Here is a 144,179-nt window from a genome sequence, read left to right on the forward strand (position 1 = left end):
ATTAGAACACAGGTCCCCTGATTCCCTAGCCCATTCGTTTGTATTTTTTGAGGGCTTACTGTGTGCTTACTGTACTAAGCGCTTGGGAGAGCACAACACAACAATATAACAGACACTTTCCCTGCCCACAATGAGCTTGCAGTCTAGAGGGGGAGACAGATGTTCATATAAATAAATGATGGTGTGGAAGAAAAACTTCACGAGCTCTGCGTTGATTAAAAAGGGAATGTCAGAGACGAGTTTATTACTACTAGCGCTTTTACTGCTACTCCAGGAAAGCTTGGTTTTGAGTAAGCCAGAGCTTTTTTTATACAGTACGCCATCTAATTTAATCAAAGTATAACACAGGATAAATACAGCAGGGTGGGCAGCATCACCTTTGGGCAGGGTTTTCTACCTTGTTCTCTAGGTGATTAAACCCAATCAACCCCATTAGAGGAGTAGTTTCATCTTGTTTTCAGCTACTCCTGGAAAACTAAGTAAAGATGGGATGTGACCTGGATTGCCTTGGCAACCAGAAACAGGCCTACAGCTGTAAGGGTTCGGAGATAAAGAAAGGGGCAAATGCAGGACCTTGACCATTATGCTTCCACAATGGATAGACACATAAGTGCTGTGGGACTGGGGGTGGGTGGGTGGTGAATAAAGGGAGCAAATCAGGGTGATGCAGAGGGAGTGGGAGAAGAGGAAATGAGGGCTTAGTCAGAGGACGAGATATACCTTCAGTAAGGCTTTGAAGGGGGAGAGTAATTTTCTGTCGGATATAATTTTCCAGGTCATTGGCAGGACGTCGGCGAGAGGTTGGCAGCGAGATGAGATTGAGGTACAGTGAGAGGGTTGGCATTAGAGGAGTGAAATGTGCGGGCTGGGTTGTGGTAGGAGAGCAGCAAGGTGAGGTAGAAGTGGGCAAGGTGATTGGGTGCTTTAAAGCCGAAGGTGAAGAGTTTCTGTTTGTCACGGAGGTGGATGGGCAACCACTGGAGGTTCTTGAGGAGTGGGGAAACGTGGACTGAATGTTTTTGTAGAACAATGATCTGGGCAGCAGAGTGAAGTATGGACTGGAGTGGGGAAAGACATGAGGCAGGGAGGTAATAATAATAATAAATTTGGTACTTATTAAACGCTGTGTGATTAGTGAAGTGATTTGTCCAAGGTCACACAGCAGACATTTGGCAGAGCTAGGATTAGGACCCAGATCCTTCTGACTCCCGGGCTTTTCCATTTTCCACTAAGTCACACATATGAGGTGTTTATGAATAGTGCATGGGCCTGGGAGTTGGGAGGACCAGGCTCGAATCCCAGCTCTACCACTTGTCACATCACTTCTCTGTTGCTCAGTTGCCTCTTCTATAAAATGGGGATTAAGACTGAGCCCCAGCTGGGGCAGGGATGGTGTCCAATATGATTGTTTTGTACCTACCCCAGAACTTGGAACAGGGCTTGACACATAGTAAGTGCTTAACCAACTTCGTCATCATTTTGTGTAAAGTTTGGGGTGAAGCTTCCCCTAAATGCCTTATGGTGGAGTCCAAACCTGGTGATACTTTTGAATGTAAGCCCTTCCTATTTGCATTTGACAGCTTTAAAATTTGCCTGAAAAACTAAACTTTTTTCTCTACACACAGGTCTATCAGTCCATCAGTTGATGGTTTTTATGGAACACTTAATGGGTGCATAGCATTGTATTAAGTGCTTGGGAGAGTACAACATAACATAATTGGTAGACATGTTCTCTGCTCTCAAGGAGCTTACAGTCTGGGGGGGAGACAGGCATTGATATAAACAAATTATGGATATATATATAAGTTCTATGGGGCTAAAGGTGGGGTGAATAAAGGGTTCAGATCCAAGAGCAAGGGTGACCCAGAAGGGAGAGGGAGTAGGGGAAATAAGGTCTTAGTTGGGGAAGACCTCATGGAGGAGATGTGATTTTAATAATGCTTTGCTGGTGGGGAGAGTGGTGGTCTTTCGGATATAAAGGGGGAGGGATTTCCAGGCCAGAATAAGTGTGGTCATGTGCAATTCTATTTATTTATATTGATGCTATTGATGCCTGTCTATTTGTTCTGTTTTGTTTTATTGTCTGTCTCCCCTTTTCTAGACTGTGAGCCCGTTGTTGGGTAGGGATTGTCTCTATTTGTTGCCCAATTGTACTTTCCAAGCGCTTAGTACAGAGCTCTGCACACAGGAAGCACTCAATAAATATGACTGACTGAATGAATGAATGAGTTTGAATCGTATTTATTGAGCACATTGTGTGCAAAGCACTGTATTAAATGCCTGGGAAAGTACAATTCATTCATTCAATCATATTTATTGAGCGCTGTGTGCAGAACACTGTATTCAGCGCTTGGGAGAGTTCAATATAACAATAAACAGACACATTTCCTGCCCACAATAATGTTGATATTTGTTAAGCGCTTACTATGTGCAGGGCACTGTTCTAAACGCTGGGGTAGATACAGGGTAATCAGGTTGTCCCACGTGAGGCTCACAGTTAATCCCCAATTTACAGATGAGGTAACTGAGGCACAGAGAAGTTAAGTGACTTGCCCACAGTCACACAGCTGACAAGTGGCAGAGCCAGGAGTCAAACCCATCACCTCTGACTCCGAAGCCCAGGCTCTTTCCACTGAGCCACGCTGTGGCGGCGGGGGGGGGAGGAGACAGGCATCGGTACAATAAATAAATTAGAGATATGTACATAAGTGCCGTGGGGCTGGGAGGGGGGAAGAACCAAGGAAGCAACTCAGCGCCACGCAGAAGGGAATGGGAGAAGAGGAAAGGAGGGGCTTAGTCTGGGAAGGCCTCTTGGAGGAGATGTGCCTTCTAAAATATAACAGTTGGTAGGTACATTCCTTGATCACAGCGAGCAAAAACCCTGAGGATGAGAGTAGGGGGATCAGGGGTTTAAACTCTGAAAATCCTGCAGAATCTGATTGCGGCCATGCGTAACCAGGCGCAGTGAAAGCAGTTGCAACCCCGCCTGTACCCAGAGCTCTTCGAGGCAAGTTGGAGCAGCCTCGGCTAAAAAGAGCAGCACCCCTGCAAAATTGGCTCCCAATTCCTTCTCATACTTATAACCAGAGCAAATCAACTGATGGGATGGTATTTTTTCCACCCCTAGTCTTAAGGCACAGATGAGGGATAGTATCTTATATTGGGAGGAATAATTCAGTGTCAACTATTAGCAATAAAAGCATTGACTTGCTTAAGGGTAGACTTGGGTTTGTGAGAATGTGGTTCAGTCATTGCAATCACTGGCAGTCAGTATTTGTTGAGCGCTTACTGTGTGCAGAGCACTGTACTAAGCACTTGGGAAAGTACAATATAACAGACACATTCCCTGCCCACAACGAATTTACAGTCTAGAGGGGGAGACAGACATGAATATAATTAACATAAATAAATAAAATATGGATATGTACTGTCAGCAAACATGTTGCTTTTGGCACTTGTGAGCAGCAGAAAAAGTTTTTTTCCTTATTCAACGAATCGATCAGAAGCAAGCAATCATTTCTTTGATAAATGTTCGGTTTAAAATGAATCCGAAAAATCCTTACTTAAAAAATTTCACGGATTATTGTCGTTTAGGAAAGCAGACCACAAACCATTAATTCATTCAATCGTATTTATTGAGCGCTTACTGTGTGCAGACCACTGTGCACAGTCTTAACGATCGCCGTCCGGGGGGTGTATTACAATCACGTTTGTTTAAATCTCCTACCAATAATGGTACTTAACCACATGTTTGGGATTCAGGCTTCAGTACATATCAGGAATGTATTTATTTATAGTGATGACTGGATTGTAAATCCGTTGTGGGCAGGGAACGTGCCTACCAACTCTGTCTTGCTTGCTAGAAGGTCTTACGTATTGCGCGTTTACTGGGTGCAGAGCACTGTACTGAGCGGTTGGAAAATACGATTCAGCAATAAAGAGCGTGCAGAGTTTACTGGGTGCAGAGCAGAGATAGTCTCCCTTTATTGCCGAATTGTACTTTCCAAGCGCTCAGTACAGTGCTCTGCACCCAATAAGCGCTCAGTACGCTCGATTGATGGGATGATTTTTCACCATCGGCCCGAAGAGTTGACGGTGCCTGGGAAATGTAGTCCCGACCCGCTCGATACGCAAGGGCTCTTCGAAAGGAAAGTGAAAGCGGCAAGAACTGCATTGCCCCAAATCTCCTGAGCCAGTTTTGATCGTTGGGCAAGAACTGCCACAGGAAAAACCTGAACTCGAGCCCCTTTTCAGATGCCAACCATGCCCTTATGGGTGCCTGGGAGTTAAACGTCTAGACGGGCCCGGGGATCAAACGGCTCCGTTTTAATCTTATTTCTACTTAGATCTTCGGCGCCCTCCTCGGCCGGCTCCAGCGTCTTTTAATCGGAGGGAAACGGTCAGCTCCTTGCCTTTAAAAAAAAAACCCCGCCGCCTCCTCCCCTTTAAGGCGATTCGACTGTTGCCATTGGCAGCGGTTAGGGCGCGGAAAGCGAACTGCGAACTGCCATCGCCGCTCTCATTCCCTTCGCAGGTCGCCCATCTCCCTTCCTTCGCTCGTCTTAGGGGATCATCGCCGGCCCAGTCATGGTAAGAAGCTCGCCCCGGGCTCGGTCGCCGTCCCTTTGCGGCCACTTTCGGCCCAAGCGGCTCAGGCGATCGAAGTTGGAGCCCATGGAGGGAGACGGGATGCCGAGTCCTTCTCTCAGCAAGCGCCCCTCTTTTCCCCGGGGTTGGGTAAGGGGGCGTGCGGAGAAGAATTGATCGGCTGGGATGGGGAGAAGGGCGTGAGGGTAATCGATCGGCTGGGCTGGGGGGCCCTGGAGGGAAATCGATCGGCTGGAGTGGGGGGTCGTTAGAGGGAAGTTGATCGGCTGGGATGGGGGCTCGTGGAGGGAAATCGATCGGCCGGACTGGGGGGGCCCTGGAGGGAAATCGATCGGCTGGGATGGGGGGTCGTTAGAGGGAAGTTGATCGGCTGGGATGGGGGCTCGTGGAGGGAAGTTGATCGGCTGGAATGGGACGGGGGGACGTGAAGAGAAATTGATCGGCCGGGATGGGGGAGAAGGATGTTGGTTGAAGGATGGAGCGCGGGGAGGTGGGCGGCGGGAGCAGGTGGGGATTGCCTTCTTAACCCGGTTTTCGATTTGGTGGGCATCTTCCCCTCCGCGCCCCTCTCACAAACGATCAACCCTCGAGACTCGCTGTTTTTCTCAACTGTCTTCAGAAGGACCCCTTCCAAAGAATTCTATTCCCACCCGCCTGTGATCTCTCTAAAATTTCCCTAATTCCTCCCCCACCCCGTCCATGGTCCCCACTTGAGGATCGTTTCTTCGGGTTAATTTGGTCCGACAACCAGATCTAGTATTTTTAACTTTTTAAAAATTTTAAATGTCGAGGACTATACCCTGAGGTTCACCCAGGACCTTCTCCAGAACCTGGTAGTTCCCACCTCCAAACCCGGGGTCTCCCTCTCCTCCATCAATCTGGAAAAGACCAAGCTCCCGCCCTCAAAGGTTTTCCAGTCTAACGGGGTCGTCAACATAACTTATCCATAGAGGAAGAAATGGCTTGAATAGTAGAGGGTGTAGAGCGAGCGCCAACGATGTTGAGGTTGCAAAACGGTGGAGATCATTCATTCAGTCGTATTTATTGAGCGCTTACTGGGTGCAGAGCACTGTACTAAACCCTTGATATAGAGTTAGGACTGTGCTGGACCAATTCAAAAGTGTTGCTCGTAATCAGTCGTATTGAGTCAACTGGTGATATTTACTGAGGGTTTACTGTGTGCAAAACGCTTGGGCAAATACACTTGAACGGAGTTGCCTCCTAGTTTCTTCCCTCTCCTTTTTTCCACCCTCGCCTTGTAAAACCTTGTTCTGGAACTTTCTATCCTGTGCCCGAGCCCGCCCTGGAGCAACTTTCCCTCGCTTGCCTCATCGCCCCCTTCAGGCCGTGCCTGGGATACCTGGTTCTGGAATGTTCTTTGCCCTCCTGACCCCACCCTGGAGCAACTTTCCCTCGCTTGCCTCATCGCCCCCTTCAGGCCGTGCCTGGGATACCTTGTTCTGGAATGTTCTTTGCCCTTCCTGGCCCCGCCCTGGGTCCCCTTTCCCTCACTTGCCTCCTCAGCCCCTTCAGGCCACGCCTGGAACACCTTGTTCTGGAATATTCTTTGCCCTTCCTGGCCCACCCCTGGAGCCCCTCACTCTCCCTCCTCCCCCTCCATCGCGCCCTCCCCAACCTGTGCGGTGCGACCCAGCTGTGGGGTTTTAAACCAGGGGGAAACTTGATTTAGGAGGGGGCTTTTGGTAGGGTTTGAAAGAGAGGAAGGGCCATGTCTTTTTCCTCCAGGAGGGTGTTTAAAAACCCGTCACTCTTTGGAGGGAAAAGTGTGTGGCTGGTCTGGAAATGTGTATCGGCGCAGAATTCTGTAGTCGTTCATCAGGCCGTTCTGTGTGTTTTACTGTTGTTCAGGGGGATCCGAATTTGGAGAGACATTTCAGAGGCCATAGAGATATCATCACCTCTTTGGATTTCAGTCCGAACATGAAGTACTTAGGTAAAGTTGTTATCCCTTTCTTGAGATCTCAAATACAGTTGCCTGTTTTTAAAATGCTTTTGAATGTACAAAGCCCAAACAGATTTAAAACACCGAACTGAGGTTTATTTATCCAGTCTAATTTATGGTACAATCGAATTCAGACTACTAGCTCTCTTTTAGACTTTGCCTTCATCAGAATAAAATATTTGATATTATATTGCATATTAATAGTTCAGTGGTAAAGAGCTGTAATTGCGGGTATAATTACAATATGCTTATATTCCAATCATTCTGCAATTTTGGGGCATAGCACCCCAAGAAGTAGGTCACGCTTTAAACAGTGGAAGTACCAGAGAAGGAGGTACATGGTTGACCAGACACAGAAAACAGCTCCCTTGGTTTCTGAGTTCCTAAGGCACAATTACCCTCAGGATTGGCTGAATAGAAGATAAAGTGGTCATAAGAGGAGGGGTTTAAATTGGAGAAAGGCATGCCCTTCCACCTTGGTAATTCTCCATCTCCGCTCGTCATCCCCCCCCAAGGCTTATTTTTTTGGGGGGGCGGAGGGAATGATGGAGCTGAGATGGTGTTCTTTTTTATCTATGGCAAAAGTTGAGTCTTTACAACCAGCGCATAATAAAATATTTGCATTGAAAACAAAATGATTACAAATTTTTTCCCTCTTTCCTGTCTCCGAGAGCATTCATTAATTTGTTCATAATGGTTTTTTTTTGCTTTCGAATTTTCCCCTGAAAGCCCCCTCATTTCAGCTATCCCACAACAAATGCCCACCCATTGCCCTTCTTTGCTGCAAGATCCCATTTTACCAAGAAGTAGCCTTGTGATCCCATCTTGGTTCCTCCTGGGGCCACCAGCAGTGATCGCAAAGGAACAGAATAGAAGTCAGTCACTCAGTCGTGTTTATCGAGCATTTACTGTGTGCAGAGCACTGTACTAAGTGCTTGGGAGAGTTCAATATAATAATAAATAGACACATTCCCTGCCCACAATGAGCTTATAGCACTCAACAGTTTGGGCTGGTGAGGGCAGCGATCTGCACTGTCTCTTTGGCTTTGCTTTTCTGGTCTGTGGAGTCCACCATTTGGGCATTAAAAAACCCCCATTTCTCCCCAAAGTGTTTGCACTCTGCTGTTTCTCTGAGGTTGATCTATTTAGAGCTATGATGAAGAATTTCATTCCACTAGAGGGAAGGGTTTTTTTTCCCCCCAATGGAAACGAGGACTAATATATTGGATTCTTTTCTTGTCTGGGACAGTTTCAGCAAATGCTAACGGGAGTTTGGCTTCTAAATTTAGCAAGCGGCAGCATGGATTCGTGCGTGGTGATCTGGAACCTGAAGCCCCAGACGAAAGCTTATCGTTTTGTGGGCCACCAAGATGCTGTGATGTGTGTTCAGTTTTCACCCTCTGGAAATCTTTTGGCATCTGGATCTAGAGATCAAACCGTCCGCCTGTGGATTCCAAATATGTAAGTGTAGTTGATCGGTAAAATAAGTATTTTGGCAGTCAGACTCCAAACTGCTCTGTTCCACTGTGTGTGTGTTTTGGTTTTTTTTGATGGTGTTTGTTGAGCGCTTTCTATTTGCCAGGCACTGTACTAAACTCTGGGATGGATGCAAGCTAATTAGGTTGGACACAGTACATGTCCTGCATGGGGCTCACAGTCCTAATACCCATTTTACAGATGAGGTAACTGAGGCCTAGAGAAGTTAAACGACTTGCCCAAGGTCACACAGCAGACAAGTGGCAGAGCCAGGATTAGAACCCCATGACTTGACGCCTAGGCATGTGCCCTATCCACTAGGCAATGCTGCTACTAATTGTTGTCTAAAAACAATCTTTACATCTTTATGATACTTTCAAAAGTTCTACTGTTGAGTATTTAGACTGGTGTTTTTCGTGTGTTTTTAAGTGTTTCTGTGTTAAACAGTAGCTAGAGTGCAATGAAATCGATTGTATAAGCAGCTCATTTTGGGGTGGTTTTTCGAAGGAGGGTACTATTGAGTGATTGGGAATGGCTTTCTGTAACTCCTGCCACATGCTATGCAGAAGTGTCCAAAATGTGACTATTTTACTTACCATCCTAATGGTTTTGCTTTCAGGAAAGGAGAATCTGCTGTGTTTAAAGCTCACAAGGCAAGTGTAAGAAGTGTCCATTTCTCCAGTGATGGTCAGCTGTTGGTGACTGCCTCTGATGACAAGACTATTAAAGTGTGGACTGTGCACAAACAGAAATTCTTATTCTCCTTGAACCTGCACGTTAACTGGGTCCGTTGTGCCAAGTAAGTCCACTCTTTCGGCAAAGAGATTTATTTGCTGGCCAGAATTTTTTCTGTAAATAAATGTAAACAGATAACCTGTTGTTCGTGGGGTGAGGTAGATATTTTAAGACACATCCTATTTTGATCATTGCACCTGGTTCATCTTCACATCAGCCTGAAAAGATGCAGCTGACACTGCTTTCTTCATTCCTTCATTCCCAGACTGAGCACCCCCCTTTTCCTCTGCTCCTCCTCCCCTCCCCACCGCCCCGACTCCCTACCTCTGCTCTCCCTGCCTCCCCGTCCCACAGCACTTGTGTTTATATATACATATTTATTATCCTATTTATTTTATTAATGATGTGTATATATTTATAATTCTATTTATTTATATTGATGCCTGTCTACTTGTTTTGTTTTGTCTGTCTCCCCCGTTCAGACTGTGAGCCCATTGTTGGGCAGGGATTGTCTCTATCTGTTGCCGAATTGTACATTCCAAGTGCTTAGTACAGTGCTCTGCACATAGTAAGCGCTCAATACGATTGAATGAATGAATGAAATGAGCACTGTACTAAGCGCTTGGGAAAGTACAGTACAACTATAAGCAGTGTCATTCCCTGCCCACACTGAGCTCACAATCTAGGGGCAGGAAGACAGACAGCAATACAAATAAATAAAATTACAGATATATACATAAGTGCTGTGGGGTTGGGGGGAGGGGAAGGGCAAAGGGAGCAGGTTGGGGTGACGCACAAGGGAATGGGAGATGAGGAAAAGTGTGGAAGACCTCTTGGAGGAGATGTGCCATCAGTAAGGATTGCGGTCTCTCAGGGTTTCTTTTGGTTTTCAACTTTTCTAATTATCTTGTCACTACCCCAATTGCATATTTATTGTACTCCAGTGAATTGTAGCTTTTCCCAGAAAGAGACAATTTATTGAAAGTATTTCAGGTTCATTAGAGAAATATGCAATCAATAGTAATACTAATTAATGCTAATTGTGGTGTTGGCTCTTCACTAAGCACTGAGGTAGTAATAAGAGAATCAGGTCGGGCACAGTCCTTGCCCTGTAGGGGCTCACAGTCTAAATAGGAGGGAGAAACAGATATTTCTGCCCCATTTTGCCAATGATCCAAAGAGGCACAGAGAAGTGAAGTGACCTGCCCAAGGCCACTTACCATACACAGAAGGTAAGTGGTAGAGCTGGGTTTAGGACTCAGGTCCTCTGCCTTGCAATCTCTTTCTATTAAGCTACACTGCTCTAACCTCTCCCAAGCAGTTAGTACAGTGCTTTGCCCACAGTAAGTGCTCAATAAACACCATCAATTGATTGATACTAAACATTCGATTTTAACTCTTATCTAGAGAAGGGAGACTTTTCCACCCTCTGAAATAGGTGAGTTGATTTTTTCCTCAGTCTGAAGATCTCCGGGTAACTCTTTATTCCTCTGAATGGTCATTCTGTTTCTGCAGAACTTTCCCAGCTGTAGTCTCTTGCCTTTCTTGCCAAGAAACATCCTTGGTTCCTATACATGTTCTTATGTATTTACCAGAAAAGAAACATTTTTTTTCCTTCCATAATGCTCTGTATGTAAAAGAAATATGGCTTGACCGTATAGAGTCTGTTGGTTATTCTGCTTCTCCCAAATTGTTTTTTCTATGTTCTCCCCTCTAATACAGTCATTATAATTCTACTTGAATTTATTTTGGAATTCTCCTGTGAAGAGCTCAGAGTGTTTTCTCCTGAATATATATATATATATATATGTATATATATATATATATTTTCCCCTTTTCCCTCTGCTCCTCCACCTCTCCCTTCCCATCCCCACAGCACTGTACCCGTCCGCTCAACTGTATATATTTTCGTTACCCTATTTATTTTGTTAATGAATTGTACATCGCCTTGATTCTATTTAGTTGCCATTGTTTTTACGAGATGTTCTTCCCCTTGACGCTGTTTAGTGCCATTGTTCTTGTCTATCCGTCTCCCCCGATTAGACTGTAAGCCCGTCAAACGGCAGGGACTGTCTCTATCTGTTGCCGACTTATTCATCCCAAGCGCTTAGTACAGTGCTCTGCACATAGTAAGTGCTCAATAAATACTATTGAATGAATGAATGAATATATATATATGTTTGTCATCAGAAAAGCAGAAGATTAAAATGTTATCACAAGTTAACACAAAAAAAATGAAATCAAGGGTGGAGTGGATAGCAGATGGGGAGCAGATAATTTAAGGAACAAGAAGAGATGAAATCTGTAGAATTTAGCCCCCTCCCCCCCAGATGTTTATGTGTACCTATCAGATCCTGGAATGACAGACAGATGCTAAAGCTCTTATTACAGTGGAAAGTCTTGATTATTCTACACCATATAGTGTTGTCAGGACCCCATAGTGAGATGGTTCAAAAATTATGGTATCTGCCACTTGCTGCGCCATACTCCTAAAATGGTTAATATTCATATCAAAACATCTGGAACCATATAGTTTTCCAGTAATTCTCTCTCATGAATTTCTTTCAATCTTTTTCTTAGAACAATTTTGGTTTCATGTTTTTGGCAGAGGCTCTTATGCTTTAGGCTAATCCGGAATATGAAAATTGTTTTTTCAACCCCATTTTAGACATCATTTGAACATTTAACAGTTCAAGGAAAAAGAAACTTAACCAAATCCAATGTATCTTTTCAGCAGAGAGGACACCAATTTCTCCTAAAATTCTAGCAAAAATGCCTAGGAAAACATATGTAGTGACAGAACTGCTTATAGCTCGGTTGGAGTAGTGAAAATCTTGCATATGTGTTTTACTCTGCCTACCGTATCGGCTATCGTGATGATGTTACTTTTTTGTTTGTTTGTTTGAAGATTTTCTCCTGACGGGAAACTGATCGTATCGTCCAGTGATGATAAAACTGTCAGAATCTGGGATCACTCCACTAGAGAGTGTGTGCATTCTTTCTACGAGCCTACTGGGTAAGTGCTGTGTGTCAGGATTGATGACTACTTATCTCTCATTTCCAGGGTTTTGAATTGGGCTATAATTTCCACTGACCACAGCTACCTAGTGAATTTAAGATGACTGGAATTTACCCAATCACTTAATTACCCATTTCATTTAAAACAGACCCTTCAATTTATGGCTGCCATGCATTTCTGATCAAGTACCCAGGACTAGAGCTAATATTGTTGGCTGTTCCAAAACACTTTCAGCAGAAGACAGGGTCAAAACCTGTCACTACATTTGTAAGAAACTTGCGCCCATCTCCTGGGAAAAATTGGAAATAACAGTGTTTTTAATTTGCAGATTATATATTAGCCAGTCAGTAGCCTGACATGCCCAGATAAACCTGGGAGTCAGAGGTTTTTAAGTTGAGAGGATCTCTTATTGAGGGAAGTGAACCTCTTTGTGTACTAGGTGCCTCATTAAATGTATGGATTTTATCCATCGACAACAAAAAGGAATAGATACATATAATAAAATGAACTGTTTTTAAGGAATTAGGCATATGGATGACTATTGGCATTTTGAAAATTCAATACCAAATGTTATAGTAGCATCATGCTAATTTTGAGATGCATTATGGAGGGTGGAAATGCAAATATTAGGGTCCTTTTCTTGGCAGTCCTTTCAGAGTGATCTCAGGATCCCACCGTCAAGTCAGAACTCAAGAGTTTTGGTCCCTAGGCTCCTGTGTCAGTTATTTCCTAATCTTGTGTTATGTAGTAGATAGTGCACGGGCCTGGGAGTCAGAAGGCCCTGGGTTCTAATCCCAGCTCCCCCACTTGTTTGCTGTGTGACCTTGGGCAAGTCACTTCACTTCTCTGTGCCTCATTTGTAAAATGGGGATTGAGATCGTGAGCCCTATGTGGGACAGGGACTGTGTCTAACCTGATTACCTTGTGTTTATCCCAGTTCTTAGTACAGTGCTTGGCACATAGTAAGTGCTTAAGAAATACCATAATTATTATTATTATAGTTATTAAGAATAAAATGGAACCATGGAAAAGGAAAACAAATTTATGCCTGAAAAGAACAGTGAAGTTTTTAAAATCATTCATTTTTTTCTATTAAGACTTTTCCCTTTCCTCATTTTGTAATACTCAGAAGTGTGATACAGTTAGATAAAGATGGTATGTTTTACGAATCTGTATGTGTTAGCTTCCTAAAGATCTCTCTGATCAATCACTCAACATCAGGGCAATACATTCTTGGTATTCAACCACTATGCTGGACAGACTATTTTTGAATTTACAAAAGTGGTGACTGGTCCCCAGTGCTAGATATGACTTCCTTCTGTCATCGCATGCATTTCTCTTCAAAAATCTCTACAATCTCAGTTTGCATTAATAGTGTCAGGGTTATAATAATAATAATAATAATGTTGGTAATTGTTAAGCACTTACTATGTGCAGAGCACTGTTCTAAGTGCTGGGGGAGATACAGGGTAATCAGTTTGTCCCACATGAGGCTCACAGTTAATCCCCATTTTACAGATGAGATAACTGAGGCACAGAGAAGTTAAGTGGCTTGCCCACAGTCACACAGCTGGCAAGTGGCAGAGCCGGGATACAAACCCATGACCTCTAACTCCTAAGCCCTGGCTCTTTCCATTGAGCCACACTGCTTCTCTGGTTCTTCAGTGAAGCTACAAACTCTCCTAATGAGTCACCTCCTACAGGTGGTATTTCCAGACTAATCCCCTCCTTCCTCCTCATAGGATCCTGTTTATTCCTTAATTGTTCAGTTTTTGATGACTTTTGTTTTTACCAGTTGTATCTGTTCTGACTCTACCTATTGGATGCAGGGGTGTCACTGTGTGTATGTGTGTACAGGTGTAAGAAGGTGGAACATTGAGAGAGTGGGTCAAAGAGGGAAAAGCTTAGCTTCTGAGTCCCTTGTGGGGTAGGAACTTTTTGAACTGTATATTTGTATTTACCCCAGCGCTCAGCAGATAAGAATTTAATAATTGTGGTATTTACTGAGCACTTACTAAGTGCTGGGCTAGTTATAAGTAGTCAGGTTGGACACAGTCCCTGTTCCACATGGGGCTTACACTCTTAATCCCCATTTCACAGATGAGTTAACGGAGGTCCAGAGAAATGAAGTTACTTGCCCAAGGTCACACAGCAGACAAATGGAGTCAGGATTAGAACTCAGGTCCTTCTGACTCCCAGGCCCGTGCTCTATCCACTTGGCCAGGCTGAATACCATAACCAGTCAATCAAATTGGGGAAGAGGAAGAAAAGAAGAAGCAGCGTGGCTCAGTGGAAAGAGCCTGGGCTTTGGAGTCAGAGGTCATGGGTTTGACTCCCGGCTCTGCCCCTTGTCAGCTGTGACTGTGGGCAAGTCACTTCACTTCTCTGTGCCTCAGTTACCTCATCTGTAAAATGGAGATTAACTGTGAGCCTCACGTTGGATAACCTGATTACCCTGTATCTACCCCAGTGCTTAGAACAGTGCTCTGCACATAGTAAGTGCTTAACAAATACCAACATTACTATTGAAGGGAGGGGAGAGAGAAAGTGGAAAGAGTGAGGGGAAAGAGGAGGAAAAGATGGAGGAAGAGAGGAAGGGAAGAGGGTATATACCCTCTACTTCCATGCTGTCTCTTCTACCACAGCTGCAATCATTAATCAAGCAGCAGTAGCCCCAGGTGGGTTGCAGCTGGGTTAGTTTGAGTGATGGTAGCGGCAGCCCCGGGCTAGTAAGCGGCGTGGTAGGTGGGTGTGTCGGAGTCATGGGGTTTATCCAGCCAACAAGGAGGCTCCAGGACCAAGGTATTCTCCAGCCTCTCTGAGTGAGCAAGAGATGTTGCCTCTGTGTGACTGAAGGTGAGAAGAGGCCTTGGTGGGCCTGCAGGGCTGCCTGGTGAGGGAGAGAAGAAATTTGCAAGGTCCAGGGTTGGGCCAGGGAGCAAAAATTGAGTTGATCTCAATCCCCTTCTGTTCTCCAAGTAGGGAGGTGGGCTAGTTAGGGACCATGCCCTTAGTCTGCAATCATGAAGACAAAGACTCTCCCCCTCTTCAAAGCCTTATCGAAGGCCCATCTCCTCCAAAAGGCCTTCCCAGACTAAGCCCCTCTATTTCTCTTCTCCCATTCCCTTCTGTGTCACCCTGATTTGCTTCCTTGGTTCTTCCCCCCTCCCAGCCCTACAGCACTTATGTACGTATCTGTAATTTACTTATTTGTATCAGTATTTATCTTTTCCCCTACCCCCCAACACACACACACACAGACTGTAAACTCTTTGTGGTCAGGGAATATGTCTGTTTATTGTTGTATTGTACTCTCCCATAAACCCGATTGAATGAATGAATGAAAGGTTACTTTCTCCCCACTGTGGCATAAAATTATAGAAGGCTAAATAGGATGGGAATGGGCAGTCAATGGAGAATTATTTCAAACCCCTGTACACCTGAGAAGCAGCGTGGCCCAGTGGAAAGAGCACGGGCTTTGGAGTCAGGGCTCATGAGTTCGAATCCCAGCTCTGCCACTTGTCGGCTGTGTGACTGTGGGCAAGTCACTTAACTTCTCTGTGCCTCAGTTCCCTCATCTGTAAAATGGGGATTAAGACTGTGAGCCCCATGTGGGACAACCTGATTCCCCTATGTCTACCCCAGCGCTTAGAACAGTGCTCGGCACATAGTAAGCGCTTAACAAATACCAACATTATTATTATTACCTAAGGGAGTGAAACTAGCTGGGTAAGGATGTTGAATTTTTTTTTTTTTGCACCTGTTTGTTAGCTCAATCAACAGAGGTATATTCAGACTATTGATATCTCATGTAGCTGTTTCTCTCCTGCAGATTTATCAGTTACTTGGACTTTCATCCTAGTGGTGTGTGCATTGCTGCTGTGTCCACGGACAAGACTGTGAAGGTGTGGGATATTCGAACTCATCAACTCCTCCAAAGTTATCAAAGTAAGTTGTGGAGAATCATCATCATCAATGGTATTTATTGAGCACTTTCTGTTGGCAGAGCACTGTACTAAGCGATTGGGAGAGTCCAACAGAACAGAGTTGGTGGATCTTGGCCTTGCCTATGGCAGGCTTACCGTCTAGAGGGCGTTGTAACTGAGTTAGGATAGATTCTTCACTGCCAAAATGAACTTTAAAAAATCACACTTTAAAATAGAATTTTCATTTTTTAAGATTCAGAGGGTAGAAATCGGGTTAGGTTGCATAAAACTCAAAAATCCATATCCTATTCCTGTTAATCATTTTTTTCCCCTTAGCTTGCCCAGAGGGGGCAGTGGAGAATGCCCACTGTCTCGTAAGATAGAAAAGAATGTACTCCATGGAAAAGTCAGAGAGCCAACTGAGAGGGTACAAAAGCTGTTAGTTCCCAGAGCTGGAATCGGAACTCTTTGACCCTCTAAGTTTCCAGGACATTACTCATTCCTCTGAGATCTGCTCCTTTTTGGAACTTCTGAAGCATGTGGTTAGGAGAATGCAGTAAACGTTCCTTTTTGAAAATGATGGAAATGGGGTAGGGAAAGGGAGCTTTAAAAAGATGACCTGCTATCCCGTTTTGATTTTCTTGAGGTTGTTGAAGACTGTGATTTAAAGAAGTAAAACTTTTACATGATCCTCGTGGAGAGCTTATACAATGCAAAAGTTATATATTAGGATTTCATTATAAAGATATAAGGAATAGGGATAGCAGCTACTTTGAAGATGGGAAGAGTATCATTTATCTAATGTCTTTCTACCAAGAAACTTAGATTAAGAGACCTATCATCACTTTGTTTTGTGGGAGTCATTTGAGATGAGGCAGCTGAGTGGGGAATCTTCTGACATTGTGGTTTGGAAGTCCTGTTCCTTTGAAAAGTGGGCTAGGCTTGGATCTCTCAATCAGTCAATGATATTTATTAAGTGCTTCCTGTGTGTAGTAATCTTGGCTCTGCCACTTGTCTGTTGTGTGACTTAGAAGTTAAGTGACTTCTCTGTGCCTCATTTACCTCATCTGAAAAGACTGTGTCTGTGTGTGATGCGTGAACTGTCTGATGATGAACTTATATTTACCACAGTGCTTAGTACAGTGATTGGCTTTTTTCTTTTAATTTTTTTTTTAAAAAAACAACAAACCTCTCTGTGAGCCCTATCCCACTATTCATGCTGATAATGCACGATATTGCCAGCAGCTGGCAAACACCTGCTATAAGAACCAAGACTTTATATGCTGATATTAGTGTGAGCCCCATTTGGGACAGGGACTGTGCAATAAGCACTTAATATTAATCTTAGTATTTGTTAAGCACTTACTATGTTCTAATCGCTGGGGTAGGTAGAAGATAATCAGGTTGGACACAGTCCCTGTCCCCCCATAGGGCTCACAGCCTTAATCTCCATTTTACAAATGAGGAAAATGAGGACCAGAGAAGTTAAATGACTTGCCCCAGGTCTCATAGCAGATGAGTGGTGCAACTGGGATTTAGAACCCAGGTCTTTTGATAACATCATCATAATATGCTAATATAATAATTTCAATACATTATAATACATGGCTACTTGGGGGTGGGTTTTTTATTCATGGCAATAAGTGAAATATATGAATTTTCTTAGTCTAGAAAACACAGTCTGTTCTGCCATAATGTGTATCTTCACTGTGCATTTTGGATAGAACGCAGTGGCAGAATCAGGGAAGGTTCTTCTGAACAATGTGCATTTGTCGTCATTCAGCACAGTGTGGTAGAAATGGGTGTGTGCATAAATGCAGAGCAGGACACGGGGAGTGTACGTGCTCTTCATGGGGGGTTCTCAACAATGCAATCACTGCTTTATAGACCGGCTGTAGAGTTCTAGAAAAACACATCCATCGATGCATTGAACATGCTGTTGGAGTCCACAAGATGGCAGCTCATTACCGTTGTATGGAAGGATTAAATTTTGTCTACCACACTGTATAATTTATAAGAGGCGTCCGGATAAAGTGTCCTGATCTCCTGTTTACCACCAAGCATTTTCAGCTTTTCAAAAGTGGCAGTGAACTCTGGCCATCTGCTCCAAATTACCATTTCTCATCATCCAGTGGTACATTGGAGAGTTTGATTTTTAGCTTGCCTGTCCCTGTCTTGGTTGGTTGGTTGGTTTGGAAGTTTTCAGAGTCAAGCCCCTCTCTGCCGTGGAGCAACCGAACGAGTCACTGGTCCCTCTGGAGAAATTCATTCATTCAATCCTATTTTTTGAGCGCTTACTGTGTGCAGAGCACTGTACTAAGCGCTTGGAAAGTACAATTTGGCAACAGACAATCCCTGCGCAACGGGCTCACGTGTTTTAGGACTGTATGAAATCAGACCACTTCCACCAAATGGGAGGAGTGACAGCATCATGTTAGACCCCCTGTCAGGATTAACATGCATCAGCGTGGCCAAATGGAAAGAGCGTGGACCTGGGAGTCAGAGGACCTGGGTTCTAATCCCGGCTCTGCCACGTGTCTGCTGTGTGACCTTGGGCAAGTCACTTCCCTTCTCTGGGCCCCAATTACCACATCTGGAAAATGGGGATTCAATAACCTGTTCTCCCTCCTAGGTAGATTGTGAACCCTGTGTGGAACAGGGACTGTGTCTGACCTGATTATCTTGCATCTACCCCAGTGCATAGGACGGTGCTTGACACATAATAAGCACTTAGCAACGACCACAATTGTTATTATCAGTCAGTGGTATTTATTGAGCGTTTATTGTGTGCAGAGCACTGTCCCAAGCACTTGGGGGAATACAGTATAACAGAGTTGGTAGGCACATTCCCTGCCCACAACGAATTTACAGCCTAGAGGGGGAGACAGGCATTGTTAATATAAATTTCTCTCTTTGTCCAGTATTTCTGAGGGCCGTCAGTGTCCTCCCTAGTTCCTAGGCTTCTCTGCCTTAAAGGCAGAATTTCTGAGAGCATGACTACCAGTGGAGATTATATTTTCAAAGGTGAAAATTAAACCTGTTGGTGGCTCTCTTTCCTTACATCTAGGGTCAGGATAGTAATGCCTCTCAGGGCTGTTGGGAATATTAGATAAAGTGTGGAAAACACTTGGAAAAGGTGCTATAAAACACAAGGTGGTGGTTGTCATGTTGTTTTTCTTATGATTTCCTGGGTTACCCTGTTCGGAAACTGAATAGAACTATGAAGCTCTTGACTGTTTCCAAGCAAGAGCCCTATATGCTCCGTGTGTTTACGACCAAATTGCAGGTGTACCCCATGGTATACGATATTTTTTAATTATAGTATTAAGTGTGTACTATGTGACAGGCACTGTACTAAGCAGTTCACTGGATACAAGCAAATCCATTTGGACACAGTTTCCTGTCCCACGTGGGGCTCACAGCCTCAGTTCCCATTTTACAGGTGAGGTAACTTGAGGCCCAGAGAAGTGAAGTGACTTGCCCAAGATCACACAGCAGCTTAAGTGGAAGAGCCAGGATTAAAACCCACAATCTTTTATAACTCCCAGGCCTGATCTCTATCCACTATGTCATGCTGCTTCTCTGTAATCATAGAATAGATTTTGGTATAGGTTTGTGTGCAGTTAGGTTCCATTCCAGAACCATTTCTGTCACAATGGCTGAGCCCTATGCAAGTAAGTAATAATAATAAGTAGTATTATGGTACTGGTTGAGTGCTTACTATGTGCCAAACACTGTTCTAAGCACAGAAGTAGATGTAAGGACACAGTCCTTGTCCCACATAGGGCTCACACTCTTATCCCCATTTTACAGAAGGGGTAACTCAGGTCCAGAGAAGTTAAGTGACTTGCCCAAGGTCATACAGCAGACAAGTGGAGCCGGGGATTAGAACCCAGGTCCTTCTGGCTCCCAGGCCTTTGCTCTTATCCCCTAAGCCATGCTGTTTCTCTTCAGTGCAAAGTCTACTGTTAATCCTTCTTTGGCACTCCTATCCCCTCACCCTTTTCCCTCCCCTGTTTTTAGAGGCTTTCCTGATTCCCCTCCCCAACGTTTGTTTGTCTGATCTTCAGTCACTGAAAATCAATTAATTTCCACCCCATTTCCTTCCCACTCTCCCCTGTTCCTGGCACTTTGATTTTCCCAGGGCCTGGCTGGGACCAGCCCTAGCTGGTTACCTGGGTTCTGGCTCTGCCTACTTTTCCAAAGAGGATGGGAGCCCACTTGCTTTTTCCTGGCCACTTCCCTCTCAGACCACTCTCTACTAACCAGGAGAGCACGGGCCTGGGACTCAGAAGGACCCGGGTTCTAATCCCCTGTTCCACCACTTGTCTGCTGGATGACATTGGGCAAGTCACTTAACTTCTCTGGGCCTCAGTGACCTCATGTGTAAAATGGGGATTAAGACTGTGAGCCCCATGTGGGACAGGGACTGTGTCCAACAGCTTAGTTTGTATTTACCTCAGCACTGAGTACAGTGTCTGGCACATAGTAAGCACTTAAATACCACAATTATTATTATTATTAAACCTGGTGACCGCAGCCACCCTTCCCCCAGACTCCGCTTGGGTTGCTGTGGCTGCTGCTACTGTTGACTCCTGGGTCAGTCAGTCAATCAGTGGTATTTACCTAGCACTTACTATTCGCAGAGCGCTGTACTAAGAGCTTGGGAGAGTACAGTACAACAGTACTAGCAGACACGTTTCCTGCCCACAGCGATCTGACAGTCTAGAGACAAACCCCAATACTCCCAGTGCTTGGTGCAGTGGTGCCCACTTGCCGCACCTACACAGAGGTTCACGAGTGGCTCCTGTGAATGGCTTTGGGCCAGTCAGCTCCTTGGACTGTTTTCTGATAGACTAGGACTCTCAGCAAACCCTTCCCTCCCCGGCGGAGGGGTGTGCGGCCAGTGGGGTGTCGGTGCCACAGTGCCAAGGCATGGAGTTGGAAGTCAGAGGGGGCCGCAGAGGCGTGAGAGGAAGGCAGCTGGAAAAAACCAAGGCGGGTCGCCGACACTTGGAGCCGTTAGTCATACTTGTTGTGCACTTACTGTGTGCAGAGCACTGTACTAAGTGCTTGGGAGAGTAAAGTATAACAATATAATGGGCACATTCCCTGCCCACGACGAGCTTACGGTCTAGAGGGGAGATGGACATAAGTGCTGTGGGGCTGGGAGGGAGATGAATAAAGGGAGCAAGTCAGGGCGATGCAGAAGGGAGTGGGAGAAGAGGAAAGGAGGGCTTAGTCAGGGAAGGCCTCTTGGAGGAGATGAGCCTTCAATAAGGCTTTGAAGGCGGGTAGAGTCATTGTCGGATATGAGGAAGGGAGGGCGTTCCAGGCCAGAGGCAGGATGTGCAAGGAGGGGGACAGGGCCAGGAATCCAGGCATCTGGCCATTGGGAGGGTCCTTACTGTACTTGGAGAGTCCCGCTAACATTCTCCCATGGTGCCGCTGCAAGCTCCCTTCCCGTTTCCAGTGCACGGTGGAGGGCGACAGCATGCGTGACTTGCTCTCGGTTGTTTCAAAAAATACTGGGGCGGGGGAGACAGAGGAGGGAGTCAAATTCAGGTTTTGTTTTTTTCAGTTGTATTCGTTAAGTGCTTATTACGTGACAGGCACTTACTGTCCCACGTGGGGCTCACAGTCAAAGACTTAATCCCCATTTTCCAGATGAGGTAATTGAGGCACAAAGAAGTGAAATGACTGGCTCAAGGTCACACAGAAGACACGTGGCTGAGCTGAGATTAGAACCCGGGTCCTTCTGCCTCCCATGCCTGTGCTTGATCTACTAGGCCACGCTGCTTCTCAGACGGTGGGAAAATGGAGGAAAACTGTTTGGATCAGGGGAGAGCGGGAGAAGAGGTGTGGAGTGAGTGGGCGGAAAGGGAATCAAGTGACCTGTAGCGATGGAATGTAATATCGGAGGGAGGGTTTACGAATCCTGGAGTACGTCATTCAAATAGTGTACGATGTTGTTTGGGGTTGCACAGACTGTGGGGTGGCTGAGCCAAAGGCTTTGCAGATATTTTGATTTATTTAGTTGTTGCTGTTGTTCACCCCAACTCTGTGAATTAAGTGGTCTTGTTAGTGTATTTTATGGATTAGCCTTGAGACACAAGGAGGTTAAGTGACCAAACTGAACTACTCACACATATTTTCCCCCTTAATTACCGAAGTGTCCAAGGGTATTTTGAGAGAATAGTGCCTGGAACTAGCCTTCATCCTTTGAGGTGAAGCATACTAATCTAGTGAATCATGATTTGCCGTGAAAATGCATACAATTATTTTTAATAACTTCTGTTGAATGCCACGAGAGAGCTACTGGTCAGCTGGAAAAACACCTGCTGTATTGAGTAAGACTGGTGACATAATGGTCCTTTGCCCTCTTGTTTTCCTCTTTTTCAGCGCAGTACTAATTATTACTTTGGTGATGGCTACAGAACATTTGAAACTGTTGGCAGTCTGGCAGATAGTTAAAAAAAAAATTCTCTTCGGCTCGCAAAATGTATCTGGACCCCATCTGTTTCCCAGTAATTCCATTCCCCCACCTTTTATTGCTCTCCATCTTGGGAGGCCAAGAAAATACAAGCTTTCGATGACTGCAAACGTTCCGTGTCTGGGTCTTCGTTAGCGCAGTGAAACAAGCCGTTCTGTGGCACTTGGCCCTAATTTTCTGTCAAAATGCTGATGAATGGGTAGGAAATGTGACTACCAACTCTGTACTCTCCCGAGTGTTTAATTCAGTGCTCTGCATACCGTGAGCACTCGATAAATACGACTGATCGATTCTGGCCATATTTATCACTTGATATGGTCACAAGACTGAACTCAAGAGTGAGAAAGAACTTCCCCTTTCAACCGTAAATTTTGATCTGCGGCAGTGGCTTAGTCCACTCATTAACCCAGGGCTAATCCTCAAAGTTGCATTAAATGGAGTGAAAAAGGAACAGGCAGGTTTTCATTTGGCCTTATTTGATTTCTTCCAGGTCTCAAACACACAGGTCAGTGAATATTTTCAACCTGGGGGCTGAGTGGAAAAGACACTTTCTCTTCCTCCTCCAACACTAATCAGGCTAAGGAAGCTTAGGATAATAGTTTTTCATAACAAAATACATTGTCGGAGGGTCTTAAAGAAGATACTTCATACTTGGCTGAGGTCACTGTGTGAAACAGCCAGAAATAGGGAAATGCTTTCTGGGGCTACCCAGTAAGTGGTGAAGGTTTCTATGGAAAGAGCCACCTAGGGTGCCTTGTGGGGGTGTCACAGGCTTAGCAGGAATCCTGAAAGTAGTTGGCCAGTGTGAGTGCTGAAGACTGCAGTGGCTATACAGGGCGGTTACCCTGGCAACTGCTTGCTGGATTTGGATTGGATTTATGCTTGGATTTTCACCCTTTATTCACCCCTCCCTCGGCCCCGCAGCATTTATGGACATAGCCATTATTTATAGTAATAGCTGTCTCCCCCTCTAGACCGTAAGCTCACTGTAGGCAGGGAACGTGTCTACCAGCTCTATTATATTGCTTAGCACAGAGCTCTGCACAAACCGTAAGCTCGTTGTGGTCAGGGAAGGGGTCCGTTTATTGTTATATTGTACTTTCCCAAAGGCTTAGTACAGTGCTCTGCACACAGCAGGCGCTTAATAAATACAACTGAATGAATTGAATGAAGTAAGCGCTCAATAAGTAAGACTGAGTGATTGCTTGTTCTTTGCCCCTGAATGTCACTAGCTCCATTTTTACTAAATGGCTGGGGGTGAGAAAAATGCCAACGTCTCCTTTATTTTCCCCTCCTCCCTCTCTCATGCTCAGAGCATCTAGAAACATTAAATAGAGCATCTCTTCCATGAAGCATCCCTTCTAGAGCATATGCAGCTCAGGGTTTGGCTTGACTCCAGGCACGATTCCCAGTATTCATAGTGCTTGGTGTGTATTTTAAAGATATAAATAACTTATTATGTAAAGTACTAAATGTTCTCACCACTGAGCATGCTCAGTTGCATGTTTTTAAATTCCCCAAACACTTAAACTTTAGTAAATTGGCTTCGATAGGGTAATAGTAGTTGTTTTCCATTATGCCTAGGCTCCAGGAAAAATCCGGGAAAAGTTCTTTGGCTATTTTTATTGTTTTCATTACAGTGTTGAACACTAGCTCAGCTTCTCAGCTAGGATCCAAAATGTATCAGCTTATCTAAGTTTTCCTCAGCCCCTCCTACCCTTCTCAGCATCATAGTAATGATGCAGCTGATCGCATCAGTAGCTCCGGATGGTATTTTCAATTTTTATTCAAATTTGTTTGTGTTCTCAGCCTGAGATCATTCCTTTCAGGCCCTGAGGCTGTAGTTGGGGTTAATTTGTCTGGCTCCACCACCTTTCCTCCCTGTTAGATGCCTCTCTAAAGTATTCATAGTATTTCATAGTTATTTCTTCCCCTTTAGCCAGTAAGCTCCTCGTGGGCAGAGAATGTGCCTACCAACTCTGTTGCATTGTACTCTTCCAGACATTTAGCACAGTGCTCTGCAAGCAGTAAGCACTTAATAAATTCCATTGATTAATTATTCCCCCCATCAGGAAATGTGGTTTTAAATTTCATTAACTCAAGTGTATGAATTCACCTGCAGCATGTTAAGAGAATTTTCTCTACCTCAGACTTACCTTGCTGGTTAAAAAAATGTACGATGCTCCTCAGAAATAAGCTGTATCGAAGAGCCTCATTATAACAGGCTGATGAGAAAAATGTCAACTCTTACTGTGTGGTGTAGAAAACTCTTTTTTTTTTTTTTGGGATCTCTTCAAAAATGTAATACCATCTGTTGTAAACCATTGAATGTGGAAAGACCAAAGAGGTTTTCCTGGTTTTAATCAGTCTCATAATCTGGTAGGATTCAAACGTGTATTTGTGTCAGCCACACAAGTACTTACTCACCCACTTCCTCTACTGCTCACTCCCTTCCTGGCTTTCTTCCTGATGGAAGTCATTGGGTGAAAGATGGGAATGGTGGTTTGGCAAGGTTGGGTGCTAAATTGTGCAGGGTTAGAGCTAGGGGTGCCAACTTTTCATTTTGAATATGGAGGCAGATTTGAGGTTGGAGCATCGATCAAGGTTTTGAGAAGGTAAGGGAGAGGGAGGGAAAGAGCCAGAGAGGAAGGCAAATAGGGGGAGAAGGAGGTGAGAGGGGAAATGGAGGAAGAGAGAAAATAAAGATTCTCATCCTCACGGACGTTCAGTTGTGGTGGATGATGTTTCATTTGCCCTCCAGGGCTGAGCCCGAAGCTCCCCTCACCCCCTGGACTGAAAGGTCTAGACTGTAAGCTCATTGTGAGCAGGGACTGTGTCTGTTGTTGTATCATACTCTCCCAAGCGCTTCCCACAACTGACCTCCTGCTCACGCCCTCCACCCCTACTGCCTGGAACTCTCTCCCCCTTTGTAGCTGACTGACCACAGCTCTCCCCATCTTTAAAGCCTTTCTGAAGTCAGATCCCTTCTACTTGCCTTCCCTGATTAATTTCTCATCTCCCCTCCTTACATCCCCCCCGACTGCCACTTCAAACCTACCTTGCTCCTTAAGTACTTAAGGACTCTCACCCCTATAGTACTTTAAGTGACTGTCTCCCCCATTAAACTTAGGTTTTTGGAGGGCAAGAATCATACATGCTAATACATATGAAGCAGCATGATGAAGAGGACAGAGCACGGGCCTGGGAGTCAGAAGGTCTGGGTTGTAATTTCGGCTCTGCCGCTTGTCTGCTGTGTGACCTTGGGCAAGTCACTTCACTGCTCTGTGCCTCATTTTACAGATGAGGTAACTGAGGTACAGAGATGGTCACACAGCAGACAAGGGATGGAGCTGGGCTTAGAACCCAGGTCCTTCTGACTCCCAAGCCTGTGCTCTAAACCATTAAGCCATGCTGCTTCTCTTATCCTGAAGGAACCATGGTTGGAGCCATGCAGTGGCAGCCTCATTCCTCTTTTTCGGATACAGGATTACACCTGAAAGGCAGAAACACGGAGAGGGAAGATTTAGTGTTCGCTCTTTCCCGAGTGATACGAGAGCTTGTATTTTCATAACTGATTTATGCTGTAATTTGGATTCTTAACTTCTGGCTCAAAACCTCCTTTTAATATTTGTATTTCCTCTCTCTCTAGTACACAATACTGGCGTCAACTCTCTGTCCTTCCATGCATCGGGAAACTACCTCATTACTGCCTCCAGTGATTCCACCCTTAAAGTTTTGAATTTACTGGAGGGCAAGTTACTCTACACTATTCATGGACACCAGGTGAGTGGCGAAGACTTCAGGAGTACATGTTGCTTAAAATTTTTAAAGTACATGCATTTTTCTGTCTCAGAATGGCATTTATCCAGGTTGGAGTTTTGATAGGATGGACAAGGAAATGAAGAGCAGAGAACAAAAAGTGATGGAAATGGCAAAGATGAGTAAAAGATACCTAAGGCCCAAGAAAAGGATTTGAGCTGTAGGATGATCAGAGAGAGTACGTTAGCGATGTTGCAAAGAGAGAATAGGCATATTTTGATGACAGCCCAAGCCTGAGCGACAGGCTCAAGAATTAGTATGTTTAGTAAATTGTGGTAGAATAGATGTCTTTTTATTTACCTTGCTTAGAAGATCTGGGCCCAGTCTTGCTGTTGAGAAGGGAGTACACGGCATTATTTGGGAAGGACCTGCTAGGCAACGTGAATATTTTGGTGCTAATTTACGAGGAGTCAGGGTATCCGAAATCCAACAGTGGTCTGGTTTTTAAACTCAGATTCTCAGTGAGGTTGGTCTTGGCAGTCAGTCTCGAGTAAGATTTTCTTCCCAGCATGTCATTTTTCCCGGAGCCTTTTCTACCTCACAAAGGAGCAGAACCCCATTTTTGTTTATGACAGGGAGTGAAATCACACCCCCACACAGCGTGTGATCTGGAGCACCCCCAATTGGGGCGTCAGGGTTTGTAGTTCTGGGGGCCAGGATAGCCCCTATTTTCCCACCCACCATCACTGAGGGTAAAGCTCTAATCTTCTATTGAAGCCCTGTCATCCAACGTTTACAACATTGGGACTGTTTGGGTAGCTTGAATTGAGGGTAGTCTTACCCGAGGCAGTAAGGAATATTCCCTCCTAGAAGTAATAAACTATATTTCAATTGTTGAATTTAGCCTATTCATTTTTCCCTTGGGCGTCAGCCTCCCTGATCTCTCCCCCATCCTTTAGAGCTTTCTGTAGGAACCATGTTTGAATTTCAGTCCTCATATTTCTCTCAGTGCATTATGCTGCACATTGTAAGGGCCTAAAAAAAAGTGATCAATTGATCATGTAGGGAATCTTGAGTTCAAAATCCAACCGGAATTTGGAATTGCATTGTTTTAATTGGTTAGTAGTAGTCAAAGTATTTATTAAATGCTTATTTTGGATAGAGCAATTTACTAAGCTCTGGGAAAGGGTAGACAGGTGGGAATTAGATAGAGGCCCTGTCCCTCAAGGGGCTCACAGTCTATGAAGCTATGGCTTATAATAATAATAATGTTGGTATTTGTTAAGCGCTTACTATGTGCCGAGCACTCATTACTTCACTGACATGACTAAGATAACATTTGGGAAATGAGCTCTTCAGTGTACTAACCAGGACTCTAGTGGCTCGAAGGAGGAAGGTTGCTTTCTCTCCCAGGTAGTCACACCCATAGTTTTTTATTTTAAAATGTCTGAACTATCATAGTATTTACTTGGGGTTTCTGAAAGCTCACCTTAATTAAGACCAAACAGGCTTTGTTAATCTAATTTTACTCAAGCTGTTATCTTAATTGCAGAAGTTATTAATATTAAATGACTAAACAGTATTATTATTAAAATGACTGAAAAAATGGTTTTCACTTGTAAAGTACACTGTATTGAAGATTTTCTGATTAAACTCAGGCCTCCGTTTAGGGATGAAAGCTATGACCACAAAGTCACAATCCGATTCCAGTAGTATGTTTAACCTTAAAGTAAAGCAGAATCATTTCATTGAGCAGAAAAGCAGATTTTACCATGTATGAAATCTGTGGCCATGAATGTTTGCCACACTTGATGTGATTTTTCTTTTTCCCCTTGGTCAAATGGGCCAGGATTATCCTGATAGCTGGATACCTGGCTTCTGGGGGATTAGAACCCAGGGCCTTCCGACTCTCAGGCCGGTGCTCTATCCACGAGACAGCACTGCTTCTCTTCTCAGTCTCCACTCACTCACTTGGGGCACTCATCCAGTCCCATGGTTTGAATGACCATCTCTCCCCAGACCATCGAGTCTGCAAATCAGAAGAACCTGGCTTCTAATCCTGGCCTTGCCACTTCATTCAGTCACATTTATTGAGCGCTTACTGTGTGCAGAGCACTGTACTAAGCGCTTGGAAAGTAAAATTAAGCAGCCACTTGTCTGCTGTGTGATCTTGGGCAAGTTACTAAACTTCTCTGTGCCTCAGTGACCTCATCTGTAAAATGGGGATTGAGATTGGGAGCCTCATGTGGGACATGATTAACATGTATCTTCCCCCAGCGCTTAGAACAGTGACTGGCATATAGTAAGCACTTAAATACCATTAAAAAGGTATTGATTGAGCGCTTATGGGCAGGAAGTGTCTCTAACATTTCTTGTATTGTTCCCTCCCAAGTGCTTAATACAGGGCGCTGCACGCAGTAAGTGTTTAATAAATACCGTTGATTGGTTGATTTTAACAACACAGTTCTCTTCTGGTTCACTTCATCTCTCTGGCTGCCCCTTTTCAGTCTCTCACTGGCTTCTCTTCCCATCTCTCACCCTGTATCCCTCAAGGCTGTATTCTGAGTCCCCTTCACTTCTCACTTGTGACTCACTCCCTCACTCCTCTATGCGCATGTCTTCCAAATCTGTCTCACCAGCCCCAACCTCTCATCTTCTCTGCAATCTCACATTTCCTTTGCCACTAAGACATCTCCACCCAGATGTCCTGCTGGCATCTTAAACTCCAATATCGCTATAACTGAACTCCTCTTCCCTTGTAAGCCCGTTCCTCTAACTTTCCTCTCTCGGTCGCTAACACTCACCGACGTCCATGTCCCAGAAGAAGGACCTTGCTGCCATTCTCGACTCCTCACCATCTTTTGGCTCTTGCAGCCAATGAACTGCCAACTTAAATTGTGAGCCCCCTGAAAGACAGGGTCCGTGTCTAGTTCCCAAATGTATATTCTCTCCCGGCGCTTAGTACAGTCCACTGCACCCAATAGGCACTTAATAAATACTATTACTGCTAAATCCTGCCAGTCTTTCGCCACAGCGTTTTCCCGATCCACCCCTCCCTTTCCAGCCATCACGCTGGTCCAAGCTCTTGTCATATCATGTTAGAGTACTATAATCAGCCTCCTCATTGATCTTCCTGCCTCCAGCCTTCCCCCGCACTTGGGTCTATATTACACGTTGCCGCCCCGATCGTCTACTCGAGACGTTGGTCGACATACCTCTCCCCATTCCACAGAAACCTTCAATGGCTTTTCACCGCCTTCCGTGGCAAGCTAAAAATTCCTCCCGATTGGCTTCAAAGATCCCCATTTTATGGAACAGCTGCAGCTTCCCAGCTCACACTCCTCGCCTCCTCCCAAGCTCACCTTCTGACTGCTCCTCACTCTCTATTCTTCCACCTCCACCCCCTTGCTCATGTTATTTCCCCAGCCTGGAACCTCTCTCACCCCCTCTCCCCCCAAATTGGCCACCAAATTTCTCCTCATCTTTAAAACTGTACCCCAAGTCCCACCTTCTACAGGAAGCCTTCCTAGATAGACTGTAAGCCCGTCAAACGGCAAGGACTGTCTCTATCTGTTGCCGACTTGTTCATCCCAAGCGCTTAGTACAGTGCTCTGCACATAGTAAGCGCTCAATAAATACTATTGAATGAATAGATAGGTCGAGGCAACTAGGGTAGTCGGTTAAACAACCCCCCCTTAGCCCCAATTTATTTTATTCTCTCTTCAGCACATACATACGTATGTGTAATTTTACTTCTATGTTCAGTTATTCAGCCCTTTCATTCTGATATCATGGTACTATTTCCGGTTATGTCCTTGGTTTTTCCATCTGCTTTCACTGTAAATCATTTTTGTCTTTCCTTCCGAGAGGCCTTCCCCAACTAAGCCCTCATTTCCTCTTCTCCCTCATTTTCCTCTTCCATGTCACGCTTGCACTTGGGATATGCATCTTTTATTCACCCCTCCCTCAGCCCCAAAGCACATATGTACATATAGGTAATTTATATCTATCTCTCTAAACTGTAAGCTCATTGTGGGCAGGGCACATGTCTACCAACTCTGTTGTAGTGTATTCTCCCAGTGGTTTAGTACCATGCTCTGCAAACTGTACATGTTCAATGAATACGATTGTTTCACCTATTAGATTGCAAGCCCCTTGAGAGCAGGGAAACAGCTATGTTCAGTTGTGCTCTTCCAAACCCTCGGTGCTGTGCTTCACTCTCAGCAGGCATTCAGTAAATAAATACCATTGAGTGGTTGAGTTTGGGGAGCCATTTGGAGAAGTATCAGAGAGAGGCCCTTGGCTGTGTGTGAAAGGTTTTCTGTTTCAACTTTGAAAAGTAGACCAAGGCTTCACTTGCCGTATTTAGATCATGTTTCAAACCAAACACAAAGTTCTTCTCACGTGATTTTGAATTGGTTTCCACATTGCTAAGCTTTGCTGTGTTTTTTTTTTTTTCTTTCTTTTGTCTGTTAATTCTGGCCCCGACACAGGGGTTGGAATTTTTTTTTAAAAAGGCCCTAGATGTTGGTATTTTTAAGGATTTTATGCTTAAATTTAATGACCTTAATATGGCTCATTGGTAAATATAATTGGTACATTAGCTGAGTAAGATATATTAGGGTTTAGGACCATCAAGTGCCAGTAACTACTGTGGTTAAAAAAGAAGTGCTAAAGTGTTCAAGGCAGGAAAAAATAAGAATGAGCGTGCCTGCTGGGTAGGGTGAGGAAGGTCGTCTGTTCTAAAGACATTCTCAGCTTGTTGAGGGTTTGCGTGGGAGAATAGGCCAAGTTCAGATTTGGTTCTCACTCTGACAGCTGACTGCTGTTCTGGGACTTACTTCCAAGTGGAGATTACAAGAAGAGGAAAGATTTAAGGGCTCCTTCGGACCTTCTTTGACGCCATAGTTGGGGTGCCAGGAATGTGAGTTACCAGCTGATGAGTTCAAGTTTACATAGGGAGGATGGCCAAGTTTACACTGCTGTCCTTAATTATAATGCAGCTGGCTCTTCAGACTCAGAGGGTCATTAGAGAGACAAGTCTAGCTCCAGCTTGATGTTTTGCAGCTGCTTTATCACTTACTGTAACTGCATATTTTTATTCTGAAGAAGCTCTCCAATTGTGAAATCCTTTTAGATCCTAGGCATGAGACTCAAAATGGTACTTGGGCTGTTTATGTAAATGGTGGCGCTTTCACATTCTGTTCCAGGATAAATCTGATGTAATGGGGGAAGTAAGAGGCATATTTGGCTTGATCAAGGTTAAAGGCCCGTGCTGTTACCTGATAATGCAGAGGGAAGAATTTCTGGATGGACATGAGAAGCAGGGGCCCTGCTTTGGGAGCTCGGAGTTATCTTTGGGTTCTTATTTTTTCTAAAGTTATAAACATGGGGATTGTGATTCAAGGGGCGAAAATTGTTTTTACTTTTGGTAAGGCTATTTGTTAACCTTTGGCTCCTTCCGGCCCTCGGATCCACGCTGTTATTGCCGGATCTGTAGCTTTGCCAAGTCGAAGCCAAGAGGCGAGAGGGGAGAATGGGAGGGGGTGGTGGCATGGGTTAGCTTCTTTCTTTATCTAGAAGGGGGCTTAATCAATGCTCTTAGGAGTCTGAAGATAAAGGACCTGATCTAAGGGAAAGCACTTGGTGCATCTGGCCCGCTGAAGAGTCCCATGGTGTGTTCGTTATAATTCCTTCAGACTCCCGAGCCAGGAAAGAGATACTACTGTATTTTCCCGGGCACAGTGTGCAAGAGGATCTCTGGGTGATGGTGGGATTGAGTCCCTGGGCGTGAGTGACCCACGGAGAATCTCTTGTCCACTTTTGTATTCACTCATTCAGTTGTATGTATTGAGTGCTTACTGTGTGCAAAGTACTGTACTAAGTGCTTGGGAGAAGACAATATAACAACAGAGAGACACTTTCATACCTATCAGCCCTGTCTCCTCCCAAACCGTTTGCCGTATTCCAAGTGGAAGCTGAACGATTTACCTGGTTAATTTGCTCCGTGGGGAAAATTTCACCTTTCTTGCCTTGTGTCAGAGCCAGGGTGTGAGTTTTCATATGGTCACAGAAGGTTCCCCAAGAGCTATTTGCTTTACATAGTGTATTGAACTACTACTCCAAAGCCCTCCTTTTTTTTATTGTCATCACTATTATTGATGAGAAGCAGTGAGGCCTAATGGAAAGAGCTTGGGCCTGGGAGTCAGAGGATCTGGGTTCTAATCCCTGCCCTGCCAGTTGCTTGCTGTATGACTCCGGTGAGTCACTTCTCCATGCCTCAGTTTCTGCAACTGTAAAATGGGGATTCAATACCTGTTCTCCCTCCGACATCGACTTTGAGCCCCATGCGGGACAGACACTGTATCCAACCTAAATCACTCGTGTCTACCCTAGTGCTTAGAACAGTGCTTGACACATAGTAAGTGCTTAAGAAATGCCATTAAAAAAAAAGTGCAGATCAGATTAGGATCAGATCTCTGGTCCACAAGAAGCTTGCAATCTAAGGGGAGAAAGACATCATGTAGACCAGAAGAATGTCATTCATTCAATCATTGTTGTATTCAGTGAGCATTAACTGTGTGCAGAGCACTGTCCTAAGCACTAGGGAGAGTACAATATAACAGTAAACATATTCCCTGCCTATAGCGAGTTTACAGTCTAGAGGAGGAGTTTACCGTCTGATTTCAAGGAAACACAATGAAAACACATGTAGTATAAAGCAATAAAAATATTGTGAGTAGTAAATAGATAAATAGTATTTGGCAGGGAGTTGGGGGGGAAGAGATATATTCCACAGCAATCCAGGAAAAAAGTCCTTGGTTATCAGCCACAACCTCCACAATATTCAAAAAGTTGGGAAAGCAGGCTTCTATCCACCTTAGTGCCAGTTGGGGACTCTCAGCTGCCTGTCATAGCTTCATCAGATTCTGTCAGAGATGAGAACGGAAGAATTTAGAAAACAAGCTTAAACTGCACGTCGGGGATTTGGGAACGGATAAAGCCCTTCTTGATGCTATACTGTATTTCACTAGTTTAAAATTAAAACCAAGCTTTCTTATTTTTGTAAATTGTCCAAAATATGCTGGGATGTGAATCAAATGTGAAGAATTAGCTTCCAGAAAAATGAAGGGGGCAGACGGGAAAGGAACTGCGAATGGCAAGAGTGCTGGGGGGTGGGGGAAGCTGGGGCGGAGGGAATGACCTTCCACCTCTCTTGCTCTGATGGCTTCACTAACTTTGTTGAGGAAAAAAAAATGAAGCCAGTAGGCGTGAGCTTCCTAAAGTTTTCCGTTCACCTTCCTAACTCCCTCCAATCCCAGTATTCATTCTTCCTTCCCAGCTGTCTCTCAAGAGGTGATCTCCCGCCTTTTTTCAAAATCTCCCTCTTCTATCTGTGCCTCTGGCCACATCCCCTGTCTCTTTCAAAAAAGCCACTTGCCCTCATCTCTAACTCTTTAACTGTCGATTTCAGTCACTCACCCTCTGATGGCTCTTATCTCTCTGCCTTCAAACATGTGCAAGTCACCCTACACTAAAAAAAGCCTTCTTTGGCTCCCTCCAGCTCTGTGTTGATTTGCTTTACTTTGTTCTCATTTGTCACCGAGCCTCGGGCCTCAGCCTCGGGCCTCAGTCTTCTTCTCAGCTAGGCTTGCTTTCTTGTTGACGGGTCCCTACCCTCATTCCTTCTCCTCCCATTTTTGGGCCCATCCCAGAAGTTGGACTAGCCCCCTGTCAGTTTGCCACAACACATTCCTCCCTTCCTTTAAACCACAGACTAGACTCTAAACACGCTGTGGGCAGGGAAAGTGTCTCTTATATTGTGCTGTCCCAAGTGTTTAGAGCAGTGCTCTGCACATAGTAAGTGCTCAATAAATACAGTTGATTGATCGATTGGCCTATTTAGACTGGACCTCTTTCGAAAGCAGTGATAATGTCTAATCTCTATGCCGTAGCCCCAGAGTGCCTTCTAGTTCATTGCTCCGCATGCAGCCTGTGGGAGCTCAAAGCATATTTGTTGAGTGACTGGCTGTATAAATTTGTTGCCACTCCGAATAAGGATTCGTTTCAAAAATGCCAAACCCACAGGCCCAAGTGTGAATACGGGTCTTTTTTATGGGATTTTTTAAAGTACTTATTACATGCCAGACACCTTACTAAGCGTCGGGGTAGATATAACCTCATCAGGTTGGGCACAGTCCTTGTTCGACATGGGGCTCCAACTCTTAATCCCTATTTTACGGATTAGGTAACTGAGGCATAGAGAAGCTAAGTGACTTGCTCAAGGCAGCAGACAAGTGGTAGAGCCAGGTTTAGAACCCAGGTCCTCTGACTCCCAGCCTTGTGCTTTATCCATTAGGCCACACTGCTTCTCAGTCTTTGGGCTCAACCCTTTCTGAACTGCAGCTATTTTGTCAAATCAGGTTCCGGGAAGCAGCGTGGCTCAGTGGAAAGAGCCCGGGCTTGGGAGTCAGAGGTCATGGGTTCGAATCCTGACTCTGCCCCTTGTCAGCTGTGTGACTGTGGGCAAGTCACTTCACTTTTCTATGCCTCAGTTCCCTCATCTGTAAAATGGGGATGAAGACTGTGAGTCTCACGTGGGACAACCTCATTCCCCTGTATCTACCCCAGCGCTTAGAGCAGTGCTCTGCACGTATTAAGCGCTTAACAAATATCAACATTATTATTATTATTCTGGAAGAAAGGTTGCGGGTCTCCTTTTTAGTTAACCTATGCTGATCATCTAACCATGCTGCCTCTTTTTTTTAATGGTATTTATTATGCCCTTACAATGTGCCAGGCACTGTATTAAGTACTAGGGTAGATACAAATTAATCAGGTTGGACAATACTCTCTGTCCCACATAGGGCTGACAGTCTTAATCCCCATTTTACAGATGAGGTAACAGACGCCCAGATAAGTGAAATGTTATGCCCAATTCACACAGTAGACAAGCGGCAGAGCTGGGTTTAGAACCCAGGTCCTCTGACTCCCAGGCCCGTTCTCTATTAGGCCACACTGCTTCTGTTTCATTTTGCCTCTGTTTCATTATAAGAGCATGCGGTTAGTGAATTTGCCCTTTTATCTCAGAGTTTCGTTTCATTCCTCTTCCCAACCGTCCGATCCTTTTCCCTTGGCAGTTTGGTTTCTCTGGGTAGTGGGCTTCAGGATTGCCGAAGGCAGCATATAGGCTGTGTTTTTCCAAATGCAATCCCTACCTGCCAAAAAAACCCTCAAAAGCCTAACCTTTGCCAAAGCATCAGGGGACAGAAAATGAGTAAGTTATTTTTGGAGACCACAAATGGGATGCCATTATAAGCTTCTTCCCAGCTATAAAGAGTGTTAAGTCGTCAGTAGAAAATTGAGTGGGAGCAGGTGGGAAGTGATAACCTGGACTGTGGTGTGAAGTTTTTTTCCTCTCTCTCTTTTTTTTCCATCTCTTCAGACTTTGTACTTATAAACATTTTTTCGCTATTATTTTTTCCAGGGCAGGTTGAGCTAGTAAATAGCATTTTACCAGAAGCCTTAGTCGTATATCTCTTCTTGGGAAATCGGAGCCTGATTTAGGCAAAGCTCTGCCGTAGTCACCCAGAGATGGTCGACAAAGTCATTGTCTGATAGGTGTCATAAGACTTGATTCAGTCCCTAATGCACCACATTATTCCTGGGACAGAACAGTTTGTCTCCTCCCCATCAATACTCATAGAAAGTATCTTCAGATTTCCATTACAAAATCTGTTAATCCCTTCCCCCACCCTATGTATTTTGAAAATGATTTGATGTTTCTGAGACTTTCAAGACTTTGGGGTAGAACTTCATACTTTTACTTGACCAGATGTCAGCAGGAAGTCAGATCTTTCAAAGCCCTCTGGGAATTCTTTAAAAAGAGCACTTGGCTAAGTTGTGTTTGTCTTCTCCCAGCCAGCTCCTTCCCCTCCAACCCTCTATTTTGGACCTTTAGGAGTTTTGTGTTCTCAAATCGGACACGGCTGCAGTTAGCCATTTGAAAAGGAGGAAAGATTTTGGCTTGTGTGGATTACTTTCGAGCTGCTCATCCGAAGTCCCAAACCAACAGGGCTGATTTCGCTGGGTTATCAGAGGGAAGTAATTTGCCAGAAATTCACATTTTTATTGGGGAGACTTAGTTCAGGATCAGGACCCACATGACAAGTCAGAGTCCTTGTAACTCTTGTAACTTTTTGCAAGAGAGGGGAATGCTGTGTTTGTTGTTCTGGTAAACCTTGATTGGTGAGCAAACTGTACACCCCTACCCAAACTTAAAACAGCAAGAATAATGAGAAAAGAACCATCATATCGAGAATCTCAGGACACTTCTTGATGGTGAAAAGAGAAGCAGTATGGCCTAGTGGATAGAGCGTGGGCTTGGGAGTCAGCGGGACCTGGCACTGCTGCTTGTCTGCTGTGTGACCTTGAGCAAGTCATTTCTTTTCTCTGTATCTCAGTCACGGCATATGTAAAATGAGGATTAAGACTGTGAGCCCCATGTGGGACATGGACCGTGTCTGATGTGATTAGCTTGAATCTACCCCAGCACTTAGTACAGTGCCTGGCACATAGTAAAGTGCTTAAAAATATCATTAAAAAAAAGGCATCACCCTGAATGAAGAACAGAACTTGTAGCACGTGAGCAGGCCAGAATTGCTATCACAGTGCTAGATGAAACTAGGAAGGATGACTCACAGAGACGGGCATTGGGTTCACCTTTTTCCGGAGAGGTCATCCCTCTTTAGAACAAGAAGCAGTGTGGCCTATTGGATAGAGCATGGGCCTGGGCGTCAGAAGGACCTGGGTTCTGATCCCGGCTCCGCCACTCGTCTGCTCTGTGACCTTGGGCAAGTCACTTAACTTCCCTGGGCCTCAGGTCCCTCATCTGTAAAATGGGGATTAAGGCTGTGAGCCCCATGAGGGACATGGACTGTGTCCAACCTGATTAGCTTGAATCTACCCCAGTCCCTTGGACAGTGTCCGGTACGTAATAAGCACTTAACAAATACCACAATTGTAATTATTCCCCCACAATGATGACCTGCCTATGCACTTAAATACCATTTGAAAAAAAAGAGATTCTATCCCAGTTGGGGCAGACCCCATGCAGGAATGCCAATATCCAACAACATAAGACACCCCATGGGGTTGGCAAACGACTCCCACTCAGTGAGTGTGCCAGATGCCATCTTGTGATCATCAGCACCAGTTTCCACCTGCCAGATCCTCCTGGATGCACTCACAATCTCAACATTGGCAGCCCACTGTTTATATCGTAGGTCAGCAAAGGGATCCGCCCTTCTGCAGCCTGACTTGAGAGCAAGCTTGTGAAAGTAGGTTTGGCAGCTAGGACTCTTTAATTGATGGTGCAGTGTGGTAGGCCTCACTGGCGCTTATGAAGGGAAGATCGGATTGCTGGGGGATCGCCTCCTTTGGTATTTGTCCTGATTGGACAGATCCCATCACCCACCCTCACCCCTCCCACACTCCTCTGCCAAACTGCCTGAACACCAGAGAAAACCCTAAAATACTTGAAGATGCCAAAGGAATAAACCTGAAAAAGAGAAAGTCCAAAATCTTTAGTCAGGGTAATTTGTTGGTACCAAGGTTCTCGAGGTGAGCTTGGAGTCAAGACATGTGGTAGCATTAGTTTTGTGTGCCACGTGGCTCAAACACTGCTATCATTACACACCTATACTCATCAGACACACGCTTGCAGATTCAGGGCTAAAGTGAAATTTTCTTCTGAAAAATGATCTCCAAAACACCCCATTCCCCCCTCTGCAGACATAGCCTTTCTCTCAATTTCTCCCTCTGTTTACCTGGGATAATGATGTACCTAATTAACCTCTTCTACCAGGTCAGGGAAAGTAGGTGCTTAATGCTTTTCTCTGGGCTGCAGAATTCCTCATTAACATTTTGCAATCTGTCAACACGGAAGAGGGTGAAGTACTTGAGAAAATATGATGAGATACAGAGATTGTTAAAGTAAGTGTCGCAACTGTTGCTTGGGGTAAAGGTTCCCTGTAGAGGTGACTTGTGTGTTCAATTGGGGCTATAGAGAGGGGGCTACTGGCAGTCCCCCCAGGTATTGGACATGTGATGTCCCACATGCCATGTTGAGCACATAACGTGATGTCAGAACCACCATTTTGTGGAAGAACGTTAACTTTGCCCATTGTTAGGACATTTTTAGAACCCCCCTTCCTTTTCCCCCATCCTCTTGCTCCAGACCCTTTGCTTTCCCCTCTCGGGTCCCTCTCAACTCTGGTGCCTGATCGGCACTGTGGTAAAAGAAGGCTCAGTCATGAACGTTCAGAAAAGGACGTAAAAATGTCTGGTACAGTGTTGGAATTGGGTGGGTGACAGGTCATGCTATCTACAGACTTGCCTCCCCATTTCTCCACCCCAGTTAGAGGGGTTTAAGGGCAGAGAATGGGTAAAATTGCAGTGGTGGGGTAGAAGAATGGGCAGATGCCTTCTGCCTTTCTGGGGAAACAGCTGGTTGAACCCCTGAGAGGTTTTACACCAGAAATGGCTTATTTTTGTAATGGGAACTATGGTCAAAGATACGTTCCCTGCCCACAACAAGCTTGCGGTCTAGAGAGGGAGACAGGCATTAATGTAAATAAATTTACAGATATGTAGGTAAATGCTGTGGGGCTGAGGGAGGGGTGAATAAAATGAGCAAGTCCAAGTGCAGATTGGATTGAAGACAGATTACCAGGCCCTGCTCTCTAAACTAAAACTCTCAATATGACCAATGCATAGAAGAGTAGTATCTATACCAGCCAGAAGTTCTCCTGGGGAATTAAGCTCCTGGGAAATAAAAAAAAAAAACCCTCCTCCCACAATTCCTTACATTTTTCCAACCCCTACACAAAGATACACAGTGTACGCTCAACTCACAAACTCTGCTTTCCCCTCTGCTTGAGGAAACTAGGGTTTCCGTAGGGCATTTATTTTAATGTCTGTCTACCCCTGTAGACTGTAAGCTCCTTGTGGACAAGGATTGAGTCTACCAACTCTATCCTACTGTACTCTCTCAGGCACTTAGTACAGTGCTCTGTACATGGTAAGCGCTCAGTAAATACCATTGATTTCCTCCTACTTAGACTGTGAGCCTCACATGAGACGAGGACCATCTCTGACTTGATTATAGTGTATCTGTCCCGGAATTTAATATAGAGCTAGGCAAACAATGCATAACAAACTAGCGGGATTACCTAGTGGCTGGAGAGCAAGCCTGGGAATCAGCAGGACCTGGGTTCTAATTCCGGCTCTGCCACTTGTCTGCGATGAGACCTTGGGCAGTTCACATCACTTCTCTGGGCCTCACTTACCTCATGTGTAAAATGGAGATGGATACCATGAGCCCTGTTCAGGACAGGGACAGTGTCCAACCTGATTAGCTCATATCTACTCCAGCGCTTAGTACTGTGCCTGGCACAAAAGAAATGTTTAATACCCTAATTATTATTGATGGGGAGGAAGGTAACAGAGTTGGTGTGTTCTTGTAAACATTGAAACAGAAGTGGACCTATTGATCTTTGTTTTCAGTGTGCAGTTGGATGGATTGGTCCTGGATGTTTGTCCATCATAGCCTATTTCCTAAAGGCTTACACACTAATTTCCTAAGAAGTATGTTGTGCCCTTGTTTTCAAGCGGTTATATAAAATTCCAGACCGCCAGCCAAAAGTTCACAGTAATTGTATCTCTGCCAGTGAACTCACTGTTGTTGGAATGGTGAGGACACTTGCACTTGCCTATTATCAAGAAACTTAAGACAAGTGGGATTTTTTAAAAAAATGCCTCTCATTCTTTTCTAAGAACACTGTAGTCTGTTAGTGTATGGGACGTGCAGACTTTAATATGGTAAATATTTCCGTCGTCAGGAACGAATCGGTGACTCATGGTTTGGGATGTCATAAAATATTGCATTTACACTACCTTGCAGAAACCACTCAGTACTGCACACAAAGATCCTACGCTAAATGTTTTTAGAATTTTGTACTTCCTTTGAGATACAGCCATCTCTTCCTTTATTCAGGTGGTAGGGGGATCTCTGGCTAGTTTTGCACAGGGCAAACACTCACCCTTTGGCCAAGAAATGGCTACCAAAAAAAAAAATCCCAACTCTCCCCTGGAAACTACGGGTTTGTAATGGCAAAGACATCTGCAACCTTGTTTTCAATGTAAGAAATGGTAGAGACGCATTCCTGGTTCATATTATATCAATTGATATTCATCTTGTTGAGATTGTATAAGGGCTTTAGGCCAAGATTTTGCGGCCTCCAATTCAACTTCCTAATTGGTTCCGGGGTCCACCTGATTCCCAGCAGCTGCTTGGGGGTGCTGGTGGCTCTGTACTGGTTGCCAGCTGGCCAAATGCTACCCACCAGGGTTCTGGCTACTGTTGCCTTGAGGCCCAGATGGTGAGCAGCGGCATAAGAGGAGGTGGCTTGGGCCTCAAACATCCCGACATGGTCTGTGAATCAAGTGAATATATTATTATTTTTTTATGGTACTTGTTATGCGCTCACTGTGTGCCAAGCACTGTACTAAGCACTGGGGTAGATACAAGCTAATCAGGTTGGGAACAGTCCTTTTTCCACGTGGGCCTCACAGTCTAAGTAGGAGGGAGTAGGATCTAGTTCCCATTTTGCAGGTGAGGAAATGGGCCCAGAGAAGTGAAGTGACTTGCCTAAGGTCACACAGCAGACAGTGGCAGAGCTGGGATTAGAACCCAGTTCCTCTGCCTCCCAAGCGCAGGCTCTTTCCACTAGGCCAGTCTGCTTCTCTGTGTTGATGAAATGCTTCCCAGGAAAGACTTGGAAGTGGAACTAAATAGTATGTGGCTCTGAAATCATTTATCCTGTCGCTACGGTTCTGTCCTCATTTCGCTTATGTTGCTTTCTGCTAACACATTTTATTTCTTCTTTTCCTTTTCCTCTTCAGAGGCCCCCCCCAGCGCTCCTCCCCTAAAAGAAAAAAGTATGAATTGTACTTTGTAAAGTGGCTCGTAACTTAGCATTTTTAGTGACACTTGTGTAAACGGTCATCTGATCTTTGTGTACTCCATTCCAATACACCCATATACTGATTCTCTTTTAAAAGGTGTGGTTACCGTTACTCTAATGTTGCTCATCCAACTTTTTCCTCCACCCTTCTGTCAAGGAAATACAGATTTGGACAGGTGTGGGGTGGAAATGGAAATATCCTTTGCCTACCTCTGGCTTCCATAAGACTGAATGAGGAAAGAAGAATGAGCTGCCTAACTCTTCTTCTCTAATAATATTAAATGCCGTTCTGGACTTTTGGCTCTTTTTAGAGCTTTTTAAATTGGGACCCTTTGGTTACCTTGTGATCCCTGCTACATTTTAGATGATAACCCCTTCTTTCTTCTGACTCATACTTAAGCATTAAACTTTAATAGAAACCTGAATCTGCAGCTATATTCCTGAGCTACCACTTGGACTACCTCTGGGATTATTTATTCCCCTGTGGAAGATTTTCATGGCTAATTAACTGATATTCTGGTCATCCGGAAACATGTTTTTTCTTTTTTTTTTGGTGTGTGATCTTCTCAGCACAGCTTTGACTATTTAATGTTAGAAAGGAAGATTTGATAATATGAAATGTGATGGAGACTTTTTGTGCCCAGGATGTACAAAATGTTGCACAGAACATCTTTATTCATCTTCAGTCCTACAAACTCTGTTTGCATATCTTTCAAAATCTTGGTCACATATTGCTACCCATGTGTTTCTGTAAGAAGCACTGGCAGACCCAAGTGTAATTACTTTATTTCCTTTATTCAGAAGAACTTTCTTCTGATTTTGCAAATATAATTTTGAATGCTATTTAGAATGGGTTTCTCATTACCGAGAAAAGGGAACAAGTGATATTTTAATTGTGAGAACAATTCATGTTCTGTTGATCCCTCAGTAATGAATTGTACTCCGAGAGTGGAGAATTTATGTCTCTATATTAGTCCTGTGGCTCAATTGAATTTTATGGGTATATGACCCAGTCCTTCTGTTCTTCTTACACCAATTCCCAAGAAGCAGTGAATAAGTATTTTGAGGCTGACCAAATAAAGATGAAATTTATTTTTCCAGCCAAACTTTCCTATGACTTAAGTAGTGAGAGAGAAGAGCAGATAGGTTGGAGGAGAGTAGGTTTGAGGTTAGTTGTCTTATTGGCCAATATTGACAGGAGCGACAAGAGTTTCTGTATATCTCTTCAGATCACATGGTTGGATTTCTACTCTGTGGAGTCGTGCCTGTGTAATTGAGCTTCTCGCCCATGGAGTCAAGCTTTGCCAAGAGCCGTTCTTGAAACAAGCAGGGACAGTTGCTGAAAGAGTAATTGGGGGGAGACAGAACAGAGGATGGAGGAGGAGGGAACTGACGGTTGATAGCACCTTGGACTATTTCCCCTGCTTCTCTTAAGGACAGACCTTAATTCAGTGGCGTAAGATGAGTGGGAACCAATCCTTTCAGTATAGCATTTGTTTCCGAGAAAGCACATTTCGTAAGGACGTGGGGCCTAGTGCCACTTTACTTCCAACATGTAAGCGTGGCAGGCTTCTTTCCAAATGATAAGCTATTTTTCCTTTTCTTCAATAGGGACCAGCTACTTGTGTTGCTTTTTCAAGATCAGGAGAGTTCTTTGCTTCTGGGAGTACTGATAAACAAGTAAGTGTTTCAATTATTTTTTGAACTTTAGGGATGTACAGTTAAATGTTAGAAAAGTCGGCTCAGGAAGAAAGAAAGTCTCACATTGAAGGCAGTGGGTAAGCATGGCAGCCTTTAGGTTAGACAGTCGTTAACCATAAAACCAAATTAGATGTTCTGCGTTTAGCAGCATCTTCAAAGGACTGTAATAATAATTGTGGTGTGTGTTAAGTGCTTACTTAGGGCAAAGCTCACCAATGCAGCCGCCTGTAATCAATCAATCATTTATTGAGCGCTTACTGTGTGCAGAGCACTTTAAGTGCTTGGAACAGTACAGTAAAAGAGTTGGTAGACATGTTCCCTTCCCACAATGAGTTTAGATTATAGAGGGTGAAACAGACATTAATATAAATAAATCAATTACCGATATGTACTTAAGTGCTTGGTGGGGCAGTGAATAAAGGGAACAAATCAGGGTGACGCAGAAAGGAATGGGAGAAGAGGAAACGAGGGCTTAGGGGAGGCATCTTGGAAGTGTGACTTCACTATGGCTTTAAAGGCGGGGAGAGTGATCATCTGTCAGATATGAAGGGGGAGGTTGTTCCAGGCCAGAGGCAGGGCGTGAGCGAGAGGTCAGCGGCAAGATAGACGAGATCGAGGTACAGAGAGTAGGTTGGCCCCAGATGAACGAAGTGTGCGGGCTGGGTTGTAGTAGGAGAGCAGCGAGTTGAGGTAGGAGGGGGCGAGGTGATGGAGGGCTTTAAAGCCAATGGTGAGGAGTTTCTGTTTGATGTGGAGGTGGATTGGCAACCACTGGAGGTTTTTGAGGAGTGGGGAAACATGGGATTGAGTGTTTTTGTAGTAAAGTGATCTGGGCAGCAGAGTGAAGTATGGAGTGGAGTGGGGAGAGACAGAATGCAGGGAGGTCAGCAAGGAGAGTGATATAGTAATCATGGCGGGATAGGATAATTGCTTGGATTAATATGGTAGCAGTTTGGCTGGAGAGGAAAGGGCAGATTTTAATGAATATCTTCAGATTGCCCTATAAACACAGATTGCCCTCCCAAAAATATGGAATAGAAAGGAGAGAAAAAAGTCAATATATTTTATTCCCACTCTAATTTCCTTTAGACATTCCTCAAACTCCTTTGGGTCCTGGCCAAGTGTATATTCCTATTTCCATGGCAGATTTAGATGGTGTATTTTTTGATTCCCCAATAGGTTTAACAAACTGTTGTTTCTCCAGATAATGGTGTGGAAGACTAATTTCACTGACATCAATCAAGGAAATGGCGGGCAGCCCAATGCGAACAATGCTACTTTGGAAGTGGTAGGTGAATTTACCTTAATTACTGTGCCATTTGGTTTTGATTATAGTGTGAGGGATTTGAAAGAACTAAGTTGCAGGATCAAGGGGTAATTACTGAAGCAGCAGTTGCAACTGGTTTGAAAAGCTGTCCAGTTTTGAGAGCATTTTCAGTTTCCTTTTTTAGAACTGTTGAAAGAAAGTTCACCTGTGGTCAAAAAATATAAAAAAAAAATGAGAAGAAAATACTGTAATCAGAAAAGATTTGAATTATATTGATAGGCAGGGATTCAACTGCAGAATCTCTGAGTGAAAATGTTAATAATTGTGGTATTTGTTAAGCACTTATTATGTGCCAGGCACCTTACTAAGCGCTGGGGTAGTTATGAGATTGTCAGGTCCCTGTCAAAGATAGTGCTCACAGTCTAAGTAGGAGGGAGCACTTAGTACAGTTCCTGGCACATAGTAAGCACTTAAATACCACAATCATCCTCATCATCTCTACTCCACTAAGCGCTGAGGCAGATAAGAAAGACTCAGATCAGACATGGTCCCTGTCCCACATGGGTCTCACAGTCCAAGTGGGATGGAGAACAGGAAATTTAATCCTCATTTTACAGTTGAAGAAACTGAGGCCCAGAGAAGGTAAGAGACTTGCTCAACATGACTCGGCAGGCAAGAGGAGGAGCCAGGATTAGGACCCAGGCCTTCTGATTCCCAGGCTTGGGCTCTCAGCCATGTTGCCTCTCAAGTAAGAAAAGTCATCTCTGTAGGGGAGCAGTAGCTAAAGCTTATCTTGAAATTGGCCTGAGAGACTGCTCAGTCTTTGCAGTCATAAGAAGATTATATGACATTTATTGCTCATCGAATTCTTTTGCCCATCTGGGCATGATGCTCAGGAAAATGCTAACTAAGCTCCTCCTGAAGACTGGAAGCTCCTTGTGGACAAGGATCATGTATACCATTTTTCCGAAGCAGTTAGTACAGTACTCTGCAAACAGTAAGCCCTCAATACCAGTGATTGATCAATTGGAGAATACTGATCCTTACCTATGTGCTCTTCAAAAAATATTGTTAGGTGGTGATGAAAATAATAATAATGATGGTATTTGTTAAGTGCTTACTATGTGCCAAGCACTGTTCTAAGCACTGGAATGACAATTCAAGACTGCTCATAGTTCAGCTGTACCCCCATGGTTCAGCCAGAATATTTTCCTTGAAAAGGTGGCTGCATCATGGGGTACAGTTTCCTCTACTTATCTACAACGGATTAAATTCTTTTTCAGAGCCAGCCTCAAGGAAACGAACAAGGCCAACAGGTAAGTTTGAGTTACCTTCGAAATCCTTTCCTACTTTCCAACTTCCTTACCTTCGAAATCCTTTCCTACTTTCCAACTTCCTCCCCTGCTTCCCCTCCCCTGCTTCTAGTGGCTTTTTTGTTCTCTCTCCCTGCCCCTCCAAACTCAGCCCCCTTCTATGACCCCAATCTCCCCACCACACTCTTAATATTTCCGATTATCTTCAGTCTCAGCAACAGCTATTGCCTCTGGCTGAGAGCTGCTGCCTTGTGTACTGTGCCCCATCCCTTTACATTCCCTGCTGGCAACCCCCTCTCCCTCCCTGAAGTCCAGCTGTCGATAACCAACCAGGATCGGACAGGGAAAGGGGATGGTCACCGTGTCACCCCTGGCTGCCCTGCCTACATTACCAGCTGTTGCTCCCATCCTGCTCTGGCCCATTCCTGTCCCCATTCCCAAGGCAGGGGTGGAGGGGTGGAGCTACAAGTGGGAAGAGGAAGTTGGGGGTAGCATGCACATCACTAGTTTAAAAAAAAATACTGGGAAAACAGGTTGGGGGGATGAGTTTGGGATGCAGGAGCGGAGCAGGAAATCTGTTCCAAACAGAAGAGAGCAAGATGAGTGTGGGATGAAGGGGGGAGAGAGGGCGTAGGGAGAAAATTGACCTGCAATGATTGGATGAGGCATCAAAGGTGGGGCTATGTACACTGGGTTAAATCTGCAAATAGTGTGGGAAATCTCCCCGAGTTGTATGTACTTGGGGTGTCAGTGATCTGGGTATGCCTGCATATAGTCCCCTTTTCTTCTAGACTCTTCCATTAATATTCCGTGTTGCAAATTCTGATCAGCTGGCGCTCTTGTTTGGAACTATGAAAGAAAATGTTAAAGTACCAATACATGAATGAAGGCAGTGTATAGCTTGGCTTGAAATCGGATAAGTTAATTTTTAATATCATCTCTGAATTTGAGTACTCTCAGGATAAAAATATTTTAATAATCCAATATGATAGCCAGCCCACATATTGCCCTTATTCTCTTTCTTGTTGTTTCATAAGAAAAGATATGACTAAACCTCTTTAGGAAGCCACTCAATGCAATTTTACTGTCTGTAGACTTGAGCTGTCTCTATAAATGGCTGCCTTTTCTTGAGAGCCTAAAAATCTTGAAGATGAATTGGTGAACACTAGACCATCCCCTTCCCACTCCAGTTCCTTTCTTAATGAATTAGAAATTACTGGAATGATTCAACAAGTCACTGGGGATGGGGATTTGCACCGCCTTCAGTCCCACAACACTTATGCACATATCTGTAATTTATTGATTTATATTAATGTCTATCTGCCCCTCTAGATTGTAAGCTCCTTGTGGGCAGGAAATGTGTCTACCAACTCTGTTGTACTCTCCCAAGTGCTTAGTTTTGTGGCTTGCACACAGCAGATGCTCCATAAATAGGATTGATTGATCTATGACCTAGAATCAAGTGGTCCTTTGTGATATTTCAGTGGTGGAGAAAGTTGGTATTGTTGAGCCAAATGCCCTGTTCCCTGGGCTATCAAGAGCCTTCATTTATTCTGTGGGTCTCTCTTGCTCTTTTGCATAGTTCTTGAATGAGAAACCTGGAACCCTGGCTGAAAAAGAATAGAAAGGAAAATTAATAATAATGATTGTGGTATTTGATAAGCATATATTATGTGCCAAGCACTCTACTAAATGCTGAGGCAGATATAAAAAAAATCAGGTCAGACACAGTCCCTGCCCACACGGGTCTCACAGTCTTAGTGGGATGGAGAACAGGAACTTGAATCCTCATTTTACAGATGAGGAAACTGAGGCCCAGAGAAGGTAAGAGGCTTGCTCAGTGGTACTCGGCAGGCAAGTGGCGGAACCAGGATTAGGACCCAGGCCTTCTGATTCCCAGGCTCAGGCAGGCTCTCGGCCACGATGTCTTTCAAATTAAGAAAAGACAGCTCTGTAGGGGAGCATTAGCTAAAGCTTATCTTGAAATTGGCCTGAGAGACTGCTCAATCTTTGCAGTCATATGCAGATTGTATGACATTTGTTGCTCATCTAATTCTTTTGCCCATCTGGGCATGATGCTCGGGAAAATGCTAAGCCCTCCTGTAGACTGTAAGCTCCTATGGACAGGGATCATGTCTCATGTCTTTCCCAAAGCAAATAGTACAGTGCTCTGCAAACAGTAAGCCCTCAGTATCAATGATTGGTCATTTGGAGAATACTGACCCTTACCCATTAGTTCCTCAAAAAAATTGATCAGTGGTGATGAAAATGACAGTTCAAGACTAATATTTCAGCTGTACTTCCATGGTCCAGCCAGGTTATTTTCCTTGAAAAGGTGGCTATTCATTCATTCAATAGTATTTATTGAGCGCTTACTATGTGCAGAGCACTGTACTAAGCGCTTAGAATGAACAAGTCGGCAACAGATAGAGACAGTCCCTGCCATTTGACGGGCTTACAGTCTAATCAGGGGAGACAGACAAGAACAATGGCAATAAAACCCATGGCTACATCATGGGTTACGGTTTCCTATACTTACCTACACTGGATTAGATTCTTTTTCAGAGCCAGCCTCAGGGCACCGTCCAAGGCCAACAGGTAAGTCACAGTTACCTTTGAAATCCTTTCCCCCCCTCCAGCTTCCTCTCCACCTTCCCCTCACCTGCCTCTGGTGGCTTTTTTGTACTCTTCCCCTTCCCTTTCCCAAGCAGGTAATACATTCTTTACCATCTTTCCCAAGAAGTTAATACAGTGCTCTGCAGACAGTAAGCTCTGAGTAAATAGCATCGATTGGTCAATACCGACCCTTACCCATTGGCTCCTCAAAAAAATATTGATCAGTGGCGATGATAATGACAGTTCAAAACTAATAGTTCACATGTACCCCCGTGGTCCAGCCAGGTTGTTTTCTTTGAAAAGGTGGCTACATCATGGGGTACAGTTTCCTACACTGGATTATATTCTTTTTCAGAGCCATCCTCAGGGCATCATCCAAGGCCAACAGGTAAATCACAGTTATCTTTGAAATCCTTTCCCTCTCTCTACCTTCCTGTCCCCCTTCCCCTCCCCTGCTTCTAGTGGCTTTTTTGTACTCTCCCCCTCCCCTTTCCCAGTCAGTTAATACCATCTTTACAATCTTCCCTACATCTTTACCATCTTACCTACACTGGATTAGATTCTTTTTCAGAGCCAGCCTCAGGGCCCCGTCCAAGGCCAACAGGTAAGTCACAGTTAGCTTTGAAATCCTTTCCCCCGCCCCCTCCAGCTTCCTCTCCACCTTCCCCTCACCTGCTTCTAGTGGCTTTTTTGTACTCTTCCCCTTCCCTTTCCCAAGCAGGTAATACATTCTTTACCATCTTTCCCAAGAAGTTAATACAGTGCTCTGCAGACAGTAAGCTCTGAGTAAATGGCATCGATTGGTCAATACTGACCCTTACCCATTGGCTCCTCAAAAAACTATTGATCAGTGGCGATGATAATGATAGTTCAAAACTAATAGTTCACATGTACCCCCGTGGTCCAGCCAGGTTGTTTTCCTTGAAAAGGTGGCTACATCATGGGGTACAGTTTCCTACACTGGATTATATTCTTTTTCAGAGCCATCCTCAGGGCATCATCCAAGGCCAACAGGTAAATCACAGTTATCTTTGAAATCCTTTCCCTCTCTCCACCTTCCTGTCCCCCTTCCCCTCCCCTGCTTCTAGTGGCTTTTTGTACTCTCCCTTTCCCCCTTTCCAAGCAGTTAATACCATCTTTACAATCTTCCCTACAACTTTACCATTTTACCTACACTGGATTAGATTCTTTTTCAGAGCCAGCCTCAGGGCCCCGTCCAAGGCCAACAGGTAAGTCACAGTTACCTTTGAAATCCTTCCCCCCCCCACCCCAGCTTCCTCTCCACCTTCCCCTCACCTGCTTCTGGTGGCTTTTTTGTACTCTTCCCCTTCCCTTTCCCAAGCAGGTAATACATTCTTTACCATCTTTCCCAAGAAGTTAATACAGTGCTCTGCAGACAGTAAGCTCTGAGTAAATAGCATCGATTGGTCAATACCGACCCTTACCCATTGGCTCCTCAAAAAAATATTGATCAGTGGAGATGATAATGACAGTTCAAAACTAATAGTTCACATGTACCCCCGTGGTCCAGCCAGGTTATTTTCCTTGAAAAGGTGACTACATCGTGGGGTACAGTTTCCTACACTGGATTATATTCTTTTTCAGAGCCATCTTCAGGGCGTCATCCAAGGCCAACAGGTAAATCACAGTTAGCTTTGATATCCTTTCCCACTCTCCACTTTCCTGTCCCCCTTCCCCTCCGCTGCTTCTAGTGGCCTTTTGTACTCTCCCTTTCCCCCTTTCCAAGCAGTTAATACTATCTTTACAATCTTCCCTACATTTTTACCATCTTACCTACACTGGATTAGATTCTTTTTCAGAGCCAGCCTCAGGGCACCGTCCAAGGCCAACAGGTAAGTCACAGTTACCTTTGAAATCCTTTCCCCTCCTCTCCAGCTTCCTCTCCACTTTCCCCTCACCTGCTTCTAGTGGCTTTTTTGAACTCTTCCCCTTCCCTTTCCCAAGCAGGTAATACATTCTTTACCATCTTTCCCAAGAAGTTAATACAGTGCTCTGCAGACAGTAAGCTCTGAGTAAATAGCATCAATTAGTCGATTGGAGAATACCGACCCTTACCCATTGGCTCCTCAAAAAAATATTGATCAGTGGAGATGATAATGACAGTTCAAAACTAATAGTTCACATGAACCCCAGTGGTCCAGCCAGGTTATTTTCCTTGAAAAGGTGGCTACATCATGGGATACAGTTTCCTATACTTACCTACACTGGATTATATTCTTTTTCAGAGCCATCCTCAGGGCATCATCCAAGGCCAACAGGTAAGTCACAGTTACCTTTGAAATCCTTTCCCCCCTCTCCAGCTTCCTCTCCACCTTCCCCTCACCTGCCTCTGGTGGCTTTTTTGTACTCTTCCCCTTCCCTTTCCCAAGCAGGTAATACATTCTTTACCATCTTTCCCAAGAAGTTAATACAGTGCTCTGCAGACAGTAAGCTCTGAGTAAATAGCATCGATTGGTCAATACCGACCCTTACCCATTGGCTCCTCAAAAAAATATTGATCAGTGGAGATGATAATGACAGTTCAAAACTAATAGTTCACATGAACCCCAGTGGTCCAGCCAGGTTATTTTCCTTGAAAAGGTGGCTACATCATGGGATACAGTTTCCTATACTTACCTACACTGGATTATATTCTTTTTCAGAGCCATCTTCAGGGCATCATCCAAGGCCAACAGGTAAATCACAGTTATCTTTGTAATCCTTTCCCACTCTCCACCTTCCTGTCCCCCTTCCCCTCCCCTCCTTCTAGTGGCTTTTTTGTACTCTCCCCCTCCCCTTTCCCAGTCAGTTAATACTATCTTTACCATCGTTCCTACATCATTACCATCTTACCTACAGTGGATTATATTCTTTTTCAGGGTCAGCCTCGAGGCAACATCCAAGGGCAACAGGTAAATCACAGTTATCTTTGAAATCCTTTCCCACTCTCCACCTTCCAGTCCCCCTTCCCCTCACCTGCTTCTAGTGGCTTTTTTGTATTCTCCTCCTCCCCTTTCCCAATCAGTTAATACCATCTTTGCCATCTTTCCCAAGCAGTTAATACAGTGCTCTGCACACATTAAGCTCTGAACAAATAGCATTGATTGATGGACTGGGGAATACTGACCCTTACCCCTTGGCTTCTCAAAAAATATTGTTCAGTAGTGATGAAAATGTCAATTCAAACCTAATGGTTCAGCTGTATCCCATGGTACAGCCGGGTTATTTTCCTTGGAGAGGTGGCTACGTCATGGGGTGCAGTTTCCCACACTTACCTACAATGGATTATAATTGTTTTCTGAGCCAGCCTCGAGGAAATGACCAAGGCCAACAGGTAAGTGCGAGTTACCTTCGAAATCCTTTCCCACTCTACAACTTTCTGCTCTGCTTCCCCTCCCCTGCTTCTAGTGGCTTTTTTGTTTTCTCTCCCTCCCCCTCCAAACTCATCACCCTCCTCTCTCCCCAATATCCCCTTTCCTCCATGCTGTTAATATTTCCGTTTATCTTCAGTCACAGGAACAGCTATTGCCTCTGGCTGAGAGCTGCTGCCTTCCGGACTGTCCCCTATTCCTTCGCATTCCCAGCTGGCAGCCCCCTCTCCATCTATGAAGTCCAGCTGTTGATAACAGCCGGGATCGGACAGGGAAAGGGGATGATCAATGCGTCGTCTTTGGCTGCCACGCCTGCACTACTGGCAGTTGCTCCCATCCTGTCCAGATCCATTCCTGTCCCCATTCCCAAGGCAGGGCTAGAGGGGTGAGCTATAAGTGGGAAGGGACGGTGGAGGTGGCGTACACATCACTACTTTCAAAAAAAATGCTGGGAAAACAGATTGGGGGAATGAGTTTGGGGTGCAGGAGCGGGGCAGGAAAACTGCTCGAAACAGAAGAGAGTGAGAAGGGTGTGGGACCCCGGGGGAAGTGGGCGTATGGAGGAAATTGACCTGCAGTGTTAATACCATGTTTCCCAAGCTCTTAGTACAGTGCTCTGCACACCCTTAAGTGCTCAGTAAATACCATTGATTGACTGATTGGAGAATAGTGACACTGCCCCATTGGCTCCTCAAAAAATATTGTTCAGTGGTGATGAAAATAACATTTCAAGACTAATACTTCAGCTGTACCCCTTGGTACAGCCAGGTTATTTTCCTTGAAGAGGTAGCTACATCATGGTGTATAGTTTCCTATACTTACCTACAATGGATTATATTTTTTTTCAGAACCAGCTTCGAGTCAACAACCTAGTCCAGCAGGTGAGTCAAAGTTACCTTCGAAATTCATTTAGTCATTCAGTCCATCGTATTTACTGAGCACTTACCGTTTGCAAAACACTGTACTAAGCATCACTCTCCAATGTCCTGCCCCCCTTCCACTCCCCTGCTTCTAGTGACTTTTTTGTTCTCTCCCTTACCCTCTCTATACTCAGGCGCTTCCTATCTCCCAAATCCTCCACCCTCACAAGAGGGCAGGGAGAAGGGATAGGGAGACAATCAATTAAGCTGCAGTACTCTCCTAAGAACTTTTTACAGTGTCCGGAACATGGCAAGTGCTCCACAAATAGGATTGATTGACTGATTTGATCTAAGATATAAGATCAAGTGGGATGTGGTATTTCAGTGGTGGAGGAAATTGGTTTTGTTGTTGCACTGTTCGCCTGGCCATCAGTAGCCTTCATTTGTTCTGCGGGTTTCTGTTGCTCCGTTGGAAAGTTCTTGAATGAGAAACCTGGAACCCCGGTTGAGAAGGAATTAAATGAAATTTAATAATAATAATTGTGGTATTTGTTAAGCATATCCTATGTGCCATGTACTCTACTAATTGCTGAGGCAGATACAAAAGAATCACGTCAAACACCATCCCTGCCCCACATGTAGCTTACAGTCCAAGTGGGATGGAGAACAAGAAATTTAATCCTGATTTTACAGATGAGGAAACTGAGGCCCAGAGATAAGAGACTTGCTCAGTATGACTCGGCAGGCAAGTGACAGAGCCAGGATTAGGACCCTGGTCTTCTGAGTTCTCAGCTCGGGCTCTGGGCCATTCTTCCTCTCAAATTAAGAAAGGACAGCTCTGAAACGTAGCAGTAGCTAAAGATTATCCTAAAATCGGCCTGGGAGACTGCTCAGTCTTTGCACTCATATGCAGATTGTCTGACATCTGTTGCTCATTTAAATTCTTTTGCCCATTTGGGCATGTTGCTCAGGAAAATTCTAAGCTCCTGCTCTAGACTGGAAGCTCCTTGTGGACAGGGATCTTTTCTACCATTTTCCCCGTGCACTTAGTAAGCACTTAATAAATACCATTGACTGACTGGTTGGAAAATACTGACACCCATTAGCTCCTCAGAAAATACTGTGCAGTGGTATTGAAAATGACAACTTAAGACTAATGGTTCAGCTGTACCCCATGGTACAGCCGGCCAATTTTTCTTGAAAGGTTGGATACATCATGGGGTACAGTTTCCTATACTTACCTTCGACGCATTATATTGTTTTTCAGATCCAGCCTCGAGGCAGCAACCGAGCCCAACAGGTAAGGCAGAGTTACCTTCAAAATCCTTTCCCATTCTCCAACTTCCTGCCCCTCTTCCCCTCCCCTGCTTCTAGTGGCTTTTTTATTCTCTCCACATCCCCCTCCAAACTCAGCCTCCTCCTCTCTCCCCCATCCTCCACCCCCACTGTCTTAATATTTCCATTTATCTTCAGTCACAACAACAGCTATTGCCTCTGGCCAAGAGCTGCTTGCCTTGGGTAATTGTACCCTATCCCTTTGCGTTCCCAGCTGGCAGCCTCCTCTTCCTTCCCCTAACCCAGCTGTTGATAACCAGCCAGGATCGGACAGGGAAAGGGGATGGTCGGTGCGTTGACTTTGGCTGCCACGCCTTCAGTACCGGCAGTTGCTCCCATCTGCCCTGGTCCGCTCCTGTCCCCATTCCCAAGGTAGAGCTAGAGAGGTGGAGTTACAAGTGGGAAGGGGAAGGTGAAGGTGGTGTGAATATCACCAGTTTAAAAAAAAAATACTGGGAAAACAGAGGTTGGGGGGATGAGTTTGGAGTGCAGGACAACTGCTCAAAATAGAAGAGAGTGAGAAGGGAGCCGGATGCCGAGGGTGGGGAGGGAGTGTAGGGAGGAAATTCAGCTGCAGTGATTGGATGAGGCATCAGCGGTGGGGCTGTGTACTCTGGGGTAAATCAACAAATAATGTGTGAAGTATCGCTGAGTCGTATGTCTTTTTTGGGGGATTCATGGTCTGGGTTATGCCTATATATAGCCCCTTTTCTTCTGGAGTCTTCCATTAATTTTTTTTTTGTGTTGCAAATTCTGATCAGTTAGCACTCTTATTTTGAAATATGAAAGAAAATGTAGAGGTACGAATATATGAATGAAATCAATGTGTAGCTTGGATTGAAATCAGATAAGTTAATTTTTTAATATCCTCTCTGAATTCCAGAGTACTCATAGGATAAAAATATTTTAATAATACAACATTATAGGCAGCCCACATATATCCCTTATTCTCGTTCTTGTCATTTCATAAGAAAAGCTATGACTAAACCTCTTTAGGAAGCCACTCGATGCAATTTTACTTTCTGTAGACTTGATCTGCCTCTAAAAATGGCATGAAATTCTGTGAAGCATAGGAAATGGTGATTGCTAAAAATAAGAACACTAATTTTTCTGGAGATGTTTTGATTTATTATTTTGAAAAGTGTAAGTAAATAAAATATGAAAGTCATGGTTTCTTGAATAAATGTGTCTGACACCTCTTCCTTTTAATAGGCTCTGGGATATGCCTCTTCTTAATGTCTGTCTCCCCCTCTAGACTCTAAGCTCCCTGTGGGCAGAGAACGTGTCTACCATTCTGTAGACTTTAAAAGAGACTTTAGTAGAGGCACCTTTTCCTCAAAAAGGTGGCTACATCTTGTTTCCTGTACTTACCTACAACGGATTATATTCTTTTTCAGATCCAGTTTCAAGGCGGCAACCCAGTTCAACAGGTAAGTCAAAGTTACCTTCAAAATTCATTTATTCATTCATTCCATCGTATTATCGAACGCTTAATGTGTAAAACTCACTGTACTAAGCACCACTCTCCAACTTCCTGCCCCCCTTCCCCTTCCCTGCTTCTAGTGGCTTTTTTGTTCTCTCCCCCTCCGAACCCAGCCCCCTCCTATTTCCCCTCTCCTCCACCCCCACCGTCTTAATATTTCTGTTGACCTTCAGTTTCAACAACAGCTATTGCCTCTGGCTGAGAGCTGTTGCCTTCATTACTGTCCCCTATCCCTTCACATTCTCAACTGGCAAGCTCCTCTCCCTACCCCAAGCCCCTCGTTAATAACCAGCCGGGATCGGACAGTGAATGGATGAGGCGTCAGTGGTGGAGCTAAGTACACTGGGGTAAATCAGCAAATAACGTGGGAAGTATCGCCGAGTTGTATGTCTTTTTTTTGGCATTCATGATCTGGGTATGCCCGTAATATAGCCCCTTTTCCCTCTGGACTCTTCCATTAATTTTTTCGTGTTACAAATTCTGATCAGCTGACACTCTTGGTGTTGAAAGAAAATGTAGATCTACGAATATATGAATGAAATCGGTGTGAAGCTTGGATTGATATTAGATAAATTAATTCTTTAATATCCTTTCTGAATTCCAGTACTCTTAGGATAAAAACATTTTAATAATCCGATTTTTTATAGCTAGCCCACATGTAACCCTTTTTCTTGTCGTTTCATAAGAAAAGATATGACTGAACCTCTTTAGGAAGCAGCTCAATGCAGTTTTACTTTCTGTAGATTTGATCTGCCTCTAAAAATGGCATGAAATTCTCTGAAGCATAGGAAATTGTGATTGCTGAAAATAACATTAATTTTTTTGGAGGTGGTTTTATTATTTTAAGAAATGTAAGTAACTAAAATATAAAAGCTATGGCTTCTGTAATAAATGTGTCTGACAAGTCTTCCTTTTAAATAGGGCTCTGGGATATGCCTCTTTAAGGGGAAATCAAAGTTTTAAATTTTTTCTTTTTTCTATCATGGGTATTGCACATAGTGCATCATGATTATTGCAAAAGGCTCTGCTTGATCTCAAGTGCGTTAACACATTTTAAAAGCTAATTATTTATGCTGGCAAACAGTGACATTTCAATTATGTGGTGCTAGAGGTCTCTTCCCTATCTTGAAAAGAGTTAAGGAGGTGTCGGTAGTAAAACCCCTATACCAAATGCATCTTTTCTCCCAGAGGTGATCTTAGAAGTCTTATTGAAAGTTTTATTCAGTTTTCATTTAGGTGGAAACAATCCAGATCTTCTTCCTTTCACATCATAAATTTATTGAGCGCTTACTGGGCCAAAATGTCAGAATCATTCTCTTTTCTTTCCCTAAGGCTGAGGTACAGTGCTTGGCACAAAGTAAGTGCTTAACAAATGTCAGAAACATTAATAATGATAGGAGAGGCTAAAAAAACCAATAATGACAGGGCCCTTGTCAGGTCTGATGGATCAGAAAGATGAATCTGTTAATTGAAAGACTTATTTTTCAGTGCCTTGGTTTCTCGTCATCTGTGGGGGAAAAAAATCCCAAATTAAAGAGAAACGCACACAAGCGACCGAATACTGTCGTGAAAATACAAGTAGTAATCGTTAGTGAGTTGGCTGTCCTCTCGGCAGTTGGTCTTCTTACCGTGACAGCACATCCACTGTCAAAAAGAGCAAAATAATTATAATTGAAATACACTTTGGCTACTGAATAAAGTGCATCTAGCACTCAGTGGGAATCTGAATGCTCTCACTACACAATGGTTGTCTTTACAGTCCCAGGTTTGCAGCTGTCTGTCTCTGCCTGTGCTGCTCATGGGAGTGCATTGTTTTTAAAACACTCCTTGAGGGCAGGGCATATGCTGTTTACTTCTATTGTTTGCTTCCAGGAGATCAGCAAGGTGGGTTCTTTTAAAATGATATTTATTAAGTGCTTACTATGTGCCAGGCACCGTTCTAAGCCCTGGGGTAGATACAAGGTAATCAGATTGGACACAGTCCCTGTCTCATGTGGTGCTCTCAGTCTTCACCCCCATTTTACAGATGAGGTGACTGAGGCACAGAGAAGTGAAGTGACTTGCCCAGGCTCCCACAGCAGGCAAGTTGCAAAGGCAGGATTAGAACCCAGGTCCTTCTGACTCCCAGGCCCATGTTCTATCTACCAGGCCATGCTGCTTCTAGGTGATGGCTTCATTTCAGTAATTAGACTGGAGCTAGCCTTACTCTTTGGAGAAACAATACTGGATACCTGAAGATCCCAGAAGTTCCTAACTTTATTTCTGTGAGCACAACAGAGTTCTCTGTTAGAAATGAAAAGGTTTTAAAACCTGATGTTTTCTTTTTGAATCCCATTACAAAAATGGGAATGTTCATTTTGTTACCTTTGAAGTACCAAATAAGACATTCCTTTGGTAATTCAGATGAAGTACTAAGGGAAAAAGAATTAGAAATGCTTAAGAGTACAGTGTTGTCAGATTAGGAGTGTAGGAGAGAGCCCTCCAATTGTAATCTCAATTCAATTGCAATGTTAACTTGCAAATCACCGCCAAACCCAAAGAACTTAAAAAAAATTCTGTACTGACACTTTCTTCAACTACGGGACAGTCATCTCCCAGTTTTAACCTGAGCTGCACCGTCGTCTGATTCTTTGATTTTATTTTGCTCTTGGACCATTTCCGCTGTCCTTCTTACTTTTGGTTTCCCAATTTTAGCTCCCCAGCTGGGTATCCTAATTTCATCTACTTTCCTCACATGTCCAACCCAGCGAGGCTGTGTTGACGTGACCTTAGCTTTAACACTAGGGTTCAGTCAATCAGTGGTATTTATTGAGGACTTGCTGTGTGCAGAGCATCGTACTAAGTGCTTGGGAGAGTATAATACAGGTCGTAGACACACTCACAGCCCTCAAGGGGTTTACAGTCTTGTGGGAATGCTCATTTTTCTCCAATACTTGATTGTGATCGTATAATAATAATAATGATAATAATTGTGGTGTCAGTTAAGTGCTTACTATATGTCTAGCACTATACTCAGTGCTGAGGTAGATACCAGCTAATCAGGTCCCACATGGCGCTCGCAGTCTGTGAAGGAGGGAGAACAGGGATTGAATCCCCATTTTGCGGATGAGGGAACTGAGGAACAGAGAAGTGAAGTGACTGTCAACCCGATTACCTTGTATCTATCTCAGCTCTTAGTACAGTTCCTGGTACACAATATGCACTTAACAGATACCACAGTTACTTGCCCCAGGTCACCCAGCAGACGAGTGGTGGAGCCGGCATTAGGACCCAGGTCCTCTGATTTCCAGGCCTGGGCCGTCCTGCCATATGGTGTTGTGTATGGCTTGGAAGTGATGCTGGTGGAACTGCCCTTGGCTCTGTCCAGGCAGATCCCTCAGCTGTAGAATAAGTTGGACAGCACCACGGCTCTGTAGACCTTTCCTTTGGTCCGTAGCCTGATTTAAACCACACTGTTGCCATTCTCTGTTAGACAGTCTCCCAAAGAATCTGCTGGCTTCCTTGAGCTAATGAATGTGAAAGCACTTAGGAAAAATTAAAAATCAAAAAAGCATTCTACTAATTCAAGTATTTTATCATGATTATTATGGGAACTTGGTTTTCTGACCATTTTAGCGTGGATTTAAATGCTCTTTGCCTGGAGCACCTATTTTGCAACAACATCAGCTTTGGATAGTTCAAAAGCATCCGTTGAACATTTCCGTATGTGAATTTGCAGACTCCTTTGGTTGGGAATGTTTATTGAGGTGAATATTTTAAAATAAACTAGCTTGCAATGACCAGAAAAAAAAAGTTCCTTCTACCTTTAACTCCTACCTTATTTGAACTCCTTCTACCAAAGTCATGAGTGGGAAACTCTCCCAATACCTCATCAAACTCACCCAAAAATTTAAAGGTAAAATGGCTCCAGCCTTCCTCCCCCTTGAGCAAAAACGTTAGAAGCCGCTTCAGCTGCACCCAAGGTTGAAAAGATGTACTACATTAGTGAGTAATGCTCTTTAGCTCTGGGGAAAGCAGGAATGTAGATTTGATGTCATGACTTTGAAGCTCCAGAGTGGAGAGAACAAAACAATGTAATTATTCCTACCTCATACTGTTGTGAAAAACAGTGGGAATAGAGCCAAGTTTCCTGGAAGCTTTTTATAATTCATTACTGTTGACCTCCCATAATTCTTGTGCAGCTTTAGTCTTTTTCCCTTTTGGAAATGTCATAATCTGCCTGTGAGATTTGTACAGTTCCTTGAAGGTTCACCTACCTGTCAGTAAGTGATCAGAGCTCATCAGAGTGAAGGAAAAGGAAAATTGCATACTTTTCCATAATGTCATCCAGGACTTCACCAATTAGTCTCCGTACGAAAAATGGAAGTTCCCTTCCTCCCACCCTCATCTCTTTTGCATTTGGTTCACCTTCTGGGAATTTCGATAACTTTTGAGTCTTTTTTTTTTTTCTCACAAGTACTCCATGTTTTCTGGTGAAGCTTCTGCTTCCTGTTGTGGGGGAGTTGTGTGGAATAGGGAGGGATGGTGGGTGGGTGGAGTATCTTGGGAACCTCATTTTAGGATTTGGAGCCAGAATAAATAACAGATTTTGGTGCACTTTTGTAGTGGAGCTCCTCTTTGTCTCCCAGCTCATACCCACCTCATCCAGTCTCCCTCTTTAAAAGGATTATTTGGTTAGCGTGTGACTTAAAAACCTCTCCCACTTAAATACGATCCATGCACGCATGTTTCTTAAGTGTTTGTGTTTTAAGTCATCCAGTGTTTTCTCTTTATTGCGGCTCACCTCCCTTAGAGTGTGTGCTTTCAAAAGTGTTAAAAATGCCTCATGCAATGTATTGGAGATGAAATACATCGTAGCTGGCCAACCTCATTTTAATTTGGCTTCTGCCAGTCTGTTAAAATGGAAATGTGTATATACAGGTTTTCTGTAGTTTCCATCTTTTCTAATGCATTTCAGCCCGAGGGAGTTTAATGTGGTTGCTGTCATTCGTTGGTTGAATAGAGAACGCATTTAGGAGAAGTAAAGAGGAAAATTAAAGCTAGCCCGGGGGAGGCTAATTTCGGTCATAAGTCATTGTAATATGAGTTGGCTTTATGCATCACAGACATTTTGTGGCACTATTGTGCTCCTACACTAATCAGTTGTATTCTATGTTGATGGGTCTTCAAAGGAGTCCACAAATGTTTGTGTGTATGTGTGTTTGTGTGTGTCTTACTGTGGGTGTGCCTCTAGGGTGCAGCAGCCATTTGTCTGTCTCCAACGACTGTCTCCAATATCTCCAACGATGCCAAGGGCCAATTGAGTTGGAAGAGTTTCCTGGAGGATTAAAAACAAATTCTAACATCATTGTCCAGTTTCCCCATCGAATCCCCCAGTAGAGCGGAAGAAATCGAACGTGCTGGAATTACAGCCCAGTTTTCCATTGGTGATGGAGGAGGGGAGGTCCGATAAGGCATCTTCTACACTTAGCCCAAACAATCGCGCCCTCAAGAAGCAGTCTCAGAATCTTGAGGAACTTCTGTTGCTGAGATCAAATGCTATTGTATGGGCTAGGAAAGCAGCCTTGATGCTGCTTCTTCCTGCACATAACCTGTCTCCCATGTGCTGTGAAGATCACAACCTGGATGCTATACTGTGGCCTAAAGTAACATTGCAATTCTGTGGGCACGTGGTTAACGATCTTTAGCAGATTGAAAGAATTCTGGTTTGATTTTTTGGAACCGTGAGATTCCTCAGTAGTTGCTGCAGTTTGATCTTCCACCTTTCTTTTTGAAGGTGGTGATCGTCTGGTTGATCCTGTGACATTTAACTCCCTGTTCCATATGTTGAGGTCAAGCTTGCGTAGATGTTTAAGCTCATGTCTCTTCCATGCTTGAAGATAGGCACTCAGTCGACTCTCTCCCTCCCACTTACCCTCACTCCGCTCCTATTACAATCCAGCTCGCACATTTTGCTCCTCCAACGTCAGCTTACTCACCGTGCCTCGTTCTCGCCTCTGATCTTTGGCTTCTTGTGGCCTTCCCCTCTCCTGCCTGGAACTCCCTTCCCCTTCACATCCAGCAAACCATTGCTCACCCCATCTTCAAAGCCTTTTAAAAATCACAACTCCTCCCAGAGGCCCTCCCTGATTCATCTCTCATCTCCCCACCCTATTCCCCATCAACTACCACTCCAGCACTTCTGCAGGACCGAAGGACTTGGATACACACCACCCCCAAAACCCAGGTAGCGCTTATTTACATATCTTTAAATTTGATCGTTTCCTCCTACCCGTAATTTGTTTTTGTGTCTATCTCCCCCCTCCAGATAGTAAGCTCCTTGAAGGCAGAGATCGGGTCTCTTAGGGAAGTAGCATGGCCTAGTTGATAGAGCACGCACCTGGGAGTCAGAAGGACCTGGGTTCCAATATTAGCGCCTCCACTTGTCTGTGGTGTGACCTTGGGCAAATCACTTCACTTTTCTATGCCTTAGTTATCTCATCTGTAAAATGGGGATTAAGGTGATGTGGGACAGGGACTTTGTCCAAACCTGATTACCTTCTGTCTATCCCAGTGCCTGTCTATCCCTGTGCCCCAGTACAGTGCCTGGCACATAGTAAGCACTTGAGAAATACAATTCCCTCTCAACCCTTGTGTACTCTTCTAAGTACTTTCATTCATTCAGTGGTATTTATTGAGCACTTACTGTATGCGGAGCACTGTACTAAGTGCTTGGGAGACTTCAATACCGCAATAAACACACACATTCCCCTCCCACAACGAGCTTACAGTCTAGAGGTGGGGGGGGCATCAGAAATTATATAAATAAATTTATAATAATAATATATTTAGTAAATAAAAGATGTGTACATCAGTGCTGTGCTCTGCCCAAAGGATTCTCTCCTATCATTCTGAATGGTGGAAGGAGTTTTCAGGAGATCACTGAAGCCCTGTTGTGGGTTTTTTTTTTTTTTATGATTACTTTTTTGTCTGCCCAGTTCGGGTGGAGAGATATGTCTGCTCCCCTGTGGACTTCTCAAAGAGGTGCGGAAGTCCTCCATTCAGTCTCCTTTTGTAGAACCTTGAGCTTCTTTATTCCCCCTTGCCACCCCACTACTTGTCAAGCATGCCTCTCAGCCGGCTCTGTGTTCCGTAGACTGTGGCCTCAGCTTCGCTAAGCATCTCTTTAGTCGGGCTCGTGACAGTTGGTAAAGTGCTGCTGATAAACCACTTGCTCGGTAGCTCGTAGATTTCAGCACCATCCTCATTAAACCGATCTTGGTGTTTTCTCCGGGCAGCACACGCTGTCCTAAAGGCTGCCTGGGAGAGAGGATCTCAGGGAGACGCCTAATTGTTGATCACACTGGTAGAGGCAGGTGGAGTTTCTTGCCCTAATAGGGCTGCCTTGCAATTGTCGCGAAGTTTTGGGCACCTGTCTTCATTTGTCAGGTGTGGGAGCAGTGGACACCTGGGTGGTTTGGATGCCATTTACCTGAAACCTTGTTTTTATCACTAGTGAAAGTTGGAAATGCGTCAGACGACCATCAGTACGACACTTGGGCCCATGCTTAGCCGCGCGAATACGGACATCTTTCCCTAGGCAGTGGTGGGCTGCGATAAGAGCGGTAAAGGTGACCTCTGCCTGTATCCGGGGACATCCATAGTGTCGTTCTCTTGTTGGTTAAGTGAAAAATCGTATTGGGTATCATGAACTAGTGTTGGGTACCTTAACTGAGTTGCAATCAATCAGTTAATGGTATTTGTCAGAAAGTTTGATTTTGCTCAGCATCAGTTGTTGATGCCCATCTGGCTAGCCCACTTGCAACAATTGTGGTTTTCCTTTTCTGAAAAGTGATATTCTCAGCCTTACGTTGCTTCCTGATGGCCCATGATACACTTGTTATTTTCTCTGAGTTGCATTGTCATTTTTTCCATGATGATTGCCTTCTACCTACCCTAGGGCTTAGTACAATGCTTGGCACATGGTAAGCACTTAATAGACTTCATCATTATTTTTTCCTTCACTTTGCTTCTCGGAACATTTTTCTGAAATGGAGTCCTGTCTGTGAAGTCACTGTACTTCTCGATGGTTGCCCGTTCCTCTCTCTGTCAAGTGGGAACTCCTACCCTTGGCTTCAAATCACTCACTCGGCTCTCTCCCTCCTACCTATCTACTCTCTTCTCCTGTTACACCCCAGCTCACACCCTCATCATGATAGTGTATTCTCTGTGACTTATTTTTGTCTCTCTACATTCCTCATTACTTAAGCATTAATTCATGTGCATATTCCCTTTTCCTTCTTCCTCCAATTTGTAATTAATTTTAGTGTCTGTCTCCTCTGCTGGATTGTAAACTTCTTGAGGGCAGGGGTTGTCTCTATTATTATTGTTATTGTTATTATTACTACTACTACTAATAATTGTGGTATTTGTTAAGCATTTATTATGTGCCAGAAACTCTACTAAGCATTGGGATAGATATGAGGTAACCAGATCAGTTACGATCCCTGTCCCAAATAGGCCTCATAGCCTTAATTCCCATTTTACAGATGAGGTACCTGAGGCACAGAGAAGTGAAGTGACTTGCCCAAGGTCATTCATTCATTGAATCATATTTATTGAGCACTTACTGTGTGCAGAGCACTGTACTAAGCACCTGGGAGAATACAATAGCAGGCAATAATAAAGGGCTGGAGCTCTGCTCTGCCACTTGTCTTCTGTGTGACCTCAGGGCAAGTGACTTCACTTTTCTGGGCTTCAGTTACCTCACCTGTAAAATGGGGATTAAGACGGTGAGCCCCATGTGGGACAGGGACTGTGTCCAACTTGATTAGCTTGTATCTACCCCAGAGCTTAGTACAGTGCCTGGCCCATAGTAAGTGCTTAACTACTAAAAAGAAAAAAAAAGATCAAACAAACTCTGACTCCCATACCCAAGAGATCCATCAGGTTTCCTGGGCAGATGAGGTGGGTGGGCATGAGGCAGGAGGGTGGCCAGCTCCTCCTTCCAGGGCTTTGGAGCAGGGATGACAGGAGCCGCTCCCGCCCTCCCCTGCACCCCCCCCCCCCATTATCTTGCCTTCCTTTGTCCCTTTCCCTTCCTCTTTTCTTGTCCTTCCCTCATTGTTTTCTGCCCTTCCCCCTTTTTTCCCACCCCCCTTTCTCTCTGCACCCTCTTTTCTCACTTCCTCCCTTTTCTCCCTGTTCCATCTTGTCTTCCCGCCCCACTTCCTGGCCTGTCCTGTCAAAGCCTACCCCCTCAAAGTTCCTCCCCAACACCCTGCCCCACCACATTATTATTATTAATAATTATTATAGTATTTAAGTGCCTACTATGTAGCAGGCACTGTACTAAGCGCTGGGATAGCTACAAGCTAATAGGGTTGGACACAGTCCCTGTCCCACGTGAGATTCACAGTCTCAATCCCCATTTTACAGATAAGGGACCTGAGGCACAGAGAAGTGAAGTGATTTGCCCAAGGTCACACAGCAGATGTGCGGAGCCCTGATTATAACTCATGGCATTCTGACTCCCAGGCCCGTACTCTATCCACTAGGCCATACTGCTTCTCAGTTCAAAATGAAAAGTTGACATCCCTGAACATACCTGTATGGGGCAAATACATTAATGCAGCAAGGAACTGTCTTTAAGCACACAATATTCACCCCACCCTCAGCCCCACAGAACAATTTATATTTATTAATATCCTCATCCCCTCTAGAATGTAAGCTCCTGCTGTATTGTACTCTCCCAAGTGCTTCGTTCGGTGCTCTGCACACTGTAGGTGCTCAATAAATACCATTGATTGATACGCACACACAGTGTGGTGGAGAGTGTGGGTTGCCCCTTGCTTGTTTCAGCCGTATACACGGCACAGCTCGGACGTCATCATCAGTAACATCTTTGGAAATGAAGCTTAGCTTTACACACCTGCACTCTCACTCACACATTCTGGTGCTTAAGATTTGTTCCGTGGGCCAAGACTCAGCGTTCTCAGTCCAGCAATTTGACTATTGAACACACTTAATTAAATGTTAAAGCAACAGGACTTGGAAGCAGAGAAAGGAGTGGGTCTGCTTTCCTTGCTAAAACGGGCTAACTGACTTTATCAGGATGTATGAGGAATTGCCAGACAATTTGGGGGCAATTTCCTTCAAGACAGATTTTGGCATCGACAAAGCTTCCGGGATGACGTTCGTAGAAATTCCAGTGAAAGGAGCTGGATTTGATGCCCACCCCCAATCCCCATGATTGTGAATAGTTTGTGAACATTCGGCATTTATTGGAGAGGAGAGCAAGTCACGACCAAGGATTACTGTAGGCTGAGTGGAGGGGGATGGTGGGAGCGGGCGGAAAAAGCAAGTCTTACCTTTGTCTCAGTAATGCCACTTCAAGCTAATTAGAGAGTTCACCCACACTGCTGCATGTGGTGTATGAATGTTTGAGGTACAATCTGAGGAGAAAATAGCCATACCGGTTTTTTCTTTCCGATGATTATTGCCTATTGGTTTTCAGAAGAGGAGAAAATGGATGTGTAAATGATCCAAACGGTAGCAAATTAGGAAAAAACCTGTCGCTTAGGATTTTTTGCACTTTGGTCTGAGGCAAGCAGAAGACCCTATTTCAAAAAAGTGGCTGTTGTCCATTTTGGTGCCTTCGCCCCGATCAATAGGACAACCAAAAGAAATTTGGTAAATTAGTGCATTCACACTGTGCTGCATATTGGAGGTACTTTGTCAGCACGTCTCTTCCCTCATGCCTCCGAGACCATCTGTGTCAGGGTAGAAGCTGCTCCAAAGTATACTTTCCTTGGATTTCTATTATGCCCTGCCATCTGCCCTTTGTTTTTCATGGGGGTTTCTTCCTTAATTACTGTTGCCACCTCAGCTTCTCTGGCTTACGTTTTCATTTCCCTTCACCCATGTCCACGGGGCTGCATTATCATTGTCGGTGTTTTTCCATGCCGTAGGTTGTCCCGGGTGTAATTTTGTAATAAAAGAAGTTCTGGGGCTCAAGCAATTTTGTCATTTTGCATTATCAATCTGTAATGGTTTGGAACATGCTGCCTGGCGATGAATAGCCCACTTCCAGTGATGCTGGGACCGAGTCTTGGGGAAAACTCTGACAATCAATCAGGGGTATTTTTTGAGTGCTTACTGTGTGAGGAGCACTAGGCTAAGCGCTTGGTAAAGGACGGTACAACAGAATCAGCGATCCTATTTATTGCATGAATACTGTGGGCAGAGCACTGTAGTTAGCGTTTGGGAGAGGACAGTGTATCAGAGTTGGTAGACACAAGGAGCTCACAGCCTAGAGGGGGAGACAGGCATTAAAATAAATTACGGATAGGGACAGGAGTGTGAGGGGCTGAGGGTGGGGTGAATAAAGGGTGCAAATTAGATTGAGGAGACCCATCCCATAGGCTCATTTTTTATCGTCAATGAAACTGTGATACACTTTTCCTTCAAGGAGAGTGGGCTGAACCCTTAAGCATCATTAGAACTCTAATCAGAATCCTTCAGCCCTGCCATTGGTGCTAACGATGATGATGGTGGTATTTGTGAAGCGCTTACTTTGTGCCAGGCACTGTACTAAGTGCTGGGGTGGATACAAGCAAATCAGGTCAGATGCAGTCCCTGTCCCACATGGGGCTCACAGTCTCACTCCCCATTTTACAGATGAGGTAACTGAGGCAGAGAGAAGCGATGTGACGTACCCAAGTAACATAGCAAGCAAGTGGCAGAGCTGGGATTTGAACCCATGACCTTTTGACTCCCAAGTCCGTGCTCTGTGCCGTATTGTTTCTAATGGTCAGGGCTTGTTGCATTTACAAATGAAGGCAGAGCCAAAAATCATGCCCTCCGAAATGCTCAGATATGTCTAATCCAGAGGTCTTACGGAGGGTCAGGCTAGGTTTTAGGAGCGAACACATCTTCCGATAAGTCTTCCAATCCCTCTCTTTTTCAGTCGTGTCTGTTATGTTGTGATAATGTGTCTGTTATATTGTTCTATTGTACTCTCCCAAGCGCTTAATACAGTGCACTGCATACAGTAAGCACTCAGTAAATACGATTGACTGACAAGTTACCCTACCTTATATTGGAAAATTTCTGTCAATTCTCAATGCCAAAGTTTTGAAAGTTTCCCCAGAGGAAATAGGAGTTTCAAAAAGAAAAGGGGGTTGAACAATTTAACATGAAGTTTGGGATCCTGCCATGGAGAACGACCACAAAATCAGGAGGTGTTAATGAAAGAAAAATTATAGCACCATATTCAGTAGGAGAATTTTATAGACATTTGTTCAAATGCTGAGACAGATACACGCGTGCTTGCTTGAGTCTGTATGCACATCTGGGCTTTCACCAGTTATGTCTTCTTTCATGAGCATCCTTGTGCATCACAAATTTGTTCCCATTGACTCTGGCAAGGAAGGAGTGCAATTTTTAGGACAGGGATTTAAAATCAGTGCTATGGAAACAATGGTTCGGTTGCACAGAAACAAAGATTTTCTTGAAATTCTGGCATGCAACCCCCCAAAAATATGGAATCTAGGCTGGGAGGGACTTTGGAGAGCTAAATAAATGCTTTCCTGTACAACTTTTGCTGCAACACTATCATTTTGTTAACAGCCATTTGTTATGAAGTTTGGTTGCATTCTGCAGTACATGATTTGCCAGAATTTAGCAGTTTCACTCTTAGGAAAAACAAAAGAATTAAAAAAAAAAACAATTTATAGGGAAACATGCTAAAAAGAAAAGGCAAAGAAGGTGGGTAGGAATGAAGAGCTGTTCTGGCCTTTCCAAATCTGAAAAATGGAAATTCAGAGATATCAGCTTTCTGCCAGATATAAACTTTATGTGGAAAGAAAATTGGGTGATAGCATTTCAGTTTTATTATTTGGAGTTGATTGTAAATTTTGTTTTTTGAAACCACCTTTCCTGTCTTTGATGATGTTAGGACTGGCAGGGCTCAGGTATCCAAAAGCTGATTATGGAACTTGCAGAGTGCCCAACCTCTCTTAGTTCTCCTTGCCGCCCAGGTTTCACTTGCTCGGTTAAACAGATTACTCTTTTAATTAGTGATACCATGAACACTTATGAACAGGTCAGCTGAGTGGTCGTTGTCAGGGAAAAGGCAATAGATTATTCGAGGGAAGCCTAACAGCCTCCCCATTGAAGTTGTCTACTCCAAATTCTAGTTGAAGTGACTTGTCTTTTGTCTTGGTTATTTTTTTTTTCCTATTTAAAATGGAAAATCCATTTCATTTATAGGCTTTACCCCATTTATATCACCAGCCTCTTTGAGTGATGATTTTTTTTAATGTTCTCATTTGGTTACTGTGGTAAATCTGTTAGAATAGTTTGTGTTTCCATGGAAATTATCTTGAAATTGATTTCTTACAAGGAGTGGTCATTGCTTCAGGGTTAACAGGGAATACTTTCCATGATAATCACAATGTATTTTCCATGGCAATGCAGAAAGCTAGTAGGAATGTTTCATGGTTTAAGGAAACCAAAGCCATTAACCATAAGCTTTCGGGAAACCGTGGGAATGCAGTGGTTTAAGCCCATGTTGATGGGGCTTTTGGCTTCTTGGGGTTCAGTCTATCACCCCACAAGTAGTTCTGATCCATTTTGGATTTTGGAGCAGATAAGGCATGCGTTAGTAACAGTAGGATTCCAAAGTAGGTATGTTGTAGGTCTTAGGCTATGGAACTGTATCTTGATATCGTATATGGATCTTGTGGAAATGTGATAACTGATTGTCTATTCAGAAGTGGCATTTTTACTCAAACAGAAAAGAATGCTATCACTCATGGTGGGTTGCAAAGCCTCCATGGCGACTGAGAAGTAAGGGTAGTCTGTCAGTTTGAAAGTTTACCTTGACGATAAGGAGGCCATCCACTGGATGTCACTGTTACTCTTTGCAGTCCAAGCTAAAGTAGCATTTACCTGCAGTGAAAGAGAGAGAGAAGACCTGCGGTGACTACTGCTTGCCAGAACCATATGCTCTTTCATAATCAAGCCATCAATCAGTCATATTTATTGAGCATTTACTGTGTGCGAAACACTGTACTAAGCCCTTTGGGAGAGTACAATATAACAGTGTTGGTAGACACACCAGAATATCAAAAGTTTGAATGCAAAGACTGAGAATCCCATTCCCGAATAAAAGTGGTCTGATTTTTAATCGTAGGTCTGTCTTCCTCTACCAAGGTTTTTGTTTGGTGCTATCAGTCAACCGATGGTATTCATTGAGTGCTTACTGTGTGCAGAGCGCTGTACTAAGCGCTTGGGAGAGTACGGTACAACATAGTCGGTAGGATCGTTCCGTGCCCACTGGGAGCTTGCAGTCTAGAGTCTAGTGCTAATAACAGACACTTAAAAACCAGCACCTGGCGACAAGGACATCTGTCGAAAGCCCCGAAAAGCAAGTCTTCTAGCCCGTTCTGAGAAGAAGTTTGTCAAAAAGTTCTGATTTTCTGTGCTCTGGGCTCATTAATTTGCCTGGTGGGAGGTTGACTCTACATGGAAACAATCATTTTGAAGCAATTTTTACTGGTTCCTTATTTGTGAGAAGTATGAATCACAAGGACCTGTGCAGAAGCCAAGAGGTTGACTGGGGTTCAGAATGCTCTTTATTGAACTTAATGCATGTGGAGTTTGAAATAGCCATCCTATGTTCCTTAGGGTTTTTAAAAATTCAACTCCAGTAGTTACAATGTTCTGTATTCAAGTGGATGCTAAAAATAGATTACTTATGTTCTTCTTTGTCACTAAAGTTCCATCATATTCCAAAAATGTTTATTCTGCCTAGCGTTTTAATAATCAGCCGCCTCTCACCACATTTCTAGATCTGTTAAGCAGATGTTGCAGTAAGCAGTTTAATACTTAGTGAACAACACTAAATAAATAAATTGTGCTTTTTACCAAAACAGCCCTTCCACTAATGCTAATCCGCAAAACATTCATTTTCTCCAGCATCGTACCTTCAAGATGATTTTTTTTCTGTTAACTCAATTTGGATTTTTGTCATAGTGATTCACTTAAACAGTACTAAATGCCCATGTGCAGGACACTCTACTAGGCACTGTGGGGCGATAGGAATCATAGGATTTTAAAGAATCTACAATATAGCAGGAGACAACACTAACATTCATTAGCCATAAAATGCAAGTGACAGGGGCGTGGCACATGGAAGAAATTGAATTGTGCAAATTGAAGATACATATGCATGTAATTTTCAGAGGTATGCATAAGTCTAAGTATACATAAGTGCTATGGGATAGGTGGAATGAGTGAATGATGGATCAAGAGGTTACTCTAGGAAGGCTTCTAGGCGGAGGTGGGGTTTTAGTACCGAGTTTCAATAGAGAACAGATGTTTTGATGTATTGTGCTTTGACTACCTTTTCTCCTGCTTATTACTGTTTGATCGTTGATTGGGTTGCAGTAGTGATCATGACCGTCGGGTTAGATATTCTAGTTTAAGAATAACTTTGGTGTTTGAAGTTCTCCAGATTTTTATCTCCTTCCTAAAGACGTGGGACCATCTGCCCATTTCAAAAGCAGGATCTAAAAGAGGAAATGATAATATCCATCATTTATTTAAATTACAGAATAATTAGGGCTTCCCTACATAACTGAAAATAATTGAAAAATCTTTTAACATTGTCATTTTCAAAAATATTTTTTTCAACACTCTTTGTCTTCCTCCATGACACTGTAAAGCACAATAAGCCAGTTTCGTTAGCTAGCTCAGTAGTCATCCTTAACGTTCGTTATTATATATTGATATCCCACAGAACTCATAAAAGATTGTGGGTAATTATCAGTTTTCCATTGAACTGAGAAATGAACCCTCGACTTCTTTCTCCACTCATCTTTCCCCCCATCTCCCCCAGGCCCCCTAAAGAGACCAATCACTGGCATCTGGTCACCCCATGCACCAGTTTAAAACTGGATTTCAGGACCTCAGTAACATCATCCTTGCCAATAGCTCCTTCCCCTTACCCATTATATTCCCATGTTCTCCACTGTATTAACAAACTTCCTCCATAGCCACTTTATCTCCTCCCCCTTCTTTCACCTGATGATTTTTTGAGCATCACATATAACTTTAGTTAAAGAGCAATGGCCTGCTGCAACTCAATTAAGGTACCCAACACCAGTTCATGATACCCAATACGATTTTTCACTTAACCAACAAGAGAACGACACTATGGATGTCCCCGGATACAGGCAGAGGTCACCTTTACCGCTCTTATCGCAGCCCACCACTGCCTACTGAAAGATGTCTGTGTTCGCGCCGCTAAGCATGGGGCCGAGTGTCGTACTGATGGTCGTCTGATGCATTTCCAACTTTCACTAGTGATAAAAACAAGGTTTCGGGTAAATGGCATCCAAACCACCCAGGTGTCCACCGGTCCCACACCTGACAAACCAAGACAGGTGCCCGAAACTTCGTGACAATTGCAAGGCAGCCCTATTAGGGCAAGAAACTCCACCTGCCTCTACCAGTGTGATCAACAATTAGGCGTCTCCCTGAGATCCTCTCTCCCAGGCAGCCTTTAGGACAGCGCGTGCTGCCCGGAGAAAACACCAAGATTGGTTTAATGAGGATGGTGCTGAAATCTATGAGCTACCGAGCAAGTGGTTTATCAGCAGCACTTTACCAACTGTCACGAACCCGACTAAAGAGATGCTTAGCGAAGCTGAGGCCACGGTCTACGGAACGCAGAGCCGGCTGAGAGGCATGCGTGACAAGTAGTGGGATAGCAAGGGGGAAGAAAAAAATCAGGGTTCTACGAACAGAAACCAAACGGAGGACTTGCGCACCTCCTTGAGAAGTGTGTATGCACCCACCTTGCCCACACCACCACAGGGGAGCAGACATATTTCTCTACCCCATCACTGCAGACAAAGAAGGAGTCTTAAAAAAACAAATGGTGATAGCGCCTCAGTCATCTCCAGAAAACTCCTTCCGCTGTTGACGATGATGTCCTTCAAAGAATAGTATGCCTGCCCACATGAGAAGACCTGACTTTATTTCACCCCAGCTGGTAATAAAGTCACTATTTGGCAGCATCCTGGATATCTCAGCAGTCATATTAGGAATGCATTGCTCGCTCAGACTGGAAAAGGGGACTAGAAAAGGCATCCTCAATTACTCCCTACTTCACCCTGCGTAATCCGGGCTCATTGGTGGACTGTAACCTCTGAGTTGCAGTAAGCGCTCAGTAGATACCATTGATTTGATTGATCTATCTATGGATTGATTTGATGCCCATGTTCCTCTCAAGACTGTAAGCTCCTTGAGGGCAGGGAATGTGCCTCACAAGTAGGTTGTACTGTACTCTCCCAAGCCCTTACTATCGTGCTGTGCGTACAGTAAGCACTCAGTAAATTCCAATAATCAGTGGATTGATTATTCTGATTATTCTGAGCTGTACGCATGTGGTGCCAAAACAGACTAAATACTGGGAAGGTAACCCTCACAAATGTGGAACACCAGGATTGCTACACGTTGATGATCGCATTCATCATCCTGAAAAAGGAACAGCACTTAATAGCCCATGAACTGGCCAGACGCAGAGTTGATGTCATAGCACTAAGCTGATCTAGACCACCGGATGAAGAACAGCTCACAGAGACAGGCACTGGATACATCTTCTAGTGGAGAGATCTTCTTCAGAATGGCAGCTACCAGGGGTTGGTATTACAACCAGACAGTCACTAAGATCACTTGCCATCTAGCGAGTCTTCCCTATCACGACCTCTCCCTCCTTTCCAAGTGGGTTACTGGATAGGAGGGCATCTACCAACTGCAGAGTACCACCTGGGTGGTGACTTGCTCCCTTCATTGCTCCCCCCTTCCCAGCCCCACGGCACTTCTGTCCACATCTGTAGTTTACTTATTTATATTAATGCCTGTCTCCCCCTCCAGACCGTAAGCTCGTTGTGGGCAGGGAATGTGTCTGTTTATTCTTATATTGTACTCACCCAAGTGCTTAGTAGAGTGTTGGGCACACGGTAAGTGCTCAATAAATACGATTGAATGAATGAATGAATGAAGTCGGGGGCCCTCTTCCTAGGACCTGTAAGGGAGGGCCCTGTGTCTCTCCTGACACCTGCATGTTCTTCCTCACTGAGACAGACTCAGGAAGGAACCACCACTGTAAGAATCTGATCTATATATAGATGACTTTACATTATGAGACGGAGAGGGAAGAATAATATATACGAAGGGGATAATCCCTACCGAGAGTCTACGGTATTTTGGATAAAATTTGTCAACAGAATTTGTGTAAATTGTTTCCAAATATAACTGCACACTTTCCCTGAATAACTGACACTGGACCTTAAAATATCGATTTCTTTTTATAGACCATTAGAATGGGGTTATTGGTTCCCCGCCTCGTTAGATGCTAAACAAAATAGTCATAATATTCATAATCTGTTCCCCCCCTGCATAGCGTTGTTCTGTCACATCACTTAAAGTGAGTCACTTGCACATTATACCACTAACACTGTCTTTACATTTTTAAATGACAACAAATTACCAGCACATCTGTTATTTTTATGCACTTGAAACTCTACCAGCACTGATTATAGGTTCCCTGGCGATTTTAATCGGTTACTTGATAAACAGGGGATCAGCATACTTAAGCAGTATTGAACATTTTCAGTCCGTCAGTCAGTTTTCTAATGGAAGTGTTGTGATTTGGGCTATTTGGCTATTTTAGCAGTTTCATCATGGGGATTTGGTATCTGTTAGAGAAGTTGGACCATAAAGGTGTCTCTTTGGTTTTCAGCTCCTCTAAACTATGAATCAAATCAAAATCTTCTCAACACAGAGCACCCTTGTGCCTTTTCTAATTAGATTTTTGTTCATTAGTAGAACCCCGTGGGTTTCTAATTTCCTTTTCTGATTTGTTGTTGTTGTTGCTGTTGTTGTTCTCTCAATTGGTAGGTTGGTCTATTGGAGGGATTTTAGTTGCTCCTGAATCATTGTAATGCAAAATCTAGGCAAAGTCTTAAAATTATTTGTATGTATTTGTCCCCAAATACATGGTCTTAGCAGAATGTTATTCCTATCCTCATCTCTTTCGTACACTCGTGTATCATATTGGGATGTTTATTTGGATATTCATTTAGCGTTTTCCTCCAATTTGATTTATATTATTTCCTGCATTGCGGTTCCTCCTCCTGCTCCCGCTATTTCTAAATCATTTTCGCCGTCGGCAGCGGTAGATTGTAAGTTCCTTGAGGACAATCATTGTGGGTTTCGTACCAAGCTTCACCATCACTCAAAATTCAGTAAATACCATGATTGATTACGGTAATGATAAAAGCCAAGAATATTCAGAAAAGTGTCCATGTACTACATTTGAGGTGTGTTTGCCTTTTGCTTCTGTTTCAGTTTTCATGCTCCCAGCTAATGAATTCTAGATTTGAAATTAAAAAAAAAAATGGCTGTCAAACCATCTAATGCATCACTGACACTCAGTGAACATCAAGAATGAGTGGGCTCCGAGCCCTTTCATTTCACCTGCTTGGTCTTATTAAGTGCCCTGATCAGCTACACATCATTGTTGACTTTGCTCTCTGACTCTTTTTTATCGCATCCTCCATCATCATTTTGCTAAATTCTGCAGGTGAAATTCCCTGTCCCTTTTACCCGTAGAAGAGTTTGGTACCATAGAGGAGAGGGGCAGAATGTTGTTGGATTCTTCCTGAACATCACTCAAAATTCAGTAAATACCATGATTGATTACGGTAATGATAAAAGCCAAGAATATTCAGAAAAGTGTCCATGTACTACATTTGAGGTGTGTTTGCCTTTTGCTTCTGTTTCAGTTTTCATGCTCCCAGCTAATGAATTCTAGATTTGAAATTAAAAAAAAAAATGGCTGTCAAACCATCTAATGCATCACTGACACTCAGTGAACATCAAGAATGAGTGGGCTCCGAGCCCTTTCATTTCACCTGCTTGGTCTTATTAAGTGCCCTGATCAGCTACACATCATTGTTGACTTTGCTCTCTGACTCTTTTTTATCGCATCCTCCATCATCATTTTGCTAAATTCTGCAGGTGAAATTCCCTGTCCCTTTTACCCGTAGAAGAGTTTGGTACCATAGAGGAGAGGGGCAGAATGTTGTTGGATTCTTCCTGAACATCATGATTTTTTCCATCTTCAGAAATGTGTTTCTAAGGCTCCTTAATTGTAGTAATGGTTGTTTGTGAACTCCCTCAAGTTTGTGTCAATTGTCCTGGATCTGTGGTTACTAGTGTCTTTAAAGAAGTACAGTTTTGTTTTCTATGTTACTATGTGGTACCAGTTTATATTCTGTTCAGAGTTTCCATCCCTAAACCCCCCAGGCAGTTTTGCTGGATCCTCCGACCTGTTTACTCAGTTCTGTCCTGAACATCATGAAGCAAAAATAACCATGGAAAAACACTTCTTTCTGGTCTTCATTTCACTGATGCATGATTATCCATTTTGAGGAAAATAGGATATTTTGGAGTTTTTGTCTGAGGGGGTTATTTGAGTGTTTGAAGGTGATATAATTGCGACAGTGCTTTGAGCTCTTTAGAAGACCTGCTCTATATAAATCCAAGGTGGTATTATGTGAGTTGCTACGGAAACCCAAATAGGAAGGAAAATGTAGGAAATTACAAATGGGCTGACTTTGAGTCATATTGATCAAAAGCTTTTTGGACCACCGAGGGTCTCTCTACTTTTTCATTCAGTAGTCATTTATTTGCATTGATGGTGGGAAGGAAGAACACATTTTTACCATTTTTAGGACTGGTAAAGGACTATTGGTACCATCAGATCACTAATAGCCTGTCTACTCATTCACCTCTATGCCATAAATATTTTCATGTAATTTCCATTAATTACATGATTAATGGGTGACCCTCTTGCCACCTATTTGATAAGAACCAAAGCCTTGTCCTTTAGGGATGAACTTCCATGTTTGTATTGAGGTCCAAGTAGATTGTGTTTCTAGAAAACCGGAGTAAAAACCCATTCTAGTGGGCGTGAAGTTGGGAAAACAGTCAAGACAATAGATCTGCAGCTGCATTTAAAATATACACGTGGATAAAGTTGCTACAAACTGATTGTTAGGAGAGCTGAAATGGTCCAGATTTCAAAATTAAGTATGCACAAAGGCCACACAGCTTGTGTTTTGCCAAATTCAAAAGCGTGTTCATTAGAACTCTTTCAATTAGTGGAAAATGAATACATTGCGATTGGCCAGGCTGCTTCTAGTCACCTCCCCCACCATGTTACCCCCCCCCCCAGCACATCAGTACTTTTGTAGCACTTCTATACATATCTTATATACTCTGTATTGCTCCCTCCTCCTATTTTTTTAATTTATTATCCTCCTCTCCCACTAAACTGTAAGCTCCTTGAGAGCGGGGGTCTTGTCTAATAATTCTGTTGTCCGCTCTCGAATGTTTAGTTCAGTGCTGTATACACAATAGGTGCCCAATAAATGTAGTCCTGAAATACACTAGAGTGTGAACTTATGCCCACTTGAATCAATCAATCAGTGGGATTTATTGATGCCTACTGTGTGCAGAGCACTGTAATAATAATAATGGTATTTGTTAAGCGCTTTCTATGTGCCAGGTACTATTCTAAGCACTGGGGTGGATACAAGCGAATCGGGATGGCCACAGTCCCTGTCCCACGTTGGGCTCACAGTCTCAATCCCCCCTAAGCGCTTGGTAGAGTACAGTGCAACGGGTCAGTAGACATGTTCCCTGCCCAGAAGGAGCTTACAGCTCGGGGGACACACACACAGATATTAATACAAAATAAATGAATTTTGGATATGTCCATAAGGGCTGTGGGGCTGATGGTGAGGTGACTAGAAGCAGCCTGGTCTAATGGAAAGATCCTGGCACTGGGAGCCAGAGGACCTGGGTTCTAAACCCGGCTCTGCCACTTGTCTACTGTGTGACCTTGGGCATGTCAGTTTAGCTTCTCTGTGCTTCAGTTCCTTCATCTGCAAAATAAGGATTCAGTGCATGTTCTCCCTCCTACTTAGACACTGAACCTCAGGTGGGACCTGATTATCCTTTGTCTATCCCAGCACTTAGTACAGTGCTTGGCACTTAGCAAGCACTTAAATGCCACAATTTGCATTATCAAGCGCTTAAAGGGCTTGCATCGAAGTGCATTGGCGACGCAGAAGGGAAATGGTACAGAGTCAGCCTGGCATCCATTTTGAATCATTGTGCTGTCAGTGCCCGAGATGGGAACTGACTGCAGCGAAATGACTTGCCCAAGGTCACGCAGCAGGCAAGTGATGGAGCTGGGTTTAGAACCCAGGCCCTCGGTCTCCCAGGCCCAGTACTTTCCACTAGATCACGCTGTTACTGGTCACCCCACCCTCGGTCCACCGCCCTTATGGATTACAGAGAAATGAAATGGCTCAAGTGGCATAAAGCCGGAGCTCTGACCACCAGACCACAAACAGCCACTGGCCCTACCAGATGGCCCTGCCGAGAATAAACTCTCGTGAAGAGACATTGCGGTGTCAGCTTTTTTATTTCAGCAACGAGGTCTGTGGTCCGCAATAGTTTTCTCAGACCTTCTGCTTCAGAGTTAGGAGAGGGATTTGTGACACGATCCGTCTGTTTTCCGTAAGTTTTGGGAGTCAACGGAAACAAGCGGGATTGAAATAAATGTCAAGTGTGAATTTTACATACCCTGTAGATGTGAATATCTATAACTGTATTTGTTGGAGGGCACATATCTTACCATATTCATAAGAATACATGTTTGTGTGAGGGAGAGAAAGCCCTTTCCTTTTTCAAAGATGATGCTTCTGAGAGTGAAATTCTCCTATCCATGCCTGTTGAGTGTGGTTGAAAAGAGCGTTGCCTAACTGACAATCCACTCTACAGGATGTGCACAGATAGCTAGTTCCCTGCTTCACTGCTGCATTTCTTTTTTTCTCCTTCTAATTCTATTGGTTAAGGCCTTACTATATATCAAACACAGTTCTAAGTCCTGGGGTAGATACAAGTTAATCAGATCTGATGCAGTCCTTGCCTCACATGGGGCTCACAGTCTAAGCAGGAAGGAGAACAGGGATTGAATCCCCATTTTACAGCTGGGGGCAACTGAAGCCCAGAGAAGTGAAATGACTTGCCCGAGGTCACACAGCAGGCAAGTTGCGGAGCCAGGATTAGAACCCACATCCAGGCATGACCTTTCTCCGGTCTGGAATCTGCCTCTTTGTATCCCAGTCTTTGCGAATCCTCTAGGGCAATCCCTCTCGTGTTTGCTGGCCACCTTTCAATAGACCAGTTTTATATCGCGTTATTTGAGATTGTTCTTTGCTCTGTCCATTCTTCTCGTGTTTCCCATCCAGCAAAGCTGTGTTGTGTTGCTTCTAAACTGGCTGTCTTCCGGGCCCTTGTTGTTGGTTTTCTTGGTGAGTAATGAATTGGTTGAATGTGATTAGAAGGAGCAGAAGGTGAAACTGATCCAGAGACCGGATGTGTCTCCAGTGTGTCCTATCACAGCCGATTAGGAAGTTGGTCTCCACAACACCTTTTCAGACTTTCAGTTTGGTCTGAAGCTTGATACCATGATGTCTGGCCTTGATCTCTGACTTTTGAGTCTCCCCAAACTCAGGGTGGCCTTCTTAATTCTGTTGTCTTCTTTATCGGTGTGTGTATCATTGGATAATGCCCTGCCCAGGAGGCAGAATTCACTGACCACATTAAAGTTCTTTGTTGCAACTGAAAAATCTTTGATGGGGTGAAGGGCTTCCTGAATGTAGGCTGGCATAGGGAGTCAAGAGACCTGGGTTCTAATCCCACCTCCACCACTTGCCTACTGTGTGACCTTAGGCAAGACACATCGCTGCCCTGGGTCTCAGTATCCTCATCTGTAGAATAGGGATAAAATACCCATCTTCCCTCTTAGACGGCAAGTCTCATGTGGATTAGAGACTGATTATTTTGTATCCACCACAGTACTTGGAACATTTTAAAGGGAGTAATAAATGCCATATTATAATTATCGTTTTTATTTTGTGTAAGCAGAAAGTTTCTGAGCATGTTGAAATGAATACTTATTTCTCCTTTCCTTCTCCTTCTCTCTCATTGCTAGGCTGGACAGGAATATTTTCCTATTGCAGAAAGCCAGTGTTCTGAATGGATTGGCTTAGCGGGAAAACTTGTTTGTCTGGCCCGAGACCAGGGCTGGTGCAGGGAGATAGAGCAAAAGGGAAAGGGATCAAGTGGAAACTCCTGACCACTGGATTCAACACATTTCACCAGCGCTCTCTCTTTTTTCTTTATCAGCTCTCTTCACCTGCTGTTCCCCATCTTGTGCTCTTTACTCCTTCTAAATTAACCTTCTTACAGTGGCTCACTCTCCTGCCTCAGACCCCTTCCTCCTGCCAAGAACTCCCTCCCTCTTTAAATCCACTAGACCCCAGCTTTCCCCATTTTCAGAGCTCTCCTGCAAACCTAATTCCTCCAGCAGACATTCTCTGTTTAATCTCCTCCGTCCCTGGGTACGTCAATTGAACAACTGCTCTTAGCAGTCGGCACATTTTTTTAATAGTACTTGTAAAACGCATACTATGCATCCAACACCGTTCTAAAGGCTGAGGTAGGTACGAGTCAATCAGGTGGGGGACAGTCCCTGTCCCACATGGGGCTCACACTCCAAGTAAGAGGGAAAACAAGTATTCAATCCCCATTTTACAGCTGAGACAACTGAAACACTGCGAAGTTGTGACTTGCCCAGGGTCATAAAGCAGGCAAATGTCAGAGCTGGGATTAAAACCAAGGTCCTCAAACTCCCAGGCCCAGACTCTTTCCATTTAGGCTATGTTGCTTCTCTTGATTACACTTTCTTTCTTTAATGACCATGGGTTGCAGGTAGGGACAAGAGTTAGGTCCACGGGAGAGACAAGGAGCTCAGTGGCGGAGAGTATCTGTCAGTCTAGACCGTGATCCTCTGACTCTGTGCTCTCTCCATTAGGCCATACTATGAATCATTAGTCGGGCGAAATCCTTCAAGATGATCCCATAAAGGAGCGGTATATAGTGCCTCCTGCTCTGCTTTCTGCGTAGTTTAAATTACAAAATTCCGACCTGAGGGTGGCACCGGGGAAGAGGGAGGCAAGAATTCTCAGCTGCTTAGAATTCCCTCTCTCCTCAAATCCACTAACCTACTTCCCAACCCACCTTCAAGGCCCTCTTTACAAGAAAAAAATAATATGAAGAGCTATTCTCCAACTGATCCCTTCTTCCCTAGTCACACCATCCTATTAGCTACATTTAGCACTTAAGTGGTACTCTCTCAAGTGCTTAGTACAGTTCTCCACCCACAGTAGGTGCTCAAGAAATGTTATAACATATTGTCCAGGTATTGTACCTAGTGCTGGATATTAATGAGTGATTGGTGGATAGCTTCTATGATCTGTCTCCAATAAATCTTGCCATTTTCACCATAGAAATAACCCATTTCAGGATAAAACTAGTTGTAAGTGGCTAGACTAGATGGCCTCTTAAGTCTCTTTCAGCTGTGAGCCGAAGAGACTCCCAGACATCAATGGACCATGTCTGCATGAGGTAAATCTAATGGCAGGCGGGCTGAAAATATTTGCACAGATCTTAATTGGACTTTCACTTGTTAGCCAGCGAACATTAAGGAGAGTTGATTTGACTAGGATCAAGAAAACAAAAGAAAGCCCTTTTCACACAGAGGATTGTAAGCATATGGAATTCTTTACCAAGGAAGTTGGACCAGGCGAAAATAGCAGTAGGTTCTAGAAGGGCTTTGGTAAATTCTTTACCAAAGGGCTACTAAAGAGAAAGTTTGGGACATAGAGGGGAAAGTTAGGATTATTAGATGGTACACTACACAGTTCTCTTCTGAGCATCCACTTGCTTTGAAACACTAAATCACTTTGCCCCCTCCTATCTTACCTTGCTAATTTCTTCCTACTACCTAGCACATTCACTTTGCTCCTCTAATGACCTACTCACTGTACCTCTATCTCGTCTATCTCACTGCCAACCTCTTGTCCATGTCCTCCCTCTGGCCTGGGACCCCCTCCCCGCTTCATATGCCACAGACCTCTTGGAGGATGGAAAAGCTCAAGTGCAATCTGTCAGTGAAGCAGAAAGATGTATATTAGAGTTCCCATGGTGTGCTCAGAGACAGGACTAGTGTTGCATGGCTCCAAAACCATGGATTTTTTTTTTTCTTCTGCCTGGCCCAATTCCTGTTAAAGTGAGGTTTGTGCATGACATTAGGTTTGTCGAAGCTGGGTTTTCCTACCCAAATATTACCTTCAGAAAATACACTTGACCCAGGGGCGTCTCGTACCCGGATATCTGGCCTGAGTGTTAAAAAGGGGGAAAAAGGTCACCATCCCTGGACAAACCCTTACAGGAGTCCCTTGCCAGTTCTGTTTCCACACAGCTTAAGAGGGACATGGGTAACTTCAGGAAGGTGCAGAGTTGATTATGTGGTTGAGAAATAAGATGGATCAAGAAAGATGAGAGGACCTGGCTTTATTCAACTAGGATATGACAAGGCTGTGGAGACATATAATAACGGTCACATATTCAAAGAGCCGTTTTACGGCGGATGATGACCTGCTGAGGATAGAGGAAGGGGATGCAAGTTTAAATTTCAGAATATAATAAAAGCATTTCCTGATTGGGAGAGATGTGGAACATTGGAATGGATTGTCGAGGGAGGTTGTGGAATTTCTTGTGGTCTTCAAAAATACAGTCTGTCTTCACATGCCTAAGGTGATTTAGGGGGAGTCCTGCATATGGATTGAATGATTCTGTGATTTTTGGTGGCTCCACTGCTATCATTCTTAGGTAAAAGGATGAGAGTGGCAGGAAATTATTAATTGGCTTTTTTCATTTTTCATTTTCTAACATTTTATCCATTTTGAACTTGCACTTTATGCAGTGTGTGTCGAGAGCAGTTCCCAACGAATTCATTAAAAAAAAAAATCTGTGCGTCTCACATTCTTTGTACTAGTAGAAATTAATGATGCTTCCCCCCTTTCGTAGCAGGTAGAGATGCATCCCGCCGCCCCTCCGAGAGCAAGGATCAATCCAGAACAACCCATCGTTCATCCTGTGGTGGAGATTAGATTTCCTGAAAACATCGCTGTCGTCTTTGAACAGATTTCGAGACAGCTCGCTGCTCTCTTCCAGGTAGGAAATGCTTTTATCAGAGGTTTAGTGGTAATTCATTTATAATGACGCTAAGTTTCACATTATATCTTGTCTTGTGCTGTGGAGTCGTTTGTGACCCTCAGCAACTCTGTGGACACATCTCTCCCAGAACCCTCCACCTTAAATCGTTCTGGTAGTGTATTCATAGAATTTTCTTGGTAAAAATACGGAAGCGGTTTACCAGTGCCGCCTTCAGCGCAGTAAACTTGAGTCTCCGCCCTCGTCTCTCTCCCATGCTGCAGCTGCCCAGCACAGGTGAGCTTTGACTTGTAGCAGATGGCCTTCCACTCGCTAGCCACGGCCCAAGCTAGGAACGGAATGGGTATGCCTCTGCTTTGACTCTCCCTTCTGTAGCCAAGGCCGGTAGAGTACTGGAAACTCTTCAGGTGCCATCCTGAGAGGGGAACACATTATATAGCATTGTGTATTACCTGGTGACCTAGTGAGCCCCCTTTTCCAAGTTCCTAAGGTATTTCTCTGGTAATAAATCAGATAGCTTGGATCGGAGCATTAACTTTTTCAGACTACTAAAGGACAGTGTGTTGCTGTATGCAAAGATGACACTTACTGATGGTGAGATCCTGTACAGGCTTTTGAGTGTCGGGGAAAAGATTAATGCAGATTCTACACACTGTCCTGCATTGCTCGCAAGTAAGGAGAGATCCTTGTTGCATTAGTTGGTTTGCCCCACAATGGGGGGGGCCTGTCTCTGTTTTCAATTCGGTCATCTTATTTCCGGGTCCTCATGAAGGAGAGTCTCTCCTCCCCGCTTCTCTCCCTGCCATTTGCCCTCCCCTTCCCTCCAAGTCTGTCTGCTGCAGTTCCCCCACCCCCCCACCCCCACCCCCATCCATCCACTTCTGGGTCACATTGTTTAAAACTCTGCTTCACCTTGCCTTTAAAATGATTTGTCTGCCCTTTGGGCTTGTGTTTGCCCCCTTCCAATTCCCCATTCAACGGCTCCTTAGGTATCCTTTGTTGCCGTGAATATGGTTTCAGTGGTGGTGAGCTGACTACTTTCCCAATCAATCAATCAATTGTATTTATTGAGTGCTTACTTTATGCAGAGCACTGTACTAAGCACTTGGGGGAGAGTATAACAGACACATTCCCTGCCCACAGCAAGCTAAGACCTGATTGATAATCTTTTCCCATCATTTGATGGAGCTGATGAAACGGCTCCAGGAGCTGGATGTGTCTTCTGTGGTAGGTCCAGGTCTCATGGCCAGCAAAGAAGGCTGGACATCACAACAGCCATTTAGACCTGGAACTTGACTTGGAGCTTGATGCCCTGTTGCCACTGTGTTGCAGTCATATAAATTCCGTGCTGGCCTGTTTGATCCAGTTTTTCCTCTTTTCATTTACCTGGGCATCGTTGGGCAGCATACTGCTCAGGTAGCAGAATTTGGTGACTGCTTTGGGTTCTGGGTTGCTGATGAAGACCTTGGTTGCATGTAGGGTTCTCCAGGAGTAGGCTGGTACGTGGTACGTGACTTGGGTTTTTTTCAGATTTCTTGTCACACCATGCACAGTGCTGTGCTGCATCTGCAAAATGATTCAGAATCGTATCCGTGTCTTCCTGTGTATGTATCTCTAGAGCGTAGATGTCTGCATATTGCAGTTTCTGAACCACTGTCTCATAGACGTTTGACTATTCTCTTAGCCTGTTTTTTTTTTAATGGTATTTGTTAAGCATTTACTATAAGCCAGGCACTGTACTAAGCGCTGGGGTAGAAAGAGTCAGGTTGGGCACAGCCCCTTGTCCAACATAGGGCTCACAGTCTTAATCCCCATTTTACAAATGAGGTAACTGAGGCTCAGAGAAGGGAAGTGACTTGCCGAAGGTTGCACAGCCAAAAAGTGGAGTCAGGATTAGAACCTGGGTCCTCTGACTCTCAGGCTCGTGCTCTTTCTATTAGGCCCTGCTGCTTGTCAACCTGTTGAGCGGGAAGAGTTACCTAGTAGAGCGAGATCCTATTATGATGCCATTTTGCAGGTTTCTTGTTGCATCCTTAAACAGAAATTTTTATTACCAGCTTAATACCAGGCAGTACCTTTAGGAACAGGGAGAATTGGGCTCAGTATGCTTAACTAGTGGCTGTTCAAAAAAAAACCCCCAAACCCCACAATTGACATTTATGGCCCAAACTCATCCTGTTCGGGAATCGTGTATTGGAGAAACATTTAGTATTGCATGAAAATCACTGTAATTTTAGTGTCAAGTCCGTAAGAAATTGCTTCCTCCTCTCACCTAACGAATCTCAGGTTGATAAATTATTTGAAGATGGCATAGAGTTTATAGTTTAAAGCAACTCAATCAACCAATGGTATTTATTTAGCACTTACTATGAGCAGGGCACTGTACTGAGCACTTGGAAGAGTACATTACAATAGAATTGGTAGATACATTTCTTGCCACAAGGAGCTTACAGTCTAGAGGGGGAGACAGACGTTAATAGAAATAAAAAAATTACCAATATGTACTTCAGTGCTTTGGGGCTGAGGGTGAGGTGATTATCAAATGCTTAAAAAAGGAAATACCCGTTTTATATAATCCCACAGTCAGTGGCCAATGTTCCCTACAAACATAGAGGATTTTATTTTAGTTTCTCATTTTTCAGCCTGTCTTGCGGATCTGGCTTTCAAATTCTTTTTTGGTATTATTACAAAACCTTAGATAGATTTGTTTGCAAGTCACAAGCGGATCAGGTTTAGCCTCTAGAATCTCACACCTCAGTACTACATCTAGCAAACCAGTCACACATGCTCGAACTGACCACCGAGGTACACCGTAAAGCCGAGCCAGCGCCACACCTTGATGCTGTGCATCTGAGACCTGACTATCCCATAAGGGATGCATTTGCTCCCCTCTAAGATCAGGTAGTGCTAAAATGGAGGGGGAAAGGCTTTTGAGGTAATGGACAAGAGTATTAATTAAAACGCCCTCAAAAACTCCCGTCATTTTCTCCCCTCTCTCCCCTCCCACACTTCCCACTTAGTAAGAATAGGGGCACGTGGGTGAAATGGGTGAATTGAAGGAAGAATATTGTAGGCAGAGTGGGATGGGGATTTTGCAGACGAATCATTAAAGGGGTGAACATCAGGGGTTGGGCCTAGCCTAAGCGAACTCCCTGACCTTTACCCAACTCCAAATCTAGCTGGCCCAGGTGGGCACAGAGTCACTTCTAGGGGGCCAGTTAATCAATACACCGGTGGTATTTATTGAGCATTTACTGGGTGCAGAGCACTGCACTAAGCGCTTGAGAGAGGTCAGTACACCAGAGTTGGTGCACACATTCCCTGACCGCAGTGACCCAGTGGAGAGGAGCCACATAGTCATGAAGCAATGCACTTTTATGGTTGTCTCGGTGAAGCTGCAACGACTTGTAGTTTCCAGAAGTGTACAGAGACTTCTATCTATGTTCACGTGATTCTTTGCTAGCTCCAGTGCCACTATAGCCCCAACCCTTGCCAAAAGGCCAAACTGCCTCTTGAAATCCAGGCGGTCCAAAACAGGCAGGGAGGAAGGAGACCTAGATCACCATCCTCCAACCTAAGTTGCCTCCCTTTTCTGTGGTCCGGCCTAGATTCGGTGCACAGTTCTACATGGCAAGTCTGAAATGAACAACACTGGCCCCAAAGAGAATTTCAGAAGTTGCCACAGAAGTGGGTGAAGCAGGCCCTCTCTAGCACTGCCGCGGCTCCCTTCTTGTCTCTGGTTGGAGGTTGTAGCAGTTTTGAAAAAACTGGCACAGGTGTTGGGGGGAACCAGTCAAACAATAGACCACAGTCAATCGTTCCAACTGAGCTGGTTTCAGTCATTCCGGAGGGGCCGGACAAAGTTGGGAAAATGGCTGAGGGAACAGTACTTCTTTCCCTGTGCTGGGCATCATTATCGTGGTTTTGGAAACTCTCCCTTTGGCCAGGATTGCTCATTCGCATCTCTGGGTCTCCCGGACCCACCCGAACCTCGATGTTTAGGGGCCCTGGGATGTGAGTAATTGGTCGTTTATAAGCCGGGTGTAGTATTACCAGGCACTGACACAGTTCCTCCCAACAGTATCTCACTGTGTGGAACTGGAGTTGTACTAGATTTATTACTCAACAAGGGCTCCCACACAGCCTTAGGGGCTAAAAACACTTTCCTCAATTCAGGCTGAGCAGTCAACTGGTCATTTTCTCAGAAACAAAGCTTTGGCCACTGGCACCAGTGGGACTTCCAGACAGCCCGATTTTATCAATCATTCATTCACTCTTATTTATTGAGCGCTTACTGTGTGCAGAACACTGTACTAAGTCTTGGGAGAGTACACTGTAGCAGACATATTCCCTGCCCACAACTAGCCTACAGTGTAGAGGGGGAGACAGACATCAAGATAAATAAATTACCGATATATACATAAGTGCTGTGGGACTTGGAGGGCAGATAAAGGGAATAAGTTGGGGTGACGCAGAAGGGAGTGGAAGAGAAGGAAAAGAGGGCTTAAGTCAGGGAAGGCCTCTTGGAGGAGATGTGCCTTCAGTAAGGCTTTGAAGAGGGGGAGAGTAATTGTCTTTCAGATATGAAGAGAGAGGGTGTTCCAGGCCAGAGGCAGGACGTGGGTGAGAGATTGGCAGCGAGATAGATGAGATCGAGGTACAGTGATTTTTATGGAATCAGGCCCATTTTGGGGACGTTTGTCCCCAGGTCCCACACAAAGCATTCTGGGTCTTGAGTCTGTGCCGACCTTCCATCCCTCCAATGACCTCGATCCAATGCCTAGATCCTCTGCAACAGTCCATTGAAGTCACTCGGTGAAAATGTATGAAAATGGCCTGGCTGAAAAAGTAGGCACCCCAACATGCTTGACCCTCCTCCTTGTGCCTGGCCCCCTGAAGTTATTTTCAAATTATGGTTATTGTGGCTATTTGTTCCCCCTTTCCTGCTGCCAATGATGATGATAATGATATTATTCTACTACCTGGGTTTTCGATTAGGAAAATGGCATGGCCTAGCGGAGCCTGGGCCTGGGCCTGGGAGCCAAGAGGACCTGGGTTCTAATCCTGGCTCCTCAGTTTGCCTGCAGTGAGACCTTGGGTGATTCACTTCATTTCTCTGGGCCTCAGTAGTTACCTCATCTTTAAAATGGGGTTTAAGACTGTGAGCCCCATGTGGGACATGGATTGTGTCCAACTAGATTACTTTGTATCTACTCCAGTGCTTAGAACACTACATGGTACATAGTAAGCAGTTAACAAATACCATACAAAAAAAAAGGAAAGAAATCTGGTCATTGTAGGCGCTGGTCATTTTCAGCCACCATGGCATTGTGGAATAAGCATGGGCTTGGGAGTCAGAGGACCTGGGCTCTTATTCCGGCTCTGCCATTTGTCTGCTCTGTGACCTTGGGCAAGTTACCTATAAGAGGTAATAGTTCACTATATCAGAATGAAATAGAATAAATTGACTAAGCAAATGAAAATCCAAATGAACTGTTACCTATGTACCTAAGTCCCGAGGCTAGGAACAAAATACTTAAGTGCTAAGAATGGCTGTTGTGTTGACATAATCATAGTCATGAGATTTTAGGAGGGCTTTGAAGACGGAGAAAGCTATATTCCACTGGGTTTTAATTTAAACTCTGAAGGAGAAGACTGTGACTCTGAATAGAAGAATCAAAATGCTATTTATCCATGAGACAAAGCCATTCCACTCTAATTTGAATTAGATTAAGCCACACTGAGTAGTTAAACCCATCTCATTGTGGGCAGGGAATGTGTCTACTAACTCTGTTATATTTTACTCTCCCAAGATCATACAACAGTGCTGTGCACACAGTATGTGCTCAATAAATACAATTGGATCAATAGGGGAAAAAAATGTAGAGCCACCAAATGGAATAAATGATTACAATTTGAAGAACGTATGCCAGCGTTCTATAATGTGAAGGGCTGTGTCAGACAAGAATATTCAGGAATATCTTTGGCACAGAATTTTATGTTTCTAGACCCTTTTGGAAAATACAAAGTCGAATAGGGAAGTGACAGATATAGGATGCGAAGCCTTGTCATCCAATTTAAAGGGAAAAGAGAATGAAGAAGTAGAAATAACAGCAGGGAGGAACAGTAGCAACTCCAGTACATACGTGGCTTTATCTAAATTTGTGGAAGTTGATGACACCTAACAGTTTTTCACTAAAAATTTTAGGACGGAATTGATTTCAGAAGTAACTCGGCATTTGTGTTCTACTTGGAGATCTTGCCCACAATACAAAATTGGCTTTGTATTTCATGCCAAGATAATCTATGCCTGAAGAAGGCCAAACCTCAGAGTTTTGTGCATTAGAATCTTGTCTCAATCTGTGTATCATCATTAGGGATTACATTGCATTTTCAAATGCAGATAATTCAGATGTCTTGGATTATAATGAGGCAGAGTATGTTGTTCAAGTATATTTTAAAAATCTGGTGACCAAAGGGGAAGAATGTGCGACTTAAAATAGATGGAAGCGATGCAAAGAAACTAAAAAAAAAAGCTCCAGTTACTGCAGAAACTTCTAAATGCTATTTGCAACCTAGTTAAGTGAAAGATCAGTGGAGGAGGAATAAATTAGAGCATTAGAGGACAAAATTGGAAATTAAGTCTGAAAAATGATAAAAAATAGTTTGACTAGAATTTTTTTCTAAATGTATATGGATAAGAATAATACTAAGAATGTTTATTTTGACCATGGTTTTGAGGCGTAACTTTGAATATGGTACAATGGAAATTTTTCTCTGCAGAAAGAGCTACAAAGTGGGATAGTAATTGCATGACAGTATATCATGTAAATATGTTTTTAAAATATTCAAAATGGTATGCCTTATCGCTCAATCATTTATTGAAGCTCACGGTCTTAATCCCCATTTTACAGATGAGGTAACTGAGGCACAGAGAAGTTAAGTGACTTGCCCACAGTCACACAGCTGACAAGTGGCAGAGCTGGGATTTGAACCCATGACCTCTGACTCCCCAGCCGGTGCTCTTTCCACTGAGCCATGCTGCTTCCCTATAGACACATTCCCTGCCCCAGAGGACCTTACAGTTTAGATGGGGAGATAGACTTTAAATAAATTACAGATATGTACGTAGTGTGTTGTCGGCCTTAGGGAGGGGTGAATTAAGGATATAAATCCAAGTTCAAGAGCAGTGCAGAAGGGAGTGGGAGAAGAGGAAGTAATCTATGTTGTTGTGTACAGGAGGAGAATTAAATTCAAACATTCACAATTCAAAATTAAATGTTTTAAAGATGTCATTTTGTTCAGATAACTGTGCCAGCCCCTACTATATTCATTACTGTACACTTGACGGATTTAATCCTCGAGAGGATGAGGGAGAAAAGGGGAGCAGTCTGAGAGAGAGAAGGATGGCTTTAGAGGAATGGAGAGTTTTGGGAGGTGAATTCCCCCCACCAGCCAGTTTGTATTAAGCAAGCACAGAACCTTTTCCCCCTCGCCCCCTACTTTGTCCCATCACTCTGAGTGGCATTACTTTGAAAACTTCTCCAAATAATATTCAAGTACATTTAAAGAACATCTCTGTTTCTGCGGAATGACACCCCTGACAAAGCCTGATTAAGTCCACTTATTTTATGTAGAAGCAAGGGCCGCAGATCTTTGCACAGCTAAAGTAAATTCTGCACTCAGCAGTGGAAACAAGGTGAGGCATAGCAGTGTCTGCTTAAGGGGTGGTTTCCCAGAGATTTTTCGGTTGCCCAACTACAAAATAGCTGGGCTGTCCCCTGTCAGCTGCTTTGCAGTACATGCTTGTTGGCCTCCTGACTATTGGGTGAGAGCGTGTGGGTGGTCCAGAGCTACTCATCACTAATGATAATAATAATTGTGGTATCTGTTAAGTGCATACTATGTGTCAACCACTGTCCTAAACACTAGGGTAGATACAAGCTAATCAGATCCCACATGGGGCTCACAGTTTAAATAGGAGGGAGAATAGGTATCGAGACTCCATTTTGTAGATGAGGGAACCGAGGCACAGAGAAATGAAGTGACTTGCCCGAGGTTACACAGCAGGCAAGTGGCAGAGCCAGGATTAGAACCCAGGTCCTTCGTCTCCCAGACCCGTGCCCCTTTCCACTATGCCTCATTGCTTCTGGTGGGGGAAAACAACTTCAACACATTATTGTTATTATTATTATTGTATTTAAGTGCTCACTATGTGTCAAGCGCTATTCTAAGGTCTGGGGTAGATACACGTTAATCAGGTTGGACATAGTCCCTGTCCCCCATGGGGCTCATAATCTGAGGATCAGCATGTCCTGCTGATCCTAGGCTACTCCTTCCCTTCCCTATCAGCTTTGCTAACATATAGCCCTGTGCGAGTAAAGAGCCCCAAATTTGTCTTGGTTGCTAACTGTGTTTTTGGCCAGAATCCCAGGTGCCTAGTCTCATTCATCTCCATTGTCTCTAGACAAGACCTGAGAATTTCCAATCACTACTCAAAAGACCCAGGACGGCGGTTTTCTGCCCATTGGCTCTTTGAACCCCGTCCCTTCTCAGACTCCCTACCCTTCCTAAAATCCCAGCCCCTGCATTTCAAATGCAAAGTTGGCACCGAGGACCACATTCATGCCCAGGATTAAAATCTTACTGCAGCATCTTCAAACAGAATAAGGCTGTCTATTATACTGTGCTATAGCAATGAAACACCGCCACCCCCCTCCCCGCCCAATACACGTGAGGAGTTTAGAATCTAAGAATGGGGTTGAAAGGAAAACCATTTTCTAGCCGGAATGTGAGGGTGGAAGGGGGAATAGACGGGTAAGCCCGATGCCAGCAGAGGACCTGGATTGGCCCCACCGTATCTCGGACTGGGCCAGGAGCTGCTTCCTGCCAGTAGAAGGCAAGGAGGAGAGTTGCCACCTTGGCTTTACCTCAGACCTCTGCCCCTTTAAGCCTTCAAGGGCAGGCTGAGCACACAAGCAGCGTGGTCTAGGGCATAGAGCATGGGCCTGGAAGTCAGAAGGACCTGGGTTCTAATCCTGACTCTGCCACTGGTCTCCTGTGGGACCTTGGGTAAATCACTTAACTGCTCTGGGTCTCAGTTGTCTCATCTGTAAAATGGGGATGAAGATTGTGATCCTCATGTGGGACATGGACTGATTAACTTCTGTCTACCCCAGTGCTTAGTACAGTGCCAGGCACATAATGAGCGCTTAACAAATACCATATTAAAAAAATAAAAACAAACACCCCAAAACAACCCACCCAGGGCCGGGTACCAACTTCCCGAGTGGAACACCTGTAGAGTAGAGGTGTTTTTTTTTTTTCCAAATGCCAAAGGCAATATACACCTAAGAGATGCTCTAATTGTCACTTAAGCTGAGGAGAGTAGCACCTTCTGAAAGTACGATTTTCCTTGGGTTAAATATATTAAGCAGTTCTTTATGAAGAATAAAATTCAAATGAAGGCAGTGTGCATCAGATCAATCAGGATAACTCCCAGTACTCTGAGGGGAAAAAAAAATCACCACTTGAAGTCCAGATTTTACAAAATATGACATAATGTACATACTTTAGTTGCATTCAAATCTGTCCGTGGACTTAGTATTCCAGTTTATGGTTTAATGAATGCTCAGTTTTACTGCTCGGTGACACAGGGTCACTCATTTTGGGTAGAAATAATCATGTACTTAGTACTAAAAATGAAGCAGGCTGAAAATAAAAAATGCTGTTTTTGTGCATTTCTCTTGTGATCTCAATCAATAGTATATATTGAGCTCTTACTTTGTGCAGAGAATTGTGCCAGGCACTTTGGGGAGTTCAGTATAGAGTTAATAGACACAATCTCTTCACTCCAAGAAGTTTATAATCTAACAGAGTTTATTAATTTCTTTTCATTCACACACTTATACACATCCTGTCCCTTTCTGGACAACAAGAATGTCCTGAACTTTATGTCCTGAACTTTATAATCTAACAGAGCTTATTTATTAATTTCTTTTAATTCACACACTTATACACATTCTCTCCCTTCCTGGACAACAAGAATGTCCTGAACCATTGCCCTGGTACCTAGAAAATACTTTAGACATGTTATTTCACCCTTATTCTCTCTTTTCAATGATGATTAATGAATTGTCCCCATTTACTTGTTCATGTGTAGCCGTGAGTTCATGAGTGAATATTCAGGCCCTTCCATGTGTCACATCTAGCTTTGGCAGCTGTCCTTTGAGAATTCTGGCATTGAAATGTCATCACTGCTTTAGAGGGAGATCTTCTTAATCACTATAACTTTGAGTCACGCTTCAGTGTTTCAGGAAGGAATATTTACACGGTCCCAGCCCTGTATTCTCATTCCCCAATCAGGGATTACTTTCAAAGTGATACAATAACAAGAAATAACCCTTCCTTGAAGCTATCCCTGCTGGAAAAATTGCCTTCAAAATCCATTAAATTAAGGATATTAGTGTAGTATTTACCTAAGTGCCTTACATTCAGATATCCAAGCGACTTAGCAGCATTCTCATTAATCCTCTCAACAGTCTCGGGAAGGAGAGAAATATTACATTCTCTGCAGTTTGTGGAAGATGAAGCTGAAACTGAGATAAAAAATGTTGGCCAAGCTTCCTCAATGCATTCATGACAAGCCCAGCAGTAGTACTCCTGAACTCTTGATTCCCCGCCCTCATCTATAAACTAGTTCTTTTCCGTATTAATGATTTCCTCTTCAGCCCTCTATTTTCTCAAGTGATTAGCTAAGCAGCCTGTTAATTGCCTGTTGTTCTATTTTAGTCACTGCATAACTTAATGGATGGCTTGTTGAATTCAAGATAGATTCTCGAGGAATAGGTAGATTATTGGCTAGTGTTGCTAAAGAAAATGTCTTTAATGCTGTCCCCTCCACAATTGATTGGCTCACATTCACCGTGGGTACTGTACATTAGCTGTCTGTAACATCCAGCAGTTCTGGCTTTGCTGGTGGTGGTTGTCCTCTTGCAAAAATCCTTGCAATCTGAAAGAGCGAAAATTTTTTTCTTGAGATTCAATTGAAACCACCAGAGGCTTGTTTCGGCACTTAAAATTCAGCATTAAGTGTATCTCTTTGGTTTAAAGACAATCCAGTATAACTTGGGCAAATCACTTTACTTCTCTGTGCTTCACTTATCTCATCTGTAAAATGGGGGTTGAGACTGTGAGCCCCATGTGGGATAGGGACTGTGTCCAAGCCAATTTACTCGTCCACCCCAGTGCTTAGTGCAGTTCCTGGCACATAGTGCTTAACAAATACCACAATTATTATAATAATTAATAATCTAATTCAAGTATGACACAAACAAAAAGAAACCCTAAAAGAGAATGATCTTAATGGGTTTCCTCCCCCCCGCCCCCAACACATTTTTCATTCCGAATTTTGAACACTTTTCTCAACTATATTGGTAGAATAATAAGCAGGATTAATAAGAGGTCATCAAATTCAACCCTGTGGGCCCAGACTAGCCTACATCTAAACTACATAAAACCAAAGATGAGCTGGTTTTCAAACCCCTTCAGAGCTGGGAATTCTCTAGCCTCCCTTGGTAGCAGTGGCAAAACAACAGAATTGAGGGCCCCAGGCCAAGCATATGAACTCAGAGCTCTGGTCTAGTGGAAGTGCATGGCTCTGGGTATCAGGAAACTTGGGTTCTAGTCCCATTTCTGCAGGAAGGGGGACAGTTTATGGACTGAAGACTGGACCTAGGATGTTCTGAGAGGTGGACAGGCTTAAGAGGAATCCTGAAAAATAGCTAACTTGGGCAGTGAGGACTATTGTGGCTACTGAGGCAACCCACCTGCTGGGTTATGGTGCCATGGTACTGAATTGGTCCTCTACTGCAGTTACCTCAGTCGAAAATAGGTTCTCTGTGTTAAAAAAAAAAAAAAAAAAAAAAGGGGAAGAACCCCCAAATCCATGGCATGCATATCACAATTTGCTGCATTCCACCTACTTGCTACATTTCAAGTCCCAGTGGAAATATGACTATCAGGGACCAGAGAGTACAAGTGCAGCTGGGTAAATCAGTATCACTGCAATCAATTCCTTTGTGCCAGATCTCAGTCCTGAAGGCTCAGGATCGAGGCTCATCAATCATTCTCAACAGGAGACTCAATCAGTAAACACCACTGAATGCTTCCTGTATACAGAGCACTGTACTAAGTCCTTGGGAGAGCACAATACAACAGAGTTGGTAGATGCGAATTTTGCTCTCAAGGAGCTTGCAGTCTAATTGAGAAGAGGGACATTGAAATGAATTACAGATAGGGGATTCTATCTATCCGTTTGAATTAAAACTTCTCTCAAGCCCTTTTCTTTGCTCCTCTCTCTTTCCCCGTATCTCTTCTCCTCCTCCTCCCTCTCCTCCTTCCTTCCCTCCCTCACTCCTAATTGTGGTATTTGTTAAGTGCTTACTACGTGCCAGGCACCTTACTAAGCACTGTGGTGGATACAAGCAAATCGGACTGGACAACTTCCCGTGCGGGGCTCGCAGTCTCAATCCCCATTCTCCAGATTAGGTAATTGAGGCACAGAGAAGGAAAAGTGACTTGCCCAAGGTCACACAGCAGACAGGTGGTGGAGCCAGGATTAGAACCTATTACCTACTGAATTCCTAGGTCCAGACTCTATCTTCTACACCATGCTCCCCTCCCTCCTTCTCTCAAACCCAATTTCAGCCAAGCCTCGGCTCAGAATAGCAGGTACCCATGCCGTTCATTCTGTATGTGGCATATACTAAGAACTAGAGGATATGGTTTCTGAAGGGAGTGGGCCCTGATGCAGCTTGGTCCACCATCACCAAAGTCTCCATTTTCTGTGCCAAGCAACCTTTTAGCAAGGAAGATCTTTTTATTCCCTCGGTACAATTTCAAACCATCTATCAGAGCCTCATAATAAAACCCTTATGCACTTGAAGTAGTCACCCTGTAGCCTTCTATTTTTTAATCTAAACAACCTTCTTTCTTTTAACCTTTCTCCCTAAGTCCTTTTTTTCCCATCCCTTTAATCATTCTTGTTGCTCTTTGGCCTCTGGCCTTTCTCCAGTTTTTCCACTGCTCTCTTAAAATGCAGAGACCAAAACCAGACAAAATATTTTAATTGAGAGCCTGACTAGTGCCATATAGCAGAAAGTTGTTATATTTCTCAATTCATCCCAATATTATTTTACTTTTTAAAAATTAAGGCACTCTATTGCTCACATATTCAGTTTGCTGTCTTCTTTTTTTTTTTTTTTTTTTTTACCTCATCCCTCTTTCCCCATTTGGTAACTAGGTATAGCAGGTTTTTGGGGTCCCCCAAGTTTTCAGATTCTCTATGTACTTGACTCCCAGATCTCAGTCTCTAGTCCTTCTTTCTCATATTTCCTCTTGCTTTGGGGATATCTCCATCTGGATGACTTCCCAGGCCCTTAAGTTTAATATGATAGAAACTGAACTCTTTATCTCCCATCCTAAACTCTCTCTTCCTAACTTTTCCAAAACTGTCAACAACTCCCCACCTCTCCCCAACACCATCCTCCTTGTCCCATCATGACAAAAATTTCCAAATGGTGATAAGTGGCATGGCCAATGGATAGATCATGGGCCTGGGAGACAGAAGGTCTTGGCTCTGCCACTTGTCTGCTTTGTGACTTTGGGCAAGTCACTTACCTTCTCTATGCCTCAGTTACCTCATCTGTAAAATGGGGATTAAGACTAAGCCCCATGTGGGACATGGACTGCATCCAAACCGGTTACCTTGTATCTACCCCAGCACTTAGAACAGTGCCAGGCACATAGTGAGTGCTTAATAAATATCATTTTTTAAAAAATGGGTAGGCTATCAGCCTGTCAACCAGTGGTATTTATCTAGTGCTTACTGTGTGCAGAGCATTGGACTATGTGCCAGGTACTGTACTATGCACACGCTCTTCTCCTTGCCAGAGTGCCCTTCTCTGCCTTGTCACCAAACCATGCCCCTCCCTGCCTTCAGAACACTATTTCAGACCTGTTTTCCCCATGAAGGCTTTTCAGGCTCATTTCACCTGGCCCCATTCACTCCAGTTTTCCCTTCCCATCATCCACCTCTACCAACTGACAAATACTTGGCATGCATGCGGGTATTTCTATAGAACTGTGTTTGATAATGACTATGCTTAGCTTGTTCTGTCCCTGTGTTCATTTGTATATATTTGTGTTGGTGTTATTTTCCTCATTAAATTCAATTAAATGGGAGGCAGGGAGGGAGGATGCGTAGATGAATGGATTGATTTGTGCTGGTCAGAAAAAGAAATCCTCATATAACCTAAATAGCTCTCCTCCATTAGGTCCCCTTCCATATCAGCTCACTTGATTTCCCAAATGGGATGTAAGAGGCCTGTAATGGGTGCTGTAGATATTCTGTATTGCCCTGGCAAACCACATGTACTTCCAAACACGTCTGTAAATTGTGGAAGAGTGCTGAATTTTTTAATGAGGTAAAAATGTTTCCAAGAATTATTCCTCCATTGTACAAAAGAGATGTAATTCAGTGTATCGTAATAATAGAGACTAAAAGGCAGAAAGACGTATCAAATAAGCATACACCTGATTCTACAATTGTTTTGTAGACGGAGCCCTCCTCATCCTTTAATAGGTCAGAGTTTGGTTCCATTAGACTCTAGCTTTTGGTGGTTTTGCCTCCAAAACCAATGGAGGAGTTATTTTTGAGTCTGGTTTTTGTCTCTCCTTCGCTTTTGTGTGTATATTGTGTGTGTGCGTGCGTGTGTGTGCGCTTTTTTCTGGCTTTCAGTCATCCAGAAAGTCACATCGCATGCTGTGACATCACAGCAGTAATCCTGTGACTCATGTAGTCTGCCAGGCTAGGGGACTTATAAAATCATTTTAAAAGCAAAAAGCTGCAAATTTGATCCCTTAACTGGTAATGTTCACACGTAATCTCGGTGTTGACCTCATCTCTCAATCTGTGAATGAAATGGCATTTGAAAAGTTCATTTTTGGAGAGTTAAAACCTCTTAGTGACTCTGTAGAGTCTGTGAATGCCAATTACTCTGCTCTGTCTTGGTTTGATGAGGTCAGCATGGTGCATTCGGGTTCCTATTTCTGGCCATGCTGGACAGGAAGGCAGAAACTGAACATTCTATATCCAGCCCAGTCACTGACTGACTCACTAGGTAAAGTGGGCAAGTTGCTTGATCTTACTCCACTTCAGCTTCCTCCTCTATTCAGTGGGGATAACCCTATGCTCTTCTGCAGGAAAACGTAAGTGTGGACATATTTACCATCTTAGAACTTTGCTCCATCTATGCAGTCCTTCCACTGAGCTGTCCTGTTAAGAGAAACCCATCCCATGGGATCTCACAAAATTGGATTTGGGAGCACTTCATTGGAGTGCAGCTTCTTCCGAAAGAATTGGGTTCTGCTTCCTGGGAGCCGTCATTTAGTTAGAGGAACCCATTGCCGACCTGCTTTGAGCGACTGTTACCCTGTGGACATTTAGGATTCCCAAAACACGTCAGCCACAGAGACAGGCATAACGTTTGGGGAGGTGGTCCGTTTGGAAGGTCAAGACCACGTTCCCTGGCCACCCTGCAAGACCCCTCTTTTCCAGGTCAGTACTCATTCAGACTCCAAAATTCCCACTTGTACACACAACGATGTTATGGAGAAGGTAGGGTTGCCAAATGGCCCCTAGAAACAAGATTGGCCTATATTTGTGACACAAATTTCGCCCCAGGAGCGAAAACAAGTGGAGATGGACTACAGCCTGTGTCCCAGGTTTTCAAGCCTTAAATCTGGCAACCTTAGAATCAATCGACCGTATTGATTTGGCCCTTACTGTGTACAGGGCACCGTACTGAGCGCTTACCCTTAGAATACACACCTTAGAATTTAGCATCAGAAGTCGCAGGACCTCGGGGTTGTTTTATAAATGAGGGAGGTGTAAGGACCTTATGAAAATATTAGTATGTGGTCAACAGCCTAAAGGGACCGGTGTGGATGAACTAGAAGAAGCCAGCTGACTGCCAAAGGCATATTTGGCACTTGATTGGAACTGTCCAGGGATTTTAGCTACTGATTTTTCTTGGGCTACAAATTTATGAAGTTTTCCCACTTTCCCCATTATAAGGCCTTCTCTTTCAGTCCAAACAGAGTGAAAGATGGAGTAAAGAGCTGCTCGGGGTTCTTAGACATAAGGATTGTTTTGATTCCATTAAGTGTCCCTTTCCTGATGGATACCAGCTGAAATAGAAATGATGAGGCTGGAGAGGCTTTTTGGTCTGAACAACAGGACACGGTCGAGTAGCGCTGCCTCATCCCCAGTTAAGCACTTCCACTAATTATAGAAAGCTATCTATCAGAGAGGACTCAGGCCCGCTATATAGCACTTCCAACAGAGGTAGGGAAAGTGGATGTCTGTTTTAGCCTCTTTCATCTCTCTGTAATCTGTTCAGTTGTTTGGCTTTTTTCCTCCTGCATTTCACAGATTTTTTTTTTCCTTCTCCCTCGGTCTCATAACTGAATAGGAAGAGCATTTTCCTTCCTAGTTTTTTTTTTTTTGTGGTTATTTTGAAAACGCTTAGAGCTTTTATAGATGACAAATAGAACAAAGTGGCAGTCAGGGTCAAGAATGTAGTGAGGTTATGTTTTCAAGCACACCTTGGCAGAGACATAGTCTCTGAAATGGTTCTCTCAGAAGTTTCTTATTTGACACCACTTACCCTGACTGGATTTAAGGAGAGTCAGTATCCTCTAGGCCGTAAGCTCCTCGAAGGCAGGGAATGTGTCTACCAACTCTGTTGAATTGTAATCTCCCAAGTGCTTAGTACAGTGCTCTGCACACAGTAGGCACTCGATAAATACCATTGACTGATTGATGCAAAAGGATGATGGATTTTCAGAGTTACCATGGCAAGTCAGTATTTTTAAAAATTTCCTAGAAAAGATCGCATATCATTTTTCCTTTCATTTTGTTTCATTTTTAAATTTCCTCCCATAAGTAACTGACCTAGTGCGGCATTCCTAAATCCTAACTGGTGCTGCTGGCAAAATTTCCACAGGCTAATGTCAACTCTTGGTCGACATTGGCTTTCATCTATTGTGCCTGGTTGACATGAAGCGGAGATTTGCCAGAGAGCTCATTAATTTCTTCAATACGGTCAGCTAACCTGGATAATTCAGACTTGCAAGTGAATTATTTGTGATCCAGTTTGCCGGACTGCATTGAATTAATTAACTGCTTAGACTGTGAGCCCCATGCGGGACAGAGACTGTGTCAACCTAATTAACATCTATCTACCCCAGCACTTAAAACTGTGTGGTAAGCATTTAAATACCTTAAAAAATAAATGGGCAGATTTCATTGCACTGGGCCGGTGGACTTATGGAAACCCTGGTCTGTAATCAATCAGTGGTATGGATTGAGCACTTACTGTACACAGAGCACCGAACTAAGCGCTTGGGAGAAGACAAGAGAGTTGGTAGACAATCATTGCTGGTAGATTGCCATTTTCAAACCTCTATACAGAATAAACTTTGGAGAAAATATAACCTGAAAAGGCAAGAAGTGATTTCTCTGAGCTTGCTTATATTGCCACTTGCCTGTTGTGAGACCTAGAACAAGTCATTTAACTTCTCTGTGCCTCAGTTACCTCATGTGTAAAATGGGGATTGAGACTGTGAGCCCCACGTGGGACAGAGACTATATCCAACCCAATTTGCTTGAATCCACCCCAGCACTTAGTACAGTGCCTTGCACATAGTAAGTGCTTAACAACTACCAGAATTATTATTATTACTGAGCTGCCAAACTGAAAAAAAAAATAGATGCCATACCTACACCCTTGCTCCAATTACAGTTTAGTATTTGTCAACAAATAACCCTGGGGAAGGGATTGCTCTTTCCCTGTGGGCAGGTTTTGTGGCTGAACTCAGCAATAATAATAATTCCAATTGTATTTGTTAAGCACTTACTATGTGCCAGGCACTGTACTAAGCACTGGCGTACATACAAGGTAATCAGGTTGGACCCAGTACTTGTCCCACGTGGGGCTTACAGTCTTGATCCCCATTTTACAGATAAGGTAACTGAGGCACAGAGAAGCTAAGTGACTTGCCCAAGGTCAAACAGACAAGTGGCAGAGCTGGGAATAGAACCCAAGTCCTCTGACTCCCAAGCTGGTGCTCTCTTCACTAGGCCAGGCTGCTTCTCAGGGTCTGGTGCAAGAGTCCTAGCGGAATGCAGCTTTATTCCTTCCCCATTAATCCACCAATCAATGGTATTTATTGAGCGCATATTATGTGCAGAGCACTGTACTCAGCGCTTGGGAGAGTACAATATAACAGACACATTCCTTGCCCACAACGAGCTGGTGCCATTCCAGCCTCTTAGGGATGTGGTGCTAGGATCCCAGAATCAATCAATCAATTGACCTCTCCCTGCCACAGTCGGCAAGCCCAGAGCTGAGGTGCTCGAGGTTGATGCGGGGAGGTGTTGTGACTAAGGCCGTAGAGGTGGGTTGCTTTGCATGGCAAGCCGATAGAAATCACCCCTTCTCCAGACCTTCCTCAATGGCAATTTCTCTGGGTCCCGGGTTACCCAATTTTTCAACCAGGAATCTCCACTGTGTTAAGAGCTGAGTAAAAGTTTCTTATGTCTCTTTACCTTGGTAAAATGATGCCTGTTTACTCGTTTTGACGTCTGCCCCCCCCCTTCTAGACTGTGAGCCCACTGTGGGCAGGGATTGTCTGTCTCTGTTACTGAATTGTACTTTCCAAGCGTCTTAGTACAGTGCTTTGCACACAGTGAGCACTCAATAAATACGATTGAATGACTTTGTTGCTATACCTCTAGGGGAACTGGTGAATTTATTTGGCAAGATGGAGGGGTGGGAAGAGTTCTGAAAAAAGACTTAGCGATGGTATCATTTTGGAGCAGATGCAGTTGAAGGATTCTCTGGGAGTTATGCATCAGTGGTCAAAGGGGAAAGCCAGATTTCATATTTAACTTCCTGTTTGGCTCTCTTAATGTCAGAGAGAAAAAAAGTCAATCAAGCAATGGTATTTATTGAGCACATACCATGTACAGAGCACTGTACTAAGCACTTGGGAGAGGACAATACAACAGCGATGATAGGCATTTTCCCGGGCAATAGGGGGCTTATATTCATTTGAAAACACCATAATGCCTTTTACTCCAGAGGCCGTTGGTTGTTTAGACAAGAGCAAGCAGGTGCTCATTCATGCTTGCTTACTGCTCCCTATCTTGGAGACATTCTGTCCTTGGAGGAAATGTGAACTTTTCATGACCATAGCAGCAGATACACGTCAATGGCTGTAGTTCCCTAAGAGTCCAGCCGTTGTCCGTTTGACAGTGAATTAAGAAGCATGTCTGCTGCTTGAAAATACTCTCTTTGCTGAGGAGAGGACAAGGTGAAAAAGGTAGGGCTCGTTGGAAGCATGTGTAAAGCTGTCTGTGAGGCAGGAGAATTAACTGAGATTCCAAAATCCTTGAGATAATCCATCAATAGAAAACAGTGTTTCATGCCTTTCCAAAAGACAATGAATCTGGAAAAGAGGCCAAAAGAGGGGTGGGAGTTGGGGGGAAGGGGGATTAGAACAGTGAAAAAATAAAATGCCAAAAGGGTGAAGAAATTCTATGTCCCTTATATAATATGAAGCAGAGACCAAGGCCAGCTTAGCTTATATGAGATCAAAGAATGATTTCACCTAGCCCAGAACAGCCTGGAAGAAAAGTGAGTGGGGGAAGTCGGGTGTTAGTAACTACTATTTTGTTGCAGTGTAGTAAATTTGAGAAATGCTTTGAAAAATACATTTCTTCCTCAATTAGAAATAGGAGAGTTTGTGCTTAAGGAATTAAGAATGCATGTAACTGAAGGAAATTTCTATTATCCCTGGGTAGTAGAAGTTCCGGAAGCATTCATGTTGAAGTAGGTCTGATAAAATAAAGCATTAATAGTAATTTTAGCTAAAAAAGTTGCCAGTAATGAGGACTCGGTTCCAGTCTCAGATGCTACATTAGGCTGAGCTGAAACGTAGGGCTTTTGATCCTTTCTAAATAAGACTACCGGCAGGAAAGAGGGGGACTTCAATAGGAGCCTCATAAAACAAATCCCTACTCTTTGCCTACATTTAGAAGCAATCACTTCTTTTGTTCTAAACAGAAGAATTTTTTTCTTTGGAAATCTTGTCCCGATCTAAGGGACCCGAAGATACTGTTTTTCATAGATCAGCATCTTCCCTTTGGGGGCCATACTTTTGTCTCTCTGCCCATTTTTGAACGTGTATTTCTATAGGTTTTGTTGATATGGGGTGGGATTTTTTTCCCCCCTCTCTCCTATCATTGGCAAATCTTTCTCCTTATTTTCCAGAGCTAAAGAACACTTGAATTGATTCACTTTATCATTTGTTGAGGCGTTTGTTTGGATCCACATCACAAAATAGAAGCCCGAGTCCAAGGGTGGAAGGGAACTTGAGAATTCATTTTGTCCCTTCTCCGGCCCTCAGGCAGTACGGTAATTAATCTGTCTGACATTTGGGTGTCAATTCTAGTTTTAAAAATGACCAACTAAGGAGATTTCAGAGCTTGCTCCAGCGCCTCAGTGAATCTTCCCAAGACGAAAATCTTTTGTGGCCCTGAGACTGATTTTACAGTTCAAGTTTTCTACAGCCATCTCCACTGCCACCGAGTCACGCAGATGACTTTAGCAAAACTAATTCTAAATACAAGCTTGGCAGGGGAGTTGAGAAACTCCTTAATAGTAAGGAACTCTCCAACTTTTAAAAGCTTATTTATTTTAGTGAATTAAAACAAACTGATGGTAGCTCATCCAGAAATAAGGAAAATTTAGCAGTCGAATCCGCTTTATTAAGAGCTTAAATTCTAGATTCTAACCCTCTAGGCTTTCACATTGGAAGCTTCAAACATGGGGACTCAACAGGAAAATGCTTTGTAGAAATTTCTAATTCCAAGTGACTCGCAAGCCCATAAGAAGCCTTCAAAGTGGGAGTGAAACCAAGGAAGAAATCACTCACCATTCTGTGGCATCGTGTTCTCTCTAGATTTTATATACAGATACAGCTCAGGCCCTCAAAATTGCCATGTTTCAATAATAATAAATAGACTGTAAGCTCATTGTGAGTAGGGAATGTGTCTGTTTATTGCTATATTGTACTCTCCCAAGCACTTAGTACAGTGCTCTGCAAGCAGTAAGCGCTCAGTAAATACAATTGAATGAATGAATGAATAATAATAGCAATAATATCTGTTAAGCACTTACTGCGTGCCAAACACTGTTCCAAGCACTGGGGTAGATACAGGTTAATTAGGTCGGACTCAGTTCCTCTCCCACATGGTGTTCACAGTCTCAATTGGAGGGAGAAGGATTTAATCCCCATTTTATAGAAGGGGTAACTGAGGCACAGAGAAGTTAACTGACTTGCCTAAGGTCACACAGAAGGCAACAGAGGCATTCTTTCTCATCATTCTGCTTTCAGAGTAGGTCAGTCAGATAACTGATGGCTGGGTAGACCAGCAAAGGACAGGAACATTTCTACTTGTCACCAGTGATTCATAGTTTCTCAATAAAGGTGTAGGAGAGATACCTTGCTCTTAAAAGAAAATGAAAATCAGTCTTGGTCTTTGCCTCATTGCTGAATCCTTAGATCACTTTGTGGAAGGAACAGATAGATCATCATCAACACCATCACCAGTTAGCATTCATTTAATGCCACTTGGGTACATGGCACTCTACTGGCTACTATGTTTCCCAAAGATGGTGAGCTTTGGCATGAAAGATTTGATTCATAGACCCAAATGCCACAGAAAAAGATAAGGAATAAATTTGAATTGCCGGGATCAGCTCAGGGATCTTTAAATGTGGAATTAATTAATGATGGCATTTATTAAACTCTAAATGCTAAGCCCTGGGGTAGATAGAAGCGTGGGAAATCAGACACAACCCCGGTCCCAAGCGGAGCTCACAATCTATTCGATCCCCATTTTACTGTGGAGGGAACTGAGGCCCAGAGAGGGTAAGTGTCTTACCCTCACACAGTAGGTTAGCAGTGGAGCAAGAAACTCAAATCCGGGTTTCCTGACTCCCAGTCCTATTCTCTTGCCATGATTTCCACTCTTGAACTGTATTTGTTGCATAGTTTAGATCTCACTTGGATTCTCAAAATTTGAAACAGATGTAATGAAAGTAGCATCTTTGTTGTGTTGAGGTATGTGGGCTCTCAAAGTGAAGAATGGATGACTGTTGACTAACTCCAGTATTTTATTATCATGCAACCCTCACAGTCAAATCTCTGATTAATTTGCTCAATCATATGTCCCAGAGGGACTTTCTAAAGGAATTTCAATTAGAGTGTGCAAGTCCGGCTTTTCGGGTTTTTTTCCCTTATTAAAATACCCACTTTAACGGTCCGCAGCACCACAGCTCCCTCTGAATAATATTGCTGTCTCAGAATGCGGTTGCTGGATGAGAAACTGCTAATGGGGTCGGGGCGGGGGAGGTGAGCAACAGGAGAGTGAGCGAGTGTCAGGATTGGGATTCAGGAGGTAGCTAATAAGGCAGAAATTGGGGAAATACAAAAGAGAGCTAAGGGGGGTGGTGGGACCCTGGGGAATAAGGGAGAGACGATAGAGGAAAGGGGAGAGAATCAGAATGTGAATGAGCATCTAAGATCTCCTGAAATGTAATGTTTTTTTCCTTCTGAGTTAGTTGATAGAGACAGAAAGGGAGATGTATTCATAATTTGAAAGCCCTTCGGAACTTGCAGGTCAAAATAAAGCCAGTGAATTGACCAGGGTTCTATTTTAGGGAGATGCTCTGATGTAGAAATGCATACTGAAGAAGTGTTCGTCCTCATTAAGACATCTGTGTTGATTGCTTATAAGATAGTTTGATTTTTTTCCCACCTCTCCCTTTTCTGTTTCTGATTTTAAAGCACGTTATTTTGACATCACCTCATATCCACTCTCTTCCTTTAGCAGAGGTATATTGAGGGTGCAGATCGGGGAAGATGTAAACTTTAAATGTGTCTAGCAGCATAAGCTTGCTCGTAATGCACAAATTCCTGATGGTAGATCGCTCTACAATTTCACATACCACCCAATCGAGTGTATATTTCTATTTGGACCGTACCTTAATGTTTTCCAAGCTCTTAAAAATCATAGCTTTAATATCTCATTAGCATGTTTTTGTATATGTGTAAAATGAATTAAGTTTTTAGCAGTGATATTTGTATGGGCGGACTGCAGTTTGCTTTAAAAGAGCAGGCGGCTTTACCTCTTTTCCGATCCAATTACGTGAACAGCTCTGATTAATAACTAAAGAAGAGGAGGTTTATGAACCATGTTTACAAATGGACGCTTGTTATGTGTTCCGAAGCTCTGAAATGTTTCCATGTGTTATTTAATGGTTCAGCTGGAGACTGGTATTTAACTAGTACCTATGGGACAAAACGCCTGGTTTCTATTGTCAGTGGAAGTGACTTGTCAGTTTTCTTGCACACATCTAGAGCTTCTTATTTTAGGAGTTAACTTCTTAGACAGTAGGGTCATCGTAGGTGTTTCGGGTGATTGGCTGCTTCTCCGTATTGGCTACGTGTCCTCATGGAGTGATAGCGATGGCGATAGTCATAATAGCATTTATCGGACACCCACTTGTTGCAATGCATTGAACTAAGCACTTGGGAAGTACAGAACAAGCAGTTGACAACAATTCCTTCCCACAAGGAGACAGAAAAGCAGCGTGGCCTAGTGGAAAGAGCCAGGCCTGGGAGTCAGAAGGACCTGGCTTCTAATCCTGGCTCCACAGCTTGTCTGCAGTGTGACCTTGAGCAAGTCATTTCACTTCTCGGTGTTTTAGTTCCCTCACCTGCAAAATGGGGATGAAAGGCTGGGAGCCCCATGTGGGACAGGGACTGTGTCCAACCTGATTACTTTGTATCTAACCCAGTGCTTAGAATAGTGCCTCGGACATAGTAAGTGCTTAACAAATACCGTAAAAAAGGAGAGGAGACAGACCTAAAAGTATCTACAGAGTAAATCAAAATAAATAATCAAATAGATGATTGAGAAAATGTAAATGCCCAAGTTCTGAGGATGGAAGCTCGTAAGTCTGCACTCTTAAAACTGGTGTTTGCTCTGATTCGCTTCAGTAGTTACAAGCAAATGTCATGCTTATCTCTGCATGAGAAAAGGAGTGTCAGGTTAAAATTTATTCATTCAGTGGTATTTATTAAGCACTTACTATGTGCAGAACACTGTACTTAGCGCTTGGGAAAGTACAATACAACAATAAAGAGTGACAGTGCAGTTCCAATGACTGTTCCAAGAGGAGACTTCAATACTGGGGATGAGGAAGCTGATGTTTTCTTCCTGGCACCCCAGGTGAATTGCTGATAAAGTAAGAAGATTGGTGGGCTTCTTTTCACATACGCTGCACGCACATAAGCTGCATAACCCCCCGGCAGTGGAAACGATCTCACCTGCAAGAAGGGGATGGGTCAGCTTGGCATTCTGGCGCTGGAAAGAGGGAATAGACTGACGTGTTCTTTGATTGCTTAAGCAGTGCTGTCAGGAAGCGTCTTCCAATTCGAATCAGGCATCTGCATTAAATTTTACTGAGCTTGCCGTAGGTGTAAGCCTGGGTGAGTCAATCAATCGTATTTATTGAGCACTATGTGCAGAGCACTGTACTAAGCACTTGGGAGGGTACAATATAACTGAATTAGCAGACATGTTCCCAGTCCATAACGAGCGTACAGTCCAGAGGGGGGAGACATTAATATTAATAAATCATAAATAAGTAAATAAGTACCATCTTTTGTCCCCCTTCAACACCACACCAAGCTCTTGTGGGCTTGCAGGTGGAGGAGGGGTGGGGAGAGGGTGCAGTGGCAGGGGAAGAAAGATGCTCATTGATCAATTGTTTATCTGGTGTGCTGCAGAAAGGAAAAGATAGGAAATTAGTATTTCTGTACTATCTCAAAGGTAAGCTCATATTCTTAGTGTCTTTTAAAAATATGTCCGTGTGACTTGAGGAAAACCTCCAGTCTCCATTAGCATCCTTGACCTTATAATAAAAAAATAAAAAGGAAATCCAGGGGCCAGGAGTGAAGTGAATCTCAGCCCCCTTCTGCGTAGCAAACATCAATAATCTTGGCGAGCCCCATATAACAGTTCTCCGTGGACCCAGCCAATCCATTCATCAATGCTTGCCCCAGGGTTATAATTTTATCTTTCAGAATGTATGGCTTGGGGTGAAGTTAGAGGAAAACGTAGGTTGGAGTTGCCAGGTTTTAAGCAAATTATATGTGACATTTGAGAAGCTGAAGGAGTAGGGAAGCCAGCTCCCATTCGGAGGGCTTTTGAAACCAAGATGTCAGTTTATTTATCCAGAGTAGAGTACAGGTTTTCATTCCCAAGGAGCCTTTTACTGCTTCCCCCTTGTTCCTCCTGCACTTAACCAGAGCTAGCGTAGCGCGCTTCGTTAATTAATGCTCATTCCCCAAATGACAAGCCACGCTGACATTGCCTGGTCGGCAAGAGACCTCAAAGATCCTGAAATATAGCCTGAACCTAAAAAAGACGTTTGGCCCTCAGGGAGTTCATAATTTCATGTAAACCTGTCCTCTATAAGCTTGTTATGGACAGGACACGTGTCCACTAATTCTGTTGTATTGTCCTCTCCCAAGTGCTTAGTACAGTACTCTGCACCTAATATGTGCTCAGTGACATTGATTGATTGACTGAAGGTCCACAGCAAGAGGAAGTATTAGGCCAGCCTAGTCTTCATTCATTCATTCAATCTTATTAATCAAGCGCTAACTATATGCAGAAGACTGTACTAAGCGCTTGGGAAAGTAAAATACAACAATAAAGAGTGACATTCCCTGCCCACAACGAGCTCACAGTCTAGAGTGGAGGAGACAGACATTAATACAAATAAATCAAATTACAGATATGAGCTGGGCGGGGGGGAAGAGCAAAGGGAGTAAGTCCGAGCAATGCAGAAAGGAGTGGGAGATGAGAAAAAGTAGAGTTTAGTCTGGGAAGGCCTCTTGGAAGAGATGTGCCTTCAGTAAGGCTTTGAAGTGGGCAAAAGTTGTAGTCTGTGCTGTCTCTCTCAGTCTCTCTCTCCCCCCTACCCCTATCTGTCCTTCTCATACCCCAGCCAACCGGGGAACATAGAACATGGGGGTGGCTGGGCCTTCTGAGTCTCGCCATCCATTTGTTTAATTACCCACTCTTAGAGTATCACACTCATTCTCAGGGAACAGAAAATGGAAACTTGAATTTGGAAATTTTAATTCTATGCATCTTCAAACGGACCTACATGCATTTCCAAAATGGATTACACTTTTTAGGCAAAGGGTAAGAAGAGAGATGTTGTGATAATCTTACCCAGATTGGTGCTTGGTCACAAATCACTCCCAAGTGTTCTCAAAGAAAAAACTTCCTTGGAGATGCCGAACGATAGTATTTTATGTCTACTGTCATTTTCCTGCTCTAGGAAGAAAACACATTGGTGTTCTACCCACTGTTCTAACCACTAGGGTGGATGCAAGCAAATCGGGTTGGACACGGTCCATGTCCCTCACAGGGCTCACAGTCTTAATCCCCATTTTACAGATGAGGTAACTGAAGCACAGAGAAGCAAAGTGACTAGCCCAAGGTTTCACAGCAGACAAGCGGTGGAGTGGGGATTAGAACCCAGGTCCTCCTGACACCCAGGCCCATGCTCTCTCCACTAGGCCACACTGCTTTCCAGGGTTGCAGGACTTAGATAGGAGTTTGGGGAGCACCGTAAGATCCAGGCATTGTGAACTCTCAGGCTGTTTCCTTGCTCTTCTATTTTGTGCCGGTCTGATATAAAGGCAACTTTTAGCCTAACTTCTAACAAGGGCACCCCATTGGGTGGCTCACAGTGTGATGCTAATGTTTCAGGGCTTGCACTAACTATTTTCTTAGTCAATTTACAATGCTATAGCTTTTATAACGCTTACTGGACTGTTGTCATTTTGTAATTATGAAATTTCCATGGCAAAGGAGAGCGAAATAGACAATGCATTCATAAAAAACAGATCCGAAAGGTAATTCTTGATGCTTTAGTGGTTGGAAATCTCGATTCTCCAATGAAGATATTTAGGATGGTTTTTCATTTGGTTTCCATTAAGACATTCTTGCCATTGTGCCCTTTTTATGCTTTGATATCTTTTTCTCAGAATGGAAAAAATCATGAGTTATAGTAATTGCAAATCCAAATGTACAATAGGATCTGGAATTTGTCTAGCAAGATGAAAATGCCGTTTGATTGGTTGGGAGCTTGTCCAAACAGGCTCTGTCCAAACTCCTGCCTTCACTTCTTCTCTACCGACTCCCTTCTTGACTCAGTGCAATATGGATTTCACCCTCTTCACTCTACTAAAACCCTGATCACAAGGGTGTCCGAAGATCTTGTCTCAGAACAGTTTAATGGGCTCTCCTCAGTCCTAGTCTTCCTTGACCTCTCAGGTGCCTTCAGCACTGCTGATCATTCCCTTCGTCTCAAAATGGGGATTAAGACTGTGAGCCCCACATGAGACGACCTGATTACCTTGTATCTACCCCAGCACTTAGAACAGTGCTTGGCACATAGTAAGCACTTAACAAATACCTTCATCATCAAAATAACTTCGGTGTTGCCCGAATGGTACTCACCTGGTTCTCTTCCCACCTCTCTTCCTTCCCACCCTTCCTTCTCAGGCTCCTTCACTGGCCCTCCTTCTGCTTCTCACTCCTTAACTGTGGCTATCCCACAAGGCTCAGTCTTGGGGAAGCAGCATGGCTTAGTGGATAGAGCACGGGCCTGGGAGTCAGAAGAAGCCGGGTTCTATTCCTGGCTCCACCACCTGTCTGCTGTGTGACCTTGGGCAAGTGACTCCACTTCTCTGGGCCTCAGTTGCCTCCTCTTTAAAATGGGGACTCAGACTGTGATTCCTCTTTGGGACAGGGATTGTGTCCAACCCAATTTGCTTGTATCCACCCCAGCACTTAGCACAGTGCCTGGCACATAGTAAGCACTTAACAAATACCACAATTATTATTAGCATTATTACTATGGTTATATCATTGAGTCCCCCAGTCTTCTCGGTATTCATTCACTCTCACAGGGAGCTCATCAGCTCACATGATAATAATAATAATTGTGGTTGCAAATGACACAGCCTTCCCAAGGCAGGCTTCACTTCTGTGGTGTCAGATGAGTGGAAGCAGCCCCAACCTTTGGGGGCCCTTGGGAGCTTGTGAAGGTGAGGTGCCCCCACGATGGGGTAACTTTGGCTCATCTGCTGCATCTGTGGGATGGCAGAGTTTTACTCCTGCAGAATCATGCCGGTTGAGGGAAGCCACCCCAACCATCTCTAGCTTTTCTTGCTACACCCCCAACTTCCTCTCCAATGTCCCAATCTGGACCTTTTTGTCCATGACTGGAATATAATTTTTTTTTGAACCCCCTGATAATTTAGACCTGCACAGCTTCCTGTGGGAACAGATTATATTGGCTTAACACTTGCTGGGTAAAGAAGTGCTACTTTTTAACTTGCTCTAATCTACTGCATTCAGGCTTCGACCGTTTTCCCTTTGTTCTGGTGTTGTGGGACTTGGTGGTGACAAGCCGTATTTTGTGGACTTCAGTCATGTTCCCTCAGCATTCATCTTTCCAGACTAGAGGTCTTTGAAAAGAAGACGGTCTCTCGTTGGCCCTAAAATGTTTTGGATAATTCAGAATGGAGGCACTGGGTTGAACTAAATGACTTTACCTCAGTCTTCACATTTTTAAATTGGTCGAAAGTTTGTAAGCAGTAAGAGATGGAGGTGGGATATATTGAATTTAAACAGAATCACAGCTCAGTTTCATAGGTAATAAATGAGAAAGCATTTCACGGGGTAGCCCGATTGCATTCTGTTTTGGAGGTTTAACAGTGCATTGGGTGAAATGAAGAAAAAGTCTGACATTGTGTCATTTTCATGATGCCACTTTCACTAAACCCAGTCCCTCAGGAGGTAGCAGGGGTGGAATGCAACTGTTAGGTTAATCATGTATTTTACTAGGCTAGGTGGAACAAATTTTACTTTTCAAATGACTTTTGCAGTCATATATGGCTTTTGCAGAACCATTTTAACTTCTTGTCTTTTCTAGATCTGTTTAGTCACGATAGATTCTATACTGGGGGACAGGGATGGTGGTCCAAAATACACTTATCAGGACAAACAAGGGGAAAAATTATAGTATAAACAGAATTTAATCCGGAGCCCGGGGAAGAGTTCCTCAAATGGTTAAATGTTTTTATTAAATATGTGAACGGGTAGTTTTCTATGTGCGTCATTGGAACAGGCGGCGTTTTTATATACTGAATATCTCCTAGGAGCCTGAGTCTCTGATGACAGGCAAAATGCCTACTGAATTAGTAGGCATTAGCACCAATTTTTCTGATGTCCAAAAATACGATATTGTAAACCTAAGTGGAGCCATTATGTTGGCAGATGGAGATCAACTGCACCCCTCAAAGTGGATCTTTTCTCATATAAACAGGAGAGCGGGCTTCACTTTTGCACAGGAGAGCAAAACAACAAAACAAAATCTGGCCATGACAGTGAATTGACAGTAGTGTCTAAATGAGAAAAGTCTTTAACTAAATAAAGCATTTCTTCCCAAAGCAAGCCTCTCTGAGAGATCACCCAGGAATGCTCCTTTTTTCCTGCAATCGACTCAACTTTTGCAGTTCCAAAATTCCAAAATGTGCACTGGTTTGCTGCTGGCATTTTTCATCAGAATGAGAATCTCAGCTACAAACGGGAAAACTTCAGAACTGAAGTTTGCTGTTAGGTTTTAGTGCACCTTGTCCTGTTCCGGTATTTATAAGTTATTGAGTGGAAATGGAGTTGACCTGGGGTTAGGTTTCTTTATGGAGATGATCAGGGGTTTTTAAGAACCCAGAACAGATCAGGAAGGAAGCCTGTGGATCTAGCCCTTTTTAAGTAATTCCATTGGGTCTGGGTATATAATCCCAGTTTTCCTTTAAGAAAACGGATGCAGAAACTCCATAAAGAATCCATATAAATTTTAGAATTGTAAGTCCTTTCAAATCAGCAGGCATTTTAATCCTTTTCAAAGAAATGTTCTGGAAGCGGATCATTCCAGGAAAACAGGAGCACAATGGAACAACTTTTATGGCTTCATGTCATCATATGGCTTCAGGTCGTCATCATTTTACCATTTTTATGGTATTTGTTAAGGGCTTTCTATGTGTCAAACATTGTTTTGAGGGCTGGGATAGATACAAGTTAATTAGGCTGTGCCTGTCCCTGTCCCACATGGGGCTCATAGTCTAATATTTGAAGAAGACATCACTGATGGCAAAATTAATCAGAGTGTGCATGTGGCTGAAAAGACCGATGCAGAACCACAGCCCTCGCCATATTGGGCATACAAAGGCTGCCCCACGTTGTAATAATTGTGGTATCTGTGAAGTGTTTATTATGTGCCAGGTGCTGTACTAAGCACTGGGGAGGATACAAATAAATCGGGCTGGATGCAGTCTCTGTCCCACCTGGGGCTCACAGTCTCAACCCCCATTTTACAGATGAGGGAACTGAGGCCCAGAGAAGTGAAGTGGCTAGCCTAAAGCCACACAGCAGACAAGTAGGGAGCCAGAATTAGAACCCATGACCTCCTGACTCCCAGGCCCATGCCCTATCCACTGTGCCACGTTGTCTTGTCACGCTTACCGTTTGCAACACTTAGCACTGTTTTCTCTTTTGTCTCCTTGTCTCTCATTCCTTAGGAAGCTTTCCTCTGCCTTCCTTGCTTTTGGTGCCCCAATTTTAGCTCTCCAAACAGCAGTCGTTTGGATAGCCTGCTGAAGCTCATTCTCTTCACATGTCCCACCCAGAGTAGCTGTGCTAAGATGAGCCTAGCTTCAGTGCCAGGAATCGGACTGTGCTCCGGCACTTCATTATTCGTGATCTTATCTTGCCATTTGATACTGAGCCTGGCCCAAAAGTGAGCCTGCTGGGACTGCTCAAGGAGCTGAATGTGGCTTCCCTATGGGACCTTCGGTTCACTGCCGGAGAGAAGTTTGGATAGTACCATAGCTCCGGAGACTTTTAGTTTGGTCCGCAGCCTGGTTACCACACCTCTGCCACACTGATTTTCTCCCCGAACATTTCAGATGGCAGATTTGATCCTACTTACAATTTGAGATGATTGATGTGCCAAATCTCTCGTTGAGGCCTTATTTTTTGCTCGAATCCCTTTTTGGAGGGAGAAAGGTACCAATGCTTTCTAAGGAAGTGCTTTGTGTTAAAGCAACAGTGTATTGTTCCTGCAATATCTATTTTTTTAATGTCTCTCTGCTTTGTATTTAGATTGCCTATTAATTTGATCTTAAATGGGATAAAAGTGGAAGACTATGAGCTTGTGGTGGGCAGGAATGTGTCTGTTGTTATAATGTACTCTCCCAAGTGCTCAGTACAGTGCTTTGCACCCAATAAGTGCTCAGTAAATATGATTGAATGAATGAATGAATGAAGGATTGATCCTTTCAGAATTAGAAGAGAGATTAGACAGAGGAGTACCTGATCTACAGGTATTCCTCTATAGGATATGAACATCTATTTTCCCTTAAGCTTATATCATCCTCATGTCTTTCTCATTTCATTTTACAGACTGTTACCATTCTGGATCAGAGACTGAGCATTACTGAAGATAGGGTAAAGGAGGTCCTGGAGAATCAGCGGGTCATCATACACACTTATAACCAATTGTTTGGGGGGCATAGGAATTGAGAGATTGAGAGCTGGAGCTGGGTTGTAATTATCGTTTTATATGTACTGTGTAAGTTATATACATATGTTTATATAAAGATTAATTTATATTTTACTGTGTTTAAAAAGATGCAAAAGTGAAAAAGGATGCAAGTGTTCAAAAGTATGCAACAAAAGTTCAAAAGTAAGCAACAAAAAGTATGCAACTAAAGTAATAAAAGAATGTTACCATTCAAAAGCACACAACCAAACTTCCCAAGCATGCAAACATGCAGAAATACCCATGTTGTTAATGTTGTTACTCAAGCAATAAAATTTCTCTTTAATTCAGTTTAAATGATGGCTTCCTGTGATGTTATTGATGTTTGATTTGGTTGTATTGTACTCTCCCAAGTGCTTAGTACAGTGCTGTGCACACAGTAAAGCGCTCAACAAATACTGTGGATTGTGCGATTGATGTTTATACTTTGGGGATAATATAGTATTTCGATAGCCCCAAAACCCTAAGAGGAGATTTTCACAATGTTATCCGTGATCTCTTTTATCTACTGGAATTTTATTTCCATCTCTCAACTACTGTATTTCTTTCGATCTCTAAATACTGTGGGTTGATGATGATTATAGCATTTGTTAAGCACTTACTGTGTGTCAAGCACCGCTCCAAACGCTGGGGTAGATCAAGCTGGACACTGTCCCAGTCCTACATGAGATGCGCAGTCTAAGTAGAAGAGTCGACCGCTAATTGGAGGGACGTGGGCCAAAAAATGGCTCCAAAGCAAAGAAATCGCTGATTCTCCCGACACCCCAGTCTTCTTAGGGGCCATGAGACCAGGACTTTTTTGTTGTGCAAGCACGGAGGATGTGATTTTATGGATGGGGTCAGAAATGAAGCACGCCTGAAACATTTTTAGGGTGTGACTTCCTCCTCCCTGCCCATGTGGGTGCTATAGAATTTGGAGATTAAAGCAGGACTGCTGCAGAAACATATATCCCAACATATGAGACCTAGTTAGTTCTTTATACCAATGCTCCTAAAGTGAGAAAAAGAGACTAAAAATAGCAACTTGGGGGGGCGGGGGCTTGCGAGGAAATTCCACAGCAGGTCCCAAGAAGCTCCATTCCCCCAGCAAACTGTGGCCTTTTGTTCTAAAGCCATTTGGGGTGTCAGGGGAGAAAGAGCAGAGCCCCTCAGTACACCCAGCCCTCTGTTTTGGCATGGGGCCCAGAGCTGGTTCATACAAACACTTTGACTTGGCCTGGAAACATGCCCTTGAACGTTTGGAGGACACAGCAGACATTTCCATTTGCTCATGGGGTTTCCATAGACGGTCTTTTCTTCTGCACCTGTTTCTGTAAAAGGCTCTCCATGTCTGTATTCTATTGAAATCTCGCTAGTCCTGTTGGAAGCATATTATTGCCATGAGGATCAGATTCCTTTCTCCTCATCTTCTCTGCCAGGTCCCAACTTTTCCATCTTTCCATCTCTCACGTTCCAGGGGTGGGGCAGTGATTACCTTAATTACTGACTACATCACATTCACAAATTTGCATTTTGTCCCATGTCAAGTCTGCAGTAGCCTATTGGCAATACTTTTCTCCCCTTCTCGCACCCCTAGTTTTGACTAAAAGCAGACCCTCTAGACACCGCCTCCCCCAGCGGTGGAGGGAGGGGTCTCAGTTTTGCAAAACGATTCAATCCCACTTAAGGTTTGGGACTAGTACTGACTCAGTTGCTTTATTTTTTTACTCTCCATTCTGTGAACTGCTTAGTGAGAGTGCAGATGGTTCAGAAAAATTGCAGGCTGGTAAACTTTTTTTAACATATTTGCAAAGCTGACCCAAAAACCCTGCTCATCTGGCCACAGTGGCCTACTGCTCTTGTCCTCTCGTCAGATTTATTGTTGCCCTTGTCTTTTCTGTTATTTTGTTTTAATGGAATTTGTTAAGCACTTACTGTATGCCAGCCACTGTACGAAGTGCTGGGTATGTACAAGCTAATCAGTTTAGACACAATCCTTGTCCCACATGGGGTTCACAGTCTTAAATTCCCATTTCACAGATGAGGTAACTGAGGCGCAGAGAAGTTAAGTGACATGTTCAAAGCTACATAGATAAGTGGAAGAGGTAGGATTATAACCCAGGTCCTTCTGACTCCCAGGACTGTGCTCTATTCACTAGATCGTGCTGTTTCTCCACATGGCCTAGCGTTATTTTAATTTAATGTCATTTTATTATGGTTTTATTTTTATTTTTTATTCATATCTTATACATTATTTTCATTATCGTGTTATTTGTTTCATCTTTCCTTAGGTGTCTGTCGCCAGCACTCCCGGCCCTTACTTTTAGGTTGGGAGCTCCTTGGAACCACCTCTATATTACATCCATGGACATTTTTTTCCCCAGCGCTTAGTCCAGTGCTTTGTACACAGTAGGGGCTTACTAAACTTTATTACTCCTACTCCCAGGGAGCCAGGAATTTTCCAGACACTCACATGTGTTCCTGTCATGAATTTAGAAGCTTCATCATTTTGGTAAGTGATTACCATTGTGGGTATCAATAGATGGCTGAAGGATATTTGGTTAGCCTCCATCCTTGATGGCAATTAAGAAAAAAACCCCCACCATATTGTTCAAGACAATTGGATCGGGGACATGGGCTCAAGTAGTGTGGGCTACTGGAAAGAGTATGTGCCTGGAAATCACAGGACCTGGGTTCTAATCCTGCCTCCATGACTTGCCTGTTGTGTGACCTTGGGCAAGGCACTTTACTTCTCTGTGCTTCAGTTCCCTCATCTGCAAAATGGGGATCCAATACCTCTTCTCCCTTCTTTTCAGATTGTGAGCCCCAGGTGAGACCTGATTATCTTTTATCTACGCTATGCTTAGTTCAGCGCTTGACACACAGTAAGCCCTTAACAAATACCACAGTTATTATTACTATTATCATAGGCCAGATCATGTTGCAAACACCTTGCCTCTCAATAGTAATTTTTTTAAAAATGGTATTTGTTAGCACTTACTCTGTGCCAGGCTCTGTACTAAGCGCTGGGCGGATACGAGCAAATTGGTGGGACACAGTCCCTGTCCCACGTGGGGCTCACAGTCTCAATCCCCATTGTACAGATGAGCAAACTGAGGCAAGGAGCACTTACTGCATGTAGAGCACTAAGGGCTTGGGGACGTAGAATACAACAGGGTTGGTCGGCACAATCCGCACCCACAAGGAGCTTAGTCCTTGTGAGAAGCAGCATGGATCAGTGGAAAGAGCCTGGGCTTGGGAGTCAGAGGTCATGGGTTCGAATCCAGGCTCTGCCACTTGTCAGCTGTGTGACTGTGGGCAAGTCACTTCACTTCTCTGTGCCTCAGTTATCTGTAAAATGGGGATTAACTGTGAGCCTCACATGGAACAACCTGATTACCCTGTATCTACCCCAGCGCTTAGAACAGTGCTCTGCACATAGTAAGCGCTTAACAAATACCAACATTATTAGTCTATGGGGAGCGACAAACATTAAAATAGATTAGGGATGGGGGAAATAGAGTTTAAGAATATTTACATAAGCAAATATGTCCTCTCCTTGCATCATTGGACAGCGTGCTGCTAGGTAACGGATTTTAGTGCAGCACTTAGTTCCAGGTGGCCAATGAAGACTTTCTCTGTGTGTAGCAGGGTTCAACAGAAGCTTTGAGAAGAGCACAGGCAGCTCGAAATAACAGCACTAAGGCACTGAAAACAGCAGCTCGTTCAGCCCCACTGGCACCAGTGGGGAAAGCTGCATATGAGCTTCCAATTCTCTGATATGAAAGCAAGGGTGAAGGAGGCACCTTTAAATGCCCGGCCAATCGATTGACGGTATTTGAGTGCTTACTGTGTGCAGAGCACTTTACTAAGCGCTTGGAAAAGTACAAATCAACAATATTAGAGACACATTCCCTGCTCACAGCAAGCTTTCGATCTAGAGGACTGTATTCCATTAGCCCCCGGCAATGTGGGAAAGAGAGGGGCAGGAGACAGTTGGAGCAAAGTGTTCCCAACCACAGGGCAGTGGGGGCGAGACTCGGTGAGGTGGCCGCTGGAAGAGATGTCCAGTGAGCGCAAGGGATGGTAATCTCCGGGCAGAGCTGTGCCAGCTGTTTGCAGGGGCTGCAGGTGTTGCTGCTAGCTAATTAGCCGCTTAGCACCTTGCTCGGCTCAGTGCTGAAAGCAAAAAGAAATAAGTGCCCCATTTAAAATCATTCAAACCAGAATGGGCACCCTGGCACTCATTTTTTCCTGGACCACTTGGATCTTGTCGCACTCTTGCTTGCTCACTTTCTTGTCCAGTCTCAATCTTGCTGTTGCTCACTCTCTTGCTCTCTTAGGATTTCATAGTCACAAGCATTTTCATATTCACAAGCTCCTGGTTAACAATAATAATAATAATAATGTTGGTATTTGTTAAGCGCTTACTATGTGCAAAGCACTGTTCTAAGTGCTGGGATAGATACAGGGTAATAACGTTGGTATTTGTTAAGCGCTTACTATGTGCCGAGCACTGTTCTAAGCGCTGGGGTAGACAGAGGGGAATCAGGTTGTCCCATGTGGGCCTCACAGTCTTAATTCCCATTTTACAGATGAGGTAACTGAGGCACCGAGAACTTAAGTGACTTGCCCAAAGTCACACAGCTGACAAGCGGAGGAGCCGGGATTCGAACCCATGACCTCTGACTCCAAAGCCCGTGCTCTTTCCACTGAGCAGGGTAATCAGGTTGTCCTACGTGAGGCTCACAGTTAATTCCCATTTTACAGATGAGGTAACTGAGGCACAGAGAAGTTAAGTGACTTGCCCACAGTCACACAGCTGACAAGTGGCAGAGTCAAGATTCAAACCCATGACCTCTGACTCCCAAGCCCGGGCTTTTTCCATTGAGCCACGCTGCTTCCCTAATCCAGAGCCCCAAGCACTCTCTTCACACATCCTTGGCCAACCACCGAGGTCACACAGAAGCCGCCAGAACAACCGTTAAGGATATTGGGAAAGTTGAGGCAATTTTCCCCAGCCGTGGCCCTACGTGGAGTGATGGGAAGCTTTAAGCAGTAGTTGAACAGCTATGGTTTTTGTTTTTTTTAACTTTTGTTACTTTGGGGTTTTTGAGTTTAGCCTGTTACCTTTTATTAGTAGCAATACTAGTAGAAATAATTGTAATAGTAGAAGTAATATCTGTATTCTTTGATATTTTTATTTTTCCAAAGGGCTTTTACAACATCGAGAAGCAGCATGGCCATGTGGAAAGAGCCCAGGCCTGGTAGTCAGAAGACTTGGTTCTAATTCCTGCTCTACCGCTTGTCTGCTGGTGACCTTGGGTAAGCCACTCTACTTTTGTGCCTCAGTTCCCTCATCTGAAAAATGGGGATTTAAGACTGTGAACCCCATGTGGGTCAGGGACTGTGTCCAATCTGATTAGCTTGTATCTAACCCAGTGCTTAGTACAGTGACCGGCACATAGTGAACACTTTCCAAGTACGGTAAAGTACTTTCCGAGTACCCCCACCGGGCTCCATGCCCCCTCCAGGTCCGGCTCTGGGGATGGGTCTGGCCTGAGCCCGGACTCTGGCTCCCCCCCGGCTATCTCCTCTCGTCGCTGCCCCTGCCCATCCCGTCGAGGCCTCAGCTCCTTCCACCCCTTCTTTAGCCACCCACCTCCCCAGCCTCGCGCCTTTTAATACCCTCCCGGATCTGGTGGTGCCGAAATTTTTTTTAAAAAAAGTGAAAACAAGCCTCGGGGCAAAGACTCTGCAGGAAACAGCGGGAGTGGTGATAGAGAGGGAGGATCACTGGGAAATGAGACAAAGATGGCTGCCACACCTGTGTGATGCTGGGCGGGGTGCTACCTCTGCACACATGTGCCGACCATCCCCTTCAGGGCTCTGGTTTGGGCACCATCGTGGCTATCCCAAGAGATGGCCATCCTGAGCCCCTCAGGAAGCCCGCTGCCATCCTTGCCCTGTGCCACCTCAAGGCAACAGCTTACCATGCTGACCCTCAGAAGCCGCTCCTGCCCTGGGGCATGTTAAGTCTACCGTCACTTTGAAATCACGGGTTTTCATGGTCCGTATAAATCTGGAGCATACAAATTTGAGAGGCTAGCCAACCAAGTGGCTAGCGGGGCTGTGTATTGTGAAAAGAATATCCCCTGCCAGGGTAGGATTCATGACTGTAAAGACATCCCAACTGCCAAGTCCTAGGGGTGGGATCTGTGAGCAGTTCATCCTTTGGAATTGCTCTTTGAGAGCCGAGCACCGCACAGGGTTAAAGATTTTGTTTTGGACCTTTCTCTCCCTGCCTGCTCTTAGCCAAGTTCTTAAAAAAGTAGTTTCATTTGTTGCCGTTGGAGTTGCCAGACGTATGACCTCACTAAACTTTCAGCAACAGTTCTTTGTGCTGACATTGATCCCTGGAGGGAGGCAGACTGCCCGAGGGCTGCTGCAAATGAATTTTTGGCTGCTCTGGGGATGGAGCATGTTAAACAGAATCCTGATCTGTGAAACGGCAAGAATCTTCAAGCACAGCCCACTTTCCTTCCTGTCTGGGAACTGCAGTTGGAGCCCTACCACGGCTTAGCTCATAACCAAGTAGGCAAAAATACAGATGATTTTCACTTGAAGGCAGAAATTACCTCTTGCCATAGTGTCATCGTGTGTCACAGACGCAGTAGTTAATCTCCAAGAGGAAAGTCGAGCCTGCTTTACGATCCGCATTTCCCATAAATGTCAGCCGCAGTGCCAGCCCGAGTGTACTTTGCTCTTGAATAATTTGGGCTGTTACCAACAAGCGGCCCATGCAGCCAAGTTTGTGGAAACATAAATGCCTTGAATTAGTCCTTCAGATCTCATAATTTAAGATTTTGGTAATTTATCACAGCAGAAACGAATTGCGGTCGCTTTTCACCAATGCTGAGCCGTGAGAGCCGGCCTTACCCAAGGCTCTCTTTAAGCCTGTTTGCGTCCCGTTTTCCAGACAAAGTGAACTGAGAATGGATGGCACGGATTTGATTTGAGATCCCTTACCCGTGCTTTGCCGGAATCTCGGGGTTACAGTCATGAACCTGGAGCAAGCCATTTTTTTTTTAAATGGTATTTGTTAAACGCTTACTATGTGCCGGGCACTGTACTACGTACTGGGGTAGATAGAAGCTAAACAGGTTGGACACAGTCCATGTCCCACATGGGGCTCACAGTCTTAATCCCCATTTTACAGATGGGGTAACTGAGGCCCAGAGAAGTGAAGTGACTCGCCCAAGGGCAGACAGCAGACAAGTGGCAGAGCTGGGATATGAGCCCAAGTCCTCCGACTCCCAGGCCTGCGCTCTTTCCATCAGGCAACGCTGCTTCTCAAAGGCTGGGTAGCGAGCGACAGGCCCGTTCCAATAGCCAAACCATTCAAGCTAGGCGGTTGGGTGAGTTCTGCTTTGTTCTTAGTGTCTTACTGCCTGGAAAGAGTCACCCATCTTGAGGTACTCGTATTCGTCTCACTGGCTATTTTAAGAGAGAGGGGCTCTTGGCATCCTTCACCACATTGTCAACCAATGGTATTTATTGAGCGCTTACTGTGTGTAGAGCACTGTACTAAGCACTTGGGAGAGGACAGTACCTTAGAGTTGATAGACACGATCCCTGCCCTCAAGGAGCTTTCCGTCTGGTCTCCCCATCTCCCCTGTTTACCAAAAGGATCTCTGAGAATCATAATGATAGCCATAATAATAATTGTGGTTTTTTTCCTATGCACTTAACTTTCTGCCCAACACTGGGCTCAGTGCTGGGATCGGTACAACGCAAGCAGCGTGGCTCAGTGGAAAAGAGCCTGGGCTTCGGAGTCAGAGGTCATGAGTTCGACTCCCGGCTCTGCCACTTGTCAGCTGTGTGACTGTGGGCAAGTCACTTAACTTCTCTGTGCCTCAGTTACCTCATCTGTAAAATGGGGATTAACTGTGAGCCCCACGTGGGACAACCTGATTCCCCTATGTCTACCCCAGCGCTTAGAACAGTGCTCTGCACATAGTAAGCGCTTAACAAATACCAACATTACTAAGCAGATTGGATACTGTCCCTGTCCCACATGGGTCTGCCAGTCTGAGGGCAAAGGAGGGCAGATATTTTGAACCCATTGGGACAGATGAGGAAACTGAGGCACAGAGGAATCAAGGGGCTTGTCCGATTCCCACCTCAGGTATTGGCCAAAAACTCTGAGCTTTTCCAAATGCCATAGGTGGGGCTGGCATGCCCTGTGCTCATTGCCCCGGGGGTACCCCCACCCTCAGGAGGCATTTCGGACCGGCCTTGGGAACAGTAGTGATGGAAGAAGCCACCCGGAGGTGACTGCGACCACAGTCGTGGCTGGGTCACAGTTGCTTTTTGTTCTTTAGGGGATTTAAGCTTCTGCCCAAGGAGTAATAATAACAGCCCCGGAGATCAGGGAAATCCAGTGTGCTAAATGAGAACAATGAGTCATTGGCTGGACTCTCCATCCTGGGTCTGTCCTCCTCCCCTCCCTCTTTCTCCCCCCGCCAGACCACTGTGTGTTCTTTTATAGGTATTTTTGTCAGTCTGCTCACTGGGACTCAGCCTCCTTCTTCCTAAATAGATCATCTTCATCAACTAGGTGCTTAAGATGTAGCAGTCTGAGCCAACTAGCTTAATCCCATACTTGTAATTAATTTTAATTTCCGTCTCCCCCTCCTGCTGAACTGTAAGATCCTCTTGTGGGCAGGGACCGTGTCTCCCCACTTTGTTGTATTGTATTCTCCCAAGCGCTTAGTATGGTGCTCCGCACACAGTAAGCACTCCATAAATGCCATTAATTAATTGATTCATTCATTCAGTCGTATTTATTGAGTGCTTACTGTGTGCGGAGCACCGTACTGAGCGCTTGGGAGAGTTCAGTAGAACAATAAACAGACACATTCCCTGCCCACAATGAGCTTACAGTCTGATTGGTGACTAAGGAAATAAAAGGCACCTATGAGGGGAATTATGTGACAAGCCCGCCAAATTCACTCCTGGCTCACTTGCCGCCCAAAGTCGCTTGCTTCCATCTAGACTGTAAGCTTTCTGTGGGCAGGGAATGTGTCTTTCAACTCTGTTGTACTGTAATCAGTCAGTCAATCGTATTGATTGAGAGCCTGCTGTGTGCCAGAGCAATGTACTAAGCACTTGGGAGAGTCCATTACAGCAGTATAACAGACAGATTCCCTGCCCACGATGAGTTTACCGTTACTCTCCCAAATGCTTAGTATAGTGATCTTCACCCAGGAAGCACTCAATCAGTATCATTGATTGATTGATTCCAGAGCTGATGAGAGGGGGGTTATTGGTAAAGGGTTAATCTCCTTTGGTGAGCTGTAGCATTGCTTCATTTCCTTTCAACACTCCCTCTTAACATCTGTCTGGGAGCTGTTCCATTCAGCCTCCACCCCGCCATGAGGGCTTAGCAAAGCACCGTCTGTTGCTCTGGGGAAAGTTTCCGTTATATCAGGAACACCCCTTCCTGCAAAGATCAAAACAGGTTCCAGAGAGTGTCTTTATAGTGAACCCGGTATGCGACCTTTCAAGCGCACGGCGTCTACGGCTTGCTTTTCTGAAACATTCAGGACTCAGCAGAGGCATTAAAAATCCTGATCTTCTTACCCCCTCCAGTCTAAAGTCAAGCACCTGGGTTTTAATCCTGGCTCTACCACTTGTCTGCTGTGTGACCTTGGGCAAGTCATTTCACTTCTCTGGGCCTCAGTTACCTCATCTGTAAAATGGGGATTACTGGGAGCGCCACTGTGGGATATGGACTGTGTCCAACCTGATTTGCTTCTGTCTACCCCAGCACTTAGTCAAGTGCCTAGTACATAGTAAGGGCTTAACAAATACCATAAAAAAGAGCAGCCTATGTATTGTACCTCCCAAGTGTTTAGTACAGTGCTCTGCACATAGTAAGCGCTCAATAAATACCATTGATTGATGGGCAAGTAAAATATTCCGAAGGAGCCTATTTACCGGTGAGGCTCTTCATTTGTTCCCTCTGAAGGTGAGGTTTGCGATGAGTTGGCTAGCGTATCCCAACTCCATCACTTGTCTGCTGTGTAACCTTGGGCAAATAATAATAATTGTGGTATTTGTTAAGCGCTTACTATGTGCCAGGCATTGTACTCAGCACAGGGGTGGACAGAAACAAATGGGGTTGGACTCGGTTCCTGTCCCATGTGGGGTTTACAGTCTCAAACCCCATTTTACAGATGAGGTAACTGAGGCCCAGAGAAGTGAAGTGACTTGCCCTAGGTCACAATCACTTCACTACTCTGTGCCTCAGTTCCCTCATCTGCAAAATGAGGATTGAGACTGTGAGCCCCATGTGGGACAGGTACTGTGTCCAACCTGATTTGCTTGTATCCACTCCAGCACCTGGCATATAGCAAGTGCCTAACAAATACCCCAATTACTAATTATTATTATTATCACGGCAGCAGTGCCTTAATCTCTCAACCTAGCCTCTTGGCAGTTCTGCTACCACCTCTTCTCTCCATTCCCCCCTCTCCCTGTCCCAAAATTTAAAGGTGTGACTACAGAATTCTTCAAAACATCTCAAATGAGCAGTTTTTCAAAATCCTTCCCTCCTCCCTTGTAGGTGGATAAAACCCCTCTTTTTCTGGGTGTGTCCATGCCCTCCTATTTAGATGGTCAGCTTCTAGTGGTCACGGATTATTATTTTTTTCTTTATGGCTCACGTGGGGCTAATTAGAGGCATGTGTTTGCCTATGGTTTATTGGCTATTTTCTGAAAGCCATCTGATCCATGCAATCAAGGTACTGGTCCCATTGGAGGCCTACCCGAACTCAGGTCGTGGCCCGAGCCACAGAAAAAGATCGGAGTCTGGCCGGGACGGGAGAAACGAGTGCTCCCCCTTGACTCTGTCCAGGTCCGGCTTCTGTGGAGCAGGTATCCTGGGATGCGATCTTTGGCAAGCATGGTGACTCCAGCCTTTTCATGAGTCTGTGAAAGTTGGTGTCTCTCTGCTGGAACAGACAGGCATGTGTGATCAACCCCCTGGGTCCAGAGACTACCCTCTTCCTCCTGGGGGAAATCGGACCCAGCAAAAAAGAAGCTTTGGGCCCCACACTCATCTGGCCAGGATGGGGTGGCTTGGGATGGGGCCCTGAATTTCAGCCCAGGCCAAGCTTGAGACAAAGGGGACAAGGGAGGCCAGTGCCACCATGGGATTGGGGCCGAGCAGGTGTGTCGAGCCATTAACCTTACCCCCACAGTGAGTGTAAGCTCCTCGATTGTACTCCTTCGGGGCTCTGCAAGCAGTAAGCTCTTGATCAATACCGTTGGTTGATCGATCGATTGATTAACGGGAGGCGGCTTTTAGGGTGGCCAGCCTGGTTTTCGGCTGGTTCGTCCCCTGGCTCGTACAGATAGAGCACAGGACACCTCTAGATGCAGGGGTTTTGTTTTCAGCCCCCAGCCTAGTGATGGCGTCTTCCTTCAGGAAGGACAGATAGGGCTCGGGCCTGAGATTTCAGGATTGAGAACCTGCTCGAAGGAATTGATTGTGGTGGCAGTAGCTCGCACTCGCCACTCGCCCTCTCTGGTTCCTGACTGTCATGTTTCTGGGACACTGAGTGCAACGAACGAGTTGGTGTCCAGGGGTGCTGCATTTTGCAAAGTGGCCATGCAGGATTTTTCACGTGCAAGGCCCAGTGACAGCCAAAGTGAACTCAACGTAGTGCCGACGTTGTGCCGCCGGGCCACGACCCAGTGGCTGCTGCGTTCTTTGCCCCCACCATGTTGGCCAGCTATTTTCCCTGACTCCTGCTGGGTCTGGCACTTCACAGAAGGCCCTGGGTGGCTCTCCGATCAGAAACCTTGATCACTGATGACCCAGACCCAGAAAGAAGAACCTGGACTCAAACCTGGGTCTCCTCTAAACTGTAAACTTGTTGAGGGTGGGGAATATATTTTTTTAATGGTATTTGTTAAGTGCTTACTATGCGTCAGGCACTTTTCTAATGTTATATTGCACTCTCCCAAGCTCCTAGTATAGTGCTCTGCACACCGTAAGCACTCAATAAATGCAATTGACTGACTGATCCCCAGAGCCGTGCTTTTTCCACCAGACCAACAGCAGAGTCCAATTTAGTAATGATACTAATGATAGTCTTCATTAGTATAGTAATTAGTACACGAGAAGCAGCATGGCCTAGTGGAGAGAAGCCGGGCCTGGGCGTCAGAAGGACCTGGGTTCTAATCTCGGCTCTGCCACTTGTCTGACCTTGAGCAAGTCACTTCAGTTTGTTGTGTCTGTTGCCTCATCTGTAAAATAATAATAATAATGTTGGCATTTGTTAAGCACTTACTATGTGCCAAGCACCATTCTAAGCGCTGGGGTAGATACAGGGTCATCAGGTTGTCCCACATGAGGCTCACAGTTAATCCCCATTTTACAGATGAGGGAACTGAGGCCCAGAGGAAGGGAAGTGACTTGCCCACAGTCACACAGCTGACAAGTGGCAGAGCCGGGATTTGAACCCATGACCTCCGACTCCCAAGTCCGGGCTCTTTCCACTGAGCCACGCAGCTTCTCTATGGGAATGGGAATTAAGACTGTGAGCCCCATGTTGAGACATGGACTGTGTTCAACCTGACTAGTTTGTCAAGGCTTAGAACGATTCCTGGCACATAGTAAGTGCTTAACAAATACCATGTAAAAAAAAAGATATATACTGAGTGACCCCTGCATAGTAGTAATAATAGCAGCAGCAGTAATTAAATGTTTACCGAGCATTGGAAAAGAGTACTCAGGGAGAATTAGACATGAATCCTGGCCCTGAAGGGACTCAACACAGTGGGAAAGTCCAACAGAAGTTACGCTCTAACAGAGAAGACAGATTGAAAAATATTTACATATGAGGCAATCAAAAATAAATATTTGCCAGTCCAATTGATTATATGTTTTATATATATATACATATATATGTATATATGTATATATATACATACATACTTGCATATAAGTGTCGAGGGAGGGTAGAACCAAATCAGAAAAGTTCTTGAGGAAAGAAAGACTGCAGGGAGGTGATTTATTTCAATGTCCGTCTCCGTCTCTAGACTGAAAGTGGGTGAGGAGTGGGCAGGGATCGTGTCTCTCAAGCTGTTGTGTTCTCCCAAGGGCTTCGTAGGGTGCTCTGCTCACAGTAAGCACTCCATAAGTGCTATTAATTGACTGACTGGTCAATGTTTAAGGAAATAAAAGACACCTATGAGGAGATTGTCATCAGACATGAAAGGAAGAAATAACATCCTGATCTTCAACTTTTTTCTTGGCTGAGAACTATAAAGGACCATTCCCTTTCTTGTCAGGCATTTGGCTTGAAACATGGTCCATGAGTTAGAAAATATTCAGCGCGCTACAGAGGGGTTGTTTGGTCAGTGCCATCCCAGGTCTTAAGCTTTGAGGCCCAACCCTGAGGTGAATATCCTTGAAAATTGAGAATTCTATCTCCTGGGCAGGTAGAAGGGGAGCATCTTCAGTGGAGGAGGGCATGGTGGGGTTGAGGGAAGAGGCTGGAAGGGATCCAGAAGCTATGAAGAGTCTTCCTCATCCTGACCCCAAACTAGGGCTTTTCATCTCTTCTGCTTCTGCAACTTTTCTTGCCTTGGCTCTTGATTCTCTGTGGCCCAAGGCTACTCAGTTTAGCTCTTACTTATCTGGTTTGGCCTGCGGAAATGCACGTGGACTGAGAACTGATTCTGGTACGGGGGAAGCGATGAACAAAATCGAAGCCACGCTCTGGAGTTTTTTTTTATATAAAAAAAAGAGGCTTTCCTCCCAAAGACTAATTACCTCCTGCTCCTACAAACCCTTCTCAACCTTATTTATATCTTACCAGTTTCGGAAGAAAAGCTGCCCTGCCAAAAGGGCTTGGATTTCAGTTCCTCTTGAATTCATTCTTGAGAACTCACTTTGAAAGTTTAATGGGAAGAAACAATGTAATTAGCTCTGGAAGCCCCCTGGAGCCAAGAAACAAAAAAGAGCCGTGTTCACTAACTAGAAACACACCCCGTGAATGGAGATCTTTAGTGTGTTCCTTACTGAAAATGGAGCCTGCCCCCTAAGCCAGGATGTGGGGCATGGGCTGCCAGGGGCATCTCTAAATTCCCCCTCTGCTAGGGGGAAAGCAGGGTTTTTGCTCCCGCGGAGGAGGGGTTAGTATCTAATCTGCAGTTATTGATGCTGCATTCTTGAGGGGCTTTGGGAACCCCCAACTGGGCTCTCACTCACTGGGAGCATGAGTTGGGGCATACCTCCCCAATATCAGGACGGCAAAGAGATCGCAACCTCTGCACTGTCGGATAGGCCCGAGCATGGTTATTTCTTCTGCCCACCTGGGTCAGATGGGAGTGACAAAACACCTTTCTCCTAACGAACTCCAGCTCCAGGTCCTCATCTTAAAAATCCAGCATCCCATTGACCTGAGAAGATATCTATGGAAAAGCCAAGGGGAGTGTTGGCTGGCAAAGAGGAATGCCTAAGCCACCCAGGAAGTTCCATCCATAAACATCTTAAAAAAAGAAGACAACTAGATTTGCTTGTTTCCACACCCGCAGCACTTAGTACAGTGCCTGGCATATAGTAAGCGCTTAATGAATTCCATGATTATAATAATAATTATTATTGTTAATAATAATAACCACCAATCCTGAATGGATCAGGCTGGGCCCTTCCTGGAGGCATGGGATGGGACTGGACCAGATGACTTCTTATTGGTCCTTCCAGCTAAATGATGATAGGACTCTGTGATTCTAAGACTGTGAACCTTTGAGAAGCAATGTGGTCTAGTGGAAAGAGCCTGGGCCTGGGAGTCAGAAGGAGCTGGGTTCTAATCCTGGCTCTGCCACGTGTCTACTGTGTGACCTTGGGTAAGTCACTTCACTTCTTTGGGCCTCGGTTACCTTCTGTAAAAAGGGGATTAAGACTGTGTGCCCTATATGGAACATGGGCTTTGTCCAGCCTGATTAGCCTCTGTCTAAACCAGTGCATAGTACAGTGCCTGCCTAAGTAAGCACTTAGCAAATACCATATAAAAAAACCCAAACCCCTGAGAGCCCTCAGAACCCTGGGACTTGGCATCTTGTAGCCCCAGGGCTTTGGAAGGGAAGTGCTGGGGCATAATGGAAAGTGCACGGGCCTAGATGTCAGGGGACCTGAGTCCAAATCCCAGCTCTGCCAACTGTCTGCTGTGTGACCTTGGGGAAGTCACTTCACTTCTCTGTGCCTCAGTTTCCTCATCTCTCAAATGGGGATTCAATACCTCTTGCCCCTCCCCCTTAGACTGGGAGCTCCATCTGTGTCCAACCTGATTTTCCTCTGCAGCAGTGCTTAGTACAGTGGTCGTCAAATAATTAATGCTGAACAGATACCACCACTATTATTATTACTATTAATAATATTATTATTGTTGTTATTATTATGAAGGGTGAGAGGCCCAAAGTGACAGTATTAGACCCTTCTCTCCTTCAGCACTAGCTCTGCTCCCTGTCTCTTGCCCTTCCCCAGTATCCCCAAACAAGTCCCTTCTCTGTGCAGTTGGAGAGGTTACATTCTTTGCTGCAATTACGACCCTTTTGCCTTCCATTACTGCACTTCCTTTGTTGCCTGATCCCCAATGAGAAGCCAAGATTAAAGAAAGCGGAGATGATTATGCTTCATAGCACTGGAAATGGGCAGTGCGATTGGGGGCTGGCTTTCCTTTCCTTTGGCTCTTCCCTCCCTTGCTCTGTTAGAGTTAGAAAATGACTGATGATTAGGGGCAGTCTTCCCCCTGGGCAAAATGTGGCCCTTTGAGGCTGCCTCTCATTGAGAACAGACCCACCAGAGCCCACACAAGGTCAGGCCCTGGGGAAAGCAGAACGGTCCTGCGCCTGCCCCCTGACCTCTCCCAATGAGAAATGGAGGCCCAGAACTGGAGAGAGCTCAGGTCTTTGCCCACAAGAAATCCTCAGTGAATCAGACCAGAGGCAGGGGCTGGTATAATCAATCGATTGTCTTTATTGGGCATTTCCTGGGGGCAGAGCACTGGTATAAGCACTTGGGAGAGTGTGATACAAGAGAATTAGAAGGCAGGATCCCTGCCATCAAGGAGTTTACAGTCTAGAGGGGGAGACAGACAATAAAATAAGTTACAGATAAGAGGAAGCAATAGAACAGAAAGGTATAAACTTATACGTGCAACGGGGGTGGGGCACAGAAGGGAGTGGGTATGCTTAAATGCTTAGGTGGCATGGATGTGCTGAAGAGGTGGCTGGGGAGATGAGAAATCAATCGGGGAAGGCTTCTTGGAAGAGATGTGATTTCAGGAGGACTTTGAAAGTAGAGAGAGTGGTGGTTTGCTGGCTATGAAGAGGGAAGGAGTTCCAGGCAGAGGGGAGGGTATGAACAAGAAGTCAGTGGCAGGAGGGACAAGAACAAGGCCCAGTTAATGGGTGAGCTTGAGAGGAACAGAGTGCAAGCTGGGGTGTACAGGGAGAACAGAGTGGATAGGTAGAAGGAATGAAAGATGATTGAGTGCCTCAAAACCGATGGTCAGGGGTTTCTGTTTGGTGAGGAGTCGGGGTACTTGAAGAGTAGGGAGGTGTGTGCAGAGACGTTTTAGAAAAATGATCTGGGCAGCAGAGTGATCGGCCGGAGAAGTAGGAGGAGAACCAGGAGAGGACTGTGAGAGGACTGAGGACCAGCACGGCGTAGTGGATAGAGCACGGGCCTGGGAGTCGGAAAGTCATGGGTTCTAATCCCGGCTCTACCACTTGTCTGCCATGTGATCTTGGGTAAGTCTCTTCACTTCTCTGTGCCTCAGTTACCTCATCTATAAAATGAGGATTGAGACCCACATTGGACAGGGACTGTATCCAGCCCGATTTGCTTATATCCACCCCAGTGCTTAGTACAGTGCCTGGCACATAGTAAGTGTTTAACAAATACCACAGTTATTATTGACTGGGTCCAAAAAAATCCAAGTTAGACAATGTTTCCAGAAGAAAGGGATGGTCCACAGTCTCAAAGGCAGCTAGTTGAGAGATCGAGGAAGATGAGAACAGAGTAGAGTCCATTGGATTTGGAAAGAAGGAGGTAATTGGTCACCTTGGGAGGGTGGTCTCAGTGGATCGAAAAGGGTAGAAACCAGATTGTAGAGGGTCAAGAAGGGAGTTGGAGGAGAAGGGGGGGGGGGGCGTATATTCAACCTGTTCAAGGAATTTGGACAAGAATAAGAGATGGTGAGAAGTACAGGAAAAAAGATTCTTTTGACCTGCAAATTGCTTAGTAATTAATGACAACAGTAGCATAACTGCTGGAAGCATATGACAGTCAACCTTGTAAAAGCATATTTCCTTCAATTTGCCAGGGTGTGGAGAAGATTCATCTTGAAGCCTAGCCTAAGTCCTCTTGGCTCGCCATTCCCCATCCCCAAAAGCACAAGCAAAGCTGTCCAGCTCGTGGATTATTTTTTCCATCTGGCACAGCATCTGTGCCACTAAGATGAGCGAGTGCCAGCCTCCTTCCAAGTTACATAATACGTGTAAGGGGCCTATAGGCTGTAAAAAGCACAAGCGTCAGGGCAGGAGATGGATGAACAACTTAAGCGGGGGCTGAAGTCGGGGTAGGAGGGGGTTCCCTATATTTTAGAGTAGACTGGGGACCTGGATTGCTCTCTCCCAGCATCGCCGTTGCTCCTGTGGCTCAGTATTTTGTGTGGGTGACAGTCACCAGACTTACAGGCTTCCTTTCCCACTCTCCTTTTCGATGAGGAGAGTCGGTGAATTTCTCTGACTAGGCCAAGAGCAGTTTCTCTAGATAACATTTTCTACCTAAGAGCTAGAAACAGCCATGCAAACAACATAAAGAAGAAAAGACCGGTAAACTGTAAACTGGATTGTAAACTCCTTGTGGGCCCGGATCATGTCTGCCAACTATATTATAATAGTAATACTAATTTTTTATGGCATTTAAGTGCCTTATGGGCCAGGCACTGTACTAAGCGCTGGAGTAGATACAAGGTTGGATGCAGTCCACGAACCACATGGGGCCCACAGTCTAAGTACTCTTAGAACTTTCCCAAATGCTTAGGACAGTGCTCTGCACACAGTAAGCACTCAATAAATATCATTGAATGATTGATAATTAAGCCAATCGTTCCTCCAGCCTAGTAGTCTTCCTGATCCATGACTCTATCCAAGTCTCAAACTGGTTGATGTTTTGGGCTTGCACAATTTTCTGGGCACAAGGGCCAATGGGTTAAAGGAAAGTATTATTTCACCCAAACCTGAATAATGTGGGACCCTTTTGGTTCAAGCGGGGAGAAGGGTGTTTAAAGGGAAGCAGTGTGGCTCAGTAGAAAGAGCTCAAACCTGACAGAGCATGGACCTGGGAGTCAGAGGGACCTGGGTTCTAATTCTGCTTCTGCCACATGTCTGCTGGAAAAAAAAGTCACTGTTTTTTGGCTGTTGCTTTTATCCCTCGGATTCAACCTTCAGAAAATTGGGGTGGAAAAGAGAAGACAGTGTAAAAAGAGTCTTTCTAATTAGTCTAAGCAATTTTTCTCCATGCCTAAAAAGGACCAAACAGGATGAAATGAACTTCAATCTCAGCAGGAGAGAATGTTTGGTAAGAATGATAAAATACTGGAGGTTGGGGGATTGCCAGAGATGGTGAACTATTAAAAAAAGAATAGACTCTGGCTGATGGGGCACTGGGCCAGGTGATTTCTTGAGGTCTCTTTCAGATCCATCACTCTGGATCTCTCCATGATGGATTCTCTGGCCCAGAACGACGAATGAGTTTAGCTTGCTCTGGAAGGAAGTGTAAAGATTGGTCAAAGTGCACAGTCCTGGTTTCCACTGGGGACCGGCGTCAGGCTAGGCCAGAGATTTATAATAATAATAACTGTGGTATTGGTTAAGCGTTTACTGTATGCCAGGTACTGTACTAAGTGCTGGAGTGGATACAAGCAAATCGGGTTGGACGCAGTCCCTGTCCCACGTGGGGCTGCTCACAGACTTAATCCCCATTTTACAGATGAGGTAACTGAGGTATAGAGAAGTGAAGTGACTTACCCAAGGTGACACTGCAGACAAGTGGCAGAGCTGGGATTAGAACCCATGGCTACTCATTAAGTAAGTGCCAGGGCGCTGGGGGAACGGGGAGAGGCTTTACTTCAGCAGGTGTTGTAGGACAATCTTGGTATTTTCTTGAACCTACCGAGCACACTGCACTGTACTAAGCAACTAGGAGACACAACAGAAGCCCAAGACATGTTCCCTTCCCACAGGGAGCTTACACTCTCATGGGAGGAGACGGACAGAAATAGTTACAGGTAGTGGAATCAGAATACAAATTAATGGGTTCGATAAGCGCTTAGTGCAGTGCTCTGCACACAGTAAGCGCTCAATAGATATTATTGACTGAATATACATATCTTCACACAACTGCTGAGGATGGCCCTATAAACAAATCAGTGCAAAAATGCAAGAAGCAGAACCCACACAGACTTCAACTGAGAGTTTTCCCCAAGTGAGGAATTGCAGATCAGAGCCCCTTTCTGCCTGACTCTCCGATCAGTGTTAAGAAGCAGCATGGCCTAGTGGATAGAGCACGGGCCTGGGAGTCTGGAGAACCTAAGCTCTAATCCCTGATCCACCACTTGTCGGCTGTGTGACCTTGGGCAAGTCACTTCACTTCTCTGGGCCTCAGTTATGTCATCTGTAAAATGGGGAGCCCCATGTAGGGCATGGACTATGTCCAACCTGATTGCCTTGTATCTACCCCAGCGCTTAGTACAGTGCCTGGCACATAGTAAGTGCTTAACAAATACCATTAAAAAAAATCCAGGAAATGAGTTAATTCTGCATCCTGGAGAAGTAGCTGCTTCTTCCAGAGTGAAGGTGTGGTGATCGCCACCATTACCACCACTGGTTATCAAATCCCAAGAGGTGGCTGACATACTAGTCCCTAGACTGATGTCATATCAATAACATCCGAGCATAGACCCTAGAGGATAGCAGCCAGAGGGGGAAGAAAAAATATGAGTGAGCTGAGGATTTTGTGGAATGAGTCAGATTCCTCCAAGGAGGGTGTTGGGTGGGAAAAGAAACCAAAGAGGAGCATCTAAGCATTTTCCCATGGACACTAGGGGCAGGGAGTCCATGTTTTGCTCAGCAGTCCCTGAGAGTGTCCAGCCTGTGAGTCAAGAAGAAGGTAACGAAGTTTGGAAAACAAAGACCCCTCCTATCCCCCCGACAGCATGGCCTGGGCAGGGGAAGGACCACAGGAGGGAGGCAGCTGGGAGCTGAAACTTGGGCATGCAATAGGCAAGTGGCCAAGTGAGATTGGAACCCAGGTCCTTTGATTCTCAGGCCTGGGCTCTGTCCACTAGACCACGCTGCTTCTCAAAGTTAGATTTCAATTATGTTTCAGGGTGAAGTCTCCACAATTCCTCTCACCTCTTACTTTTTATTTAAATGGCCATTAGATGGGTATTACTATCTACTTGCTAAGCATTGTACTTAGGATGCTATTGACATGACATCAATCTAGGGACTAATATCGTGTCAGCCACCGTGTGGGCTTCGATAATCAGTGATGGTAATGGTGGCGGCCCTCTGCTAATCTACTTCCTTTTTCAGTCAGTCCCTTTTTCTTGCTCTAGAATCCACTCCTCCCACAATAAAAAAGGAAGATGCTTTTCCCTCAGTTTTCACCAGCTCCTGCCATCATCAGTTCTGCTTTCCTCTCTAGACTATAAGCTCATTGTGGGCAGGGAATGTGTCTGTTGTATTATGTTGTACTCTCCCAAGTGCTTAGTACAGTGCTCTGCACACAGTAAGCACTCAATAAATACAATTGACTGACTTTAGCCCCGATAATGCTCATGGTGCATTAATGGATACCCGGCGAGGCATACATACTATCCAGCCACTAGTTATTTCTGAGTGACCTCGCCCTACTTCTCCCGGCTCTGCCTCTCATCATCATCAGTGGTATTTATTGAGAGCTCACTGTGTGTGGAGCACTGTACTGCACTGAGAAGCAGCGTGATTCAGTGGAAAGAGCCCGGGCTTTGGAGTCAGAGATCATGGGTTCGAATCCCTGCTCAGCCACTTGTCAGCTGTGTGACTTTGGGCAAGTCACTTAACTTCTCTGTGCCTCCGTTACCTCACCTGTAAAATGGGGATTAAGACTGTGAGCCCCACGTGGGACAACCTGATTCCCTTGTGTCTACCCCAGTGCTTAGAACAGTGTTCTGCACATAGTAAGCGCTTAACAAATACCAACATTATTATTACTAAGCACTTAGGAGAGGACAAGAGTTGGTAGAAATGTTGCCTATCCACCAGAAGCTTACAGTCTAGTTTATAGTCTCAAACCTCTCTCCTTTCAGCCCATCTCATTTCAGATCAGTCATCCCAGCCAACCCTGGAATTGAGGAATTCTGGGCTGCTGTCCCAAAAGAGGAACGCTTTGGCTAACAGAGGTAAGGAACTCTGCCCCCCTTTTCCTCCCCAATCCCAAGCCTTCCTTTGTTTGTTCTCTGTTGACACTAAAGAGCATTTTTTTCTCTCTGCCCCCGCTGGCCTGGACCAGCTGGCGCTCTATCTGTGTAAATCCCCGGGTAATGAAATATTCCTTCTCCATCTTTCACCACCCGCTCTCTCACATGTTTCCAATCCACTCAGAGGCCAGCTCCCGCCCTCCCCCATCGGTGCCCTGTTTCCGCTCTCCTCCAGCTCACATGTGGAACTCATTAAGGGAAACTTCTTGTGGTAATCCAATCTGGGCCGCCCATCATCGGTGTTTGAAGGGGCTGGGTCCAGAAGTGAAGATGGGCTCGCAGCCCTGTGAAGGGCGCCATCCTCAGACAGTTGAGTTTAGGAGACCAGAGAAGAGGGCAGCTGGTATCCTTTCCTTGCCAATCAGAGCAGAGTCCATTTCAGTCCTTTTCTCTGGCCGTGTAAGTCGGAGGCTGTGGGAGATGGAGAAGCCCCTTTGAGACATCTGGGTGGCTCAGGAGAGATAATTGCAAATAGGTTTTACTCCAAAGATGGCCTCTTCAGACAGCTAGGGTAGCCCCCTAACTCACAGCACACTGCCACATCTGGGGAGACTGTAGACTGTAAACTCGTTGTGGGTGGGGAATGTGTCTACCAACTCTGTTATAGCGTAGTCTCCCAAGTGTTTAGTACAGAGCTCTGCACACAGTGAGACATTTATTGTGCCCTTGATTGATTGGGAGTTGGACTGAGAGGGAGGAGACTGGGGAGCTAGTGCTGGCTGCTTAGCAATTGTAACAGCCATAGGTTAATGCCATTTGGGCAAATGCCATGAGGCTATTCAGGTGAACAGTGAATCGAAAAGAAAGATGCCTCCTGTATGGAGAGAGTCCAAGCTCCCAGAGAGACTCCTGCATGGGCCGAGACCTGCCGGTGTCCTTGGAAGCAGATCCAGATTTTCTAGGGCCGTTCCAGGGCCGGCTTTGGCCTAGGCCTGCAGGCCTTGGCTCCGCAGAAGCTCCAGCTAGCGTGGGCCAGAGTGGAAGGTGCCAGGGTGGGGTGAATATTAAAGTGCTTAAGGTGTATGGACCCCAAGCATATAGGTGGCACAGAAGGGAGCGTGAATAGAGGAAATGAGGGCTTAGTCATGGAAGGCCTCTTGAAGGAAATGTGATTTTAGTAGGGCTTCGAGGTTGGGGAGAGTGGCGGTCTGTTGGATATGAAGGGGGAGGGAGTTCCAGGCCAGGGGCAGAATGTGGGCAAGGTGTCAGTGGAAGGGTAGATGAAATGGAGGTACATGGCCCAGAGGAAAGGACTGAAGTAGGTGGAGGAGCAAAGTGTGTGGGTAGTGGAATCCTGAAGATTCATCATGCACGTATCTAAATGGAAGCAGTGGAGGGCTACTTTGCTCATCTTTGGCAGACAAAGCGGGTCATAGGATGCCCAGTGTACTTTCTTAAGAGAGATCCTGGGCTTGTGTTCAAGTGAAAAGAAAGCCAAAAAAACCAGCCCCTCTGCAGGCTGAGTATCCTGCCAGGGTAAAGTCCTTGGTTTGCTCCTGGTAGGTGATTCCAGGAAGCCTCAAGTTGCTGAAAGAGGTGAAAGAAGTAATGCCAACCTACTCGCTGTACTTCGATCTCATCTATCTCACCCCCATCCTCTTGCCCATGACCTGCCTCTGGCCTGGAAGGCCCTCCTTCATTGTATCTGACAGACAATTACTCTCCTCACCTTCAAAGCCTTATTGAAGGCACACCCCCTCCAAGAGGCCTTCTCTGATGAAGTCCTCATTTCCTCTTCTCCCACTCCTTTCTACATTACCCTTGCACTTGAACTTGCTCCCTTTATTCACCCCTCCTTCAGCCCCACAGCACTTATGTCCATATCTGTGATTTATTTATTAATGTCTGTCTCCCCCTCTAGACTATAAGCTCTTTGTGGGCAGGGAACATGTCTACCAACCCCATTATATTGTGCTCTCCCAAGTGCTTAGTTCAGTGCTCAAGAGCTCAATAAATATGACTGATTGATCAAAAGAAGTCTCATTGGCCTCCAGTCGCCCTGCTCACTTGCCTCTCTTGGAGTTTTCTGGGTCTTGGGAATCCCCACTCTGGTGTCTCCCTTGATGCAAAAAACACGTGAGGAAGGCAGGCAGGGCCTGTAATCCCTGAGGCCTTCTAACCACTCCCTGCAGCGGCGACACAACAAACGCACCCAAAGGAATTGGGAAATGCTGTAGTAATCTCTCTCCCAAGAAAGATTGGGATGGTTTGCACAAAGTCCTGTTCAAAGGCAGGGGAGTGGACAAAATAATTTTTGTCCTGGCAAGTATCTGAAATGCTTTCCTGAGGGGGATGGTTCTTACAGGATCGCCTCTTGACATTCCTGTCCCCATGATTCCATCACACTATGCTGCACCACACACATCACCAAAATGCCATACTCTGCAACAAATATTTCTCTGTTGCTGCTGCTACCACCCCCGTGCTACCTCTGGCCTCAGCACTTGGCTCTGAGATCCTGATCTATGCCCTGTTACCATCTTTGAGAAAGACAGTGGCCCCACCGTCTTTTTTATTATATGCCAGGTACTGTACTAAGCGCTGGGTTAGATATAAGCTAATCATGCTGGGCACAGTCCATGTCCTACACAGGGCTCACGGTCTTAATCCCCATTTTACAGATGAGGTAACTGAGGCCCAGAGAAGTGAAGCAACTTGCCCAAGGCCATGAAGTAGACAAGTGGTGGAGTCTGGATTAGAACCGAGGTCCTTTAGACTCTCAGGCCCGTGCTCCCTCCACAGGGCCATACTGCTTCTCTAAGACCTTCTCTCTTGAGAGAAGCCAAGTGGGGGCCATCTTTGAGAAGAGGAGTGGCACCACCATCTTTGAGAGAAGACTCACAGTGGCCGCCTTTGGAAGGTACCACATGGCCGTCCCCCACTGGGCTGCTCCCTGAGGCAAGGGCTCACCTCATTTGCCATCTGAAGCCAGCATGTAAGGGGCCGGGAAATTGCTAATTCTGTTGTGCTGTACTCTCCCAAGCACTTAATACAGTGCTCTGCACAGAGTGAGTGCTCAATAAATGCGATTGATTCCTGGATTGGCCAGGATGAATTTGTTCACAAGAGGAGTGACCCCTGAGGGATTCACAACTAAATCATGCAGCTCAATGGCTTCCATCAGTTCTCTTGCAGGAATCCTTCCTTGAGGTGGCTTCTGTCCCCCCTGGGGGCTTGACTTTTCTATAGGAGGACCCTGTCAACACCGTGGCTATCTTCAAACCAGTCCCAGGGCGTGCACTGAAATTATGGCTAAACCTGAGGCCTCAGAGGCAGAGGACATGTGTGATCCCTTTCTCCATCAGAGCCTTCCCAAGCCCAGGTGGGGCCAGCTGACTTTCAGCTCACCCCTCGGCGGATGATGACAAACTAATTGATTTTCCCCTACGTAGCCCCTGGGTCCAAACAAGGCCCATCTGCTTTCCTGCTGACCCTTCCCAGCTGGACATGTCCCCCATGCCACCGTCCAGGGAACCTGTGGCAACCACACAGGGAGCAACCCCCGGCTGGTGAATAAACTGACGGGTGGGCTTGGCAGTTCATCTCCTGACTCTGCCGCTGCCTCAGTGGATAAAGTCTCTTTCCTCGGGACCCCTTCAGTAAAATGGAGAGGGCAGGCATGGGGCAGGATGAATGACAGATCCAGCAGTGTCATCATCAATCAATCAATGGTATTTATTGAGTCCTTACTGCGTGCAGAGCACTGTACCAAGCTCTTGGGAGAGGACAATAGTGTTGATAGACACAATCCCTGTTTTGGTTTACATTCCTTGACAGAGTGGCAGGGACCCTTTGGGGTAGGGCCCAGATAGGGCTTGGGGCAGGAATTGAATGGTGAAAAACCCACATGATAAAGGGCCCTGGGTCCCCTCCCTGCTTGTTCCCTGAAGCCAGCGACCTGGTCCACTAGACTGTAGGCTCCTTGAGGGGAGAGATTGTGTCTAGGCAGAGAGCATGCCTACCAACCCTGTTGTATTGTACCCTTCCAAGCGCTTAGTACAGTGCTCTGCCGGCAATCAGCGCTCAACTAATCCCATCTATCGGCCCCATGTCCCGTTCCCCCCGTCCCACCAACTCCTACAGAGGAGCCTAGGGATGTGAAATCCTGCCTCCCAACAGCCCTGGTTCTTGGCTGATGCTAAATGGCATCGTCTATTGGTTAAAGTAAGTGTTTCAGACCCTTTCGCTTCCAGTTGGCAAGGACTTTCACATTGCTGCCCAGCACTTATCCACGCTGGAAACTATGCTTGCCAGACCACAGTGCCCCAGAACTAATTACTCCTTCCATGTGTCATCTCCTGGTGTGTGTGCAGGGACAAAGATAACCATGGATTTAGACCAACCCAGCAGCCTTATTTTTCTCCTTAGGCAAGAGTATCTGGCTTCGACCAGGTGAGGCCCTCAAGTCTGAACTGATTCACTCAGCTCCATGGGCACTTTAATCTCTGGAAAGTGAAATCCAATCTTCCCCGCTCTCCATTTCTGTTGGCTGGGATTGAGGTGAGCTGCCCAACCGACTCCAGCGCCACAGGTGAGGGCTGCCGCCTGCTCCTTCTGCTCCTTGATCCACTGCCAACCTTCCCCAGGAAATTCGAGAGCGTGGGAGAACTTGGGTGGGATTCTGGGCCGGAAAGGTGATTTCGCAGATAGCTTCCAGACCCCTGAGTAGAGGCAGAGTGAAAGCCCCACACCCCTGCATCTGTCTGTGGACAACAGGGGGAGGGACTGCATTTTGGGGGGAAAGAGGAGGGTGGGCAGGGGGACAAGGAGTTCCTACTTTAGAGAAGGTGAAAGGGATCGAATTGCAGCCAGCACTGCACTCTGACCGTATGAAGGACCTCTATTTCCAGAAAGGGGGTGAGGAGAGAAGCGTGGGGAGCGTTGATCAGTAACCAAGAGGCTGACTGTTTTCTTTCTTAGTGTGACTTAGAAGCTAGGAGAGGAAACCAGACAATAGTTGTCCACTCAGCTTGGGGGCTAGTAGAAGCAGCCCGGGCTATGAAGTCTGTAAGCTCACTGTGGGGAGGGAACATGTCTGTTTATTGTTTATATTGTATTCTCCCAAGAGCTCAGTATAGTGCTTTGCACACAGTAAGCACTCAATAAATATGATTGAATGAATGAATAAAAGAAAGGCTGGGAGGTGGCTGAAACCTTGAGTCGTAACCCAGGCGACTGGCACTTGGTTGAGAGACTTCAGAATTTCCACAAAGAAGGGGTACCCTGGGTGTGACACCTCTGATAGTAATAATATTAATAATTATGGCCTTTGTTAAGTGCTTACTGTTCTAAGCACTAGGGTAGAGACAAGGTAATCAGTTCGGACACAATCCCTTGTCCCACATGGGACTCGCAGTCTTAATCCCCATTTTACAGATGAGGTAACAAAGGCACGGAGAAGTTAAGTGACTTGCCCAAGGTCACACAGCAGACAGGTGGCAGAGTGGGGATTAGAACCCATGTCCTCTGACTCCCAATCCCATATTCTTGCCACTAGGCCATAGTGCTTCTCTATAGGTGGGACACTTCTACAAAGGGTCCCCTTCCCCCTTCCCCCTTCCCCCTTCCCCCTTCCCCTTCCCCCTTCCCCTTCCCCCTTCCCCCTTCCCCCTTCCCCCTTCCCCCTTCCCCTCAGATAGCCAAAGGAGGGCCACCAGGGACCAAATGGGATGGCAATGACTCCCAGCCAGCTTTCAGATCTGATATCCACATTACCAACCAAGCATTCAAGTCAGAACATGACTGGCTAACTCGCTATCCAACTTCCAAATTGTGCATAATCTCAAACTAGCTGGGTGATCACCATCCATTTGGAGAGCTGACTGAACGACCGAGCATCCCTAGAATTAGTCTCAGTGGACCCAGAATGTGCATCATGGGCCTGGGAGTCAGAAGGACCTGGGTTCTAGTCCCAGCTCTGCCACTTGTCTGTTGTGTTGACTTTGGGCAAGTCACTTCACTTCTCTGGGCCTCATTTACCTCATCTGTAAAATGGGGATTAAGACTGGAGTTTTAGGGCTCCTGGATTCTGCTTCCAGACTCCCTTTTAGCAACCTGAAATGTGATTAGCTAAATCAATTAGCTGAGACTGGGGCTAATGCCTAGCCTTCTTTCACTTTCGTTGAAGAGGGGGATACCCTCCTCCCCTCCTCCAGAACAGTCAACCACTCACCCCATAATATCCCTGTGTGTAAACTGGAAGCTGTATTATTCATCCTCCCTGACTTTCCCAGAAATCTTGGAAGGATATTCTTATAGAAGAGGAAAAGTATCTTGCAAGCAGGGTTGGGGGTTGGGGGGAAATTTGAATGGCAATGGAATAAGCATTTTTTACAGCCCTCAATTATTGAGAGTTAGGACTAGATTATTTGCAACCTGGGCTTTTAATTACAAAATGACATCCATCAACTTTCCATTACTCTAATTTGTGGCCTATAACTCAAGGATCCCATGCCCGCACAGAACCCCAATTGAGCTGAATCCCACAAGAAGGGAAAAAAAAGCTCCTCCCTCACCCTCTTCCACACTCAGTGCCAGGTTTACCCGGGAGAGATCAGCATTGCCCAAAGTTTGAAAACCCCCAAACCCAACAGGCAGGAACCGGTGCTGGATGTTGAAATCAGGAGGAAAGCGTGAGGACCTGCTGGCTGCTTTTAATATCTTGCAGGCAAATACCAATTGATAGATAGCACCCAATCCTGCAGGCAGGAATCCAGACTCGGTTTTTCTTGTTATTCTCCAGGATGCATTGTTTAGCTGGGGTAGGATGCGTGCCCAGCTAGTAAGGCAAACAGAAAGGTGGGAACCGAATTGTTTGGTTTGTGACTCTTGGAGCCCTGGAGAAGGATGGGCCTGAGTGTGGAAAACCATTGGCCTGGGTAGCCTAGGAACGTTAAGAAGACAGCCATGTTCTGGTAAGATTTTCTGCTGGTGTGGCTTCCAGAGAAGCTGGGGGAACTCCAGCAGTGCTGGGCCATATCCACAGAGCTGACTTGGATCCAGAAACTCTACTACCTCTCTCCCTACCGCCCACCCCCACAGTGGGAAAGAGAAAAGCCCCCACAACACCAGCCCACCACAAAACCTTGGAAAGACTGGCGGTGGCTGCTTTAGTGGTCACTGTAGCTATGGCTGAACTTTGGACACTGAGCCAGGAGGAGCCTGAAATTCTTCTTCTCTAGCCGCAGCACTCCGCTGCTTTTTGTTTTTATTTTGTGTTTTTGCCCTTGTCTTTGCTGCTTTAGTGTCTTAATGTTTCATCACTCATTATATGTTTGTTTCCAGTCGCCTCTCCCCCTCTTTTATTTTTAGATTATGAGCCCTTTGAGGGCTAGGGACATTGTCTAATTTCCACCTGTGTATTCTTTGCCAGTGCTGACTACAGTGTTCTGCACACAGTAAGTTTTTAATACTATCACTGCTACTATTCTTTCTCAATCTCTCACAAGAATGTAGTTGTCTTTTGTATTTGAAGATGATGCCCCTGATGGTCAAGGTCACCTATGGTTGGAAAAGCCAGTGAGAGAACCATAGTCCAAACTGCACTAGGGAGTTGATGTTTGAGGTTGACAGTGCTTGGGGCTGTTCTCGCTTTTACATCTTGTCTCATGATCCTCTTGAAGCTTCTTCTCAAGACGAGCCCCTGTTTTTTGTGATTGCTTTATTTCATGCTAGCCTGCCTACTGCAATTTTTTACTTACATATGGTATTTAAGTGCTTAATATGTGCCAGGCACCGTACTAAATGCTGGGATAGATACAAGCTAATTAGGATGGACACAGTCCGTGTTCCATATAGGGCGCTCAATCTTAATCACCAGTTTACAAATGAGGGAACTGAGGACCAGAGAAGTCAAGTGACTTGCCCAAGGTCACACAACAGACAAATGGTGGAGCTGGGATTAGAACCCAGGTCCTCTGACTCCTGGGTCCGGGCTTTTTCCATTAGGCCCCACAGTGCCTGGCACATACTAAGTGTTTGACAAATGTCATAATTATTATTATTATTCCCAGCTTCCAACTGTGATGTTGTATTGTTTGAGACCGCTTTCCAGCATCCTTTAAACTTTTCTTCTGGCCTCCTTACTTTCAGTGGCTCCATTTAAGTCGCCCCATAACAGATGTTTGGACACGCTATGTCATCCAATTTCCCTCACAGGCACTGCATAATAAAACTAGGTTTTTCCACGTAAGGGCTGGGATGTCCTTGATGCAGGCATGTGGGCTTGTGCCGCAGGGGATGCCTAAAGTGTCTGGGAGAAGGGAGAGGGCAGTTAAGAATTCAGGAACTGGAGGGAATATCTAGAGGGAAAATAATAATAATTATAGCATTTGTTTAGCATTTACCATGTGCCAGGCACTGTGCTAAGTGCTGGGGTGGATGCAAGCAAATCAGGTTGGACACAGTCCCTGTCCCATGTGGGGCTCACAGTCTCAATCCCCATTTTACAGATGAGGTAACTGAGGCACAGAGAAGTGAAGTGACTTGCCCACAGTCTCACAGCAGAAAAGCGGCGGAGCGGGGATTATAACCCAGGTCCTCCTGA

At 44.6% G+C, this 144,179-nt stretch overlaps 1 protein-coding gene and 1 non-coding gene across 27 annotated transcripts; one reads left to right on the forward strand and one right to left on the reverse strand.

Annotated features, from left to right (window-relative positions):
• The first annotated feature begins 4,301 nt into the window (after positions 1-4,301).
• Positions 4,302-114,344, forward strand: POC1A (POC1 centriolar protein A). 26 transcript variants are annotated; one of them, XM_029052397.2, is made up of 25 exons: positions 4,302-4,590; positions 6,478-6,562; positions 7,861-8,032; positions 8,667-8,846; positions 11,691-11,798; positions 15,634-15,749; positions 25,870-26,003; positions 42,617-42,685; positions 43,911-43,994; positions 45,257-45,289; positions 47,852-47,884; positions 48,258-48,290; positions 48,462-48,506; positions 48,884-48,916; positions 49,087-49,131; positions 49,508-49,540; positions 49,711-49,755; positions 50,149-50,181; positions 50,566-50,598; positions 50,782-50,814; positions 52,122-52,154; positions 53,401-53,433; positions 54,866-54,898; positions 82,015-82,161; positions 113,909-114,344. In XM_029052397.2, exons 1-25 carry the CDS (start codon positions 4,588-4,590, stop codon positions 114,026-114,028), a joined length of 1,716 nt encoding a protein of 571 aa, XP_028908230.1. In that variant the 5' UTR covers positions 4,302-4,587; the 3' UTR covers positions 114,029-114,344. The 26 variants fall into 26 exon arrangements, with proteins under 26 accessions (XP_028908230.1, XP_039766488.1, XP_028908229.1 ...); XM_029052396.2 differs by having other exon boundaries at positions 4,429-4,590; positions 47,840-47,884; positions 49,723-49,755; XM_029052393.2 differs by having other exon boundaries at positions 4,430-4,590; positions 47,840-47,884.
• LOC114807488 lies at positions 82,448-82,586 on the reverse strand. Its single transcript, XR_003755549.1, has one exon. It is a non-coding gene; the product is annotated as a small nucleolar RNA SNORA7 (small nucleolar RNA).
• Positions 114,345-144,179: the final 29,835 nt, after the last annotated feature.

This window comes from Ornithorhynchus anatinus, chromosome X2 (assembly GCF_004115215.2).
Source record: "Ornithorhynchus anatinus isolate Pmale09 chromosome X2, mOrnAna1.pri.v4, whole genome shotgun sequence".
In the NCBI taxonomy this organism is placed as follows: Eukaryota; Metazoa; Chordata; class Mammalia; order Monotremata; family Ornithorhynchidae; genus Ornithorhynchus; species Ornithorhynchus anatinus.

What these genes read in the sequence shown, in the direction of transcription:
- POC1A (XM_029052393.2), top strand. An exon ending in CGCCTGTGGATTCCAAATAT is followed by an intron (nt 8,033 to 8,666) that starts GTAAGTGTAGTT and finishes TTTTGCTTTCAG; the next exon opens with GAAAGGAGAATCTGCTGTGT. An exon ending in TCTTTCTACGAGCCTACTGG is followed by an intron (nt 11,799 to 15,633) that starts GTAAGTGCTGTG and finishes TCTCTCCTGCAG; the next exon opens with ATTTATCAGTTACTTGGACT.